Source organism: Schistocerca piceifrons, chromosome 1, assembly GCF_021461385.2.
Source record: "Schistocerca piceifrons isolate TAMUIC-IGC-003096 chromosome 1, iqSchPice1.1, whole genome shotgun sequence".
Classification (NCBI taxonomy): domain Eukaryota; kingdom Metazoa; phylum Arthropoda; class Insecta; order Orthoptera; family Acrididae; genus Schistocerca; species Schistocerca piceifrons.
This window is the reverse complement of record NC_060138.1, coordinates 734279160-734423338: the sequence shown is the minus strand read 5'-3', so window position 1 is coordinate 734423338 and position 144179 is coordinate 734279160.

Genomic DNA, 144179 nt, shown 5'->3' with positions numbered 1-144179 from the left:
GGCTACAGCCTTGTCTTACACCCTTCTTAATACGAGCACTTCGTTCTTGATCGTCCACTCTTATTATTCCCTCTTGGTTGTTGTACATATTGTATATGACCCGTCTCTCCCTATGGCTTACCCCTACTTTTTTCAGAATCTCGAACAGCTTGCACCATTTTATATTGTCGAACGCTTTTTCCAGGTCGACAAACCCTATGAAAGTGTCTTGATTTTTCTTTAGCCTTGCTTCCATTATTAGCCGTAACGTCAGAATTGCCTCTCTCGTCCCTTTACTTTTCCTCAAGCCAAACTGATCGTCACCTAGCGCATTCTCAATTTTCTTTTCCATTCTTCTGTATATTATTCTTGTAAGCAGCTTCGATGCATGAGCTGTTAAGCTGATTGTGCGATAATTCTCGCACTTGTCAGCTCTTGCCGTCTTCGGAATTGTGTGGATGATGCTTTTCCGAAAGTCAGATGGTATGTCGCCAGACTCATATATTCTACACACCAACGTGAATAGTCGTTTTGTTGCCACTTGCCCCAATGATTTTAGAAATTCTGATGGAATGTTATCTATCCCTTCTGCCTTATTTGACCGTAAGTCCTCCAAAGCTCTTTTAAATTCCGATTCTAATATGGATCCCCTATATCTTCTAAATCGACTCCTGTTTCTTCTTCTATCACATCAGACAAATCTTCACCCTCATAGAGGCTTTCGATGTATTCTTTCCACTTATCTGCTCTCTCCTCTGCATTTAGCAGTGGAATTCCCGTTGCACTCTTAATGTTACCACCGTTGCTTTTAATTTCACCAAAGTTTGTTTTGACTTTCCTGTATGCTGTGTCTGTCCTTCCGACAATTATATCTTTTTCGATGTCTTCACATTTTTCCTACAGCCATTTCGTCTTAGTTTCCCTGCACTTCCTATTTATTTCATTCCTCACCGACTTGTATTTCTGTATTCCTGATTTTCCCGGAACATGTTTGTACTTCCTCCTCTCATCAATCAACTGAAGTATTTCTTCTGTTACCCATGGTTTCTTCGCAGCTACCCTCTTTGTACCTGTGTTTCCCTTCCCAACTTCTGTGATGGCCCTTTTTAGAGATGTCCATTCCTCTTCAACTGTACTGCCTATTGCGCTATTACTTATTGCTGTATCTATAACGTTAGAGAACTTCAAACGTATCTCGTCATTCCTTAGTACTTCCGTATCCCACTTCTTTGCGTATTGATTCTTCCTGACTAATGTCTTGAACTTCAACCTACTCTTCATCACTACTATATTCTGATCTGAGTCTATATCTGCTCCTGGGTACGCCTTACAATCCAGTATCTGATTTCGGAATCTCTGTCTGACCATGATGTAATCTAATTGAAATCTTCCCGTATCTCCCGGCCTTTTCCAAGTATACCTCCTCCTCTTGTGATTCTTGAACAGGGTATTCGCTATTACTAGCTGAAACTTGTTACAGAACTCAATTAGTATTTCTCCTCTTTCATTCCTTGTCCCAAGCCCATATTCTCCTGTAACCTTTTCTTCTACTCCTTCCCCTACAACTGCATTCCAGTCGCCCATGACTATCAGATTTTCGTCCCCCTTTACATACTGCATTACCCTTTCAATATCCTCATACACTTTCTCTATCTGTTCATCTTCAGCTTGCGACGTCGGCATGTATACCTGAACTATCGTTGTCGGTGTTGGTCTGCTGTCGATTCTGATTAGAACAACCCGGTCACACAGTAACACACCCTCTGCCCTACCCTCCTATTCATAACGAATCCTACACCTGTTATACCATTTTCTGCTACTGTTGATATTACTCGATACTCATCTGACCAGAAATCCTTGTCTTCCTTCCACTTCACTTCACTGACTCCTACTATATCTAGATTGAGCCTTTGCATTTCCCTTTTCAGATTTTCTAGTTTCCCTACCACGTTCAAGCTTCTGACATTCCACGCCCAGACTCGTAGAACGTTATCCTTTCGTTGATTATTCAATCTTTTTCTCATGGTAACCTCCCCCTTGGCAGTCCCCTCCCGGAGATCCGAATGGGGGACTATTCCGGAATCTTTTGCCAATGGAGAGATCATCATGACACTTCTTCAATTACAGGCCACATGTCCTGTGGATACACGTTACATGTCTTTAATGCAGTGGTTTCCATTGCCTTCTGCATCCTCATGTCGTTGATCATTGCTGATTCTTCCGCCTTTAGGGGCAATTTCCCACCCCTAGGACAAGAGAGTGCCCTGAACCTCTATCCGCTCCTCCGCCATCTTTGACAAGGCCGTTGGCAGAATGAGGCTGACTTCTTATGCCGGAAGTCTTCGGCCGCCAATGCTGATTATTTATCAAAATTTCGGCAGTGGTGGGGATCGAACTGAGTACCGAAGATGGTTTGATTATGAATCAAAGACGCTACCCCTAGACCACAAGTACTCGTCCTTAGGTTATTTAGGTTTAGTTAGTTCTAAGTTTTAGGCGACTGATGACCTCAGACGTTAAGCCGCATAGTGCTCAGAGCCATAGTGCTGAGAGCCTTGTTCCACGAAGAGAGTCTTTCAGTTTCCCAAAGAGATGATAGTCACATGGAGACAGGACTGCAAGGATTGTAAGGCGGGTGTTTCAGTGTTGTCCATCCGAGTTTTGTGATCGCTTCCATGGTTTTTTGACTGACATGTAGTCGTGCATTGTCGTGCAAGAGCATAACATCCTGCTTTTGCCGATGTGGTCGAACACGACTCAGTCGAGCTTGAAGTTTCTTCAGTGTCGTCACATATGCATTAGAATTTATGATGGTCTGTCTCGTTTTAACAGCACAGGAATTCTATGACAGCACGTTGCTTCTGACGAACATCAAGTGTAGCAGCCATCTTGAACACATGCTGTGATGGCGCCACTCACGGGAACAGGTTGAACTAAGTTTGAAAACAAGCGGGAGGCATGTATCTACACATTGTAAAACTTTCACACATGCAGAATGAAAACTGTATTTTTACAAAAATAGTGTGCATTTCTTTTTGAGTGACCCTCTTATATACCCGCATCGGAGTCGCGCTATGTGGCATACACGCTGCGGCAACACCCTCAAACGGAAAGTTTTTGAACGCCCCTGATAAAGTGTTTTTTAAATTTTATCTGAAAGTGTTTACAACCTCATTTTCTTCCTAAGAAGTCAAAAAACTTCTGCTCTACGTCCCAGTATCACCTCTGCCAAATATCTAGCAGACTTTCTCCCTTTCAGTTAAAAGTCTGCAGATCTCAGCAGATGGCACGGCCTGTGCCAGAACGCGACATGAGTTGGGAATTTATACCGTTTAAGAATTAATAAAACAAAAGTAAATACAGTGGACAGAGCATAAAAAATGGTTCAAATGGCTCTAAGCACTATGTGACTTGACATCTGAGGTAATTAGTCCCCTAGACTTAGAAACTACAGGGTGGCGCACGAAATGTGTTACCAATTGTTTCTTTCACAATTTACGACGCACATTAGATATCCCGCTGCGATCTCTACAGCAGTACCAGCAGAGCTTGGAAAACAAATGAGTTACGAAATGGCGTGTAATTCACGTTACTGTCGCTAGGAGACTAGTAAGCAGCAATGGCTGACAATGGAAGACTGACGACACAGGAACGATCGGCAATTGTGTTACTTTTTCATGAAACGGAAAGCCTTGTTGTGACTTAGAGGCGTTTTCGACAACAGTTTAACACACGATGGGTCCCTTGCAAGAAGGCCATCCACAGGTTGTACGATAAATTTGTACAGGAAGGAACAGTACTGGAAGCGAAGCGACCTCGGCCTAAGCCTGTTTGTTCGCCGGAGAATATTGAAGCAGTACGAGTTGCAACACAGAGAAGTCCCGGGAAATCGTGTAGAAAGGCAGCAGTGCAACTGGGAATATCCAGACGCTCCGTTCAACGCATTCGTAAAAGTGACCTCCACATGTACCCATACAAGATGACCTGTGCACAGAAGCTCACTGAAGCACACAGCCAGCCGCGGTGGTCTCGCGGTTCTAGGCGCGCAGTCCGGAACCGTGCGACTGCTACGGTCGCAGGTTCGAATCCTGCCTCGGGCATGGATGTGTGTGATGTCCTTAGGTTAGTTAGGTTTAAGTAGTTCTAAGTTCTAGGGGACTGATGACCAAAGCAGTTGAGTCCCATAGTGCTCAGAGCCATTTGAACCATTTTTTTTTTTGAAGAACACAAGCAGCAGAGACTTCTGTTTGCTCAGTGGGAGGAGGATAGGGAAGAAACACTCAACAACGTTTGGTTTTCAGACGAGGCGCATTTTCATTTAGACGGTGTGGTTAACAAACAAAATGTACCCTTTTGGGCCACGGAAAACGCACAAGTGCTTCATGAACGACAACATTATGCTCCGAAGATTACAGCGTGGGCAGCAATTTCCAGTCGCGGACTTATTGGAACCTTTTTCTTTGAAAAAATGGTGGACATATTGAGCATGTGCTGAGTTAGAACAAATCTCCATGCACGGCTCTTCATTGTAGTATACGTTCCTTTCAGATTGTATTGACAATAAAGTTTATATTCAAAAACAAAATGGTAACACATTTCTTGCGCCACCCTGTACTTAAACCTAACTAACCTAAGGACATCACACACATCCATGTCCGAGGCAGGATTCGAACCTGCAACAGTAGCAGCAGCGCGGTTCTGGACTGAAGCGACTAGAACCGCTCGGCTACATCGGCCGGCAGGACAGAGCATATTGACAGGATACGAGAAGTAAGATTAATAAAACAACACTATAAAACGCAAGGAAAATGAGACCCTATAAGAGATGACTAGACTGAGATCGGAACAGGCCAGGGGGCCTTCAACTGAGGAAGAAGAAGAAGAAGAAGAAGTGGTATCTTATTTGGAGAAGATAACAGGCTGCATCGACCACGCCTTATTTTAGGACGACGGTATTCGCCCCAACTGATGTTATGCAAATTTGAAGTCGCCTAAAGTCGGATGGGCAAATGGGGACGTGCACCAAGCTCCATTCTGGTGGCTACTGCACGGCCTCGTTTCGAACGGAACGTGCTGCGAGCGTAATCCCAGCGACGTTCTGGCGCAGCGGCGCGTCTTCCGCTGCCGCTGTTCCGCACGCTACTGTATATCACGGCCGCCATTAACGGCCCGGACGCGGCCTCGCTGTCGCGGGCCATAAATCGCGGAGCAGCTGCGCCGGCGTGTGACGTCACGGGGCACCTGCAGCCCTCGCTAAACATGGCGACAGGTGCGCAGCGGAGAGCCGAATCTGCGGAATGGATTTCGCCCGGCAGCGGCGTTTTTGCATTTTAAACGTTTCGCTCTTTCTCATGAAATATGCATTAAGGTTTTGACGTTAATACAGAAGGGCCGGCATGGCTGCCAGATAAATTATGCGATATAGATACGACATGGGCGCTGTTTGGCCGGCGTGATACGTTCGCAAACTGTTCTAAAATAATGAAAGGGATGAAGTAAAAACCCGCATCGTGAAAATGATGGAAAAATCAAAAACTTTAGGAGTGATGGTTTAAAAAGGTTGGTGAGCGTCAGAATTCGAAATCAGTAAATCGAAAATTACTCTCACTACCCTTCACGAAGTGGATTAGGGGCGATTTAGTCTTGCTTTTTCACTGAATTGGTTTGTCATCAAAAAGTACTGTTTGTTGCTGTTGTTATGATCTTTTTTACGAAGACAGATTTGAAGCAGTTCTGCAAGCTGCTTCAGTTCAGCTCAACTACACTGCTCAACAAATGTTTGAAATGCTATAGTAAAATGTAGTATACGATAGAGGTCTCAATGACCTAGAACTTTTACGTATAATCCAGTTAGAGCCCATACTGAGACCTGGTGGTAGTCGAGGGAAGGCAGGATTCGGTTACGAATGTGGATGGGGCCGTAATCAGTTACTATTGATTGCCTTTTACAGTTACACACAATTTATTTTAAACCAGTAATTCCAGACTCAACAATAAATAAAAATCCACACGTTATTAATTAAGGAATAAACAACAGTGTAAATAATAGCGTTTTCTGTGAGTTACAATTTAGCAAATCATCAAATGGTTCAAATGGCTCTGAGTACTATGGGACTCAACTGCTGAGATCATTAGTCCCCTAGAACTTAGAACTAGTTAAACCTAACTAACCTAAGGACATCACAAACATCCATGCCCGAGGCAGGATTCGAACCTGCGACCGTTGCGGTCTTGCGGTTCCAGACTGCAGCGCCTTAACCGCACGGCCACTTCGGCCGGCAGCAAATCATCATTAAATACAGATACATCAGATAATGTTTTAAAAGCAAGCTACTGTGATCTGGGCAGAAGGACCTACACACCAGGAATGGCAATAAATTAAGAATTGTTTAAGAACTCGCTGCAATTTACAACTTTCAGGTATTGAAATATTAAAGGCAAGTCGTCACAAACACAGCAGAAGGCACAGACGCCAGGAATGGCAGTAAATAAGGTGTTAAGGCTTACAGATAAAATACAAATACCAAGTTAGAATTTTAAGGCAAATGACCACAATCACGGCTGAAGGCCTTACGCGCCGGGAATGGCAATAATATAAAAAAAATTGAAACCTGCTGTAAAACAGCAAATACAGTAGCAAAAGTTGATTAAAGAAAACAAGCAACTAATCCAGGTGGTGCTCCAGGAATCGACCTCTGAGGGGGTCCGGCAACAAACACTTTTGCGAGCGATGAGATAAATGGCTCTGAGCACTATAGGACTTAACATCTATGGTCATCAGTCCCCTAGAACTTAGAAGTACTTAAACCTAACTAACCTAAGGACATCACACAACACCCAGTCATCTCGAGGCAGAGAAAATCCCTGACCGCGCCAGGAATCGAACCCGGGAACCCGGGAGCGATGAGATAGGCAACCAAGGGTTGCATTCACTTCACAAGATGGTAACCCAAACTAGTGGCAGTCTAACGAATGATTAATGATAATCTAGCTGAAGCTACCTGACGTCCGATAAACCAAATGCAAAGATGGAACAATATGCCAAAGCTGGAACCGGCGGTCCGCACTACGTTCCCAGAATACTGTATTTAGGGTGCCCGAAACGAGAAAGGAATCACTACCACCAGAGAAAAAGAATCACCAACTAGCCGCTGGTTGAACTTAACAAATTGTAACAAGTTGAAAACAGTAAATAGTGATAAGAAGTCGAGGTAAGCTAATCAGATCTTCCTTCCCCAAGCACTCCACTCGCTGCTCTTCTCCTCGGCAGCACTACGAGCAGCAACACAAACCCAAGTCACGGGTGAATCTCGAGATATCACATTGGTGGAGGTTTCTCTACTTGGATTGAAACGCACTCGCCTCAAAGCTTGCTTGATCCGGTTTACGACGAGGTCTTGCACCCTCGTGACCACACCCCTTCCATCTGGCAGTCCATGCATGCCGCAAGCGGTCCCGGCGTGTTCCCGCACTGCGCAGACCTGGCACACCGCGAGTAGTTCTGTATAAAAAACAGCTTCATTCAGTTTGTGTTCAGCACATGCCACGGAGAGGCATACAACGCTTTGTTAGAGTCAGGACAGTGGTTTTACTTTCAGCAGTAAGGTCACAGAAAGATTTTGCCGATCGGTTTACATGCCACTCAAAGTGGTGTGTCTAAGATGTGGAGAAAATACAGAGATACGTAAGATGTGAACGATAGACCTCGCAGTGGTCGTCCCCGTATGAAAAGACCAGTGCAGGATCGTTTCGTCCAACTGTCAGCATGCAGGCGCCCAACATCAACTGCCAGAAATACTGAAAAGGAGTTTTCTCCGGTAACAGGGATTTGTATTTCAGCCCAGACAGTGCGTAGAAAATTGCATCAGGATGTTGTCCATTCCAGAAGACTAAAGAAAAGTTTTGCACTGAGCCAACGGAACCGACGCAATCGAAGGACCTGAGCTACTGGACATCAACATTGGACCATTGCAGAATGGATAATCTCTCGTCTGCTGACGAGACCAGGATTGGCTTGCCACCTGACACTAGGTGAGTTAGGATTTGTAGAAACGCTAGACGACACCGGGAGCGGCGATACGTCCATCCGTTCGCAGGTGGATGTGCAACATTCTGGGCGTCAATAGTGATGGGGCGGCTTTTCCCTCTAATTCTCACATGGCAATTTGACTGGTCCCCGATACCTCCAAGAGGTCCTACAAACGATTGAAAGGTTCTACAGACGTGAAATCGGTGACAACTTCATCCTAGTCGATGTCAATGCAAGACCACATCGTATTCTAGCAGTGTTTCGGTATCTTCAACAATGCAACATCAACCGAATACATTGGCCAGCACAGACTGCAGACACAAATACAACTGATGATGCACGGGACCTATTGAAGGTGGTCATTGCACAGCCTCTGAATCCATCTGACAATCATTAGGACCTCACTGAAGCTGCCGTTGCGCAGCTGGATCCCATAGCCCAAGAGAAACTCGGCTGTCTCATCCAGAGCATGCCTCGGAGATCGGAAGAACTGATCAGTATGCGAGGAGGACATACTACTAATGGCTGATAATCATCGTCATGATTTTCACTGTTTTTGTTTTCAAGATGTGCATTTAGGAGCGAGCCTGGTTTGTTTTGTAATGAATCTGGGAACTAGCCACAATCGTTCTTTTTTTCAGAAGGAATTACGTTTGTTTTGTTAATAAAGTATTGCACGAATCTCAAAGGGTGTGCTATAAGTGAACCGTGCTCTCTCCCAACTATGCGTTCTCGTGGACTTCGCTGTCTATCTGTGTTTGGTTTCCCGCCCTTGTCGCTGTTACATCGTGGTTCTTCTTCTTTCTACGTGTGGTAGCAGTGATGTGTGTCGATATTTGCGCCGTGTACCATCTTTGGTTTGATACATATAGGGGGTCCGGAGTGAGTCGGGCGGGTGTTGCGGACGAAGGAAGTTCTCTGCGCGGAGCAGTCGGATGGGGCCGCTGGCAGTCCCTGCGCGGTGTCGGAGCGTGTGTGGAGCAGTCCGATCGCTACGAGCTTCGTGGTTCGCCGATTCAAGACGTCAAAGTTGAGTAGTGGTTTCAACTACCCAAGCCACATCTATTCATGTTGTGGTGGTTCGCTTCGGTGGTTTGCTGTTGGGGAGGTTTTACGGTGAGCAACACCGAGTGGTTCTACTGCTGGTATTTAGCCGCCATGCGGTGCAATTAACTTTTTTGGTCGACTACGATTCGAGTGGAATTTTCTGTCTTGTGGCCGTTTGTGTTCTGGTTACCTGCCCTGGGCACTGATGTAAATTCAGGCAGTGTTCTTTTGAGCGAGTTAATTATTACCGTGTTTCAAATTCAAGTGTACCAGCGGAATCTTCTGCCTAGTGGCCGTTAGTGTTCCGGTTACCTGCCATGGCCGCTAACGTAATTTCAGGCAGCGTCCTTCCCTCACCTGTTGTCGCTGTCCAACATGGTGTGTGATTTTGGCAGCTAATACGCACTCCATTGTGGATTATCACTTTTGTAGCATTGCCGGCTGAGGTTCTCATGTACTGATTGACGGGAAGCAAGTTGTGTGGGTCGGTCCGTGGCTGCCTACTGGTTGGGTTCCGACGGATGGGCTCACCACCTGTCTCATCTAAGTGAACGAGAGCAGACCGACCTCCCTGGAGGCCTTCTGTGTGCCACCGGTGTTTAATTATCTGTTGTCAGCTATTTTAAATTTTAGGCTTCTGGTTAATGTTTGTTCCTTAAAATTTTGCAAATTAATTTTTACATTTATCTTTGAAGCTTAAACACCTTTCAAGATTATGGTAATAAATTTTAAAATTTTGAAGTTTGATTGTGGCCTTCAGCCATTGGTATTGCACCTTGCATATGTTTTTTCTTTAAATTATTTTATTGACATCTTAATTGGATTTATATCTTGATGATTTTTAAGATTTCTTGTTGTTAAACATGCTGGCCTTCTTCCTTTAAATGTCTATGGTAATATATTCTGAAGTTTTGAAATTTAATTGTGGCCCTCAGCCATTTGTGTTGCACCTTGCATATGTTACCTTTTGGGTTTTAAATTATTTTATTGCCATCTTAAATGAATTTTTGATATTTTTTTTATTTCCTGTTGGCCTTCTGCCTTTAAAGGTCTATGGTAATATATTCGAAAATTTTAGAAACTAATTGTGGTCCTCAGCCATTTGCATTGCACTTTGTGTATGTTTTTTTGAATTATTTTATTGCTATCTGAATTGGATTTTTATCTTGTTAAGATTTCTTGTTGGAGGCCTTCAGCCGTGAAAGAGTTGATAAATTACAATAAATGACAATTAGAAGCAGAAACTGACCTCAAACCTTGGCCCTTTCCACAATCCTATTACCTGTTCTGCCCAGCGGGTTTAGCAGGCGTTTCAATAAGAAGTCTCTGTAGTAAATTCTATGATATTCAAAACTTTTATTGAGGTGTGTATTTCAACATTCACCCATTTCAGCGCGGTCATTGTAGGCAGGCATTGGTCTCTTTCCTGAAAATTTTTATCTCACTCCCCCTCTCCAAACCCCCTTATTCGAAGTCTCTCTATTACGCGTTGACGATTCCTTCAGGTCTCAGGATGTTGTCTATATACCTATACCTTCCTTTAGTAAAGTTCTGCCATAAATTAATTTTCTCCCCAATTACGTTCAGTACCTCTTCATTAGTTACTCAGTCTACCCATTTTACCTTCACCATTCTTCTGTAGTACCACGTTTCGGAAGCTTACATGTTGTTTGAATGCAACTTTTCACTTACAGGCCTCTGGTCCTGTGTTGATACACCTAAGTGTATAACTGGCCTCACCTTAAAAAAAATGGTTCAAATGGCTCTGAGCACTATGGGACTTAACTTCTGAGGTCACCAGTCCCCTAGAACAACTTAAACCTAACTAACCTAAGGGCATCACACACATCCATGCCCGAGGCAGGATTCGAACCTGCGACCGTAGCGGTCGCGCGGTTCCAGAATGTAGCGCCTAGAACCGCTTGGCCACTCCGGCCGGCGGCCTCACCTTATTTCAACTGAAGTCAATTATTAGATTACTATTTGATATAAGAATACGTTTATTCCCGCAAATGCTTTACAAGATACGCAAGAAGTCCGCTCGCTGCGGCGCTTGGCTGGCTCGGAATGTGTCTACTCTACCTGATGGCCATGTCCGAACGGCCAGACGCTTCTGGCAGCCATACACACAAATCCTGTTACTAAACTCCCGACGGGTTACACGCTATTCTGTGCAGGTGGACCGGGGCAGTTGTAAAATGTGACTCTAGATCCCATTAGTAGTGGCAAAAGCAATTACCCTTTATTAGAAACGGTTTACTTGTTATTGCTAATTTGGACTGTATATTCTGTCTACTTCGAATAGTTATTTTGTTGACCATAACAAAAACTCATTTACTGCGTTTGGTGTCTCATTTCCTAATCTAATTCATTCAACATTAATTGATCTGATTTGACTACATTCCATTACCGTTGTTTCGATTTTGCCGATTTTCGACTTATAGTCTCTCTTCAAAGCACTATTGATTCCAATTAAGTGCTCTTCGTCGGCCGGAGTGGCCGAGCGGTTCTACGCGCTACAGTCTGGAACAGCGCGACCGCTACGGTCGCAGGTTAGAATCCTGCCTCGGACATGGATGTGTGTGATGTCCTTAGGTTAGTTAGGTTTAGGTAGTTCTAAATTCTAGGAGCCTGATGACCCCAGAAGTTAAGTCCCATAGTGCTCAGAGCCATTTTGAACTGCTCTTCTATGTGACTTACACAACTGTGTTATCGACAAACCTCAGAGTTTTAGTTTCTCCTCCCAGAACTTTAATACTTTTTCCAGAGATCTACTTGATTCGATTTACTACTTGCTCAAAGCGCACATTGAATAACACCGTGGATAGGCTACAATAACTCTTTCCTCATCTGCTGCTTACCGTTCGTGTCCTTTCACTGTCATAATTGAAGTCTGATTTGTGAACAAGTGGTAGATAACGGTTTACTCTCTGTATTTATCCCTGCTGTATTCAGAATTTAAAAGCTGTATTGCAGTCTACGTTCTCAAGATATAATTCTCGGATAGGTCCACAATTCACGGGGGCGACTTTCTCGTCTATACGCCGGATAGAACTGTGCCCAGCACTGATACTTGTTTGCGTTCAGTACGCTCTCCATTTGAGGAAAGTGTATGAATCAGGTTCATTCGGTTCAGTTTAACCTTCCTGTTTGCATTGTTGTTGTGGGCGAAAATGAACTTGCAGTAAAAATGTGTCGCTGAGTGGAGTACTGAGTATCTGTAAGCTACACGCTATATTCCCGCTACTTTCTGCAGTATTTCCAGAAGCAAAAGCGGCAGAAATTTGACACTGTTCTCATTTACACTGTCGCCCGTGAATATATAAACTCTCCACTGTCGCCCGTGAACATATAAACTGCAAAAGCCAGTGTACAGTGCGTGCCAGGTGGTACGTCGTACCAATGTTCTTAATTTTCGGTTCTATTCCAGTCATGTATTGAACGAGAGAAAATGACAGTTTATATATTTCCGCACGTGCCCTCTCTTATTTTTATTATACCACCGCAAAATATAGGCCCACCATACATCGCAGCACTTGTCACATCGATATATTGACTAGTATTATGTCCCTCACCCTGTGTTTTGCAGTGAAGAAGTTTTATCACGGTGGGAGACTGTTAAGTTCTACGAGAACGAAATGCTTGATCACCTTACGTTTCTTCGATTTAGGCGTTATCTACTTATATTTCCTGAGCCAGCTTTTGGCTGGATGTCTATAGACACAAGAAGAATGATCACACGATTGTTTTCTCCAACAGTAATTTTATACAATACGACGCGGTACTATACCCAGAAAACTTTTTATGTCGACTGTTTCTGGACGCGGAAGCCTACTGTCTAGAATTCTAGAAACCAGGATGTTATAATTAAAGTGCAGCTACTCACACAGATTCAGTGTGACCTGTAATTATCTTACGGCAGGGAAACTTGGTAGATATTCTAATGCGTTATACGGAACCGATTTACGGTGAAAAAAAAATTAGTACCAGTTTTGGACGCCAGGTGCAGATATGACGCAGTGAATGGAAGAAATACGTATAGAAATATTTCCATGTGTAATGGATTAGGAACGAGACTTGGGAAGAAAAGGTCAAACAAATCAGGAAGGCATAACGTTGATTTTTTTATTAATCACCGCTTACAAAATTTGTTCAATATGAGCTCCGGAGACGCCGACGCAATAGCGCACCCGTAAACCGATGTGTTCAACACTTGCTCGCAGCAGTTCCGGTGGAATCTCAGCAACCTGTTCCTTTATACTACCCTGCAGATCACTTAGAGACTTATCATGATCATGGTAAAAGAGTTCTTTTAGATGTCTCCAGAGTCAAAAGTCTCGGAGACTAATATCAGGTGATCTCGCAGGCCACACATCTAGAAACCTCTGAACGTAACATGTTCGTGGATGACTGCATTAAGCAAATGTTCCACTTGGTGAGCGACATGAGATATTGCCTCAACTCGCATGGAAACACTGGTTTCCACACAATTGTGCTCTTCCAAATTAGGAACCATAAGTTGCACATGGAGGTTTCGGTAATGGGCAGACGTCACGGTACACCTCACAGGCCCTCCGGGTGTATTCTCTTCGAAGAAGAAAGGACCGAGAATAAAGGTGCTTGTGAATCCACAACACAGAGTGGTGTACGGTGCAATGGCCCTTCGCGGACAACACTCCCTTAAGCGGTCGCGCGGGGTGTTCAGAACATCCCAGTCACCCTTATCGATGGATTATTACGTAATGGATGGGAGTACAACGTCATGTTGTTTGGTTCCTTTCTAGGACATAATATGAGAGGTTTGAGTAACAGTGAAATCTACGATGGAAGCACAAGTTCCAAGAAAACACGCAACAATGTGCCTTGGGGTGTTGTCGGCACCCCGCGCCACTCTTTATGTTGCAGTGCTGCGAGAAAGCGCACAGTTGTGTTCCGTAGCAGCTGCTTGTATTTTGTCGCTCTGTGCAGTTAAAACAGCTATGGGTTGTTACGAAATAGAACAAGAAAGAGTGCGGAAGATTCTGGAAGAGGTCTTAGACGAAACTTTTGAAGGAAGAGAAAAGGAAGAGGAGGAAACAGACAGTTGTGAAGTTCTCTCTCATTACAGTGACAAGGAAAATGGAGGATGAAGACAACCTGGAACTGGAACCGCAAGTGAGTGCAGCGGGTAATGAAAGCAAGCATGATTTTTTATTGGAAAGGCTAATATTACAAAATAGATGAAAGGTTGTCCTATTCGCAATATAAGAACTAGAAGTGTAGACTTTTTTATTCATCTCCCTGGTGTGAAAGCTATCGCAAAATCTGCGAAAACTGCTGTGGACTGTTTTTCGGTATTTATAAATGACATAATAATTAGAACGATTACGTCGTGCACAAATATTTACATACAACACATTGCATCAAATTTCACAAAAGACCGTGATGCCAAACCAACAAATAAGGAAGAAATCAAATCTCTTGTGGGTCTGTTGATACTGGCTGGGCAATACAGGGCAGGACACCAAAATCTGGAAGACTTATGGGATACAAATGGTTTTGGAATTGCAATATTTCTGCAACAATGAGTTTACGGCGCTTTCGTTTCTTGTTGCGTTGTTTGAGATTCGATGATATTCGAGACAGACGACAGCGTAGAGAACTTGATCACCTAGCTCCATTCGGATAAGTGTTTCAAGTATTCATGTCAAACTGTGTCAGTAATTATATTGTGTCTGAATCTATGACAGTGGATGAACAACTGGTTGCATTTAGAGGCAAAAGCAGGTTCCAACAGTATATACCAAGCAAGCCTGCGAAATATGGTTTGAAAGTTTCCACCTTAAGTGACGCAAGAACGTAGTATTGGGGATGGAAATCTGAGTTGGGAAAGAGCCTGAGGGTGCCTTTGCACTGTCAAACTCACCTAAGGAGGCAGAAAATAGACTTTTACGGCCTATAGAAAGGACAGATCGCAATGTGACCCTGGGAAACTGTTTTTTTCCATACTAATGGCTGAAGAGCCTCTGAAAAGGAAACTTACAGTAGTAGGAACTCCTAGAAAGAATAAGAGGGAGCTCCCTCCAGACTTTGTTTGCACGAGAAGTCGTGAACTTAGATGCAGCCTTTTTGGATTCAGAAAGGATATCGCCATAGTTTCATATGTGCCAAAGAAGGGCAAAAACGTTATTCTCCTTTCATCTTTGCATCATGGCGGTGCCATTGACACTAATACTTTAGAGGAAAAAAAACCAGAGATTATAACAATGGACAATAAGACCACAACAGGTGTGGGTACAATACATGAAATGTGCACTACTTATTCAACCTTAAGAAAAACTAGACGCTGGCAACTTGCCCTATTTTCCCGAATGATTGACATTGCTTGCATTAATGTCTTCCTCATATACGCAAATAATAACAATGAGAGGATTTCTCGAAGAATGTTTTTATGTGGTGTCGGAAGGTCATTGGTAAATCCCATAGTGTGCAAGAGAGCAGCCACTCACTCCCTGTCTAAACAAGTTAGACAGAAAGCCGCGAAAATGGCTGGGATTGAAGACAGCAACAATGCACCACCTTCTGAACAAAGAATACTTAAGCCCAGACGCTGCACAGTTTGTCCTCGAAGTAAAGATATAAAAGTTAAATCGCACTGTGCTCAATGTTTGAAAGTTATGTGTGTAAAGCACATGAGAAATGTGTGTGAAAAGTGTTAAGATAATACACCGCTTGCAACCAATGATAGTGACTAATTTCATAAAATGTTTTGTATGAGTTGACTGAACAAATGTTTAGTTATATGTATAATGTCTTATACCTGTAATACAGTATGGAGAATAAAGGAAATAAATAATTAAACAAAATATTGTAAGAAAATGGGAGTTATTGCATGTGTTTCAAATAACCCAGTTTAATACTAAAGTAATATTAAATAAAACGGTAATGTAGCGGGAGGTAACACTCTAAATAGCCAGTTGTGAAGTAAACATATTCATATCAATGATATGCTGCACAACAATGTCATTATAGACACTTTTATTTGGGGTGTTAGCCACATCCCGCGCAGCTATTAACGTTACGAAAAGCAGCAAGACCGCATAAGGGTCAGCATCAAAAATTCGGCAGTTCTATGTATTGACTGCACTCTGTAATGTAAAGTGTGTCTCATAACTCCACAAAATATTGACCGGCCACATTTCATCAACTTCAATCAGTCCCAGAAACCGAAGAGCAAATTCTGAATGTGGCTGCCGATCATGAGGTTTCAGTTCTTGCACAGTGTGGATCTCGTAAGGGTACCAGTGCAAAACAGGCAGCAAACCTTTCCGCACTGTTGACCATAGGACGGAGAATTCTCCTGACACTGCAGGAGGCGTAGCACTATCCGGGACACGAGCTAATGGTCAGTTACAGTAACAGCAAACGTCATCACTAACTTCCAACGTGGTACCTCTTCAAGGTGCCACGCCAAGCTCAGCCCTGATTCCGAATTTCATTATCACCTTATTTAATCAATTTAATGACGTCGAGCCTTTCCTCATATCTTACAGTCGGCGATACTGTCTCAAATAATGTAAATACATAAAACTGCAACCAGTCACATTTTTGAATTCCATGAACCGGTTTTAGAACTTTTTGAGGTTCATCTTCGGGTGGTGTTCTGGAAGTTACATAACTATTTCTGTCACAATTCTGGGTGCTGGATCTGTGACAAGAAGATGGAACAAGCTTCAATGTATCATCATGAGTATTTTTAATATCGGCATGAGTATTGTTCATCTGTCGACATGTATGCAAAATTTTTACTTTTGTACTTACTGCAACACAACGCATTCTCTACGGTCGCAGGTTCGAATCCTGCCTCGGGCATGGATGTGTGTGATGTCCTAGGTTGGTTAGGTTTAAGTAGTTCTAAGTTCTAGGGGACTGATGACCTCAGATGTTAAGTTACATAGTGCTCAGAGCCATTTGAACACTCCGAGAAACACCGTACGATGCGTAGGGGAGAGCAGCTAGTGGTTTTCTATCGAAATATACTGTTCTTCGCACTCATGAACTGCACCTTCAGTGCATCAGATACGTAAGATAGGAAGGGCAGATCAGTGCGAATACTATCGCACAATCAGTTTAACACCTCATGCATCCAGCTTGCTGAGAGGAACAATGTACAGAAGAATGGAAAAAACATTGAGGACCTGTTGGGTGACAATGAATCTGGCATCGGGAAGGTGGAGACACCAAAGAGATCGTTCTGACGGTGCTCTAGATAATCTAAGCAACATTTAAGAAAAATAAAGACACATTCGTAGGATTAGTCGACCTAGAAAAAGGGATAAAGTTGCAAGCTATACGGAAAGGTGGCTAAATTATTATGCAGAAGAACGCTGATTGAAAAATAAGAATGGTGGACCAGGAAAAAAATGCTATGATTAGAATGGACGTGGGACGAGAATGCAGTCTCTCGCTTCTACTATTCAGTTTATATACCTAAGAAACAATATCGGAAATAAAAGGTTCAGTTTTAGGATAAAAATTAAGGGTTAAAGGGTATTATGACATTAGATTAAGCAACAGAGCTAAGAGAGCCCTGAAACCTTTCAAAGGTAAAGAAGAGCGAGTCGTCATAAATGGAGTCCGTCCAGCGCAGCACAATAGCCACTGATGTGGGAAGGCGCATTCGGGGCACAAGGGCGACTGTAAGAGACTGAAAATTCGCAGAGACATAAGACACTTCCTAGTAAACGGTGCTGTTCAAGAGATGCAAAATGACTTCCGTATGGAGAATTATGAACAACGATATAAAAATAAAACAGGAATATCGTATCAACGTGACAAGTGCTTCGAGAGTACTATACCGTCTGTAATCCAAAATCTCGTCGCGTTACAAGCAATTTAATTAAACTTTCCATTATTATTTTGATTACAACCATCACAAACAGCACTTTGCCAACACGGCCGATTCATTTAGGTATACGTATATTGTGGATATAGTATTAATTTTTATACAAGCTCTTTGCTGTTACTGTCCTCGGCACATGGCTCTTGCGCACGTGATGGGTGACACAGCAGGTATACTTATACTCTCATACGTATTTGGTTCAGATATCTGGGAACTATGTTCCAGCATGTATACTTGTTCATCCCATAATATTTCACAGTGTCAAAATATCGTAGATGCAATAGAAATAAAATTTTTACAACCAATATGTGGAATGACTGCATTCAGTAATAATACGAGTATTACGGCTGGGGACGCAGTACTAATCAGAATTCTGTAAACTATACACTTATTTTATTTGTTTCATATGGTCTTACTGAACACATAGCGAAAAGTTCTTTATCATCTTTGCGGCTGTTTTCAAGTAAATCATAGGTTAATTCAGTCGGAAAAAAATACTTGTTTCTGAATGTAAAGCAAACAGCGTTACTTTTTGTGAATAAACTGTCTCCATATTAGAGCAGAAGTTCAATACACGTCAAAAATGCGGCCGATTACAGTCACGTATCAACGTGCGCACCTTGACAGAAGGAACTGTTTTCCAAAATAATCCAAGCCCCGATATCGTATTAGCCATCCCAAATTCTGGTTTGCTGGGAAACTTTTCTTTCTCTGACTTCTGTTGACACTTTTGTTCTTTGCTTAACAACGCTGATAATCTCCATGGTCATTAAACCGTCATACACTGATTCATACTGCACCAACTGGTGTGGTTGTTACAACCCATGTTTTTACGCAGTTATCACTGTGGGCTGACAACTGTGTCAGAGCGAACCGTCTCCAGACCACGTGTCTGTTCCATGTAAACACCCCTTACGTTCCGCATCCATTTCTACACATGTGCAGTGCAGTCACATTAAAATGACCACCTGTCAAAAGCATGAATAACCACTTTCTGCAGCATGGGCTGCTGCGAGACTCATAGGAAGAGAGCCAGTGATGTTCTGGAAGGTACCGACAAGGACGTTGAGCTACGCTGACTCCAGTGCTGTGGCCAGTTTCACTAAGTTTCTCGGCCGAGCATCCATGGCGCGAACAGCCCGATCGAGGTGGTCACATTGATTCTCGATTGAATATCAGTTCTGGGAGTTTGGTGCTCTTCTAACCACGCAAGCTGTATCACTAGTATCGACACCACCTGTGTTTATTTCATTTAACTTCTTTGTCTGGTTGTGTTTAATGTGGACTATCTACCAGCAAGCGCTTTGGCTCTGAGCACTATGGGACTCAACTGCTGAGGTAATTAGTCCCCTAGAACTTAGAACTAGTTAAAACTAACTAACCTAAGGACATCACAAACATCCATGCCCGAGGCAGGATTCGAACCTGCGACCGGAGCGGTCTTGCGGTTCCAGACTGCAGCGCCTTTAACCGCACGGCCACTTCGGCCGGCTTCAAGCGCTTTGATGTAACGTCTACGTGAATATTTTATTCATTATTTATATCCATTTACGTCACTATAGTTCATGTGTGTATGTAATTTCAGTAATAGTTCTGCAATATTACTGAAACGTTAAAACTATACTTGTAGTACTGGTTCGGGAATAACGAAAGTAGGTATGTAATTATGTAAAACCTGGAAACGACGAAACTGGCGTGGCGGGAAAGGAAAAGTTGGATTTGGCGATCGAACTGCAAGGCTCCTTTGTCACAAGAGTTAGTTGGTGACTGGCATGCAAACTGTTCGTATCTTGTGTGCTAAATGAGGCGGGAGGAGCAGCAAAATTATTTCATGTAGTCTAGGGTGTGGATGTAGTTTGGCTTATTATCAATGGCATACGTTAGTTAGCTCTGAACTACGAAGAGAATAGAATTTTCAGAGCTTGTTATACTGCAAGACCCATGACGATTTGCCGCCATTTTAGCAGCCACAGAAGATCGACACAGTCACCAACTTCTCTTAAATAAGTTGAGTACTGTAAAATGTCGTGAGTCAGTTATGTGTTTTCTTATCCTATTATAAGTTCATGTTATTTAAACTTTTTGTTGAGCATCTACATTTTGTTCTTAGTCATTTACCTAGACAGGCTGCTTTTCCAAGTACTGCAATTTTTCCGAGGATCCTGAAAACCGACTGCTTTCTTTAACAACGTTTACTAACTTGTGTTGAGTACTAGGTTCCGTAATTATTCAATGAGCCTTGTTTATGAATTACCGTACGTGTTTTTCATAGAATGGCAGTTAAAGATTCATCAAAGAATAATTCCCAAGAAAAGATTTGAGAAATTTACTTGAATGTTATTCTCATTGAAATCTTACTCCATAAAACTATGATCATTCAGAGAGGTTACTGGCTAGCATACCTGAAGGACCAGCATAAGGATTACTGTACAGATTTGTAAGTAAAAGTGGTTATATTTTCATGTATTTGCAATTTAAAGTGTATTTCATTTTGTGTCCGAATCAAAATCTTTCTAGGCACCCCATACTAGTTGTTGAGCCACCTTAGCTTTTCATGTTGCAATAATAGTAGTAATGCAGTACAATTATAAGCTTTATAGCATTTGTATACTATCAGAAGTAACTTGCTGTAATTGTTGAAACTATAACAGTTTCAGTGACTGTATGGTCTAGATAGTATAAATATGTGAATGTTCCCTGAGAAAACAAATAGTAATCAATGCAGAGTATATAACTAACCGGAAAATTCTGGCCGGTGTGGCCGAGCGGTTCAAGGCGCTTCAGTCTGGAACCGCGCGACCGCTACGGTCACAGGTTCGAATCCTGCCTCGGGCATGGATGTTTGTGATGTCCTTAGGTTAGTTAGGTTTCAGTAGTTCTACGTCTAGGGGACTGATGACCTCAGATGTTAAGTCCCATACTTCTCAGAGCCATTTGAACCATTTATTTAACCGGAAAACAATCAATGGCAGTAATTTTTCCAGTAAGTAAACTGATAAGCGATACTCATGTCCAAGTCAGTAGTTGCTCCACCGTCAGTATTCCACTGCATGAAATATCATTAGCTTTCTTAATGTAATGTACAGGTAGTACGTGTTACTGAGAGACATTTGTTGCCAAAAAGTTTTAATATTCTGTGTGTGTAATTCACACCAAACCACTGGTATATTAGTTCTAAACTGTGCTACTGCCTGTACCCTCTTTGCAAATCAGATTTTCAAGTAAGGCAACCCCAATAGTAGAAACTGTCTGCGAATAGTGCAAGCACTTGTTACAATTTTGCCTACGTAGCTGGCGGCCGTATTCTTTAACATAATTCTAATTTACTTTGTAACTAACAAAATCTTGGTTCGAATCATGTTTGTTTTGCTACTGCTACCTTTCAATAGAAATCTTTCGAGAAACGAAACCCAATCTGATAGCTTACGCATTACACACAGTCACCTTCATTTTCAATTCCTTTCATAGGAGTAACATTAACGAGGATTGCTCTTCGAGTAGTAGATGTTAGTGCTATAACGTAGACTGCGAACTGTGTGACACGTTGCGTTGTCCTGATAGTAGATGCCATCGAGCCGAGGAAACAGAAACAGCATGTAGAGATGGACATGGTCCCCCAACGAGAGACACATATGTGTGTTGATCCGTTGTGCCTTCCAGAAGGACGAGATCACGCCATGAAAACATTCTCCAGATCACAACGTTCCCTCCTCCGGCCTGGCCCCTTCCGGTGATCCAACGATCATCTGCCCTGCGCAGTCCATCTGAAAAGGCCGCCTGTCGCCACTCTGTCGGCGTTCAGTTACGGTACTGGTGTGCAAAGTCCAGCCATCGTCGCCGATGAACAGCAGTCAGCATGGCGCGCTAACTAGGCGCACGCCGTGGAGGGACCTGCTGAGCAAAGTTCGCTTGATGGTCATTGAGGCCATACCGTTGGTGCATGTTCATGTGGGCGGTCAGTTGTTCAACTGTTGCATTGGAACCAGTTTTGGATAGCGCCACTTTGCCACGGCGGGTCGCGATAGTTTACAAACTTTGCTGTCCACCCCTCCCCCCTCCCCACCCCATCCCCCTTCCCACCCCCCCCCCTCCCCCTCCCCACCCCTCCGACTTACGTAATATAACCTTGACAGCTAGTGCTGCCAGCTGTCACTTGTGACTGGTTATTGCAAGCTGACGTCGAACACAGGCGGTGGTCACATTAATGTCACCGGACTGTGTACTTGTCTCTAAGTGAATACAAGAATACGTGCTATGCAGTTCTGTATCTACACCTGAACATTGTGTCATAGGAATTCTTTCCAAACAGCACCATCTTCTCGTAGAATAAGGTTAGCAACAGCGGTGATTCTTCCTTATAGTTTTATTCTTCCTTATAGTTTTAAAAATGGTTCAAATGGCTCTGAGCACTATGGGACTTAACATCTGTGGTCATCAGTCCCCTAGAACTTAGAACTACATAAACCTAACTAACCTAAGGACATCACACACATCCATGCCCGAGGCAGGATTCGAACCTGCGACCGTAGCAGTCGCGCGGTTCCGGACTGAGCGCCTTAATCGCGAGACCACCGCGGCCGGCCTTATAGTTTTATTCTTCCTTATAGTTTTATTCTTCCTTATAGTTTTATTCTTTAAGCAACCACTTTCGACGCTCTCCTAGCGTCATCTTCATGCCTCTGTGTGAAAACCTAATCGAGAGATCCAAACATTGGTGCACATACAATGGGTGCCACATATGATAAACTGGGTACCACGGACTTCTATTTATTTGACGTGTACACTCCAAATGTTGGACAGTTGTGGCACGTTTGGAGTGTACACGTTGGAAAAATAGAAGTCCACGGTATCCAGTTCAGTATACACTGAAGCGTCGAAGAAACTGGTGTAGGCATGCGTATTCAAATACAGAGATATGTAAACATGCAGAATACGGCGCTGCAGTCTGCAACGTCTATATAAGACAAGTGTCTGGCGCAGTTGTCAGATCGGTTACTGCTGCTACATTGACATGTTATGAGGATGTAAGTGAGTTTGAACGTGGTGTTACAGTCGGCGCACGAGCGATGGGACAACGTCTCTGAGATAGCGATGAAGTGGGGATTTTCCAGTATATCCATTTCCATATCAGGAATCCGGTAAAACATTGCTGTGGTCGGAAGCAGATCCTGCAAGAACGGGGCCAACGACGACTGAAGAGAATCGTTCAACGTGACAGAGGTGCAAACCTTCTTGCAAATTGCTGCAGATATCAATTCTGGGCCGTCTACAAGTGCCAGTGTGCGACCCCTTCAACGAAACATCATCGATATGGGCTTTCGGAGCCAAAGGACCACTCGTGTACTCTTGATGACTGCACGACACGAAGCTTTACGTCTCGCCTGGGTCCGTCTGCACTGACACTGGACTGTTGATGACTGGAAACATATTGCCTGGTCGGACGAGTCTCGTATCAAATTGTAGCGAGCAGATGGACCTGTACGGTTATGGAGACAACCTCATGAATCCATGGACCCTGCTTGTTAGCAGGGGACTGTTCAAGCTTGCGGAGGCTACGTAATGGTGTGGGGCGTGTGGAGTTGGAGTGATGTGGGATTCCTGACAAGTCTAGATACGACTCTGACAGATGACACGTACGTAAGCATCCTGTCTGATCACCTGCATCCATTCATGTCCATTGTGCTTTCCGACGGACTTGAGGAATTCCACCAGGACAATGCGATACCCCACACTTCCAGAATTGCTACAGAGTGGCTCCACGAACACTCTTCTGAATTTAAACACTTCTGCTGGCCATCAAACTCACCGAATATAAACATTATTCAAGATATCTGGGATGCCTTGCAGCGTGCCGTTCAGAAGAGGTCTCCCCCCTCGTGCTATTACGGATTTATGAACCACCCTGCAGAATTGATGGTGTCAGTTCGCTCCAGCACTACTTCAGGCATTAGTAGAGTCCATGCCACGTCGTGTTGCGGTACTTCTGCGTGCTCGCGGAAACCCTACATGATTTTAGGTAGTTGTACTAGTTTCTTTGCCTCTTCAGTGTATATGGTATTTATTCTATGTGCACCTGTCTTTAGATGTGTCCATTCGTTGGTCGCATAGGAGCCTGAATATGGTACTAAGCGTCTTTGGTGGCTACCGAAATAATAAAAATAAATTGTAGGAGCTACTTGATTGAGAAGTAGCGGCTCCGGTCTCGTAAACTGACATATGGCCGGGAGAGCGGTATGCTGACCACATACCCATTCATATCCGCATCATGTGAAGCCTGAGGGTGAGGATGTCGCGGCGGTCGGTCGGTACCGTTGGGCCTCCCAAGGCCTGTCCGGACGGAGTTTTTTTTAGTTAGGATTAATTAAGGCTGTTAGTATCCTTGTTGCACCAGTTATTGATCAGAGGTAGTGCCGTATCTACGGCTGTATGATGGTTCTACAAAAACTGAATGCCATACTCGGACAACACGGTCATATATAAACTATGAAGTGGTGACTCTTCATTAAAGTGTAGCCGATTCGAATCTAATTTTACAAAACAGCCCTATTAGCCCGTAGAATATGGCTAGAAAAGACGAGGGCTTTTGGTTTCTGATAACCAGATAGACCGCAAGTAGATCCGTTGGGGTGGCAACCTAATTCATTTCATAACATTGAGCACAAAAATACTGTCATTTATTGATGTTTCATGCCCCTCACCTCACCTGGGCGAGATAACTGTATGTGTTTTGTGCTGTGGATTGTGGTACATTCGTCTCTCCCATCCCTGGCGATGCGTGTTGAAACTGTTTTGGCGGCGGTGCACACGAGAGATTGCGAGCAGACCGCGGCGAGTGCTTGGAGAGCCACGACTGGTCGGCGGTAGGCAGTCGCCGTGAAGCGGAGGCAGCAGGGGACCGGACAGAGAACGGAGCTCTGCTAGCAGCTTTCAGGGCGACCTGCGCCCTTTGGGGAGGCGAAGCAGGAAACGTGTGGCGGAGCGACAGGGCTGTCTGGCGGGCTGACGGCCTAGGCTGAGAGGCGTTCGCTGTCAACACGGGACATCGTTCCGGCTGCAGCTGCCGACGGTGCCAGGCGCCACGGGTCTGACCAGAGGACGCCACGACGTTGCGATCACGGATTTAATTCAATCTTTCTACAACTTCAGTAGGCTATTAAAAAGAAACCATAATGTGCAAGTACTAAGGTGGATTAGTCTGGCAGTTTCGAGAAAATCGCTAGAGAAGTTTGACGCGTCTATTATGAAACGGATGTATCTGTGCGTAGGTGCCGGGCGTTAGGGCTTGTAGTGCTCAAATACTAAGAGCAGGTTGATCTCTGTAATAAAAAGTCTGACTGAAGGGATCAACAACGAAATTCAACGGATGTCATATGACGTCCACTACGACCAAATACAACGAACAATAACGAACAAAATGGAGAAAAAGAACTGCTTAGCTTTCGAGCTCTGTAAGACGAACGTGTAGAGGATGACGATTCGACTCCCGCTGAAACTTTCATTTTTGTGGTACAAGTGTAAATTCTGTGATATTCAAAAAAATTGCACCTACGTTATGTCAAATACTGAAGCGCCAAAGAAACTGGTTTCGGCATGCGTATTCAAATACAGAATACAGAATACGGCGCTGCGATCGCTAAAGTCTGTGTAAGATAACAAGTGTCTGGCGCAACTATTAGATCGGCTACTGCTGCTGCAATGGCAGGTTATCATGATTTAAATGAGTTTGAACATGGTGTCATAATCGGTGCAGCATCTCCGAGCTAGCGATGAAGTGGGGATTGTTCCGTGCGACCATTTCATGAGTGTACCGTGAATATAAGGAATCCGGTAAAGCATCAAATCTTCGACATCGCTGCGGCCGGATAAAGATCCAGCAAGAACGGGACCAACGATGACTGAAGAGAATCTTCAACGCGACAGAAGTGGAACCCTTCCGCAAACTGCTTCAGATTTCAATTCTGGGCCGTCAACAAGTGTCAACGTGAGAACTATTCAACGAAACATCACCGATATGGGCTTTCACAGCCAAAGGCCCTATCTTGTACCCTTGATAACTGCAGGACACGAAGCTTTACGCCTCGCATGACCCATCGACACCGACACTGGACTGCTGATTTTGGAAATTTGTGGTAAGTTCCTCCGGGACCAAACTGCTGAGGTCATCGCCTCCTAGGTTTAATGGTTCAAATGGCTCTGAGTTCTATGCGATTTAACTTCTGAGGTCATCAGTCGCCTAGAACTTAGAACTAATTAAATCGAACTAACCTAACGACATCACACACAACGATGCCCGAGGCAGGATTCGAACCTGCGACGGAGCGGTCGCTCGGTTCCAGACTGTAGCGCCTAGAACCGCACGGCCACCCCCGCCGGCTCTTCGGCTCTTCAGTGTATATTCAGTGAGAGTAAATGTTCTCGACTGTAACAAATAGTTTTGGATGCTCATACACTTACACTGTGCCTGAACATCAGTAACGTTTGCTAGTGTCGTGCAGTCTTCCGTATTAATTTTGATAAGTCGGTAGATGTACTGAAGCTGGGGCAAATATTCGAACTGCAGATGGTTGGAAAGACACGTCCCATCAGAGTTGCGAGCAGTGAGGGCACGGCAATTCTGCGTCCTTCGTAGAACAGCGAGCGCTGAAGTTCGAGATCTCCCGGTGGCGCTCTCGGGTTGGCTTTAAACAGGGTCGTCCCCCGTGTAGGCGGGCGCGGTCGAGCAAGATGCCGTCGATACCACAACAATTTCGCCCGCCTCACGTGCGGCACCGCGCCTTATGCAACTCTGCTATCACAGTGAGGAAACGTGGAATTATTTGTCAGGGCAAAGAGAGTGACAGTACAGGTCTTTTGTTACCTCACTATTGTTCGAAGCTGCTATTCTACACTTATATACTATTTGTTCAAACGCGGTATTCCATGTAGATAGTAAGTGCATGCGACAGATCTATCTAGGTACTGTCTCAGAGGCAACAAGAGACCAGTGCTAAGAGACTATTTGCCCTGCCTCATATGGCCCCGAGGTGTGGCTAAGACAAATGACACTGCACTTCACACACACTTGAAGGAAGAAATTGTCTCATGATTACTTACGTTATTTTAAAGAGACGACCATTCTGTTCTATTTAGCGTTATGCAGGTTTCACAACATGTACACGCGACGTTCTGTAAATCACGAAATAATGGACTCCACGGTTATCATGTCTGCATGATTATATACAGGGATAAATATTCATGGAGTTTGAAGGTGTTCTACATCGACATCATATAGAGCATACACTTGTAAGCAGGTCGTTTGATGTAGACATGCAGTGAGGGAGACCAATGCTCTCGAATACAATAGCCAAGTTATTATGGACTTTGGTTGCAGTAGTTCATGCAGAGACAGACTTGCATAGGAGAGCCGCAACGTACTGGTCTCCCGATTGAACACCACAACAAGTATTGCATTCTGAGACACTGTGAAAGTTTCTTATTTATTTAATTAGTATCCCCTTAGCTGAAAAAAATGTTCAAATGTATGTGAAATCTTATGGGACTTAACTGCTAAGGTCATCAGTCCCTAAGTTTACACACTAATTAACCTAAATTATCCTAAGGACAAACACACACACACCCATGCCCGAAGGAGGACTCGAACCTCCGCCGGGACCAGCCGCACAGTCCATGACTGCAGCGCCTCAGACCGCTCGGCTAATCCCGCGCAGCCCCTTAGCCGAAAAAAAAAAAAAAACGGAATCTGTCATGTCTTTTTTCTTAAATACTAACGAGAAAGCCCAGCGTTGCTCAGGTATTTACTTGTAACTGTGCGTCCACAGCCGTTCCACGCGGCATATGACCTTGTGCTTTATATTTACGACAACATGTCTCCTGAACCATGATCGTTGAATGATATAGTTTCGTTGGTACATTCAGTGGAATATGAGGATACCCTCTGCGAAATGTGTTGTGCATGTAGTTAGTAGCAATGACGTAATAAATTTAAACGTACATGTCATGCGGTATTTTTACTGCATGAACATCGTAAAATTAGTAAGCGATAAACATTTTTCCTTTCACCATTTTGTTGGAGTTGTCAGCAAGAAAAGATTTCGTGAACGTCTGAAATTATGTGTAAGATTTGTTGCATGTCACCAAGCGTTCCGGTACTAGAATCAGAAATTAAAAGGGCTTTGGAAGGCTTACGATCAAATAAAGAAGGAAGACAGTAACACTGCTGAACCGTATCATCTTCATCTTTGCCTAGGTGTGGTGTGTCGTCTTCCGGAGCCTTGACTTTGCTCTGCCGCGATTGGTCCGTTTGCTTCTAAATTTCGGAGGGCGCTGCGTTCTGTGGAGAGATCTGCTGACGAAGAGAATATCGAGTGCTGCTGCCGGAGTGAGACGGGGAGTTTAGTTTCCGGTTGTGTGGCAGCGCAGTGTTGCGGGAAAGGTGGTATAACTTCCTGTGAACGCACGAGATTGCTACGAGCGTGTGTACTCGGGACGACGGCAGTCGTTCTGGACGGGCTGTGTGATAAGGAAGCTCGGCGTGGCATCTGTTGACGCGGCGTGACCGCGTTGCTATGGCGGAACTGGGGCGATTGGCATAGCTCGAGTTGGTGCTGGTTGCAACCTGTCGTCGAATGCTTGTCTGCCTTCTGGACTAACGGTGAGAATTTCTTCACTTGATGTGTCTCACTCAATTTCTGCCCGTGTCGTCAGGTGTATTTTGCTCTAATGTCGTGTGCCATGATGTTTCCCAATTTTAGTAGGCTCAGGCATGCCCGAAATCCCGATTCAATGATTTGCTGTTATATTGTCAAGTGTAGCTATCACTAGAAAAGAGTGTTAACTCTCTGTGCCTTAATAACTAAACGTAAAATATATCTGTGGTAGAAATTTTATTCTGACCCAAGTGCAATAACGAGCTTGTATTTTACAATTTGTTGAGTTGTATTATTATTTAGTACTGGTCGAAGATTTATGAAGGCCAGTGGGCGTCATTAAAAGTTCCTGCCTAGATAGGCATTATATTTTGAACCATGTGTTTCAATGTTTAGTAATTTTTATTTTATGTGTTATAGAGAGTTGCTGTCATGCCCTATGTGGACGATTCGCCACGTTGGTGAAGTTTCTCGTTGTTCTGCTGGTCTGTGCCATATTGTTAAAGCAGGCAGTCCTAGCACAGCTGACTGTAAATTTTTCCTAGTGGTGAGGAGCACGGGCTGGTTTTAAGTGCTAACTCACTAACTTCAACCATTCTCAAATATTTATTACTACTGATACTCAGGCCCTTCAGGCCGAGTGGCGACGTCACTACCCCTTTTTTGGTTATTAATTTTATCTTGTTAGCTTGTTTCATTAAAAAAAGCCTTTGGTATATGAATTTGTCTTTTGGTCTTTACTGATCCTTTGGACGAAGTAAATTAACTGTTGGTTTTGCATTCTTGTAGCATTATCAAAACAGCATTTGTGGTTATATTTGATTGGCCCTTCTGGCCGAATGATTAAAGTCATTCCTTTCAGTAACTTATTGTATTGGTCAATAATTAATCAAAGGTGCCGCGCGGGATTAGCCGAGCGGTCTAGGGCGCTGCAGTCACGGACTGTGCGGCTGGTCCCGGCGGAGGTTCGAGTCCTCCCTCGGACATGGGTGTGTGTGTTTGTCCTTAGGATAATTTAGGTTACGTAGTGTGTAAGCTTAGGGACTGATGACCTTAACAGTTAAGTCCCATAAGATTTCACACACATTTGAATATTAATCAAAGGTGTTGGGTCCTTCAGACCGTGATTATCTCCTTATGTTGAATCTTAAGGTTGTCATTTCCTTCAGACCGTGATTATCTCCTTATGTTGAATCTTAAGGTTGTCATTCTGACATCACAGTTGTGAATGTTCAGCGGCCCTTCAGGCCTGGAGTTTAAAAATTTTTATTGTGTTTTGTTAAACAAGTGTTTTTTAATGTTTAATAAAATTAAATTGTGTTTGAAACTGTAACCTCATCTGGGTCTACGCTTTCACTCCCTGCAGCCTTTCAGCTCTGCTTACCTTACCTTTTGGTTAAGTTCCCATACCACGACGTATCAATTGGGTTTAACATCCCGTCAACACCGTGGTCATTAGAGACGGAGCACAAGCTAAGATTGTGTCAAGGATGGGGAATGGGGAAGGGAACAGGCCGTGCCCTTTCAAAGTAACCATCCCGGCGTTTGCCAGGAGAGATTCATGGAAATCGCAGAAAACCTTAATCTGGATGGCCAGATGCGGGTTTGAAATGTCGTCCTCCTGAAAGCGAGTCCAGTGTGCGTAAGATCAAATAAGACAGAAGGGATATATAACATACCATCGGAATTGCTAAAATCATTGGGGAAGTGGCAACGAAACGACTGTTCTTGTTCGCGTGTAGGATGTATGAAACTGGCGTTATACAATCATACTTTCGGAGAAACGTCATCCACACAATTCCAAAGATTGCAAGAGTCGTCAAGTGTGAGAATTATCGCATAATCAGCTTATTAGCTCATGCGTTCAAGATGCTGACAAGAATAATATACAGAAGAGCGGAAAAGAAAACTGAAGATCCTTTGAATGACAATCTGTTTCCCTTTAGAAAAGGGAAAAACCAGAGTGGCAGTTCTGACGTTGTGTTTCATAATGGAAGCGACGCAGAAGAAAAATCAAGGCTCGTTCATAGAATTTGACGTCCTTGAAAAAGCTCTCGACAATGTAAAAGATGCAAGACATTCGAAATTCTGAGAAACACAGAATAAGATTTACGCAAAGACGGGTAATATACAATATATACACCGAGCGAGGTGGCGCAGTGGTTACCACACTGGACTCGCATTGGGAAGGGCGACGCTTCGAACTCACGTCCGGCCATCCTTATTTAGGTTTCCCGTGATTTCCCTGAATTATTTCAGGCCAGTTCCGAGATGGTTCCTTTGAAAGGGCACGGCCGACTTCCCTTCCATCCTTCTCTAACCGAGTCGGTTGTGAGCTCTGCAAGATCCATGAGCTATTTTATATTTACGTGACAAACCCTGATTCTAGGGCTATATTTTATTTTTGACACATGGATCTATGCCGACAATTGTAAAAACGGCGGTGGTACATTATTAAATTTCTCTTCTTCAGAAACGCTTTCCTTGCCATTGCCAGTCTACAAATGTAGCAACATAAAAGGTGTCTGCTCCCGTCGGATCTGAATTCTGAACCCGTAGCAAAAGACGACTCACGTGCCGATAAGTCGAATTAATTGTGATAAAAATATGAGACGTACCAGTCCACTCAATAGACTGGCGTGTTTCAATACGTACTCTCATCTTCCGAAATGACATCATAAATGCATCTACTGATGCTATTATGAGGTAAAAAGCCGTCGGAATATGGGGTAAGGGCAGCGGCCGATACAGCGTTTGCTCCAAACTCCCACGCAAACACTGTAAGACCCGGCACCACGTGGCACAGTCGCAGGCCAGAGGATATTTCATTAAATTGCATGTCGGCTTTGGTACGCACGATTGGATGTTTTGCCATTTTCAGGCTGCCTCGAAAATGTTCATCGATTATACGTACTAAATTTATTTGAAACAGGCATTTGACAGGATCTCTCGCACTGGCGTATAAATAATTTAAGTCCCGGAATATGACACGCATTTGCATTTCTAGCGAGTTGCCAAAGAGTAAAAATAAACTGAAACGATGTACTGGGCATCCGATGCTGTCGATAATATGTAATTTTCGTGGTTCACAGTTGCCGCAACGCTGTGTTGCCTTTACTTAGCTTTAGTACAATAAATGGCTTATAGTATTACAGTACCCTCACAAAATAGATATAATATAAAACTAGAGGACGTTGTTTGCAAGCGAGACTCTGAGATGAAGAGCATGGCACAGGAGTGAAAGTTGTGACGGGCCGCATCAAACCAGACCGAAGACCGAAGACAAAAAAAGATATGAATAAGATGCTATACTGACTTTATAACATGCCTTATTTCCCGAATATATACGAGTTCTTAGCCACTCTCTTAATGTGTGTTATACAGCTGCCGAAAGGTAATTAATTTGGCCTTAAATTTATTCTTGCTGTTGCAACGCCGCACTTTATATCCCCTATAATTCCTTCAGAATTGTCTGATTTCATTTGGCTGCATTCGATTACACATATTTAACTTTTGTTGATGTTCGTCTTATAAATTCCTTTAAAGACGCTTTGCCATCACTGACCTCAATTTGCAGTAGGTTTGGTTTGTGGGATTAAAGGGACCAGACTGCTACGGTCATCGGTCCTTTGCAGTAGGATTTTGGAGCATATACTGTACTCGAACATTATGAATCACCCTGAAGAAAATGACTTATTGATACATAACCAATACGGAGTCACAAAACATAGTTCTTGTGCAACACAGCTGTGAGTGCTGTCGACAGGGGATCTCAGATAGATTACTTATTCCTAGATTTCCGGAAGCCTTTTGATACAGTTCCTCACAAGCGACTATTAATCAGATTGCGTGCATATGGAGTATCGTCTCAGTTGTGTGACCGGATTCGTGATTTCCTCTCAGAGAGGACACAGTTCGTAGTGATAGACGATAAATCATCGAGTAGAACGGAAGTGATATCTGGCGTTCTGCAAGGTAGTGTCAGAGGCCCTCTGCTGTTCCTAATTTACATAAATGATCTAGGTGATAATCTGAGCAGCCCAGTTAGATTGTTTGCAGATGACAGTTATGAGTCGAGGAGCATGAAAGGAAAGCAGCGGTTGGGAAGGGAGTGAGGCAGGGTTGTAGCCTGTCCCCGATGTTATTCAATCTGTATATTGAGCAAGCAGTAAAGGAAACAAAAGAAAAATTCGGAGTAGGTATTCAATCTCTGGACAAGAAATAAAAAATTTGAGGTTCGCCGATGACATTGTAATTATGTCAGAGACACCAAAGGACTTGGAAGAGCAGTTGAAAGTAAGGGACAGTGTCTTGAAAAGAGGATATAAGATGAACATCAACAAAAGCAAAACTAGGATAATGGAATGTAGTCGAATTAAGTCGGGTGATGCTGAGGGAATTAGATTAGGAAATGAGATACTTAAAGTAGTAAAAGAGTTTAGCTATTTGGGGAGCAAAATAACTCATGATGCTCATGATGGTCGAAGTAGAGAGGATATGAGTGGACTGGTACGTCTCATATTTTTATCACGATTAATTCGACTTATCGGCACGTGAGTCGTCTTTTGCTACGGGTTCAGAATTCAGATCCGACGGGAGCAGACACCTTTTATGTTGCTTCCCTGGGAATAATATTTAAATTCCCCACAACGGTCAACTTTTAATATGACGCAAGCGGATTAAATACACTGCCAGCAAACAAATGCAGTACCCTGAAGGACTGTGTTCAGTGGCACCTGGTAATTATATGTGCATACTGAAGGTTGTGCTGTTAGTGATTCATCTCTCATGTCCGTTGGCAATCAGATTTCGCTCAGGAGGGTTGTTTGTGCACCCTCTGTTTCGACTCTGCAGGCAGTAACTGTGCCGAGTTTAGGGATGAGCAATGTTGGCAGCATTCATTCATTCTAGCGTACAGCCATACCCCACTGACGAGTACATACTCCTGCTGAACAGCCAGCCATTTTAACAAGGTCTCATTTTGCTCTTACTAAAAGCTGGATGATGTATCAGTGGATTACTGCACATCTTTGACACAGTGTTTCGGTGGTATCGCTGCTTTCAGTAATGGTCCCCGGGACGTCTCCACACGCGGAGACCAGGTTGTGGACATCTGCGTAATGCAGGCGCACGTCAAAATCGACGCTTTATGCGAGCAGCAGCGGCAAACTTCGTTCAGGGACAATGTCTGGGCACATGTTGCACTTGCTGTGTTACCAGGGGCCATTGGGAACCATGTGCTTGTAGTATCTTCACGATATGCAGATTAGGAGTTGGAACCAAAATGTTACCTTAACCGTTTCCATGTCGCATGGATATAGTTTCACTAAATGAGGCAGTCAGTATTCCAGTATTCCGGTTTGTGTCGAATGACGTCCTCTCCCTTCAGAGGTCTCCCAATCGTATACAGAAAATTGGACGTCACATGGTGTGAGGTTAGTGTGATTGTAGCGCCATATGGGGCTCGCCTTGCATCATAAGGCGAAATGGCTACGACCACATGTACCTTTGGCCAGTCTACCACCGAAACCACGGTACCACTAAGCATGACTATTTTGGCGCCGTGAAAGAGTGGACTGATGTCTTCAACGATGACAGTAGGCACTGGCTGCATGCGAGTGATGGACGTACACGTATATGGCGTAGACCTGGTGAGCTGCCTATTCTGGAATGCATTCGCCCACGACACACGTGTTCCATCCCAGGCTTCGTTGTATGGGAGACTATCAGTTACTATTCGCGGTCACTTTTGCTGCTTCTGCAGGGTACAGTAACAAGTGCCCACTAGATTACACAAGCTGTTATCCCGGTGCTGGTTCCATTTTTTTGGACACGAAGGTGATGTGCTTTTCAGCAGGACAATGCATGTTGACATACGGCTACTGCAACACAAAGTCCTCGTCGTGGTGTAAAACAACTGCCCTGGAAACAAGATCATCACATCTCTCGCCCACGGAACACATATAGGACGTCATGAAGCGGGAACTTATCCGTTCTCTAGAGCCACCAAAGCCATTGCCACATTTCAACAAAAGGCGCAAGATGCTTGAGGCAGTCAACCGCAGGATGCCATTCGGCAACTTTATGATCATTTCGATATGTGAACAAACGTTGCCGCCAGACGGTACATTGTGTATTGAGGTGAAGGTTTGGACACCATTTACTGTGACATCTGTGTTTCATTGGGTTTGTATTTGATGCGATATACTCCTACAGTGATGAACTACCTGTCACCTCACTTGCCCTTGAGGATTCATTTTTTTCCGGCAGTGTATGGTGAATGCTGCCACAACCAATATCATGCCACTTGTTACCCATTTGCGAGTGTTACCACGCTGTCGGAAATAAGTATGTCATTGCATTCATTAGGTTTACGTGATTAATAAATGATGATATAAGCCCCAAGTCCACACCCGTTTCTCATGAAAGCTAATATGAAAATCAAGTTCGACAACCGACAACGAAGACATAAATTAATAAAGGGAACTGAGTAAGATGCTTGCGTGTGTCTCACTTCTTGCGTCTGCCTGCTGAAATGAAAAATCATTTAAGATTGATTTCCGCCAGTAACTTCGATGTAAACATAAGGAGAGCACAATAATTAGAAACAGCCTAGTAGTTAGCTCCTTTTAATGCAATTTAAATAGATAATTCGATACTCCTCTCAACGTGGCAAGGAATACGCAAGTCAGATTTTATTCATATAATAGTATTTTTCGTCTGATGCAATGTCTTGTTCGATCGAATTCTCACTTGTGTCCCTCTTTGGACAGAGCAGCCTGTGTTCTCCTCAGACAGTGGAGCTTACTCTCACATGACGTGTACAATCGACGCCAAAGCTACAGTGCCCAAGCGAGTTCCTTTCAAACAGGCCAGTGGTCCGTCACGCTAAGAATTCAGGTGAATGTGCTGTGGGAGACTGACGACGGGGAACGCCCCCGCTACACAAGTCGTAGCCAGCGATGATAAGACAGTTTTCTGATTGAAGATGGCGAGACGGCTCCACCAAACAGGCCAGTGCCAGTCGCTGTTACCTGAACCGTGTGAATTTTCGTGATTACATTTAAGATTTTCGAAAATATTCTAAATGTAAGGGGAAGACGAAAGTTTTTTTTCTTGTCTCATAGGCTAACGACGAGACTACAGCTCTCGTTGGCTGCTAACAAGTTGACGTGGACACTTGTAAGACGAGAGGTGATGAGTCGAGTGGAAAAATTCCTGTCTTCTGATAGGTCAGCATATAACAACGAGCCCTGTTTGGCTGACACAGCTTTTTGGCGGAATTATTTTCGGTAAGACGTCATAATTCAGTGTTGGAGATATGTGGAAAGGCATTCGTATTCGTTTGAAGCCCGAGGCTGGTAGCATAATGGTAAGTGTTATCGCTGCGGTGTTAAAATTTAGCTGAGACTAGCAGCGTGCGAAATTTACTTAAGTTACGATCACTTCAGCTTTTTTTTTTAAAGCTGTAGTCATTATTCTTAATTTTGTTAATCAATTATTGCGTGATTTTGAGACTGAATATTTATTGCAGTGAATTTTGAGTTATCACGTTGTGCTCGTTAACATGCGAGGTGCACATATTAGTTCTTCAACATATCTGATAAGGCCTCTCCTTATACCACGGGTAAAACGATTAGTTTCTGCCACATCGTTTAAAGTCGATTAAGTCGCGATCTATGGAAGTAACATGTCTTTCATACTGTTTTCCAGTACCCTGCGGGCCAACCATGTTTGTATTATGTGTAAATGACACAATTTAATGCTTCATGTGTCTCCTTTCTTCATGCTTAGTTTTCTTCACGTTTACTTTTCTTCACTTTTAGTTTTCCGAATGTGTGTGGACTTCTGTGAAATAAATATGCAGTAATCGAATTACTCTTGGTATCATTTCGGTAGTTAGTTAACTCAAATACCTTAAAGCAGGGATTGTCAAGGCCATCACCCACGCTTAAATATGAAAGACGTTGTTTCTTGTGACAGTTCCGTGGTGCAAGTCTCTTCCAAATGTCAGACAGCTTTCAATCAGGCTACATGCCATAGGATTTATTCCTTTTTTGTATTGAATAGTGAATCAATAGTAGACTCAAGCTTTTAGCTGATATACCCCACTACTAGAACTCTTTCATTCCACTTACCCTGCCACGGGATACATATTCAACATTAGTAATAACTTTATTTTAGTTAAACTTGGCAGTTTGTTTATGATTCACTGTTAGTAGGTATCTTTCACTGTACGATTACAGTTTCTACATCCACTTCGCAAATGTCTCGACACTAGAACTGCTGACAATTGTAATTGACTTTTTGAGTTTGACAATAGTTGTATTGGACTGTCCCTTGTATCATATCACATGCTGTACTGAACACTAATGACATTTTAATATCGATACATTTCTACGCAGTGACCGATAACATTTCATTTTGAGGAGGAAGCAAATCCAGCAGGGAGCTACAATTTCTATAAAATTTATTAGCAGACCTGCTTAAAGCTTTATAGCTCCGTTATCATTGTTTTGCACAAGATGTTTATGTTCTCATCGCCGTAAAAAGTTGAGCTTAATTCCGCTTCGTCCTAGACGTCGTTTTATAGTTCTACTCTTAATCAGACATTTTCCAGTACTTTATGTGCTACCTTCACTGTAACTTTTATTTCACGGGAAATGGTGGCAGAACGTTGTACTTTGCTGACAATTCATACAAAATGCGCGTGTAACAGCAAGAAAGGACAGCAGAAAAAGAAAAAAAAGTTGTTTAATACGTCACAAACTAGGCAAGCAACTACATATAAAAAACTGCGCGATAGCTATAGAGCTACCGGTATAAACAACCAATAATGTCTCGCGAAAAGGAAAATAAACAGAAATCACACTGAAGGTAGCACATGAAGAACTGAAATACGTCTGCGTAGAAAAAAGTGTAAAACGGTGTCTTACATGAGGCGGAATTCTGCTCATGGTTTCTCTAAGCTAGCACAGAAATAAGAGTTACGACATACAAAAGATGATTTTTCTAAGTATATGTATTCTCTGACAGAAAACAAAATCGGGACAACAAAACATAATTAATGTAGAGTAATGAAATTTAGGGAATATAATATTCCAAGTAACATATTAGAGCGAAAAACATTGCAAGATCCCAGGCTGGTACACTAATAACCGTTGTAACCGCCAGTGTATTGAATGCAAGCATACAAACGTGCATGCATTGTGTTGCACAGGTACCAGATATCAGTTTGTGGGATGGAGTTCCATGCCTATTGCACTTGCTCGGTTAGTACAGGAAGCCTTAATGCTGGTTGTAAATGACGCTGGGATTGTCGTCCGCTGACCCATATGTGCTCGACTGGAGACAAATCTGGTGATGGAGCAGGCCAAGACAACATGTAGACACTCTGTACTCTGTAGAGAATGTTGGGTTACAACAGCTGTATGTGGGCAAGCGTTATCCTCTTGGAAAACACCCGCTGGAATGTTGTTCATGAGTGGCAGCACAACAGGTCGAATCACCAGACTTACGTACAAATTTGCAGTCAGTGTGCATAGGATAACCACGAAAGTGCTCCTACTCTCATAGAAAATCGCACCACAGACCATAACTGCAGGTGTAGGTTTAGTGTATCTATCATGCCGGAAGATTGGTTGCAGGCCCTCAACTGACGTCCTTACAAGCAACACACGGCCATCAATAGGACCGAGGCTGGACCAGTTTCCATCAGGAAACACAGCAGACGCCCACTCTCGCCTCCAATGAGCTCTTGCTTGACACCACTGATGGCGGTGGTTTGGGGCATGGCTTGGAGCCGTCCTTGAAGTAACCAATTTTAACAGTTTGTTGTCTGACTGTGGTGCCAACTGCTTGTAACGCCGGAAATGCATATCCTCCTATTTCCATCTATTGTACTAAAAAATTTTCCTTATTTTGTCAGATGAAGATACGACACTTCTGTGTCTTTATATATTGTAATTGTTTTACAATTTGTATATGTCGACGTATAATTGGTTTGTTTTGTACATATTATTTGTATTTTTACGTTGGGTCTTGCCAAGGGAAAACTATGCTATCGAACGATTACATCGATAGGTTGTGTGGAGAACCAAAGTGTTTAGGATCTTGAGCAGTGTTAACTCTGCCGCGTGGAGAGCTGGCAGAGGGGAGTCTGGCTGGAGTAGGACGGTGGAGCAGGCGTGTTGAGTAACGCTCCCGCGAGTTGCAGCGCTTTTGGGGTTTGGCAGCATGTAATTGCGCTCGACATGCTATGACAGTTTCTGGCACGGTGTCGCGGACGGGAAGCATTAGCTGGCGCACATCAAGAGCCCGTTTCGCCTGGTGACTGTGTCGAGAAGAAGGCCCGCCAACATCCAGCTTCTGCAACAGCGACGGCCGACAATAAGGGATTGTCGCCACCTCCTCGATCGACGACTTCAAACCTTCAATCAACCAACAAGGAAGACTGAAAGCACGTAAAGTTTTAGAACTGTATGGCAGACATCAGCTTTTCAAACTGTTCCATTTGCATCACTAAAATACAGCAACTTAGCATGAACCTTCATTGCCCATTGTCCCAATTGCATTACCAAGCAGGGTCCCTTCCTTTTCCGAAATGAACCCGAGTGTCGTTGAAATTCAAACGCCAGCATTAAAGTAATATCATTCCATTTCACTGCTTTAATTTCAAAGTTCAGTTAAGGTATTCATAGCTGGCTACAATATCCAAACAGAACTATATTTAGGTTACACAAGCACAAATTAAGAGTGCGAGTTTTGTTACCATATTTTAGCTTACGTGTGACTGCTGCTTAGTACGTACTAAATTTTACTATTGTTAATTGTTCAAAATCATTTAAATGGCTCTGAGCATTATGGGACTTAACTTCTAAGGTCATCAGTCCCATAGAACTTAGAACTACTTAAACCTAACTAACCTAAGGACATCACACACATGCATGCCCGAGGCAGGATTCGAACCTGCGACCGTAGCGGTTCCAGACTGTAGCGCCTAGAACCGCTAGGCCACTTCGGCCGGCAAAGTCATTTAATTCAAGTTCAAAGTTAAATCTCTTATTTCTAAATTGCGTAGGTTCAAGTTGCTTTTGAGATGATTGTTGAGGTAGCCCAAGACTAACCTTATTTTATTTAATTTCGTAGTGTTTCAGAAACAAAGTTCACTATTAAATTCAGTCACTAAATTAACTTTCAGTTTTCCGGTTTTATTAATTCTTTTGCTAAATTAAGTCAGAGCTGAGCGAAATTTATTACTGCTGACAAACATTCAGTTTTCACACAACACGTGTCAACCTTCAGTTGCCGCGCTTTTAGTGCTAATTATGTGTCCATTAACCTTTCTTTTTCAGTTATTATAGTAGTTGTCCATAGGACTGGCGACCGCAATTTTTCTCAAATATCTAATTAACGCCTGTTAATTGTTAACGTAACGGCCGCACATTTACTTTCTTTATAAGCTTTACCCTTTTTCAAAATTAATTTACACCAATTTCATTTGCATTTTTCCTATCATTTAGATGTAACCCTTCCTCCCTCTTTACCGTCAGATTAACTTCCGTGACGATCGCATTTCCCAAATTTCGATTAGGTACACGCGGTTTAATTTTTCACTGTCATTAAGGTCGATAAGTGAAGGAGTGGTTACATGCTGTTCAGACTACTGCTGCAGATGCTGTACAATGCTCCAGAGCCATACTCCGAACACGATGGTCAACCCTCTCGGTAGGGCAACGTGGCTGTCCAGAGTCCAGTTTTCTTTCGACAGGATGTTTTCCTGACCACCACTGCCAGCGATCGTATGCAGTGGCTACATTTCTGCCAAGTCTTTCTGCAATACCGTAGAAGGAACATTCAGGTCCTTGGAGGCCTATTAAACGATCTCTTTCAAACTCAGTGAGGTGTTGACAACACCATCTTTGTCGACTTAAAAGCATTCTTGACTAGTATCAAACAATCATGCCCAATCTCAAAGGTAGTTAACGCTCATGGCTGTTACAGCATATATTTAAAGCAAACCCGAATTACTTGCTGATAATGGAGCTGGCAGAGCCACTGTTATGCGGCTGGTACGAAATGTGAATAGACATCATCTTTCAGATGTAGAAACAGGTCGACCAACTTTAGTTTATGTCGCACGACTCCTTCTTAAAAATGTGATGTTTTTCCCGTCAGTGTATTGTCTCTATCAAAAGTATCCAGATACATATTAATAGAGATTAATATGGGATGTGTTCACCTTTCGCTTTTATGACAGCTTGAACTCCCCTCAGGACACTTTCAATAGGTTGTCTGGATGTCTTTCGGGGGAAGGCAGCCCATTCTTCCTCAAAAGCTGAACCAGAGAAGGTAGTGGCGTTGCAGGCTGGGGTCTGGAGGGGAATCGACGTCCTCATCGAAAAGGCGTTCCACAAGATTTAGGTCAGGACGCTGGACGCGCTATTCCATTTCAAGAATTTCATTGTCCACAAACCATTGGCTCGCAGATGCACAGACGTTGCTTTATGACACGGTATACTGTATGACGATACAAATAGTCGTCGTCCTTGATCTGTTAGTCTACTGTACATTGAACACAATGCTCTAAAATGAGTTCCTATCATTCCGCATTTAGCGTTTTTGTTGAGTTCATCAAGGGGACCACATCCTAACCATTAGAAACTCTTTCATACCACAACACCACCTACTGTGTACCTCACTTTTGGTATCACACACAGTGACAGGTAATGTTCTCCAGGCATTCGACAAATCCATACCTTCGCATCGGATTTCCACAAGGTGCAGTGAGATTCATCAGTTAAAGTCACTTGTTTCCAGTCATCCACCGTCCAGTAGCATCTGTCTTTCCACTAGTGTTGCTTAGAACTGAGTATAGAAATTTGATGTTCGACTATTGTACCGCATTCTTGTTTAAATCCCTAAGCACAGTCATTGTGCTAGTTGGACTGCTGTGACATTTTGGAACTCACAAGTGGTTACTTCCTTTTGTTACATGCGATTTTCTACAACCATCCTCAAATGCTCAACGGCTCCTGTCCATCAGTGTGTAACCTCCCCCTTCCTAACCGGCCTACTGGATTGCGATATAACTCTCTGAGCACCATGTGACTTAACTTCTGAGGTCATCAGTCGTGCGATATAACTGACCGTGATCGCTTGTGCCTAATGAATTTTTACAATGAGTAAGGACATCATTACCGAAGGAAAATAACGACAGTTAGTTGGAGGAAAGTGTACAACAGACTCTTGTGAATGATGAATCTATTATGTACTTAACCTAAATACTGACAAAAATGGGTTGAGTATCGTCCACTCGAACTGCACAGGGGGAAAAAGGGTACCACGTAATATTTACTACAAAATTCACTGATGACACAAAGAAAACACTAATTAACTAGAAGGAAGGGGTAATTAAGCGGTCGCCAGCCCACCAGGGCAATGAATCTCTAGAATCTTGAGAAAGGTAATGGCAAAAAAATTTAAGCAAATAATCACTTGCGTGGGAACAGAAGGTTGTCACCCTTTTCCACTGACAACAGTTCACAAGAAAATAAATGAGTCAGAAAGCACTCAATTTGCAGTTACTTATTCTGAAAGTAAAATTAAATTACTTCACTGGTTGAATGAATGACTGTCTTAACTTAAACTGTGTTATGTAAAAGAATACTGTCAGTAACCTCAATGTAACGTAATAAAAAAATTAGATAGAGGCAAGTAATTTACTTTTTATTATTGAAAGGTTGAACCGAATTTTCTTTAAGCAAATGACCAATTGGTTTTACTTTTAAAATAACAACGATAAAATACCTACGAAGCCAGAAGAAGTCACTCGCTAAGCTAAATACAAAATAAATGAGATTGTGCACTCTTTTAATTTGTGCCGTATCTTTAGTTATTAGTTTTGCCAGCGAAATTTTACTTTACCTTAAGTAGCCTCTGTTATGCAATACAAGAATGAGCAGTTACTGAGGTAGAAAATTTAGACTGAAGCTGGTCACTGGCAAATACACAAATCTGGCTCTATATAGTCAATCTGCTTTCATATTATTACGACACTTGGTGACTGCATCTGAAGGGAAGGAACCCAGCTTGGTAATAATGTCTGAGGACAATGACAACGTAGGTGCCCTACAAGTTTTACCCATTGCAAGTTATTATTCAAGTTACTCATACTTTGTGAAGGAAATGTTGCTGGGCAATGCCAACGTCAACATATAATTTTTCACTTAACAATGAACTGTGCAGACGACGAAGAATGTAGCTGACGACATTGCTGAGCTACCGTTCTTGTTGCCGCTGAACCCTGATTCCTCTCCAGAACCACAGGTAATTATGGGACAGGCAGTAGCTGGAATTGCAGCTTCCTCCTCCTGCCCACCCCTACTTTGCTCTCAATACTCGCAGGTTAGCAAATCAGGCGCCAATGTAGATGTAGATTGGCGCGAGCATAGCTGCACACCGCGGCTGCGGAGGCATCCAACAAACACTTCCACACTCTTTCATGACTCAAGCTTCTCTGCTTCCTCTCCGCTCCAGCGTGACAGAAGCTCCCCATATGCAAAAATAACCAATGGCACAGCTACTGCCATTTCGTCGTTGCTATCGATACATTTCAGTAAAGTTCCCTTGGCTATTACCCTGCAATTTACAATATTTTCATTACAATTACAATCACGTATATACAGTCAAAAATAAATACACTGGTACATCGATTATGTATTATGTATAGTTTCCGTAATATAGCCTACAGCTTCAGAACCAAAAGTAAAGTGCAAGTTATCAACGGATATCAAACAGCGAAAATTTTGGATGGTGTTATTGTTGTTGTGGTCTTCAGTCCAAAGACTGGTTTGGTGCAGCTCTCCATGCTGCTCTATCCTGTGCAAGCTTCATCATCTCCAAGTACCTACTGCAACCTACATCCTTCTGTATCTGTTTAGTGTATTCATCTCTTGGTCTCCCTCTACGATTTTTACCCTCCACGCTGCCCTCCAATGCTAAATTTGTGATACCTTGATGCCTGAGAACATATCCTACTAACCGGTCCCTTCTTCTTGTCAAGTTGTGCCACAAACCCCTCTTCTCCCCAATTCTATTCAATACCTCCTCATTAGTTATGTGATCTACCCATCTAATCTTCAGCATTCTTCTGTAGCACCACATTTCAAAAGCTTCTATTCTCTTCTTGTCCAAACAATTTATCGTCCATGTTTCACTTCCATACATGGCTACACTCCATACAAATACTTTTAGAAACGACTTCCTGACACTTAAATCGATACTCGATGTTAACAAATTTCTCTTCTTCAGAAACGCTTTCCTTGCCATTGCCAGTCTACATTTTATATCTTCTCTACTTCGAGCATCATCAGTTATTTTGCTCCCCAAATAGCAAAACTCCTTTACTACTTTAAGTGTTTCATTTCCTAATCTAATTCCCTCAGCATCACCCGACTTAATTCGACTTCATTCCATTATCCTCGTTTTACTTTTGTTGATGTTCATCTTATATCCTCCTTTGACGACACTGTCCATTCCGTTCAACTGCTCTTCCAAGTCCTTTGCTGTCTCTGACACAATTACAATGTCATCGGCGAACCTCAAAGTTTTTATTTCTTCTCCATGGATTTTAATACCTACTCCGAATTTTTGTTTTGTTTTACTTTACTGCTTGCTCAATATACAGATTGAATAACATTGGGGATAGGCTACAACTCTGTCTCACTCCCTTCCCAACCACTGCTTCCCTTTCATGCCCCTCGACTCTTATAACTGCCATCTGCTTTCTGTACAGATTGTAAATAGCCTTTCGCTCCCTGTATTTTATCCCTGCCACCTTTAGAATTTGAAAGGGAGTATTCGAGTCAACATTGTCAAAAGCTTTCTCTAAGTCTACAAATGCTAGAAACGTAGGGTGGTTGCCTATGCTTTCACATCTGTCAACACCTGCTTTCCTTGGGATTGGAATTATTATCTGTATTTTCGGTGTTACAAGTGCATGATGTCTGCCTGCAGCCCTGTTCTGTACTGTTCGGTCGTTCTGCCGATCGGTTCGGTAGGTGAAAGCACCGAGCGTTATGGTTATTGCAACCGAGCCTCCATATTATTCCATAAGCCATTCGGTAATGAGTCGGTGTGACTCCTTAGGAATCGAGGTGTTCCTGTGCCGTGTTGCCATCTCTCCTCGCGCCACTCAATCAAAGACAGGGGACCACAGCTGTGGGCATGCTCAGCCAACGACTGCACATGCGGCACAGCGCACCACCGGGCACACAGTGTCCCAAATCCGAAGTGGCCAGCTGAAACTACTGACAGACACGCTATTCAAATCACTGTTTTCGACTGCAAGCGCAATGAAAGACCTCATAATTTTACAGTGTACTTAAGGACCCTTGGCAGTTTCACGGCATACCCATGTCCAAGAAGTTAAGAGTTGTCAAAGTCTGGAAGAAAACAAATATCTATTGGATTTGATGACTACGAAGAATTTTTCAAGTGATTTCGTCATATCAGGACTTGCTAATCAAATGTACCTCCTGATTTAGTCATTTCAAGACTTGCTAAAGCCGGCTGTGGTGGCCGAGCGGCTCTAGGCGCTACAGTCTGGAACAGCGCGATCGCTACGGTCGCAGGTTCGAATCCTGCCTCGGGCTTGGATGTGTTTAATGTGCTTAGGTTAGTTAGGTTTAAGTAGTTCTACGTTCTAGGGGACTGCTGACCTCAGAAGTTAAGTCCCATAGTGCTCAGAGCCATTTTAACGATTTTGAACTTGCTAGATAAATGTACCTTCAGATGCAGAGAGGTTGGTGTAGATCTCTGATGGGGTCTCGCGTACGGTCGCCCTTTATTAACCAAATTACGGGTCGCCTCCCTGCTCAGTCAGTACCTCGCCTCTCAGGCATTTCGAAGTGATTCATCTCGTCCTGCACATTACGTTGCCAAATCACATTGCGCCGCAGTTCCTCGAGCTGCCCTGCTCGCCTTCATTGCGCTTGCCTCCTTCTTACAGTAACCATGCGCGCCATGTCCACTTCCATGATCCTCGGCTGAAATACGTGCATAAAAACATTTATGAACTCACTTTCCATTTGGATGCGTCCCAGTGATTCTTCAGTAAAACCTAATCAGTAAATCCAAAACTAGTTTCACTCAATATTTCTAAGACAACATACTATCTCTGGAATCAAAGCACACCAAACTGAACGAACGGCCTTACCGACTCCTCGCCACCTCTCAGTACAGTACATGAATAATCAGCAGGCGGACCGATCGTTAGCAAGCCTCAGTAGCGTACAGAGTAGCAACCCCGGCTACTGAACCAAAAGTGACGTCGCTACCGAGGCTAACCTCCATTCAAAGACTAAATATGTTTGTTTCGACGTTCTCTACCTCCTGTAATAATTTAAACGAGTAGTTTCGAAATATTCTATAGTCATTTCAACAAGAGGATTAAGAGACCAGAACTGTAGAAGACTCGTGGAATTCTGTTGCAAGTTTTTGATGCGACAACAGGACAATACGTTTCTTCTTCAGGCAATTTTGCTTACTGATGAAGCTATCTTTACATCGCAAAAAGCTGAATGTAAGAAATAAACACTACTGAGTCACTGACAATGAGTAGACTCTGAGGGAGCTTGAACATCAGAGGCAGTGGGATGTGAATGTTTGCTGTGGGATCATTGGATCGTTGGCCGATTAACTTGGGTGGTTGGCCTTGTGCTCCTGTAGAAGTTCGTTGGGAAACTGTTCTGTGTTACCATCACCCTCAAGATTTGATGTTAGTCATTTGGATCGAGGCAAACCAGCTTTCTCAAGTCCATAGCGGCTTCCTTGAGGTATTGACAGAGAGACTAGTGGTTACCAGTAAAATCGAATATAAGATCTGTCTTACTAATGTATCAGACTAGTGAGGCAAGCTCTGTATACGCTTTCTCCAAAGGAGATGAGTAGTCTACATGGTATGGTTTACGGTTATGTTGCCCAACAAGGGCATATTTCTGGTATCTAAGGCCAAGAGTGGAGAATCTGGTTTCATGGTTGATTAGTAAAATGTGATTCTAGAGTCTGTACCGCTGCCACATTTACATAATTGTTTCATTTGGTTGACTATGGCTGAACTTTTTACAGTTCATGATCTCAGCCAGGCAAGTCGTTAGGTTCCTTTAGCCGAGGATTCCAAGCACTTTACAGCCTTAGGTATTGATTAGAATCCATACGAATTCAACAGGGTACCTTGGTTTGTCAACGCGAGCTGCCATCTTGTTCGTCTTCTGGATTGTGTTTTGTGTGATCTTAGATCCAAGTGTGTCTTCAGTTATTTGGATGACGTGGTCATTTATAGCGCGACCTTTACTGAACGTCTGTATGCCTGGAGGCAGTTCTGGTACGCCTTTGAGAGATGGGACTGAATGTGGAGCTATCTAAAATCACGTTAGCACTCCGTCAGATTTCCTTTGCTACGGCATTAGGATTGACCAGTATCAGACTAGTGATGTACGGCAATTCCTCGATTCTAAGAGTCTCCAGGTTCATTAGAATGTCCAATATTTTTCGCAAAATTGTGCAAATTCTGCTCAATTATCCAGTCTTCTTAATGATCTGCGGAAGTAGGGTGTCGTTTTCGGTGGAATGAACGTCATAAGGCACCCTTTACAGCCTTTAAGGCTGCCCTTAATAATCCAGTAATTTTCAGCTACTTCCAAATTTGTGCTTTCGTTTGTGGTCCAAACGGATGCATCTAACTCTGAGGTAGCGACGGTCCTGCAGGTGGTAAACGGTGAGTGATATTCAATAGCCTGTGCGTATAGGAAATTGTTGTCTTCTGAGATAAAATATTTTGTAATTTCTCTCCAGAAATTCATGTTTTATCTGAAACGTAGAGTTTGTCTTAGAATCCGATAACCAGGCACTTAGATGGAATTTGGTGTGTTCCAGAAAATCTGGACGAATCACTCGGCTGGCGATCCGCATTTTCGTCTTTCATTTTAAAGTCAGACATATTAGGAGCCCTGATAATCTGGTGGTGAATGCTCTAAGTGAGATATTCGAGGGCGAGGGTCTGGATTTCGATGCACCTTCCTCTCATGAATGGGTAACAGGCATATTGACTGAGGTTCTGGAGCTTATTGCGAATTTAAAGCACGAACAGGAAGAGGACTCTGAGACTGTTGATACTAAGCAAAAATTGTTGCAAAGAGAACATGTGTTCAGGTATAGCCTGCAAAGTCCAAAATGTTTGCCCAAGGAGCTTTTAGTGCCATATTTCGTTATTTCCATAACACCATGATAGACGAGCACTTGGGGATTTAGAAAATTATTACGAAGATCAAGCAACGCATTAGTTGGCCTACCCTCTATAAAGATATTCCAAGATTAGTGCGGGAGTGTGAAAGCTGTAAGAGCGCTAAGCCTAACCCTAGCCCATAAAGGGTTTTTGTAGTCAACCAGGGAGGAGCATCATATAGGTAAAATTTTTATCAATTACTCTGGTCCGCTCTCTCGTACTCACGCTAGGATTAGGTGTATCTTGGTGGCGGTGAATGCCTTTCTCCGCTTTTGTTGGCTGGTTTCTGGCAGAGGGGCAATGGTATCTTTACCCATTCATAATCTGCATTTTTGGGCCACCCAGAACACTCGTTGGTGATAATGAGTCTCCACTTATTTTCGAATTATTTGAGAGGTTCTTCTTTGAGAACGCCATCGTGCATGTCCCCACCTCACCTTATTATCAGCTGCCGTCTTTTTTGGAGTGGATAAGCGCTAATATAAAGGCCGCTGTCATTATATTTCACAGTAAATCTCTGACGAAGTGGGATCTCTCCAACCCCTGGCTCAACTTTGCATTCAATACTGTGCACCACGAGTCTCTTAAGGTCTCGCCAGCCTTTGATTTTGGATTATAAGGATAATTCTCCCCTTGCTAGTCTTTGACCTCTTTACGATCTCCTCCTGGAGCAGGTTACTCCAGAAGTTGTACAACGGAACTGGAGGAGGGCTAGGCAGAACATACTACTTGAACATAAGAGGTTGGCCTACAATTACAATCAAGGCTGACGGGAGTTCAAGGCTAAGGTTGGGGACTGGGTATTTGTGTGCAGGCCCTGAATTGAATCGAAAAAGAAATTGGGTTCCTCTAGTAAGACAGCCCCTTGTTTTCTACATCTACATCTATACTCCGCGAGCCACCTTACGGTGTGTGGCGGAGGGTACTTATTGTACCACTATCTGATCCCCCCTTCCCTGTTCCATTCACGAATTGTGCGTGGGAAGAACGACTGCTTGTAAGTCTCCGTATTTGCTCTAATTTCTCGGATCTTTTCGTTGTGATCATTACGCGAGATATATGTGGGCGGTAGTAATATGTTGCCCATCTCTTCCCGGAATGTGCTCTCTCGTAATTTCGATAATAAACCTCTCCGTATTGCGTAACGCCTTTCTTGAAGTGTCCGCCACTGGAGCTTGTTCAGCATCTCCGTAACGCTCTCGCGCTGACTAAATGTCCCCATGACGAATCGCGCTGCTTTTCGCTGGATCATGTCTATCTCTTCTATTAATCCAACCTGGTAAGGGTCCCATACTGATGAGCAATACTCAAGAATCGGACGAACAAGCGTTTTGTAAGCTACTTCTTTCGTCGATGAGTCACATTTTCTTAGAATTCTTCCTATGAATCTCAACCTGGCGCCTGCTTTTCCCACTATTTGTTTTATGTGGTCATTCCACTTCAGATCGCTCCGGATAGTAACTCCTAAGTATTTTACGGTCGTTACCGCTTCCAATGATTTACCACCTATGGCATAATCGTACTGGAATGGATTTCTGCCTCTATGTATGCGCATTATATTACATTTATCTACGTTTAGGGAAAGCTGCCAGCTGTCGCACCATGCATTAATCCTCTGCAGGTCCTCCTGGAGTACGTACGAGTCTTCTGATGTTGCTACTTTCTTGTAGACAACCGTGTCATCTGCAAATAGCCTCACGGAGCTACCGATGTTGTCAACTAAGTCATTTATGTATATTGTAAACAATAAAGGTCCTATCACGCTTCCCTGCGGTACTCCCGAAATTACCTCTACATCTGCAGATTTTGAACCGTTAAGAATGACATGTTGTGTTCTTTCTTCTAGGAAATCCTGAATCCAATCACAAACCTGGTCCGATATTCCGTAAGCTCGTATTTTTTTCACTAAACGTAAGTGCGGAACCGTATCAAATGCCTTCCTGAAGTCCAGGAATACGGCATCAATCTGCTCGCCAGTGTCTACGGCACTGTGAATTTCTTGGGCAAATAGGGCGAGCTGAGTTTCACATGATCTCTGCTTGCGGAATCCATGTTGGTTATGATGAAGGAGATTTGTATTATCTAAGAACGTCATAATACGAGAACACAAAACATGTTCCATTATTCTACAACAGATTGACGTAAGCGAAATAGGCCTATAATTATTCGCATCTGATTTGTGACCCTTCTTGAAAATGGGAACGACCTGCGCTTTCTTCCAGTCGCTAGGTACTTTACGTTCTTCCAGCGATCTACGATAAATTGCTGATAGAAAGGGGGCAAGTTCTTTAGCATAATCACTGTAGAATCTTAAGGGTATCTCGTCTGGTCCGGATGCTTTTCCGCTACTAAGTGATAGCAGTTGTTTTTCAATTCCGATATCGTTTATTTCAATATTTTCCATTTTGGCGTCCGTGCGACGGCTGAAGTCAGGGACCGTGTTACGATTTTCCGCAGTGAAACAGTTTCGGAACACTGAATTCAGTATTTCTGCCTTTCTTCGGTCGTCCTCTGTTTCGGTGCCATCGTGGTCAACGAGTGACTGAATAGGGGATTTAGATCCGCTTACCGATTTTACATATGACCAAAACTTTTTAGGGTTCTTGTTTAGATTGTTTGCCAATGTTTTATGTTCGAATTCGTTGAATGCTTCTCTCATTGCTCTCTTTACGCTCTTTTTCGCTTCGTTCAGCTTTTCCTTATCAGCTATGATTCGACTACTCTTAAACCTATGATGAAGCTTTCTTTGTTTCCGTAGTACCTTTCGTACATGATTGTTATACCACGGTGGATCTTTCCCCTCGCTTTGGACCTTAGTCGGTACAAACTTATCTAAGGCGTACTGGACGATGTTTCTGAATTTTTTCCATTTTTGTTCCACATCCTCTTCCTCAGAAATGAACGTTTGATGGTGGTCACTCAGATATTCTGCGATTTGTGCCCTATCACTCTTGTTAAGCAAATATATTTTCCTTCCTTCTTGGCATTTCTTATTACACTTGTAGTCATTGATGCAACCACTGACTTATGATCACTGATACCCTCTTCTACATTCACGGAGTCGAAAAGTTCCGGTCTATTTGTTGCTATGAGGTCTAAAACGTTAGCTTCACGAGTTGGTTCTCTAACTATCTGCTCGAAGTAATTCTCGGACAAGGCAGTCAGGATAATGTCACAAGAGTCTCTGTCCCTGGCTCCAGTTCTGGTTGTGTGACTATCCCATTCTATACCTGGTAGATTGAAGTCTCCCCCTATTACAATAGTATGATCACGAAACTTCTTCACGACGTTCTGCAGGTTCTCTCTGAGGCGCTCAACTACTACGGTTGCTGATGCAGGTGGTCTATAGAAGCATCCGACTATCATATGTGACCCACCTTTGATACTTAACTTAACCCAGATTATTTCACATTCGCATTCGCTAATAACTTCACTGGATATTATTGAATTCTTTACTGCTATAAATACTCCTCCACCATTGGCGTTTATCCTATCCTTGCGGTATATATTCCATTCTGTGTCTAGGATTTCGTTACTGTTCACTTCCGGTTTTAACCAACTTTCCGTTCCTAATACTATATGCGTACTATTTCCTTCAATAAGAGATACTAATTCAGGAACCTTGCCCTGGATACTCCTGCAGTTTACCAATATTACGTTAACTTTCCCTGTTTTTGGTCTCTGAGGACGGACGTTCTTTATCAACGATGATAATGTCCTCTCTGGTAAGCCGTCAGGTATTTTATCGTTTCGCCCAAGGGGGGGTCCCTCTAACCTAAAAAACCCCCGTGTGCACGCCACACGTACTCTGCTACCCTAGTAGCTGCTTCCGGTGTGTAGTGCACGCCCGACCTGTCTAGGGGAGCCCTACAGTTCTCCACCCAATAACGGAGGTCGATGAATTTGCAACCATTATAGTCGCAGAGTCGTCTGAGCCTCTGGTTTAGACCCTCCACACGGTTCCAAACCAGAGGACCGCGATCGACTCTGGGCACTATGCTGCAGATATTAAGCTCAGCTTGCACTCCGCGTGCGATGCTGGTTGTCTTCACCAAATCAGCCAGCCGCCGGAAGGAACCAAGGATGGCCTCAGAACCCAAGCGGCAGGCGTCATTCGTTCCGACATGTGCTACTATCTGCAGCCGGTCACACCCAGTGCGATCAATAGCTGCCGGAAGGGCCTCCTCCACATTACGGACGAGACCCCCCGGCAAGCACACCGAGTGCACACTGGCATTCTTCCCCGACCTACCCGCTATTTTCCTGAGGGGCTCCATAACCCGCCTAACGTTGGAGCTCCCTATAACTAATAGGCCCGCCCTCTGTGACTGTCGGGACCTTGCCGGAGAATCGGCCACTGGCCCAACAGGCGAGGCATCCTGTGGTGGCTCGGAAACGATGTCATCACCACTAGGAAGCACCCCGTACCTGTTGGAAAGGGGTAAGGCAGCTGCCACGCGGCCAGATCCCACCTTTGCCTTTCGGCCAGGCACGCGCGAGCCCACCACTGTCCGCCATTCACCCTGGAGTGATGGCTGACCGGTAAGATGCTCACTGCCGGAAGACGCAGCGACATCAGGGGTTCCATGTGATTCCAAGGCCACCGAAGTAGGCATAGGTCTCACCACAGTTGCCCCAACGCCACTACGAGCCGACGCCTGCGCCTCGAGCTCGATGAGCCTAACAGACAAAGCCTCCACCTGCCCCCGAAGAGTGGCCAATTCGCCTTGCGTCCGCTCACAACAACCACAGTCCCTACACATGACTATGTTTACCCTACTCTATACGGTGACAAATTCCCAAGATAATCTTCTGATGAGCTACTCTGATAATCAAGAAACACTCACTGAAATACGAGACGCGAAAACTACGCTAGGTTTTCCCAGAAAAACTATTTAAAAGCTAAGCGCAGCAAATAAGTACAAAAACGCTTTATACAAACAGTACTCGCTGCTGCTGGTGCTCTCGCTCTGGGACTGTATCAAATTGTGGGGACTCTGAGCCCTGTGAACCTTCTTGACTAGAATTTTGGCTCAGCAAATCATCACGGGCTCATGTTATTCAGATTACGGAGAGCCAGTGTCCAGACCCCAGGGAAGAGGAGGATGGGGGGAGGGGGGCTTGATCATTTTGGTGAGGGAGACCCATGGCTGCTTCCTTCTTTCAAATCTCCTGCAGTGTGTACCATAAATCTAGCGATTCCTTGCCACAGAGAGCAATTTACAACTAAATGATGCGACCATGCTCTAGTGAGTGTCCAGGCAGTTGCTGTCGGTGGTATTATGGTTTGCAGCATCAAGTCGGACTCGTCTCGGCTGGGCGTGAGGCGATGTGAACGGCCTGGGTTTGGTCATTTTGGATTTAGTAGTTGGTACAATGCCTGTTCACACAGGGGTTTTCCCACGTTAATCGCGATTGATCCGTGGCGCCTTTGAGTTAGTAGACTGCTTTGTGTGGCGCCACTGGCTCAGATGTAGTATCGACTATCCCTCTAGTGCCCCCTTTGCTAATATCTATGAGGAACAGTTGGTATTTGTGGGTTGTGTCCTTAGAAGGTCTTTGCTTGCCGATATATATACAGGGTTCGCTGGCTCGAGAGAGAGGCACGAGGTTTGCGGATTGACGATAGCGTCGCGACGAAACGAGGTCCGAGCGGCTGAAGCCACAAGCTGCGCAAGGAGGGACTGCGCAGCGCGGGGATACCGGAGTACTTCACCGGGGTCAGCGTCGACTACAAGCAGCAGCCCGACATCCAGAAGGTTGGTTGGCAACATTCGTGTAGGACAACCGCTCGTGGCCTGGCTGCCCTCTTATATCTAGCTTTCATCGGCACCTCTCAGTACCCGCTGCGACGCATCGTGGATCCTCGTGGTGATTTGTTTCATTGTCTACATGACCTCCGTATCATTTTCTGGTTTGTAACCGACCCTCAGTTTTACTCGGTCGGCACTTTGATAGTAAATATAGGCAGTAGTATTGTACTAAGACATTAGTAGACGTTTGAAAATTTGTCCCGCTGAAGAGGGGCAGCAACCTTTTCAGTAGTTGCAGGGCCAACAGTCTGGGTGATGGACTGATTTGGCCTTGTAACACTAACCAAAACGGCCTTGCTATGCTGGTACTGCAAACGGCTGAAAGCAATGGGAAACTACAGCCGTAATTTTTCCCGAGTGCATGCAGCTTTACTGTATGGTTAAATGATGATGGCGTCCTCTTGGGTAAAATATTCCGGAGGTAAAATAGTCCCCCATTCGGATCTCCGGGCCGGGACTACTCAAGAGGACGTCGTGATGAGAAAGAAAACTGGCGTTCTACGGATCAGAGCTTGGAATGTCAGATCCCTTAATCGGGCAAGTAGGTTAGAACATTTAAAAATGTAAATGAATAGGTTAAAGTTAGATATAGTGGGAATTAGTGAAGTTCGGTGGCAGGAGGAATAAGACTTTCGGTCAGGTGAATACAGGGTTATAAATAAAAAATCAAATAGGGGTAATGCAGGAGTAGGTTTAATAATGAATAAAAAAATAGGAGTTTGGGTAGGATACTACAAACAGCATAGTGAACGCATTATTGTCGCCAAGATAGACACGAACCCCACACCTACTACAGTAGTACAAGTTTATATGCCAACTAGCTCTGCAGATGACGAAGAAATTGAAGAAATGTGTGATTAAATAAAATAAATTATTGAGACAGTGAGGGAGACTAAAATTTAATAGTCATGGGTGACTGGAATTCGGTAGTAGGAAAAGGGAGCGAAGGAAACGTAGTAGGTGCGTATGGATTGGGGGGGAGAAATGAAAGAGGAATCCGCCAGGTAGAATTTTGGGCAGAGCACAACTTAATCATAGCTAACACTTGGTTCAAGAATCATAAAAGAAGGTTGTATACATGAACAGGAAAGGAAATTCGAGGTAGGTATTAACCCTTTCACACCCGAAATTTTTCTGGAGAAAGAAAAATTTTTCTTTATGTGGTAGTGGTCTTAGGTGATTATTTAATGATATTAGCAGCAAGTTTATACAAAAATATGTACCCGTTTCCAAAACGTACTTTGTTCACTTGGTTCACTTTAAGGAATAAAATAACTAATTATGAATTGTTATCTATTGTAATAAATAGTAAAATGAACATTCAATAATTTCCATGTAAAATAACAACAACAATATTCGGTTATAACTACTGCTTCCCTTTCTTGTCCCTCGACTCTTACAACTGCCATCTGATTTCTGTACAAATTGTAAATAGCCTTTCGCTCCCTGTATTTTACCCCTGCCACCTTTAGAGTTTGAAAGAGAGTATTCCAGTCAACATTGTCAAAAGCTTTCCCTAAGTCTATAAATGCTAGAAACGTAGGTTTAACTTTCCTTAATGTAGCTTCTAAGATAAGATGTAGGGTCAGTATTGCCTCATGTGTTCCAATATTTCTACGGAATCCAAACTGATATTCCCCAAGGTTGGTTTCTACTAGTTTTTCCATTGGTCTGTAAAGAATTCGCGTTAGTATTTTGCAGCCGTGACTTATTAAACTGATAGTTCGGTAATTTTCGCATCTGTCAACGCATGCTTTCTTTGGGATTGGAATTATTGTATTCTTCTTGAAGTCTGAGGGTATTTCGTGTGTCTCATATACACTCCTGGAAATGGAAAAAAGAACACATTGACACCGGTGTGTCAGACCCACCATACTTGCTCCGGACACTGCGAGAGGGCTGTACAGGCAATGATCACACGCACAGCACAGCGGACTCACCAGGAACCGCGGTGATGGCCGTCGAATGGCGCTAGCTGCGCAGTATTTGTGCACCGCCGCCGTCAGTGTCAGCCAGTTTGCCGTGGCATACGGAGCTCCATCGCAGTCTTTAACACTGGTAGCATGCCGCGACAGCGTGGACGTGAACCGTATGTGCAGTTGACGGACTTTGAGCGAGGGCGTATAGTGGGCATCGGGAGGCCGGGTGGACGTACCGCCGAATTGCTCAACACGTGGGGCGTGAGGTCTTTACAGTACATCGATGTTGTCGCCAGTGGTCGGCGGAAGGTGCACGTGCCCGTCGACCTGGGACCGGACCGCAGCGACGCACGGATGCACGCCAAGACCGTAGGATCCTACGCAGTGCCGTAGGGGACCGCACCGCCACTTCCCAGCAAATTAGGGACACTGTTGCTCCTGGGGTATCGGCGAGGACCATTCGCAACCGTCTCCATGAAGCTGGGCTACGGTCCCGCACATCGTTAGGCCGTCTTCCGCTCACGCCCCAACATCGTGCAGCCCGCCTCCAGTGGTGTCGCGACAGGCGTGAATGGAGGGACGAATGGAGACGTGTCGTCTTCAGCGACGAGAGTCGCTTCTGCCTTGGTGCCAATGATAGTCGTATGCGTGTTTGGCGCCGTGCAGGTGAGCGCCACAATCAGGACTGCATACGACCGAGGCACACAGGGCCAACACCCGGCATCATGGTGTGGGGAGCGATCTCCTACACTGGCCGTACACCACTGGTGATCGTCAAGGGGACACTGAATAGTGCACGGTACATCCAAACAGTCATCGAACCCATCGTTCTACCATTCCTAGACCGGCAAGGGAACTTGCTGTTCCAACAGGACAATGCACGTCCGCATGTATCCCGTGCCACCCAACGTGCTCTAGAAGGTGTAAGTCAACTACCCTGGCCAGCAAGATCTCCGGATCTGTCCCCCATTGAGCATGTTTGGGACTGGATGAAGCGTCGTCTCACGCGGTCTGCACGTCCAGCACGAACGCTGGTCCAACTGAGGCGCCAGGTGGAAATGGCATGGCAAGCCGTTCCACAGGACTACATCCAGCATCTCTACGATCGTCTCAATGGGAGAATAGCAGCCTGCATTGCTGCGAAAGGTGGGTATACACTGTACTAGTGCCGACATTGTGCATGCTCTGTTGCCTGTGTCTATGTGCCTGTGGTTCTGTCAGTGTGATCATGTGATGTATCTGACCCCAGGAATGTGTCAATAAAGTTTCCCCTTCCTGGGACAATGAATTCACGGTGTTCTTATTTCAATTTCCAGGAGTGTATCTTGCTCAACAAACGGTAGAGTTTTGTCAGGACTGGCTCTCCCAAGGCTGTCAGTAGTTATAATGGATTGTTGTCTACTCCTTTGTCTTTGTTTCGACTTAGGTCTTTCAGTGCTCTGTCAAACTCTTCACGCAGTATCATATCTCCTATTTCATTTTCACCAACATCCTCTTCCATTTCCATAGTATTGTCCTCAAGTACATCGCCCTTGTGTAGACCCTCTATGTACTCCTTCCACCATTCTGCTTTCCTTCTTTGCTTAGAACTGGGTTTGCATCTGAGCTCTTGACATTGATACAAGTGGTTCTCTTTTCTCCAAAGGTGTTTTTAATTTTCCTGTAGGCAGTATCTGTCATACCCCTTGTGATATAAGCCTCTACATCTTTACATTTGTCCTCTAGCCATTCCTGCTTAGCCATTTTGCACTTCCTGTCGATCTCATTTTTGAGACGTTTTGTATTCCTTTTTATCTGCTTCATTTACTGCATTTTTATATTTTCTCTTTTCATCAATAAAGTTCAATATTTCTTCTGTTACCCAAGGGTTTCTAGTAGCCCACGTCTTTTTACCTACTTTATCCTCGCTGCCTTCACTACTTCATCCCTCAAAGCTACCCATTCTTCTTCTACTGTATTTCTTTCCCCCATTCCAGTCAATTATTCCCTTATGCTCTCCCTGAAACTCTGTACAACCTCTGGTTTAGTCAGTTTATCCAGGTCCCATCTCCTTAAATTCCCATCTTTTTGCAGTTTCTTCAGTTTTAGTCCACAGTTCATAACCAATAGATTGTGGTCAGAGTCCACATCTGCCCCTGGAAATGTCTTAAAATTTAAAACCTGGTTCCTAAATCTCTGTCTTACCATTATATAATCTATCTGAAACCTGCCAGTATCTCCAGGCTTCTTCCATGTATGTTATTGTTGTTGTTGTTGTGGTCTTCAGTACTGAGACTGGTTTGTCATTGCCTGTCTACATTTTATATCGCCTCTACTTCCACCATCATCAGGTATTTTTCTCCCCAAATAGCAAAACTCCTTTACTACTTTAAGTGTCTCATTTCCTAATCTAATTCCCTCAGCATCACCCGACTTAATTTGACTACATCCCATTATCCTCTTCCTGCTTTTGTTGATGTTCATCTTATACCCTCCTTTTAAGACACTGTCCATTCAGTTCAACTGCTCTTCCAAGTCCTTTGCTATGTCTGATAGAATTACAATGTCATCGGCGAACCTCAAAGTTTTTATTTCTTCTCCATGGATACTAATACCTACTCCCAACTTTACTTTTGTTTCCTTTACTGCTTGCTCAATATAAAGATTGAATAGCATCGGAGAGAGGCTACAACCCTGTCTTACTCCCTTCCCAACCACTGCTTCCCTTTCATGTCCCTCGACTCTTATAAATGCCATCTGCTTTCTGTACAAATTGTAAATTTTACCCCTGCCACCTTCAGAATTTGAAAGAGAGTATTCCAGTCAACATTGTAAAAAGATTTCTCTAAATCTACAAATGCTAGAAACGTAGGTTTGCCTTTCCTGTCCATGTATACAACCTTCTTTTATGATTCTTGAACCAAGTGTTAGCTATGATTAAGTTGTGCTCTGTGCAAAATTCTACCTGGCGGCTTCCTCTTTCATTTCTTCCCCCCAATCTATATGCACCTACTACTTTTCCTTCTCTCCCTTTTCCTACTACCGAATTCCAGTCACCCATGACTATTAAATTTTCGTCTCCCTCACTGCCTCAATAATTTATTTTATTTAATCACACATTTCTTCAATTTCTTCGTCATCTGTGAGCTAGTTGGCATATAAACTTGTACTACTGTAGTAGGTGTGGGGTTCGTGTCTATCTTGGCGACAATAATGCGTTCACTATGCTGTCTGTAGTATCTTACCCAAACTCCTATTTTTTTATTCATTATTAAACCTACTCCTGCATTACCCCTATTTGATTTTTTATTTATAACGCTGTATTCGCCTGACCAAAAGTCTTGTTCCTCCTGCCACCGAACTTCACTAATTCCCACTCTATCTAACTTTAACCTATCCATTTCCGTTTTGAAATGTTCTAAGCTTGCCCGAATAAGGGATCTGACAGTCCACGCTCCGATCCGTAGAACGCCAGTTTTCTTTCTCCTGATGACGACGTCCTCTTGAGTACTCCCGGCCCGGAGATCCGAATGGGGGACTATTTTACCTCCGAAATATTTTACCCAAGAGGACGCCATCATCATTTAACCATACGGTAAAGCTGCATGCCCTCGGGAAAAATTACGGCTGTAGTTTCCCCTTGCTTTCAGCCGTTTGCAGTAGCAGCACAGCAAGGCCGTTTTGGTTAGTGTTACAAGGCCAGATCAGTCAATGATCCAGACATGCCCCTGCATCTACTGAAAAGGATGCTGCCCCTCTTCAGGAACCACACGTTTGTCTGGCCTTTCAACTGTTACCCGCCCGTTGTGGTTGCACCTACGGTACGACTATCTGTATCGCTGAGGCATGCAAGCCTCCCCACCAACGGCAAGGTCCATGGTTCATGAACCTACCCGGTGAAAAAAAAAATCATACCAATCACACAAATTAGTGATTATGAAACGTGCATTCGACGCCAACTACAAAACAGCCACCATTCGCACTGGCTATGAGAAAGATCCACACCCATTCAGCCCACGCCTGATGCATACAAAGTAGTCTGTCTCTCTGCCACATCTTGGACGTTAATCGAGTCTTCAGTTTCATATAGGTACGAAGTGACTGTTACTATACTTTTCATGTTCGTCTTATACTAAAATTGTGAAAGAGGATTATCGGGGTGAGGGCAAGTTTTGCAATTTTTTAGTAGGTTGGTGTATAAGATGCGCAGATATTCTCGTTGAAAATCAAACAGCAAACCCGTATGTCAGCAATATGCCTGAATACATATGGAAATCTGTGGAAAAGTATGGAAAATGATATAAAATCGGTAAAAATTGGGAAAAACCTGGTATAATCACGAAAATCTGATTTGAGATGCGTAAAAATTGAGGAAAATATCATAAAATCAATAAAATCGCAAAAACATAGTAAAAGTACGGAAACTGATTGATAGTACATAAAATTAGAGACAAATACCACGAAAAGAGGAATGAGCAATGTCAATAATATTACATGTTCTGGAGGAGGAGAGTAGATTGATACTACATAAACAAACCTGAAAAGTGGAGAGTGTAGGCCTTCTAGAGACGTGGAGTCAAGGTGAACCGGTAATATTATCCCGCACATGAGTTATACAGCTTAACATCGGGCCATAACTTTTGTGTGCAAGAAGGTTACCAGCGGCGGTGGTAAACTGCAGTAAACCTATTACATCTTCTATGGCTACTGATCGTGGAATTTATTTCCTTGTAAGACGTAGCTATTTCTTTGTATGCATTTTCGGCTGTCGACGATCATTTTACAGGGCTGTTATGAACATATAATAATTTTTGAACTGCAATTGGGCTTGAACTTCGTAAACATCAATCATCACAAACCTCTGGAAACCTATGTAGTGTTTGTGTTATAAAGAATCTGTTTTGTTTGGTTTGCAAGGTAGTAGTTTTATCACTTTCAGTTTGTTACCCAAGTTTATCATAGGAAAACTTGCAGAGAGAATGTATGTCATGCACTGGCAATATATTTATTACATTGGAATGTTAACAGCTTTGCATTCCACATGGCTAATAGTTCGGAAGCCGCACCACTCTAACATTATAACGTGTTTTAAGTGCAGAACCGTCTAGCCTTAGAAATGTATGTGTTTATGTTCCACTATTATTTCTCTCTTAAAGATATCTTCTTTGTACTGAACTCAGAGACCAGAACAATACTTCTGAATTGATGGCTCAGTTTATTTACGTAAAACGCTTCGAACTACGTTCATCTGGAGCTCCATCATGCATAAACCACACGTTTCTCCTTCATAACGATCTTTTATATCATCACCTCACTCTCATATCTGACTTACACCTGTGAAGGGTGCTAACCTCTTCGGCATCCGCATCTGGAGAGATATTGTGCACTTGGATGGACGCTGTGGTGGAGAACAGTCTTCGCTGAAGCGTAGTTATGGATTTGACTCGCTCTGTTCCTCCACAAGACATGGAATGTAGCACATACAGTAGCCTCCTACTTCTGGTCGGCTGAAAATTAAGTCAGTGACAGTGTAAGACAATGCTGAGAGATCTTTCAATCTCAGACTTTATCCTAAGAATGCGAGAATGCTCAGTGACTGTTATTTGCATACAGGAAGATGGACAATCGCAATTATAAAATACGTACTATGACTGAAGTATTATAAATATATAGATCGGTATAAAATACTGCCTGGTAAGCTTTGGTATATATATGTTTGAGAATTAACAATGAATGGATGTACTGCACAGTCATCTATCTACGTTCCATCTAGTATATGGTATTTGCAAAGTAGTGGAGGGGTGCTTTGGCGATGATGCAGAATTTTGGAAGCATGTTGCTGCATCATTGGTTAGTGTTGAAATTACGGAAAAAAATGGTAAAACTGCTAAAATTGATCACACTATCAGCTGTGTTGCTAATTGCAGTACATCGACAGCGTCTTTTCGATCCCATATATCCACTAGTATGCAACTGATTACCACAAAATGATTGTCTGACATTACTTGTTTGAGTTGGAGAGAGAGTCTTAGAGAGAGCAACACCCTCTGGGGACGGCCTGCATTTAAAGAGTGATCGCTTACATGACTGCAATACGAGGGATCAATCAAAACAGAACACTTAAGACATCTGCTACCACATCATGTGAAAGGTAACTTTATCAATCATCCTTGGACAGCTGTTTGGAAATGCCCCAAAATGGCACAAATCCCTTCCCGGTTCCATTTGCTGTGATGTCTTCTGCATCTTTTTGTCAACAAGAAACACTGCCTCAGTCTTTTATTTCAATCGTACTTTATGTGTGGCAGCAGTATAATTTACACTGTGCCATGTCCAGTTTTCTGTGAGAGCCAATGAATTGAGACACGTTAATGTCGGTTTAGCACCTGACACAGACCTCTAAGTCGTCATGGAAAAACCAAAATGATGACAGAGTGTGTAACTGCAGTCATACAATACTTGGATGTGCTACAGCAGTAAGAAAACAATGTACCAAATAACAACACAGAGACCCTTTCTTGCGATTGAAAGTCTGTGGAATATGGTTCTCCTACAGTGCAGGTGATGAAACTTAATGCTGCCCTGTAGAAGTGACTTTGATTACAAGCCACCTGTTCCAATGAACTAATACCTGTATATTTAGTAGGATCGCCACATATGGTCAATGCCAGCATGCAGACGGTATTGGTTTTTGGTATGTCAGGAGACAAGAACACACTAATATCTCAAAATATCCACGGGTGTGAGCTCAGTCCGTCAGTTCACCTGATGATGGCGAAATGTATGATCGCCGAAATATTGTGTCCGTTGGACACTGTAGACCGGCAGTACACCCGTGAACATTTTTATTATCAAATACGCCGGGAGAAACTCAAGAATCACACACTAATATCTGATCGAGTTCTCTACCAGATGACGTTTGTGGAGTTTTCACAGTTCGTAGTTTTTCTCTGTTGGATGGTTCAAAATAAAGAGAAAGGGGAGAAAGTTTTGATGACAGACACTAATGCACCCTGTGAGTCACAGATCTCTTTCGGATTGCAGTACCTGTATGTAGTTTGGAGAGGTACTGTAAAACAGTAGTAAAATCTTTATCCTTCTTCCAAGTTCCATGTGATGTGGAGTTTTCCTAATTCTTCAAATAAGAAGTAACTCTGTAATTTCTCATAGTATCTTCTGCCACCTTGTCTTGCTAGAGAAAGCTTAATTTGGTACTGCTTTACACATTCTACATAGTTGGTGAAGATACAACAAGATGTTCCCATTTCCACTGAGTAGTGAAAACATGGTCCTGTCCCGTCATGTTCAACCTGTTTCTCCATGGGATGCAGAAGGTGGCAGACATAGCGGTCACCGACTTCTGTTCAGTTCCGATGGAAAGAGGAATGATAACATAGATAAGCTACGGGGAGAGTGGGTTATAACATGAAGAGGGACTGTCTAAAAAAACCACGCTGGGGTTTTGCTCTTCCTTAGCGGATAGGTTCAAAAATGGTGACTAGTTTCGGGATACGAGAATGGCACGAATATGATTCACCAGCAGCTATAATCATTAAGAAACGTCTCCATAGGATCCAGAGCAAGTATGCGGTTGAATGCAGAGACTTGATTCCAAATCGCAGATAGCATTTCTACCAGAAAGCATATCACTATCAGGGACTCTTGCATGTGCCGATAGAACCAAGATCGCCTTTTATGCATGGTGACAGTAACAGTGCGGTCCTTACGTGAAATGTATGTCGCCGGTGGTAGAATGCTTCTGCAGTCAGTTTCAAACGTCGGTTCTGAATAGCGTTTCTTGAAACGAACATCGTCTGCCATCCAGGGATTCCCGTTTAAACTACCTGGTGAGTTTAATCCGACTGCGACTGCTGTAAAAAAAAAAAAAAAAAAAAAAAAAAAAGGCAGCTTACTCTCCAAGGAACGTGACTCACATGATCAATTTATCAATTTAATTAATTAGCCTATCAGTTTGATATCAATGACGTTCCGCCTGGCAGATGGAAGCGATAAGTAGGATACAAAAGATGTGATTCTCGACTTGGAGCAGTAATCAGGAGTCTTTTTTTCGTTTCGGTGATATCTTGTTACGGAATTTGAATTTCTCACCTACACAAGGAGAGACCACAAACGTAATAAAATTACCCAATTTATATAGTGATACATAGTATAAACCTGATATTTACAAATTTTTTGTGTTGTTACTGTAAGAGAGTTCAATTGGGGCGAGGCTTTTGGTTACTTTAAGGTAGTTCGAATGTGAGGAAGAGTCCTGTGATCGTAGTACTCCATCATGAGCCAAAAATGAGGATGTAGGACATAATATATTAAGCTGATTAGAACATTGTTTTGTACCTGGTGGGAATACACTTAGATGAAATGTAGCATGCGGCATACTGTTACAGGATTATCACAACAAGTAAAATATTTAAGCAATGTGAGATGTGTGTATACCTCAGTTTCTTGTGTCTTAGAAAATAACTCATACAAAATGGAGATATCTGCATGTATTGTGATAAATTCGAGATATATAGTGAAAAACATCGCTGTCTCGGATTGGGTAAACCGGTCTATGTTGGGATAGAATAGTTTAGTGCTACTGTATACAATACATCGAAACCAGAAGTGTTTGTTTCACAGTGCACCACAGCTGGCAGTGTTTGTTTCACCTTAGCTGTCAGCAGGAGTGGTTATAAGGCTTCAGCAACCGGAAACTGTGGATTAGCTCAGCCTGTGATGGGTGGTTAGGTGCAAAGACTGCTCCGACCTGTCAGATCTTGTCCATGGTAGCGAGGGCTGGTGAGGTGACCAGTTTGCCGGGTAAGTGTGACAGAATCAGACGTTTTGTGTGTTGCATGAGCCGTGTGTCGGCTCTCAACATATATTGCGCTGTTAAGATTGTTCTGAGTTCTTCCATTCCATCGTTAATTGATTATTTCATATTTATAGTTATGCTGCGTACGATTCTGTTGAGATTCCCCTCTGGCGGCGTGTCTGGTCTTATCGATCTTCGAGTCGTAGCTTCCTATTAGCCTTGTGTAAGGGAATAAGATCTTTGGGGGGATGGCCAGTTGGTTGCCTAGTGGTGACGAGTCGGTCGTTCGGTTTTTAAAATCGGGAATTAGAGAATGTCCTACGTCCCTTCCCATTAACTACGTCCGTCTGATCGGCTCCTTTCTCTCCCGCCGTCCTTCCTATGTCACCATCCATAACACGGATTCCTACACCTTTCTCCCCTCTGCCGGTGTGCCCCAAGGCTCCGTCCCCTCCCCCCTTCTCCAGTTTGCCGATGACACCGCCTTCCTTGCCCTTGCCCCCACCCTACAGCGCTCCCAACACCTTCTCCAATCCCATCTTGACCGGTTCACTGCTTGGTGCAGTGGTTGCTCAAGGTCAATCCCTCCAAAACCCAGGCGATCATTGTAGGCAAAACCACCCCTTCCTTCCGCCTCCTTGATTTCTATCTCACCATCTATGGCCGTCCTATCGCCCTCACTTCCACCCTTAAGTACCTTGGCGTCACCCTCGACCGTCGCCTCTCCTGGACTCCCCACCTCCGGACAATCCAAGCCAAGGCACGCTCCCGACTCAGTCTCCTCAAGCTCCTCTCCGGCCGTACGTGGAGTCTGGACCCCTCCACCATCCTCCACACCTATAAGTCCCTCATCCGCCCTATCCTTTGTTATGCCCATCCGGCTTGGATCTCCGCCCCCCCCCCTACCTTTTATAAATCCCTCCAAATCCTTGAACATCATGCTCTCCGCCTCGCCTATCGCATCTGTCTCCCCCCCCCCCCCCCCACGCGGATCCTGTACGGTCTCATCCCCTTCCCCCACCTCCTCCTTTTCCTTGAAAGGATACGGATCCTGTACACCTCCCGCAAACTCGATCCTCCTCACCCGCTCGTCTCCCCGATCCTCTCCCACCCCCGCCTGCTGCCGCACCTGTATTCGCACATCCCACCCGGTCTCCATCTCTCCACCCTCCTTACCCTCTCCCAAGGTGGCTTCCGCCAGCTCCCCCTCCCTGATGATGCCCTCCTCCCCTCCATCTACCCCTCCTACCAACTTTGATCCTCCCACCCTCCTCCTGTGCCTGCTCCTCTTGGCACCCTCCCTCCCTTCTCTCCCTTTTCCCTCCCTCCTCCTTTTCTCCCCCCTCCTCCCCAGGGAATCCCCTCCCCTGTCCCTCACCTCCTGCCCCCGTCTCCTCAGCCATTGACATCCTTTTTCTCCCCTCCCCCACCTCACCCCTGTTCCCCTCTTGGCAGGTCCCCGGACTCGCACACGCTAAGTGGACATTCGCGCGCCGGAGATCACCGCCATCAGTATTTCGTGTGTGCCGTCATGTTTAGTGTTCAGTGTTCACCGTCACACTCCATCGTTCACCAGTGCCATCGTCTTCTTCAGTGTTTGTGCGTCGTGGATTATCGTCGCGTGTGAACGGCTCCGTGTTTGTCTTTATGTGTCTACTGTTTTATTGCTCACCGTTCTGTAACTTATGTGTCTTCTCAGTGTTTCTTCTGTTTGTGTATCCTCTGGCTGAAGAGCGGCGTAGAATGCTGCTGACAGCCTGCCTGTTGTACAGGTTTAAAATAACAATAAAAAAAAAATGTCGTACGTGGAGACCGCGGCGTGGCGTGGCAGTGTGGAGTTCGCTGTTGTTCCGAGAAGCTGCGTGGTCTATCCTGGCGGTGCGAGACGTGTGGGACGAGTTGACGGGACAAGGCTGTAAGCTCTTGCTGTAAACACCCGGGGCCCACGGCTGTGGTTCCGAGTCACTACTTGGTGGGAGCGGCAACGGATGTCTTTCAATTTTCCTTCTGGAGGCGGGAATGATGGACTAGTAACTCGTCTAACCTGAGGAGTGGTATTTCGCCGCCGTGGGTGCAGAGAAGACGAGGGCTCCGGTGACAGAGCGCGTGGCTGCGTGACTCTGCCCAGTTGGGTACGCTGGCGACGTTGACACGGTCGGGTGTGAGGAACCTTTGCATCAGAGTTCACCTGCTGTTTCTCTGATAAACTGCAAGTTAAGTAGGTTAAAGGTTTAGATGTTAATTGAAGAATTTTGGCTCGTGCAACCAGCGTCTTTTCTGCCCTGTGGCCTCCTGCGTTCGGGTTTCCTGTCTCTGTCGCCGGTGTATTTATAGATAGTGATATTTTCCGCTTCTTATTAGTACTGCCCGGTAGGAAGTGTATTTTTGGGAAGGGATTATTGTTTTAGATTACATTTTTTCTGCCTTGTGGCCTCCTGCATTCGGATTTCCTATCCCTGTTGCCGGTGTAATTATAGTCAGTGATCTTTTGACTTCTTGTTAGTACTGCCTGGGAGGAAGTGTATTTTTGGGCAGGGATTATGGTTCCTGATTTGATTCCTCCTCCTCCCCTGGCCTCGCGTGGTTCGATGTGATTACTGAATGTGAGGCGTTGTGGGTCTGTTAGTCCGCTTCTAGCCTGAGCATCCTTCGGGAGACAATAGTGCCCGCCCTTACGCCCGGTCGGTTAATTATTTCTGTCCCAGGACATTTTGGTGGCAGGACATGGTATTAAAGTTGTTAGTTATTGTAAAATGTTAAATGTTTGTAGTTTACTGTTTCTGGCCACTGCTTAAAAAGTTTAAGTTTGCCTTTCATTGGTGGTTTTTAAAAATTACGTGGCTTTAAAATTGTTAGTTATTGTAAAAGGTGAAAGACTGCATCTTTACTTTGATTGTTTTAATCTAGTTGGCATTCTTTGAAAATGCTAGTTCTGCCTCCCTGTTATCGAGCCCTTGTAATTTAATATCTTGTTGTGGCAAAATTTAAAAGAAGTGGCTCCCTACATGTTTGGTAGCGAAAATGTATAGAATTGGTGTTTTTGTTTCATTACTTGGAAAATTTTAATTTTGTTATTAAATGCTTTGTCAAAGCCTGTTTTAAGTAAAATGGCTTGGCTATTAACGGTAAAGTAAAGTTTTTAATTTCATTACTTGGAAAATTTTGATTTGTTATCAAATGTTTTATTAAAGCCGGTTTTAAGTAAAATGGCTTGGCCGTTAACTGTAAAGTAAATTGTTTTGAAAAGGCACTCATGCCTGCTAGCTTTTTGGATCTGTTCCCGGTCAAGTGATAAAGAAATGACTTTTAATGGTTGAAGTAATCAATAAAGAAATTGTAAATTGCAACCCGACAGTAACCAATTAATTTTGGCCCCGTTTCCCAACTGGGGGTTTTCCTTGATTAATCGTAATACCCGTCTCATTGCGTGAGAGAAGGTTCAAAATAGTAGTTGTTTGTCCTGGACGTATTGATAACATCCGAATTCCTACCACTCCAATCATCAGTGGATGCCCACCGTGGCCGGGGGTGGTGCATTCTGGAATACATGCGGCATGCGAGGTGGTTGTCACACTGTGTGTGGACTTCAGGATATGAACGTGTGGGATGTGTGTGTTCCAGCAATCTCCGACATCTAGCTATGGCATCTAGTGCTGCGGACTGGATTTTGCTCCTCAATACATTGCAGTGGACTCTCTCTTGCAGTGTTATTTGCTGTTGTCTCTATCCTAACATGCAGTAGGCCTTCCTCCTTCCGAATACACTTGAGAGAACTGATTTGGGAATGCTATAGTGCCTGGAAAACACAATCTTAACGTCAAATTCATGATTGTTAGCGTTCTCTGACATACAACCATGACAACTTGTTACTACGGATTGGATCGCGGTTTAAGTTTGTTGTGTTTAGTGCTTCTCAGAACATATTTATTGTTGTTGTTGTTGTTGTTGTTGTTACCATCCTATCATAGCGTAGACCCTTTCCACCCTCCTTCATCCTGATGTAACTGAGAAAAACAGTTAACCTACGAATTCTATAGTACGTTTAAAAAACCTATTGTAACGTCAAGTTTCCGATCGATCAATTTCTTGTTTCCGATAGTTGTATTACAAGCACACATGCTTTCCGTATGTGCAGGCATGGCCTGCATGGGTGTGGGTCTATCTACTGGCCAGTTCGCACTGGGGCTACCCTGTAATTAGCGGATGGCATGCGGCTTGAGATCACTAGTTTGTGTGGATGGTAGGATTTTTTTTTCACCAGGTATGTTTAGTGGAACATTATAATGTAGGAAGGTGTTTGCACTCTCAAACGTTGCTGTGTAAGAGACTTCCGATATATTTAGCTCTATGATCTACTTGCAGCGGAAATTTCATTATTTGATGTGCATAATGTTAGTGTGTGATACTCAAGCGCTGAAAATACCTTTCCTTACGAAGGATTATTGAAGGGGGAGGTGAGTGTTAAAAACAATCTATTTGACTCTTGTGAATTGTTTAACACTTAATTTGATAGGGTAGTGCCAAAGGCTTATTTCACTCTGTTTTTGATATCGAAATTGAGTCAGCTCTTCCTTTCTCTCCAGCATTAGCCAACAGCAATACTGTGCTCTGAGGAGAGATGAAATCATAAGTCAGCATGTTTTGGTATGTTGGTTACACAGACAAATAGGGAGTGGCCTCTTGAGAAAGACAGAGGCAGGAAGGTTAGTTGGTCGTAGGTGACTAACAACCATCAATCAGTTGAAAAGACTGGATTATCCCCAGGGAGTCATAATCCTTTTAGCAGGACAATATGTGTTAACCTGTCAAAAGAGAACAATAGGTTTGCTCCTAAATGCATGCTTGCTTCCGAATGTATGCTGAAAACGGCTTTTCCCTACGACTATGGTAAGCTCCAGGGTTCGGTTTCTAAGTTAGTCCCCATGAATTGCTTACATCGTTCAATTTTTGTTTTCCACAACTCTTCCTTCAGAGTCTTTCTTTTAGGGTGATGCTGCTCTTGTATAGCTTTCTGACTCTTCTTCTTTTGTAACTTAATTTCTGCAGCGCCTTTGTCCAGATGCAAGGTACTCCTTTAGAATGACCTCTGCTAACAGGTACCGATGCCTTCATTGCTGTATAGCCACTGTCAGCTCTTGCGGTTTAACATCTACATTATTACTCAGAGATGGGCTTCCTGCACACTGAAACACTCTTCGTAATAGTTCCCAGTTGTTAGTCTTGTTTCAGCCTTATGTGCACGTTTTCTGTGGCATCTTGGAATTTCCTTCCTGTGATGGAATAGTGTATGACATTATGGTCACTCAATGTCATTCCACTCGCAACCTTCCAGCCTTTCACAGGGCACGCCACTGTCGTATTTGTGAAAGTGTTTTCGGTATTTGAAGTGGTTCCGATCCTCACTTCGTAGGTTGGCGGATTTTGAGGTGCATTCTTTACCTGTAGGTTAGGTTTCATAATGGCTTCTTTTAGTTGTCTTTCATGGTCATGAGTCAAGCGGTTATGCCACAATACCGACTTGGCATATGCTTCAGTGGAGTACGCAAGAAGGTTTGTTCGGCCTAGGTGACCAACAACCATTAGTCTTTAGCATCACTAAGTTGAAAAGACATGGAAACCAGGACGCAGCTCTTCCTCTCGTATAACATTTCCACACAGATTATGTGTTCTGAACAGTACTGCGATATTTTTGTCACTGGTATGGCCTTTTTAAGTACTATTTTTGCTGCCATAAGGCGTTGCCTTTGTGTAACTACTCGGGCAATTATTGGAATACTGGGGATCTTTCCTGCTTTCGTATACGGTTCTTGCAGGCACAATACATCTAACTACAACTCTCATGCCACTCATCTAACGTCATGGCATTAAACTGTCCTACCTTTATCTCCATTAGGGGCAACAGGTATATATTTGACAGTCTTGCCCTACTTTCTTGTAATCGTATACTATACGACCACGAGTCATCAGAAAATGCTTGTACAAAATATCTAAGCAGAATGATTCAGTTCTTTCGACAGAAACCCTTTTCCATTACTTCTCCAGTTTTTCCACTTCTGTTGGCAGATTGTTAATTCTGAGATGGCTTCTATCTACGAAATCCGGTGCAGGATAAGTGATATATTCCCCATCTGCATGTTTATACATAACTAAATCTCTTGACGCTATGGTAAGCGTCATCGGCTCTTCCATTCTAGTGAGTTGCATAACGTTCTCTATGCTTTCATAAATCTGTCGCGGATGTGTTCCGGTCTGTGTTTTATTGTTTACTTCGTTGTAACAGGTGTTTGTTTCCTGTAGCAACTGGCTCCGAGTCTTGCACTGTTTTTGTTGCAGATTTTCATCCCGCGGCGAAACTTCTATTACTTCTGTAGGCAGCGCTGCGTATTCCTCAGAACGTGTGCTGTCGGATTATACGTACAGCTGCCACCAAATCCTGACACCAAATCCTGATCGCCTATATCATATCTCACTCCTACATCCGTCTCTGATCTTGCTTATTTATTATATCACACATTTCTGAATATTCGCCAAAAACTTCTTTCCTGCTTCTTCGTAGGTCCATGACGCTCTACTTCGGTCTGTGTCGCATGCTCTGTTCTATGGTACCTACCGCTCACTTTTTTGCCAGAAATACCTCGCTCTTTCGGCGTCCCTCCTTCCACTCGGTTATTTATGTTTCTTACATAGACAGCACTTGATGGTATCACGAGAGTCCACATTGCTTTCTAGTGGCGTATGTCTATGATGATTTTCATGGTGTGACAACACAATAAAATCTTCAAATGTCAACTGCCGCAAAAAATCACAGCTTTAAGAATCATTACCAAGTTGAAATTCAACCACGGCTGCTACCGTCAAGACCTGTGTAAGCTCCACACATGCTGTCGGTATATTGCGACTGTGTAGAGATCCACGTCGTCAACATCTACTTCGGCAGCCCGCCCTTGAGACACAAGAGAATAAGACTGGGTACTTACAGAGCTGGTCCACATAAATTACGGACTTTATTCGTAGTGTATTTGTCAACACTCTTGTCTACGATGATTCTACATCTACATGATTACTCTGCAATTCACATTTAAGACCTTGGCAGAGGGTTCGTCGAACCACAATCATACTATCTCTCTACCATTCCACTCCAGAACAGCGAGCGGGAAAAACGAACACCGAAACCTTTCTGTTCGAGCTCTGATTTCCCTTATTTTATTTTGATGATCATTCCTACCTATGTAGGTTGCGCTCAACAAAATATTTTCGCATTTCGAAGAGAAAGTTGGTGACTGAAATTTCGTAAATAGATCTCGCCGCTACGAAAAACGTCTTTGCTTTAATGACTTCCATCCCAACTCGCGTATCATATCTGCCACACTCTCTCCCCTGTTACGTGATAATACAAAACGAGCTACCCTTTTTTGCACTCTTTCGATGTTCTCCGTCAATCCCACCTGGTAAGGATCCCACACCGCGCAGCAATATTCTAACAGAGGACGAACGAGTGTAGTGTAAGCTGTCTCTTTAGTGGACTTGTTGCATCTTCTAAGCGTCCTGCCAATGAAACGCAACCTTTGGCTCGCCTTCCCCACAATATTACCTATGTGGTCTTTCCAACTGAAGTTGTTCGTAATTTTAACACCCAGGTACTTAGTTGAATTGACAGCCTTGAGAATTGTACTATTTATCGAGTAATCGAATCCCAATGGATTTCTTTTGGAACTCATGTGGATCACCTCACACTTCTCGTTATTTAGCGTCAACTACCACTGCCACACCATACAGAAATCTTTTCTAAATAGCTCTGCAAGTGATACTGGTCTTCGGATAACCTTACTAGACGGTAAATCGCAGCATCATCTGCGAACAACCTAAGAGAACTGCTCAGATTGTCACCCAGGTCATTTATACAGATCAGGAACAGCAGAGGTCCCAGGACGCTTCCCTGGGGAACACCTGATATCACTTCAGTTTTATTCGATGATTTGCCGTCTATTACTACGAACTGCGACATTCCTGACAGGAAATCACGAATCCAGTCGCACCACTGAGACGATACCCCATAGGCCCGCAGCTTGATTAGATGTCGCTTGTGAGGAACGGTGTCAGAAGCTTTCCGGAAATCTAGAAATACGGAATCAACTTGAGATCCCCTGTTGATAGCGGCCATTACTTCGTGCGAATAAAGAGCTAGCTGCGTTGCACAAGAACGATGTTTTCTGAAACCATGCTGGTTGCGTATTAATAGATCGTTCCCTTCGAGGTGATTCATAATGTTTGAATACGGTATATGCTCCAAACCCCTACTGCAAACCGACGTCAATGATGTAAGTCTGTAGTTCGATGGATTACTCCTACTACCCTTCTTAAACACTGGTGCGACCTGCGCAATTTTCCAATCTGTAGGTACAGATCTATCGGTGAGCGAGCGGTTGTCTATGATTGCTAAGTAGGGAGCTATTGTATCAGCGTAATCTGAAAGTAACCTAATCAGTATAAAATCTGGACCTGAAGACTTGCCCGTATCAAGCGATTTGAGTTGCTTCGCAACCCCTAAGGTATCTACTTCTAAGAAACTCATGCTAGCAGCTGTTCGTGTTTCAAATTCTGGAATATTCCATTCGTCTTCCCTGGTGAAGGAATTTCGAAAAACTGCGTTCAATAACTCCGCTTTAGCGGCACAGTCGTTGGTAACAGTACCATCGGCACTGCGCAGCGAAGGTATTGACTGCGTCTTGCCGCTTGTATACTTTACATACGACCAGAATTTCTTCGGATTTTCTTCCAAATTTCGAGACAATGTTTCGTTGTGGAACCTATTAAAGGCATCTCGCATTGAAGTCCGTGCCAAATTTCGCGCGTCTGTAAATTTTAGCCAATCTTCGGGATTTCGCGTTCTTCTGAACTTCGCATGCTTTTTCCGTTGCCTCTGCAACAGCGTTCGGACCTGTATTGTGTACCATGGGGGATCAGTTCCATCTCTTACCAATTTATGAGGTATGAATCTCTCAATTGCTGTTGCTACTATATCTTAGAATTTGAGCCACATCTCGTCTACATTTGCATAGTCGGTTCGGAAGAAATGGAGATTGTCTCTTAGGAAGGCAACTAGTGACACTTTACGCGCTTTTTTAAATAAAATTATTTTGCGTTTCTTTCCGGTGGATTTAGAAGAAACAGTATTGAGCCTAGCTATAACGACCTTGTGATCACTAATCCCTGTATCAGTCATGATGCTCTCTATCAGCTCTGGATTGTTTGTGGCTAAGAGGTCAAGTGTGTTTTCGCAACCATTTAGAATTCGCGTGGGTTCGTGGACTAACTGCTCGAAATAATTTTCGGAGAAAGCATTTAGGACAACCTCGGAAGATGTTTTCTGCCTACCATCGGTTTTGAACAAGTATTTTTGCCAACATATCGAGGGAAGGGTGAAGTCCCCCACCAACTACAACCGTATTAGTGGGGTATTTATTTGTTACGAGACTCAAATTTTCTCTGAACTGTTCAGCAACTATATCATCGGAGTCTGGGGGTTGGTAGAAGGAGCCAATTATTAACTTAGTTCGGCTCTTAAGTATAACCACCACCCATACCAATTCGCACGGAGTATCTACTTCGACTTCACTACAAGACAAACCGTTACTAGCAGACACAAACACTCCACCACCAATTCTGCCTAATCTATCTTTCCTGAACACCGTCTGAGACTTCGTAAAAATTTCTGCAGAACTTATTTCAGGCTTTAGCCAGCTTTCTGTACCTATAACGATTTCAGCTTCTGTGCTTTCTATTAGCGCTTGAAGCTCAGGGACTTTCCCAGCACAACTACAACAATTTACAACTACAATTCCGACTGTTCCTTGATCCAAGCACGTCCTGTATTTGCCATGCACCCTTCGAAATTGCAGCCCACCCCGTACTTTCCCGAGGCCTTCTAACCTAAAAAACCGCCCAGTCCACGCAACACAGCCTCCGCTACCCGTGTAGCCGCCAGCTGAATGTAGTGAACTCCTGACATATTCAGCGGAACCCGAAACCCCACCACCCTATGGCGCAAGTCAAGGAATCTGCAGCCAACACGGTCGCAAAACCGTCTGAGCCTCTGATTCAGATCCTCCACCCGGCTCTGCACCAAAGGTCCGCAGTCGGTTCTGTCAACGATGCTGCAGATGGTGAGCTCTGCCTTCATCTCGTAAGCAAGACCGGCAGCCTTCACCAAATCTGATAGCCGCTGGAATCCAGAGAGAATTTCCTCTGATCCAAAGCGACACACGTCATTAGTGCCGACATGTGCCACCACCTGCAGCTGGCTGCACTCTGTGCTCTTCATGGCATCCGGAAGGACCCTTTCCACATCAGGAATGACTCCACCCAGAATGCACATGGAGTGCACACTGGATTTCTTCCCCTCCTTAGCCGCCATATCCCTAAGGGGCCCCATTACGCGCCTAACATTGGAGCTCCCAACTACCAATAAGCTCACCCTCTGCAATTGCCTGGACCTTGAAGGCTGAGAATCATCCTCTGAAACAGGGCAGGCAGCTGCATCTGGCTGAGCCAGAGACAGTACCTGAAACCTGTTTGTCAGACGAACCGGGGAGGCTTTCTGATCAGCCTCCGGGGATGTCTTTCGCTGCCTGCCATGCCTTGGAACGACCTCTCCCAATCAACCACAGGCGAGGGCTCAGCCCCACTGCGGGCAGCAACTGGGGCAACCACAGCGGCAGACCGATCTGGGGACAGATGGGACGAGGTCGACATCCCCATGATACCCAAGTCCGGCTCCCCACAGTGGTGCCCATTGACAACAGCCTCAAGCTGTGTGACCAAAGTCAGCGCCGCCTGCAGCTGTGAGCGAAGGGATGCCAACTCAGCCCTCATCCGAACACAGCAATCACAGTCCCTGTCCATTCTAATCGACATTTATAATATGCTGGGGAATTTTTGTTAAATGTTGGGATTGTAACCGCTAAGTTTGTGTTTGTGTGTTTTTGTGTTTGTGTGTTTTTGTGTTTGTGTGTTTTTGTGTTTGTGTGTTTTTGTGTTTTTGTGTTTGTGTGTTTTTGTGTTTGTGTGTTTTTGTGTTTGTGTGTTTTTGTGTTAGTGTGTTTGTGTGTTTTTGTGTTTGTGTGTTTTTGTGTGTGTGTGTTTTTGTGTGTGTGTATTTGTGTGTTTGTGTATTGTGTATGAGTGTTGTGTATTGTGTATTGTGTATGAGTGTTGTGTATTGTGTATAGGCGTTTGTTTGTTAGTCTAAGAGCCACTTTATTTACCAGGTGTCAAAGTATGAAATTGGAATTTCCCTATAGGTGGTGCTAGTCGTCAGTGTAGGGCCCATGAGACAGTGTCTGCAGTGCCATCTGCTTCCTGTAACGGCTGACGACGAATGTCAACACACAGTAATCCAAGCTCCATACATCGGTATTTGTTTCAAACGCGTAATTGTGTCGAGTTTTCTGCCTACGAACTACGATTTGCGGACAGGATTGGTTTTTTGTTATCATTTAATGAAAACTGCTGCAGAATCTCATCGAATGCTTGTCGAAAATTTGGCGAACATGTTCTTGGGAAAACACAGCGTTTCGAGTGGTTCAAATAATTCAAAAGTGGTGATTTTGACGAAAACTGCGAGCGCGAGAAACCACCGAAAAAGTTCGATGACAACGAATTGCAGGCCTTACTGGATGGATATGATACTCAACCTCAACAGGAACTCACGAAACAATTGAATGTGACGCAGAAAGCCGTTTCCCTTCGGTTGAAGGCTATGGGGAGAGACGAAGAAAGTGTGGAAATGGGTTTTGCATGAAGTGACTGAAAGACAGCAAGCAACTCGAAAGACCACTTATGAAGTGCTGCTCGCCAGATACAAAAGAAAGTCGTTTCTCCATCGAATAGTGACAGGTGATGAAAGCGTCGTACATCATGGGTGACTCCAGGAAAACCATCGACATCCAATGCAAGACCAAATCACTTTGGAAAGAAGACAATGCTCTGTGTTTGGTGGAATCAGAAGGGTGTCATCTATTATAAACTGCTACAACCAGTTGGAACCGTTAACACTGATCGCTACCAACAGCAGATGATCGATTTAAATCGAGCACTGCGTGAAAAACGACCGGAATATGGAAAAAGGCAATACAAAGTCACATTGCTCCATGATGACGCCCCTTCACACGCACCAAAACGGATCAGGAAAACGATCGAGGGGTTCAGTTGAGAAATACTAGGGCATGCGGCTTATTCTCAAGACTTGACTTCGTCCGATTATCATCTATTTGCATCACTGGAACACGTTATCGCTGAACAATGGTTCAATTTGATTAAATTTGTTCTGGGTATTATGCCACGTCATTGCTAAAAACTAACAACAATAATAAACTAAAACCGACGTTTCAGCCGCATTGCAACGGCCTTCCTCGTGCCCTAAGGAAGGCAGAAACGTCGGTTTTAGTTTATTATTGTTGTTAGTTTTTAGCAATGACGCGGCATAATACCCAGAAGAATTTTAATCACTATGACACCGGCAGCGGAAGCCTACGTTCTTATAACGCTTCAATTTATATGAAAATGTACGTAAAAGGCTCGCTGAGTGCTTCGCTTCAAAAGAACAACTGTTTCTTTGGCGTGGCATTCATAGCCTGCCGGAGAGGTGGTGTAAGTAGGTTGTTTAGGTTTTTATGTTGGTAACACCACGTAGCGCTCTGTATGAAAATCACTGACTGTGCTGTGTGCAGTCTGTGGCTGGTTAGCATTGTTGGAATATTCGCTGTTGTAGTGTTGGGCAGTTGAATGTGAACAACGCGTAGCGTTGCGCAGTTGGAGGTGAGCCGCCAGCAGTGTTGGATGTGGAAAGAGAGATGCCAGATTTTGAAAGGTTACTATAAGCGGAAGATCTGGACGTGTGTCCGTCAGAAAAACGAAATTTGTGAGACTGGTGTATATATTATGACTTTTGAACACTATCAAGGTAAATACACTCCTGGAAATTGAAATAAGAACACCGTGAATTCATAGTCCCAGGAAGGGGAAACTTTATTGACACATTCCTGGGGTCAGATACATCACATGATCACACTGACAGAACCACAGGCACATAGACACAGGCAACAGAGCACGCACAATGTCGGCACTAGTACAGTGTATATCCACCTTTCGCAGCAATGCAGGCTGCTATTCTCCCATGGAGACGATCGTAGAGATGCTGGATGTAGTCCTGTGGAACGGCTTGCCATGCCATTTCCACCTGGCGCCTCAGTTGGACCAGCGTTCGTGCTGGACGTGCAGACCGCGTGAGACGACGCTTCATCCAGTCCCAAACATGCTCAAGGGGGGACGGATCCGGAGATCTTGCTGGCCAGGGTAGTTGACTTACACCTTCTAGAGCACGTTGGTTGGCACGGCATACATGCGGACGTGCATTGTCCTGTTGGAACAGCAAGTTCCCTTGCCGGTGTAGGAATGGTAGAACGATGGGTTCGATGACGGTTTGGATGTACCGTGCACTATTCAGTGTCCCCTCGACGATCACCAGTGGTGTACGGCCAGTGTAGGAGATCGCTCCCCACACCATGATGCCGGGTGTTGGCCCTGTGTGCCTCGGTCGTATACAGTCCTGATTGTGGCGCTCACCTGCACGGCGCCAAACACGCATACGACCATCATTGGCACCAAGTCAGAAGCGACTCTCATCGCTGAAGACGACACGTCTCCATTCGTCCCTCCATTCACGCCTGTCGCGACACCACTGGAGGCGGGCTGCACGATGTTGGGGCGTGAGCGGAAGACGGCCTAACGGTGTGCGGGACCGTAGCCCAGTTTCATGGAGACGGTTGCGAATGGTCCTCGCCGATACCCCAGGAGCAACAGTGTCCCTAATTTGCTGGGAAGTGGCGGTGCGGTCCCCTACGGCACTGCGTAGGATCCTACGGTCTTGGCGTGCATCCGTGCGTCGCTGCGGTCCGGTCCCAGGTCGACGGGCACGTGCACCTTCCGCCGACCACTGGCGACAACATCGATGTACTGTGGAGACCTCACGCCCCACGTGTTGAGCAATTCGGCGGTACGTCCACCCAGCCTCCCGCATGGCCACTATACGCCCTCTCTCAAAGTCCGTCAACTGCACATACGGTTCACGTCCACGCTGTCGCGGCATGCTACCAGTGTTAAAGACTGCGATGGAGCTCCGTATGCCACGGCAAACTGGCTGACACTGACGGCGGCGGTGCACAAATGCTGCGCAGCTAGCGCCATTCGACGGCCAACACCGCGGTTCCTGGTGTGTCCGCTGTGCCGTGCGTGTGATCATTGCTTGTACAGCCCTCTCGCAGTGTCCGGAGCAAGTATGGTGGGTCTGACACACCGGTGTCAATGTGTTCTTTTTTCCATTTCCAGGAGTGTACATTGTTTGATCCCTATCAAAATCTTTTCTTTGCTAACTATGCCTATCAGTAGTTAGTGCCTTCAGCAGTTAGAATCTTCTATTTAGCTGGCAGTATTGGGGCTCACTGTATTGCAGCAGCTCGAGTAACGAAGATTTTTGTGAGGTAAGTGATTCATGAAATGTACAGGTTATTGTTACTCAGGCCCATTCTTTTGTAGGGATTATTGAAAGTCAGATTGCGTTGCGATAAAAATATTGTCGGTTTAGTGTTGATCAGAATAAGTAAAGAAAGAAATGTCTGAACACGTTGTGTTTTACTCAGCTGTCTTTGTATCAAATAACGTAAAAGTTTACCAGCACAGTCATTCACAAATTTTTCTAAGGGGATGTCTCAGTGGGAGAAATGTATAAATAGCGATGGAGATTATTTTGAATAAAATATTGTTTATCAGTTTCAAACAACAGACATGTAATTGTTGCACCCAAATTCCAGTTTCATACTTCACACCTAGCATTTAAGTGTTATTCGCTGTGTCACTGAAAATTATTTTAAGTTTCTTGGAGGTGGCTATAGATTGATTCCTCCAAAAGATACCCAGCACTGTACAGAGATGTGCCAAAACATTATGACCGCCCACTTAAAAGCGCGTTGGTCCACCTGTGGAACGCAACTCAGCAGTGATTCTGCGTGCCATGGATTCGACAAGTACTTGATAGGTTTCCAGAGGTTTGTGCCACCAGATTCTTATGCGTATGTCACACAGTTCACGTAATTTATGGGCGACTGGTTTGTGGCTGCAGATCTGGCGCCCGATAGCGTCACAGTTGGGTTTCATCGGCTCCGTTTGATGGCCAAGACATCAGCGCGAGTTCACTGTCATGCTCATCAAACCATTGCAGTACGATTCTGGCCCTGTTGGAAGATTCCATCGCTGTCGAGGAAGACATGAAGCACGAGGATATAAAGGTGATCCCTAATAATGTTCACGTAAGCCACAGCTGTTATTGTTGCTTCGATTACTATAGCAGGTCCCATGGAAGCCGAGGTGAATGTCCCCCATAGCATAATACTGTTCCCACTGGCCTGCGCCTGTGGCGCGCTGCATCTTTCGTGGAGCTGATCGCCTGGATGACGCTTATCTGGAACCGACCATTGACCTGGCTTAACAATAAACGGGATTCATCCTACTAGGCGACACGATTCCATTGGTTTGCGGTCAAATGTTGACTACCCCGTGCCTACCGTAATCATAATTGGCAATGTTGTTGGGTTACATGGGAACACGTAGGGGTCCTGTGCTGCGGAAGCCATGTTCAACACTATGCGCTGAACGGCGTGCTCCAAAACATTTGTGCGTGCGTCAGCACTGTACTCTGTCGTCAGATGCGCCACGGATCGCCGCGGGCAAGCCAATGTTCTGTGATGAGATGTGGGCGCCCAACCTTCTTGTCGCCTGCTCGTGGATTCAGCCTTCTTCAACCACTTTCCATAGATGCTTACAACTGTAGTTCGCGAACAGGTGACCAGCTTCGCCGTTTCCGAGATTCTCGCTCCCAAGCACTGGGCCACGACAATCTAGTTTTTGCCAAAGTCGGCCGCGCGGGGTAGCCGCGTGGTCTCGGGCGTCTTGTCATGGTTCGCGCGGCTCCCCCTGTTGGAGGTTCGAGTCCTCCCTCGGGCATGGGTGTATGTGTTGTCATTTGCGTAAGTTAGGCTGAGTTACAGTAATTAGTGAGTAAGCCTAGGGACCGATGACCTCAGCAGTTTGGTCCCATAGTCCTTACTACAAATTTCCTTTTTGTCAAAGTCGCTTAAATCGTCATTTGCGCCACTTATCGTCCCTGCTCCGCTCATGTACTTCTCCTCTAGCGCCACGTGCCCTCAGCGCCACCATCCAGCATACAACCTCGCGGAGGGCAGTGGTCATATTGTTTTGGTTCATCAGTGTATGTTTGGACTGGTTGTATCGGTGTACACAAAGGTGCTGTCTGTCTCTCTCTCTCTCTCTCTCTCTCTCTCTCTGCCCCCCCTCTCTCTCCCCCTCCTCTGGGTGTCCTGTCATCGCATCCCACAAACTGCCACCATGGCTTTATATCTTGGAATGCTTCGTGGTTTTCTTCTACTTCTATTTTTTATCCTTCCCTCCTTTACCCCTGCAAACAGGCAACCTTCAATCTTCCTCATCTCCTTCATCCACGAAAGTTGTAATTCAATATCTTCTTTGGCCATTTGTCTTCTGTCTTTCGTATTGTATGTCCATACCAAGCGAACTATCGTTTTCTATTCTATCTGTGATGCTTTCTTGAGTCTGGATAATATCTGTGATAGTTGTACACTACTGGCCATTAAAATTGCTACACCACAAAGATGACGTGCTACAGACGCTAAATATAACCGAGAGTAAGAAGATGCTGTGATATGCAAATGATTAGCTTTTCAGAGCATTCACACAAGGTTGGCGCCGGTGGAGACACCTACAACGTGCTGACATGAGGAAAGTTTCCAACCGGTTTCTCATACGCATACACCAGTTGACGGGCGTTGCCTGGTGAAGCGTTGTTGTGATTCCTCGTGTAAGGGGGAGAAATGCGTAGCATCAGGTTTCCGACTTTGACAAAGGTCAGATAGTGGCCTATCGCGATTGTGGATTATCGTATCGCGACGTTGCAGCTCGCGTTGGTCGAGATCCAAAGACTGTTAGAAGAATATGGGATCGGTGGGTTCAGGAGGGTAATACGGAACGCCATGCTGGAGCCACGTATCACTAGCAGTCGGGATTACAGGCATCTTATCCGCGTGGCTGTAACGGATCGTGCAGCCACGTCTCGATCCCTGAGTCAACAGATGGGGACGTTTGCAAGACAACAACCATCTGTACGAACAGTTCGACGATGTTTACAGCAGCATGGACTACCAGCTCGGAGACCATGGCTGCAGTTATACTTGACGCTGCATCACAGACAGGAGAGCCTGCGAAGGTGTACTTAACGATGAACCTGGGTGCACGATTGGCGACATCGCGGTGAACGTACATTGGAAGCATGTATTCGTCGTCGCCATACTGGTGTATCACCCGGCGTGATGGTATGGGGTGCCATTGGTTACACGTCTCGGTCACCTCTTGTTCGCATTGACGGCACTTTGAACAGTGGACATTACATTTCAGATGTGTTACGACCCGTGGCTCTACCCTTCATTCGATCCCTGTGAAGCCCTACATTTCAGCAGGATAATGCCCCCCCCCAGGAGGTCCACAACTCTTTTGTGGATACGTGCGTAGTGAGCACGAGACCCCGAGCTAATGTGGCCTTCCTTCCTTTCCGGGCTGCATACCTTCCCTTTCCGCATTCTTCCCCATCCTCCATCTTCGCCCCCCCCCCCCTCACCTCCGCCTCTTTCCTTCCCTTTCGCCCCCTCTGGGAGTATGTTTTGTGCCTACGTCCGGAGACGGACGCTCGAAACTGTAACAAATTCTTTGCTTTCTCCACTTGCAAGTCTTCGTCCTTCCTTTGTCCTTCTCTTTTCCTTACCTCTTCTCTTTGCCCTTCCTCCGCTGCGGTGTTTGAGACCTCTCTTCTTTCCTTTCCCTTTATCTTTTTTCCTCCCTGTGCGTGTCTGAAGGCCAACCCACGCATTTCCATGCGTAGCCGGTGACGGGGTAACGCGTAATTCCCCGCCCCGGGTAGACAGGTAGGACACGTACGTACCCCCTGGTAATGGCCAGGCCCAGGGAGGGGTGATTACCCGAGCTAATACCTTCCGAAAGTGCCGATTGCTCCCTCCGTCCGTTTGTTGGGAGCTGTGACCTGAGGTGTGAACAATCACCTAAGGAAGGAGCGCGCCATCGGAAACGCCGGTAATCATGGGGGATACTTTCGCAATGGTTTCCTCATCTTCTACTATGTCAGCTCACAAGCGTAAGTTCAATGAGTCTCAGCCACAGACAGTCCTTCCATCGTTGCCACAGTTCCTTGTTGTTTCTCGGTCTGACGAAGGTCATGACTTCTCCACAGTCAACCCTTTCATTATTCAGAAAGGTGTCGACGCAATTGCAGGTCCTGTAAAGTCTTGTTCCAGATTACGAAATGGCACCCTGTTGTTAGAAACAGTCAGTGCCCTCCAGGCACAATAATTGCTGCGTACTTCACTGCTACACACCTTCCCTGTCCGGGTGGAACCGCACCGTACTTTAAATTCATCACGTGGGGTCGTTTATACACGCTCCCTCGACGGATTGTCCGACGAGGAAATTCAACACCACCTGTATGACCAGGGCGTAACGGCTGTTCATAGTCATGAAAAGGGTTGGTTCAAAAGGTTCAAATGGCTCTGAGCACTATGGGACTTAACATCTATGGTCATCAGTCCCCTAGAACTTAGAACTACTTAAACCTAACTAACCTAAGGACATCACACAACACCCAGTCATCACGAGGCAGAGAAAATCCCTGACACCGCCGGGAATCGAACCCGGGAACCCGGGCGTGGGAAGCGAGAACGCTACCGCACGACCACGAGCTGCGGACAAAAAGGGTTGACACGAACATCATTCCAACCTGTACTGTCTTCTTGACATTTGACAATGTTCAACTCCCATCGAAAATCAAAGCAGGCTATAATTTCCGTTTGCCCTTACATCCCAAACCCTACACGTTGCTATCGGTGTCAGCTGTTCAATCACACCAGCCAGTCCTGTTCCAATCCGGCCAAATGTGTTACGTGTGGCAAGGATGCCCATGAGGGTGCTTGTCCACCTCCATCCCCTCGTTGCATCAACTGTGTGGGTGACCACGCTGCTTCCTCTCGAGATTGCCCCATTTTTAAAGACGAAAAGCTCATTCAGGAAATCAGAGTGAAGGAAAAGGTGTCGACCTTTGCTGCTCGAAAATTGTTCGCCAGTCGACAGCCCACCGTGCCTCAGACAGGAATATACAGCACTGTCCTTGCCTCTCCTCGGCCAACAAAGGAGGCGCCCATGCAGACTTGAGACCTTACCTTTAGTGCCACCGTCGTCAGATCGACCAGCGCAAAGATCGCCCGTTCAACCTCCCCACTTTCGCCTGCCCACTCTATGGCTCACCCTTCATCGGGTTCTGCTAAATCTCGAGCCCAAAAGTCAGACACCAAGACTTCGAAAAAAGAGCATACTCGTGAAGATTTTTTACGTACCCCAACTTCACAACCATCGGTTCCTCCTTCATCTAAACATCTCCTTCTCCACCAAGGCGTGTCTCATCTACAGCACCACCTGGCGGTAATCGCCCTCGGCCGACTTCTGTGTCGCCGAGGCGCACTGCTGGCGGCTGATCAACCGGCCGATCGCTGGTGGCAGGAGCCGCTCCTGAACAACCTATGGATCAGTATCTTCTGCCTTCGGCTGAATGCCATTCCATGCTGTCGGTCGCATGCTCTGAGCAGTCACTGAGTTGACGGCAACCTTGGTCACATTCCTCCATTTTCTGTTCACCCTATGTCCATTATCCACTGGAATATCCGCGGCCTTCGAGCCAATCGGGATGAATTGACGATCCTCTTACGATCCTACTCGCTGGTCATCTTCTGTCTTCAGGAAACAAAGCTGCGTCCCCATGACCGCTTTGTTCTCCCTCATTCTCAGTCTGTCCGATTTGATCTCCCCTCTGTTGAAGGCACTCCAGGACATGGAGGACTCATGATTTTTCTCCATGATACTCTCAATCATCACCCAAGCCCCTTAAACACTTCCTTCCAAGCTGTCGCTGTCCGTCTTTCCCTTTCTGGATATACCTTTTCTCTTTGTACTGTATACATTCCATAGTCCACACCAATGGCACGAGCTGATCTCCTTCATCTTCTTGGTCAGCTTCCACCCCCCTATTTGCTGGTTGGGGACTTCAATGCCCACCACCCGCTTTGGGGATCTTGTCATCTTTGTCCGCGCGGCTCATTATTGCTAGACGTCTTCCACCAAGCGGATCTAGTTCGGGGACACTACATTTTTGTCTGCCTCCACGACAAATTTCTCTCATTTGGACCTTTCAGTCGGTAGTGTTCCGCTAGCTCGGCGCTTAGAATGGTTCGCCCTTGATGATACACACTCGAGTGACCACTTTCCATGTGTCTTTAGACTGCAGCCTCAACAGCCATATATGCGCCCGCGACGCTGGAAGTTTGGCCAAGCCGATTGGACACTTTTTTCGTCTCTAGCGACATTCGATGACCGTCACTTTCCTAGCGTCGACGATGAGGTCACACATATTACAGACGTTATTCTTACAGCTGCGGAACGTTCAATACCACGTACCTCCGTATTGCCCCGGCGCCCCCCAGTTCCTTGGTGGAACGCGGCATGCCGTGACGCAATACGTGAGCGGCGACGTGCTCTTCGCGTTTTCCGCCACCATCCTACTTTGGCCAACTGTATCCGCTATAAGCAGTTCCGAGCGCGATGCCGTCGCGTCATCCGCGATAGCAAGAAGGAAAGCTGGAAATTCTTTACTAGCTCATTAACACCTTCTCTCCCTCCTCCGAAGTTTGGAGTCGGATTCGACGGTTCTCAGGCGCGCCTAGTTTCTCCCCGGTCTCTGCGCTCACTGTCGCGCATGATACATTAGTGGACCCCGTCGCAATTTTTAACTCATTGGGTCAACACTTTGCTGCGATTTCGAGCTCTTCAAATTACCCGCCAGCGTTTCTCCCGAAGAAACGTGCAGCGGAAGTGCGACCTCTTGCTTTCTCCTCTCAAAATCGCGAAAGCTACAATACTGTTTTCTCCATGCGGGAACTCCAACATGCACTCTCTTCTTCTCGCTCCTCCGCCCCAGGACCGGATGGTATCCACATCCAAATGTTGCTGCATTTATCATACCATAGTCTGCGTTACCTCCTTCGCCTTTATAATCGAATTTGGACCGACAGTACTTTTCCCAGACGATGGCGGGAAACCTGGAAAGGACAAACATCTCCCCTCTAGCTATCGCCCCATTTCTCTCACGAGTAGTGTATGTAAGGTTTTGGAGCGTATGGTGAATTGCCGTTCTGCTTGGTGGCTGGAGTCCCGCAGTCTTTTAACACCTGCACAATGCGGTTTCCGAAAGCATCGTTCTGCAGTTGACCATCTTGTTGCTCTCTCTCTACTTACATCATGAACAATTTTCTCCGGAAACGCCAAACAGTAGCAATATTTTTTGATCTGGAGAGAGCATACGATACCTGTTGGAGGACAGGCATCCTCCGCACACTGTTCTCTTGGGGCTTTCTAGGTCGGCTGCCCCTTTTTCTTCACGAATTTATGGCAGAGCGCACATTTAGAGTGCGGGTGAACACCACTCTCTCCCGTACTTTCTCCCAAGAAAATGGGGTACCCCAGGGCTCCGTGCTGAGTGTTGTACTGTTTGCCATTGCCATAAATCCGATTATGGATTGTCTCCTTCCAGATGTCTCGGGCTCCCTCTTTGTGGACGATTTAGCGATCTACTACAGCTCTCAACGGACCAGCCTTCTTGAACGACGTTTTCAAGGATGTCTCGATCGCCTCCACTCTTGGAGCATCGAAACCGGCTTCCGTTTTTCTCCCAGTAAGACCGTTTGTGTTAATTTTTGGCGACGTAAGGAGTTTCTTCCACCCCCCTTACATCTAGGACCTGTCAACCTTCCGTTTTCGGACGTCGCTAAATTCTTGGGTCCTATGTTTGACAGAAAACTGTGCTGGTCCTCCCACGTTTCCTATCTTTCGGCTCGCTGTCTGCGATCCCTCAACACCCTCCGTGTCCTGAATGGTACCTCCTGGGGAGCGGACCGAGTGGTCCTTCTCCGCCTCTATCGCGCCTTAGTGCGCCCGAAATTGGACTATGGAAGCATAGTTTACTCCTCTGCTCGGCCGTCTATTCGTCGTCGTCTCGACTCTATCCACCACCGTGGATTACGTTTAGTGTCTGGAGCTTTTTACATCAGCCCTGTGGAAAGCCTTTATGCTGAGACTGCTGAACCTCCGCTGTCCAATCGGAGAGCTGTCCTTCTGAGGCGTTATGCTAGCCATCTGTCTTCCATGCCTGCTAATCCGGCCCATGACATTTTTTTCGACGCCTCCTTGGATGTAGGGTATGCAGACCGCCCTTCCTCCCTACTACCACCGGGAGTCCGCTTCCGTCAACTGCTCCATTCTCTTTCCTTCCGCTTTCCTAAAACCTTCTTGACAACTTGGGGTACAACACCGCCTTGACTCCGTCCCCGGATCTGCCTGCTCCGTGAACTTCGTCAACTTCCCAAGGATGGTACCCCTTCACTTGTTTATCGTCGGGCATTTGCTGCTCTATGTGCACAAATGAAGGAAGACACATTTATTTACACTGATGGCTCGAAAACATCGTCAGGTGTAGGGAGTGCCTATATTGTTGGCGACACCTCAAATCGATTTCGGCTTCCCGACCAGTGTTCGGTTTATACTGCGGAGCTTTATGCTGTTCTCCAGGCTGTCCAATGCATCCGCCGCCATCGGCGGATACAGTATGTTATCTGTTCAGATTCTCTCAGCTCTCTCCTCAGTCTCCAAGCTCTCAACCCTGTCCACTATCTGGTCCACCGGATTCAGGACTGCCTGCGCTTGCTCCATTTGGGGGGCGTCTCTGTGGCGTTCCTCTGGCTCCCAGGACACGTAGGTATCTGTGGCAATGAGGCGGCCGATATAGCGGCCAAGGCTGCAGTCTCTTCTTCGGCCAGCTATTCGATCGATTCCCTTCGCCGATCTACGGAGCTTTTTATGTCGTCGTGTTGTTCTTTTATGGCACGCACATTGGTCGACACTTCCCCATAATAATTTGCGGGACGTGAAAGCTCTTCCCTGTGCTTGGATCTCTTCCTCCCGAACGCGTCGTCGGGAGGAGGTAATTTTAACTAGACTCCGGATAGGGCACTGTCTTTTTAGCCATCGACATCTTTTAAGCGGCGATCCTCCTCCACTCTGTCCCCACTGCTCTCAGCTGTGGGCGGTAAGACACCTTTTAATTGAGTGCCCCTATTTTACTCCGTTACGCGCCCATCTACAGCTGTCGCCTGATATATCGTCCATTTTAGCAGATGACCCGCGCTCGGCCAATCGCGTTCTCGAGTTTATTAGTGCCAGTGAGATGACGTCAGTCATTTGAAGCTCTTTTTGGGGACAATCAACCCCTTTCTGTAGTGGATTTTTAAGCTTCCCTTCTGCTTTTAGTTTCTCCAATTTTTTGAGTTTCGTTCCCATTGCTGCTGCTTTCCATTTTCGTTTTTTACCGTTTCCTAAGTCACAGACCGGGTGCTAATGACCATAGCAGTTTTGTACCATGAAAACCAAAACAAAAAAAAGCAGGATAATGCACGACCGCGTGTTGTAGGTCCTGTACGGGCCTTTCTGGATACAGAAAATGTTAGACTGCTGCCCTGGCCAGTACATTCTCTAGATCTCTCACCAATTGAAAACGTCTGGTCAATGGTGGCCGAGCAACTGGCTCGTCACAATACGCCAGTTACTTCCTTTCATGAACTGTGATATCGCGTTGAAGCTGCGTGGGCAGCTGTACCTCTACACGCCATCCAAGTTCTGTTTGACTCAATGCCCTGGCGTATCAAGGCCGTTATTACGGCCAGAGGTGGTTGTTCTGGGTACTGATTTCTCACGATCTAAGCACCCAAATTGCGTGAAAATGTAATCACATGTGAGTTCTAGTACAATATATTTGTCCAATGAATACCCGTTTGTCATCTGCATTTATTCCTGGTGTAGCAATTTTAATGGCCAGTAGTGTATTTCTTCGTGGTATTGCCGAGATATTGTACATGGTCTTCTGAGATAGAGCGTGTCTTCAACTCTCAACTTAAAATTTTATTTTTGTGTGGGGTCCACAGCCTCAAGGCGTTTTGGGAATGAAAAATGGTCCAAGTAAGCTGTATATTCAATTTGCTTTAATTTTTTCCAGTAAATTCCCAGTATTCGCAGCCCAAGTTATTGTAGGCTCTACAATATTTCTATATATGGTCTTATTTACTTTCCAATTTTTCTTAGAAGACCATAACGGGGGGTTTAATTTCTGGGTTGCTGTTTTCCCAGGTGCTCCTCGTTGCTGGATTTTCCAATTACTTGTTCCTTCTTCCAGTAAGGTGCTATTCAGTTCTTAAAAGTTTTTCATGGTCTGATGTGCTGGCCATTTGCTGCTACATTTCCTACACTTTCTCCTCTGCACTGGTATTCGGTCTTTCGAAAGTTTACTTTCAATATCCACTTATCATATTCTGCTAATAAATTCCTTAACATAAAGCAGATATCACCCTCTTCACTTGTCACCACTACCTGAGCATCTGCGAAGAACAAGTTCTGCATACGTTGAACCTTTTTCTGACTGTCCATTCCCATTCCTGCACATTTCCTTCCCTGCAAGTCTAATGTTTTCTGAATACATATTTTAAACAATGTAGGACGAAAGCGGGTTTCCTACCATAGTCCTTTTGTAATTTTGAAAGGCTCTGAACGAAATTTTATTTCCCATTTTGATTACACACTCTGCAAACTTATTTAAGTTGCATATACTTCTAACAATCAAGCCCCATCAGGACTTCAATTTCTTGAGGAGCTAGCACACTGGACACGCATTCGGGAGGACGACGTTTCAATCCCGCGTCCGGCCATCCTGATTTAGGTTTTCCGTGATTTCCCTAAATCACTCCAGACAAATGCCGGGATGGTTCCTTTGAATGGGCACACCGGATTCCTTCCCCGTCCTTCCCTAATCCAACGAGACCCATGACCTCGCAGTTTGGTCTCTTCCCCCAAACAATCCAGTCCAATCCAATTTTCAGGAGCACTGTGTCATAAGCTGTCTCGAGATCTATGCATAACAAACAGCAACTCTGATTCCTTCCCAGTCACTTTGTCATTAGTTCTCTTAAAATAAAAAATGTAGTTATTACGAGGTCATCCCTTTCGGAATCCACTTTTGCTCTTCAGTGACCATCAGCACCCCGTCTACCCCGTCTTCTAAGACTATGCAGTCAACCAATAGAGTTTGTAACACTAACTTACGATTATTTCCACATACATCCTTACCATCTTTCTTATAAACTAGACTTAGATGTGCCAACTCAGACTCCTTGAGCACTTCTACTCCCTCTAACAACATTGCCACAACGCACTCAGCACACATTTTATCACGTCTACTTACATTTTTCCTGATTTGCGATTTTCGATTATTTTACAAATTTTCCTATTCCTGCTGTAGTTATTGGGTCTACATTTCCCACAGATAATTCATTCTCAAAATCCAGTTCAGTTCAAAAAATCCAATCCAGTTCAAATACCTGGTTGTCAGTTGCATAAGCAGTGCCCTAAAATGATTTTCCCAATCTCTAATGGCACTATTATATTTGTCCCTTATTTCACATCTCTTCTTAAATTGTGCACTGTTCTCCAGGTTTCTGCTACCCTTTTACCCCTCATACCTCTCTCTGTTTTCTCACATTTCTTTTCTCACATTCCATTCTTCCTATTAACAATGCCTTTTTTTAAATTCCCTGTTAATTTCCACAAACTTTTTCTTATGCTCTGGGTCTCACGTCCTCAGGCACCTCTTGCACATTTTGTTTTTCACTTTTACCTTATCCCGATGTTCTCTGTCCATCACTCTGGATTTTTTTTTCTTCCTTTGTTTACTGACACAGCTCTTCATATGCTGCCTCGTGAATGCATCTTTTAATTTGCTTGTATTTGTCTTCAGCTTTTCCGCATTCATCAGAACTAGCTTGTGAGCTAGTCTGTTCGTAAAGAAGTTTCACACTTTCATCTCTGAGACTACTGGTTCTGTGTTTAATAGAATTCAGGATTGTAATAGGAGCACTTACTGCGAAAGGTGCCCTTTTCATCCATGGTAGAAAGTCACTGCTCCAAGCCGGAAGTGGTCGGAGCCACATTAAGGGTCTCTGTATACCCAAAAGGCAACAAATTAAAAAGAAACAATAGTCGCAGTGTGAGCATGATGTTTCGGAAAGTTTACTTTCTCTTTCCGTCATGTGGCGAAGAGCTGGCGCTTTGCTAGAAGACAGAAAGACTTGAATTCCCGTCATGTGATAGTAAACGGGTGAAGATTTTATTACAATTTCGTATGACGGCATATCATGAGCTGGATACCGGATATGGAAGAAGACTGAGTTTTAGTCACATCAGTCGGTTGCTCCAGTTGATGATAGCAGTGGGAGCGAAAAGGTGTCCACATTATTTACAAATTTAAGGCGAAAAGTATGCAATTAATATAACGCAGACATATAAATAGAGATAGAGCAATTGCTCGAAAGTTGTGATTATTTATTGGTCTTACAGTTATGACGCACTTTTAAAATATATGATTACCAGTTTATGAACATGTGTCCGGAAATGCATCGCTGCTACGGTAGATGGCGCTGCCGAATGAAAGTTCCTCTGTCCACGTGTTTTCCTTATGTGTTGAGGTTGTGCGAATGATGCAACGTACTTAAGGAGCAGACTGGTCCGGTATTCGTATCAGGAACAAGACGAGATGATGTTTGCGTACGGCCAAGCAAATCGAAACGGTCGGGAGGTAGAACCGGTCCTCAAAATCTTGTGTACGCGCAGTCCGCCACCTCCCTGTACGTTCACGTGTCTGAAAGGACCCACGATCGCACAAACGTTCCGAAAGGGCTTGTAGTGTTGTATGATGTGGTTGGTGTCTATCAGTGTACTTGTTTTGATACAGTTGTAGTACTCTCGACCGTTTCGATCTGCTTGGCCGTACACAAACACCATCTTGGTTTGTCCCCGACAAGAAACAGGACCATTCTGCTGCTTGCAGTACGCTGCATCAGTCACAGCCTGTAGCACGCAAGGAACACACGGCGCGCGGCGAGAGGAGCTGTCATTCATGGCAACGATGCATTTCTGGGCACAAGTTCATAGGGCCTTTTTTCTCCCGTTTCAAGTCGGGAACCCGTATGAGGATATAATGGCGGCAACCATAACCACGTTTTGAGGCGGTCATGGTGCACGGTCCCTATTTGAGATAGGAACGTCTGGTAAAATGTTTTGGACAAGCGGGCGTTTGTATAACTACTCGAACATCTGTCTTACTGTTGCGACGTTACAGTATTTTAAGCAAGGTTTGAATAACTAACCGGAGCTCGCGCTCTGATAAACTGTGCGAATCGATTAATTCCTTTTTAAGAAGATTTTAATTGAGTTGAAGTTAATGCTCAGCTATTGACACCATTCGTATGTTCACCGTTTGGATTTGACGTGCAGAAACAGATTTTTCTGGTAGGTTTTTAAATCACGCCACTTCTTTCTTTTAAACATGTACGAATCGCTTCAAACTATGCACAACCGTAGATAAATGAATAAAGTCGAAATGAAATTTCTTTTATGCAATAATTTTTGTCCTCTGTCGAGATACGATGGTTTAAAGTCGAGTTAAATGTAACAGGTAAAATTCATTCTTACGTGAACTGAACGCACAAAAAACACGTTATTACGAATGAATTGAAAACTCGTTTTCAAAAATCTAACTTCCTTCGGATTTTACTTCCAAAAAATGTTTTTTGTGCGTTTCTTACGCTCTCCACTACTGTGTTTCAGACTTGTGCAAATCGGTTCAAATTTTGTGAGAAGGTGGACAAATACATACAATTAATGGTCGTTCTGCTTTTTTTTTTTTTTTTGAAAGATTCATCCGTTGCCTCGATATAAACAACATGGTTAGAAGGACAATAAAAAAATCTCTAACGTATGAGTTGTCGCCCGAGTCAACAAAAAGCTACAGCTACAGCTACATCTACATCCACATGGATACTCTGCAACTCACATTTAAGTGCCTCGCAGGCACTAAATCTGTTGCCAGCCTATGGCGGTCTAATACCAAAATTATGTTGGAGTACAAGTTGGGAACCAGCACAAAAAAGGCAATATGTTCAGGGCAGATTTAGGGACGTAAAAGAAAGTGACTAGCTTTTCGATTTATCTAGCAGCTTCAAGAGCATTCAAATCAAAACATCTTGACACGTTCGCACATTGGCGTTAACCGTACTTCCCCAACGCAGTGAGCTCGCTTAAAACCTCGCCCTGTTACGTAACGGTGAAGAGTGTAAGAACAAATAGACACAAATTTATGTGCTTCTAGACAGTGGAATGGATCGACAATAGGAAGTATCCAGGAGTTGTGAGCGTCTGTAATAGGAAGTATACCAGATTGGGGATTCATGTATCCTAAAGTTTGGTGCCACGTTGTGTCATATTGCACATGACAAATGCCATGTTGGATGATGTGATGTCATGTGTCATGTTATACAATATGACATCATGTATCAAGTTATTTACTTGAGACGATGCAGTGTATTAAACGTTATGAGTACTAATACTAACAGGTAAAAAAGCGCGAATATGTCAAGATGTTTTGATTTAAATTTCTTCAAGCTGCCAGATAAGTCGAAAAGCTAGTTCTCTTCTTCTACACCTCTAACTCTACTCGGGACGTATTCGCCTTTATTCGTACTACGATAAGAGGATTTTTCATTCTGGTATGTATATATCTGTATATACATGGAGCAGTGGAGAGGTATTGTGCTGAGGCAGCCATACATACTGTTATACTGTAACCAAACTGATTGTGTGTATGTAGATCGGCGTCAAGAAAGACTTAGTTTTCATAATCATAGAGCCAAATTTGGTTATCAGTTGTGAGTTACATCTTACGGATGAAGTGATTTTAATTTCTGGTTCACCTGAAATTTCTTTAAGTATGTAATTCTGGAGGTACTACTGCATGGTGTACAGTGCTGTGTGACACCAAGTACGTGGATGCACGAAGACATAAATTTCTGTTGTGTGCTCTGACATTGATCTGACAAAGCTGTAGTTAGAGAAACAGACAGTCTGGTGAGAAAGTTTATGCTGTCTGATTCCCAGTTTGTGACACACTTTGGGAAGAGAAATGCAGAAGCTAAGTGGATGCTTATTACAGATTCTCTCTGTGAAATGTAACAACAGAAGCGAAGTTCACATACTCTTGTATGAATCACGGCTGTCACTGTGTTTATCAACTTCGGATTGGTGCTTTACCAATAGAAGTTGCATGCGTAATACCTCCACTAGACTCCGTAAAGGCAACTTGGTGTCCTGCAGTAAGACTACAGTTCGAGATAAGTTTCATCGTGTTGCTAGTTTTCGTAATGAATAATTACTCAGGTGAGACCGTAGACGTAAAAGAATGCTGATCAAAATTCTCTCTTGAAACAACCCGTCACGTGGCTGGTCTAATATTTCTCAGTACACTGGTTGTCAATTGTGACGCCGACGTCGAGGAGTAGAACCCTTCTTTGGTGACGTTATCTAGCAGACAGTAGGTATGTGACAACCTTAACAGCCGATTCCTCTTGAGTTCTTTTCTGTTTAGCTACAAAGGCGAATAACACTTACATTAGTCACATTTACGTACACTGAAATACGGAGAGCGGCAATTTTATTTATTTGTCTGTCTCAACAATAACAACTTTACCACCGGATGGAGAAAGATACTCAGATATCAGCGAGATATGCGAGAAGAGGATAAAATTCTGTATTATCCCGGAACAATTTGAAATGCGATGGAGATGAGCTGCCGGAAAAATGTGTTAACGATGAATCTTTGCGAGAACTCAGTGCTTATTACTTGTGGTATAGTGTCTGACGTTCCAGTTTTTGAATGTGGTACCCTGTATTTGATTTTATTTCCTAAATTTATTACGAAACATTGTGATGTCACTATTTGAAAAGTTTGGAAATCACTGATATAGTGTTGTTGTTGTCTTCAGTCCTATGGTTTGATGCAGCATTTCTTGCGCAAGACTCTTCATCTCTGCGAAACTACTGTAGCCTAATCCAGTTGAACCAGTTTACTGAACTCAAGCCTTGTTATGCATACATAATCTCCCCGGCCCCCTTCTCCAAATATTTCTCCATCACCAAACTGACAAGTCCCTGATTCCTAAGGATGTTTAGTGTAAACTAATCCCTCCCTTTAGTCAAGGACACAAATTACTTTTCTTCCCGATTCCGTTCAGTACCTCTTCAAGGCTCTTCACCACATTTCAAAAGTTTCTACTTTCTTCTTATTTGAACTGTTTATCACCAGCGTTTCGGTCCTGTACAAGGTCGCATGCCAGACAAATACGTCCAGAAAATACTTCTATTCGATATTTAAAAAATTTATCTTCTTCAGGAACTCTTTTCTTGCTATCACCACTCAGCGTTTTACTTTCTCAGTGAATGTCTCATCTCCTACTCTAATTATCTTAGCATCGTCTCATTTAATATTACATCTCATTACCCGTAATTTGGTTTCCTTGATGTTTGTGTTACATCCTCTTTTCAAGACACTACCGATTCTGTTCAACTGTCCCTTAAAGTCCTTCGCCATCCCTGTCAGAATTACGTCATCAACAGACATCAAAGTTTTTATTTCTTTTTCCTGATGCTTCATTCACTTTCCACATTTCTCCAGCGTTTGCTTCAGTGTATACAGTGTGAACCAGAACACCGCGGACGAAATTTGAGAGGTTGTTCAGAGACACGTTCCGTGTATTTTGGTATGAGGGACCCACGGTCTCCAGCGGCTCATTGCTGAATTATTGCATCTCATTTGGCTTCTTACCGCAGTTAGTTTTGTGTGTGTATTGCACTGGAAATAGTGCACAACTGCGCAGATGTCGACAGAATGTGTTGTCTTATTTGAAAACCTGCTCATACACTCATAGTATTTGCTGTTGGCAATAGTAAAGTCACTTTACTCTCTGCTCTCAAGCTTGCATCGGGTGTTACTTTCATCCCCATTGTCGACGCGCAAGTCGCCCAATGTGGCGTCGCACTCAATAGGACTTGGCACTTGGCGGCCGAACTTCCCGCCTGGGAACTCCCACCCACTGACGCCATACGCTCATTTCCATCGGGTGCTATTCGGTTCCATCCAGGATTTGTCTTCTCGGCAGTGTTCGTTTACGTTAACAGAGATACACGTCAGTTTGGATAAATTTACTGATAAAAAGATGGCCGATATGCACCTCTTGTAAGGTATTTGTTTGCAGTTTGAGCTCGGCACAGTGACGTTTCTTTGAGGTGTGCCCGCAGCGAAAGAACAAACAGCACAGTACTTTTACATAGGCTTAAGGGGTGATGCAGTACTGTACGTTTTGGTGATTGCATATTAGATGTTTCTTCACTGTTGTAATTTTCACAGAAATAGGGTGCTTGCGGCAACAAACCGAATAAATCACAATTATATTAATACTTTGTAACGAGCCGCCTGTTACTCTGGGCCCCTTAGACCAAAATACACAGAAGGTATCTCTGAACAAACTCTAAAACTTTGTCGGTGGAGATCTAATTCAAACTGTAGATTGAAGAAATCGGGAATCGACTACAACTCAGTTTCACTCCCTCCTGGTCTACTGGTTCCCTCTTATGACTGCCGAGTGGTTTCTGTACAATTTGTAGATAACCTTGCCCTCCCTGTATATTATTCTTGCTAGATTCAAAATTTGAGCAAGCGTATTGTAAGCAACACTGTCGAAAGTTTCCTCGAAATCTGCAAATACAGTAATTGTAGATGTATATTTCTTCAACTTATCTCCTAAGATATGTCATAGGACCAGTATTGAATGTTCTTACATTTCTCCGTAACCCATTCCTTTGTAAATAATTACTGTTAGTATTCAACACATAAATACGAAATGTAAATAGTAGACAACAAAATTATACGATCTGTACAATGAAACTGTGTGCAAAAGAGGCAAGTGTTACTAGAAGCAAGAAATTTACCACGTAGTATAGAATGCAGGCTGAGAGGAGATCTGTGGTTTATTAACGCCTCAGATTACAATGACTGCTCCTTCCTTAATTGATCTTTACCTGCTTTGCTAGAAAATGAGAGCTGTGAACATGTTTCTCGAAACACAGCGAACCCCCTGAGAGTCAATGCGAGTAATAACCTGAGAAGATTTCACTGTACAGAAAAGTATACCTCATTCTGGAGGTAGCTGCTTCCAGTTCTGGTGTACAAAATTACTTTACTCTCTAATATTTAACATTATATATATATATATATATATATATATATATATATATATATATATATATATATATATAAAGAGAGAGAGAGGATTTGTAGTGTAAAAATTCTTACCATCATACAACTTGCCAACGTCGCGGTTACAAGCACAGCCCCCGCTTCCGGAAAGACTCTGGAGTGAGTGTGTCTGCCACTTTTGGTTGTCATCCCTCCATGACAAGAGGCAGTTGAACTTGGCGTCTGTAGTATTGCTGGCGGGCACGTAGCTCCTGAGGTCTAAAATTAAATAAAAATTCTATGTAATTTGCCATACCGAATACTAAATATAATGGGCAGCAAATGAAAGCCAGACACATGGAAAAAAAGCAAGTAAACTTTTTTTTATTTCAAAAGTAATCGCGATTACTGTTAATACATTTATCCCATTGTGAGGCGAGATGGTCACTGTCTTCGTGGAAAAATGTTTGCGATTGCCTGCGAATACATGACTGCGTATGATTGCATCCAGGTGTCGACCTCTTTGTCCGAAGGAAGTCGACGACCACAAATATCTTCCGTCAGGCCTCGAAAAATATGGAACCCGGATGGCGAGAGATCGGGACTGTGTGGACGATATTCACGGGTTCCCCAGCGAAATGTCTGCAGCGTATTCGAAACAACCTTGGCAACATGTGTGTAGGCATTATATCTGCAACAGACTGATGCCTGGATACATGGATTGATTGCGCACTTCAGTTTTTGTGAAGTGTCCGCCTGCCGTTCAGCGTTAAATGTGGCACCGTGTTTCGGAATGTCAATGAGCAGCGGGCCCTTGCAGTCAAAGAAAAAGATTGTCGAGGATCACCCGGAGCTGAAGTGTCTGTTGTTTCGAATACGCTGCACAAGTTTCACTGGAAAGCCCTAACACGTCGTCCATAGAGTTCCGATCCCTCCCAATGGGATTTCCATATTTTTGGAGCCCTTTCGTAGTCATCATGTCGCCATGTTCTTACAAACAAACACTGGTACATTAGGTAATGTACTTTCATCTTTTTCTCAGCACTGTGAGATGACGGCAGGTAATGGTTTAGTTTTGTTAGTTATCGGTTATGCTACACAAAGTCTAGCAGGTCCTCCAGTGCAGGACATTGGTGTGAGTGTCATTATACTAAATGTATACGGTTTTTCTAATGAATGGCGACAGAAGCTAGAGGTGGAATTTAACTTACTCCAAAACTGAAAGTTTACCTTGGTGCATGTTATAGATTGCTTTTTCATTTGGTTTCCAGTGGTGATCTCTCCAGCAACTCTAGCTCGCTCGCTCGTCCATCAGTCTAGCTTTTTTTCCGGAAATAGAACAACATGCCAAAAATTTCGCATTGCGTCCTGTGCATAAGATCATTTTTTTTGCAGTGGTCTGCCTCAACGAAGGGTCAACGACCGGGTCTCGCATTGTATCACGGGTCTCCCGGGACACTTCTTACTGTTTTTGAAAGTGTGTGGTTAAGTGCCTCCTCTTCCAAGAACATAGGGTGAAGCGTCACTCCTCATAGCAATATAAGTGAATGCAGTAACTCTAGAGATGCCCGCAAGTTTGACTACCGCCTGGACGTCTGTCCTGCGCCAGGTGGAAGCTCATTCACATTTTACGAAGGAATTTTTTCGGCTAGTTGTTTATTGTCTTTCTTCTTTTCTTTCATTTACACCATCTATGTCAGATAAAATGTGTAGACTTATACATGCGTAACGGACATAAGGGCAGGTATTTTTATTTGTGATATATTAATATGTACACACCTTTGTGTTGGCTATTTTTCCTCTGTGTCGAACAGTCTCCCCACATACGCGTCACAAACTTAACGACATGATGTTTTATACACGGCCGTAACTGCACCATTAAATGGACTACACCTGCCAGTATAGACTAACCGGTTAGCTTCCACATGTCCACACTTCAACACCTGACATGCTACCCAGCGAAAATAAGAATTAATGGCTTTCTCTTGCAACATGGAGATACTAACTCTGCCCGAAGAGGCCTACGAAGGCCCAGCGGTACCGACCGATCGCAGTGTCATCCTCAGCCGATAGGTGTCACTGGATGCAGATATGGAGGGACACGTCGTCAGCGCACGACTCTCCTTGCCGTTGTCAGTTTCCGTGACTGGAGCCGCCACTTTTCAATCAAGTAGCTCCTCAATTGGTCTGACAAGGGCTGAGTGCAACTTGGTGGTATTAACCAACCTGAAAACATACTAATCCTAACATCTATAACAACTAGTCTGCAATTAAAGTAAATACTGATGTAATGTTTTTCAGTACACTGTCAGCAGTCACCAATAGAGATGTCTCCACGTAAACCTGTTACATCTTGAGCATACGAGAGTTGTCCAATAAGTAAATTTCCCTATTTTATTTCTCAGCAAAAAGCACGGAATTATCATTACAAAGTCTGTCCGCTTGTGAGCTAGGCTCTGTCATTTGTTTTCGCATAGAAATAAATATCCGCTGTCGATATCCATTGGAAATTAACCTCTCTTTATGGAGAAATCCAGCTGAGCATTCGGATGGTTCGACGTTGATGTGCATGGCGAACAGTGCACAGAGAGGTCCACTACAGCGACATATAATGATGCCATGATTGCAGTTCACAGTATTGTGTAGGAAGATCTTGACATTACCATAGACAAAATCCTAATGCAGCTGTCTCCTGGGGCTACATTTTGACAGTCACCTATCGCAAAGATCCACGCAGACCATCTTCACTATAGGAAAGTCTGTGCAAGATGTCCGCAAGCAGCAGCATATGGACTCAGGTAGAATGTTTCTCGAAATGCATCGGAAAGAGACAGATCTTCTCTTCGAACGGCTTGCCACTGGGATTGAGACCTGGCTCCATCATTAGACTCCTGAGACAAAATGTCAAGGCATGGTTTGGAAGAAACCTGGCGAAAGTGCCCTAAAAAGGCAATGGTCACACATTGGACAGGGAAAGTGAAGACAGCCATATTTTTTAACTGTCAGGGGGTTTTCTCCTTCACTACCTGCCTTGCAACAGCACAATGAATGCAGAGAGATACTATAATATCTTGAGGTATCTGTGCGCTGCCCTCGAAAGAAAACGTTCTGGATTTGTCTTACGAAGTCCTCCTCCTTCTTGATAATACTCGGCCTCGTCTACCTCGAGCGACCCAGACGCACTTTGAAAGATTCAACCAGGAACTGTTCCCAGATCCTCCATATCCACTATATCTTGGTGCAAGTGATATTCACATGTTCACCCGATTGAAATGTCATCTCGAATGTAAGCACTTCAACACCGATGATGAAGTCACACCAGCAGTGAGCAGCTGGTTACTAGCAGAGGATCCGATCTGGTGCTTGCTACACTGTTTTGGAAAACTTGTGGCACGTTACCAAAATGCTTAGAAAAACCTAGCGACTGTGTGCGTGAAAAAAAGAGCATTGTACAATGTCAATAAAATTGTTTCAACGTAATAAATTCTGTGGAATATTCCTAATAAAATAGGGAAACTTACTTACTGGACGCCCTTTGTGAAATACTACAAATGCATATTTTCTATTGTATAAATACTATACCTAGACATATTAAAATGTAAAATTAGACGAATAAGGGAACGGAGGAAATTGAAACGGGGACGGTTGAAGGTGAGTTGAGTAGAGAGAGACAAGTAATGGCGTTTCTTGGACAAGTTGCTGGTATGGTACGCGAGAAAAAAGTAATATTAAAGGACAATAATAATTAATTATTGGTGTGGAAAGGAGTGAAAAATCTGAGCTGAATGTAGGAAATCGAAACGCACCGTTAAAAATTAACTGTCACAGATCGTCTTTAATGGTGTGCTTCATTTATTCAGAGAAAGAACATTACGATTTGCAAAATCTTGTATATAAATACTCAATCAAACTTGGTATATCCATCCCTTACTGTCAGGCAACAATCGCTTTGTGGGTAAGACAGATCAGTAGATATGACCCCATAAACAACGAGATACGTGAAAAACTGCCGCGACATGCATGATCATTAAATTTATTACTTCTGTGCTACTAACTTTATTGGCAATAAATTATGCAGGTAGTATCCACATAAGAAGCTAAATGCACCTACAAAATTGTCATGGTAGCACACGTAGTTCAGGACATACGACGTCAGAAACAGAGATGCGTGAAAAATGCCGCCGTGTGCACGACGTTTAAATTTATTACTTCTTTTCTACTGACTCTATTCGCAACATGTTTTGCAGATAGTACCCACATGCACCGCTGAATATTCCTAAACAAATGCGTCATTCTACGACACATAGTTCAAGAGATATGGCCTCACAAACACCGAGATACGTGGAAAATGCCGTGTCATGCTTGAAATTTTAATACATTCAGTCATTCCTTTTAAAACACTCCTACTGTCGAATCAACTTAAAGAAATCACCTTGCAGCGCTTTTGACAGGTTTCAACTGCGATGGGCAAACGGCTGTTCGCGAAAACAACGGCCGTCTATAGAACTATGAAGAGGCGTTGCCATAAAGACGTTCACAAAATCGCATGGTAGATACATGAAGCACCTGTACTTACGCATATTTCTTTGTACGACTGTTTCATAATTTCAAAGGTGTTTCCACGAGTACACGGAAATGAAATTTTTTCGATATTACACACAAACACAGTTCATTTTTTGTTGTCTATGCTAATAGAAAAATGGCAAAATGAATATCCGGACTAACCGGGTTTGCCAGTTAATAATCGATAAAAGATCGCTCATTTGTTCAAATACAGAGATTGTGAAATTGCTTGAATGAAATCGGTGCTTGTGAGTATTTAATCTCCGTCCCGTCCGAACAACCCGCAAAGCTTAAGGATACAAATAAGTTTAACATGATGGGTCACTGCCAAGTAACACAGCTCGATGAAACTTTAGACCATACATAGAAACAACTGCCTAAAGTAGAAATACATAATGAGTCGAACAGAAGTGACACAAGATTCCTGGGTGCTTAATGTGCCCCCACCTCACGCAATATAAGGACACGTCCAGTGTTGTCGAACATGATCGTTCTGGTGGTCTAGGTGCTATGGTGTGGGGAGACATAATGTTACTTGAGCATACTGTTCTCAAAGTCTTTGAACACGATCCACCGGTAAATTTCCGTGGGTGACAATGCGTGACTGCTTCCAACTGCACGGGTGGAGGCGCTCTCTGAACGAGGTGATATTCGGTGAATAGACTGGCGTACCCGTTCCTTCGACTTAAATCCTATTGAGGACGTTTGAGCAGCGTTGGGAAAACGTATTAGAGCATTTTGGCCACCAGAGGAGCACGTTGCAGACCGTGCACTGCAATCCATGGTGATCACACGTCCTCTTATGGGCCCTGTCCTGCCCCTTTAATATCCAGTGGACCACTTCACATCGCGGTGACTCAGTGTAACTGTTATCTTTGAGTAAAAGCGTCATTTCTGTTCGTCTCACTGAGTATTTCTTCCGGTTGCCTTCTGAACTGTACTGTACTGTACATTTCTTTCTGTGTACCGTACACCTTACAGCGAGTAATGTGATTCGACAGTGATACAGTACATCAGGCGAAAACTATTTTCGTCTTAAAGTTTTGCACAACACAGTATTTGATTTCAACAAATTTCTATATTACAGTGACCATTAGTCATTCATATTTCGTCAATAGTTTTAATGGAAAATTATGTAATAGTCAAGAAAATGGTATCGCTGTACTCGACATAGTTTTCGGAACTGTTAAGTCTAACTTCGGGCATGGAAAAATTTTGACAGAAAAAGTAAACAAAATAGTCATGTGTACGTATCAAGATCCAAAATAAATTTTAACGATTTCTTGTTAATATTCAAAAAATTCCATACAGGCAAAATCACAGATGAAATTGATAGCATTGTTTCAAGTGGTGGTTCTGCTATAGTGGATGTGTTTAAAAAGAGGTAGTCTGCAGAGTACAGAAACTAGCAATATCCTTGTAGCCTTGTAGGTGAAACTTCCGGGCAGTTTAAAACTGTGTGCCGGACTGAGACTCGAACTCAGGACCTTTTCCTTTCGCGGCCAAGTGGTAGAACACTCCTCTGAAGAGTGAAAATTTCATTCTGAATCCTTGTAGGTAGCTGTACGTCAGTGATAAGTATTTTTCAGCCAGTAATAAAGTCAATTACAGATGTTATGATGCAAATGTTATGTCCGCGTTAGTGACGATAAAAGAATGGAAGAGGCTAAAGGAATCTATCTCCGTAGGAATCTGGACAGGCAAGCGAAAGATTAGTTGACACAAGTGCACTTTAAATACATGTAATTTTCTCAACAAAGAACTGGAACACTGTTCACAACTTATGGCAACTGTGGCCAGCTACGAGGGCTATTCGGAAAGAAAGGTCCGATTAGGTGCGAAATGGAAACCACTGTGAAAATCCATTGGAACTTGGCACACATGTGTTGGGCAGTGTCTTTACTGTGCCTGTCGATAGCCTCACGTCGCTCTTTTCAGTTCAGAGCGCAAAATGATCACTTAGAAATGCCTAAAATAAGTGTTTCCTGCCAAGTATGTGGATCTTGTGAGAGACTACGTCTGCAGCTATGCAGCCAAAATAACGCAAATGTCATGCGCTTGTTTCTTCAAGACAATTTCAGCCGCATTCTGCAGGGGCAGCGTAGACGCTCCTGCAGGTTTCCGATGGGAAGTCTTTGATCACCCACAATATAGCCCTTAATTGGCTCTCTCCGTTGTTCATCTCGGCTCGCATGAACCGCTGGCTACGAAGACAACATTTTGGCACAAACAACGAAAGGCAGACCAGTGTAGAGAACTGGCGGAAAGCACTAGTGGCTGCTTTCTTTGACAAGGATAATGGAAAGTTTGTACAACGCCACGACAAATGTCTAAGTCGCAGCGGCGACTATTTAGAGACGTAGCTGGAAATGTGGCTAATAGTTGCGGAAAAAATTGATTTTCGCCATGGTTTTCATTTCGCGACTTGTTGGGCCTTACTTTCCGACTAGCCCTCGTATAAGCCTGACATGGTTGTGCGTCTATGTACACTGAATGTTTGCCAGTAGAGCTAACTATCAATAACTCGGTGTAGCGTTCGTCACCAACTGGCAACTAGAACCAATCTTGAACTAGAAAACTGGTGCCCAGATGTCCGCCGCTTATAACGCCGTTCTGGCGGTCGCAGGAATCTTCGAGGCACCGGCTCCGGCAGTGTTGGTAAGTTACGATACTGCACCAACGAATAGTATACTACTTGCAGTAACTGTTTAAAAATTGTAAAATTTCACACATATCGATATTGAGTGTGTGTGTGATGTGAATTGTGAATGCAATTTTGCCACCAACGTAAAGATAAGTATTGAGAGAACATTATTATGGAAACAAGAAAGAATAACAATACGGTTATAATTTATGAAAGCTAAATCAGAGCTCTGATCCTAACTGTAATTATAAAAAACACCCAAATTTGTATCTGCATGTACGTAAAAGATATATCCTTGAAAAATTGGGTGAGTATCTGAAAAATAAAATCTTTGTAGTCTTACGTGTAACTTAAAATTTTCCTCAAATTCCTTCATTCACGTGGAAGATATAGTCATGTGGAATTGCATAAATCAATGGAAAAATAACATGTTCTGGCTTATACTGTGGATCTACTACCCAGGTTGACCATAAATTATATTGTCCTCTTGTGACCGAACTCTCACGACTTTTACATAAATTAAATTTGTACTTTTATTTGGCGACAAGCTGCATACAATCGCAACAAATTTATTATGAATCAGTTATTATTCTGCTATGTTACTAAAGCCACCATTATGCATCATTAGCCACCGTGCGCGAAATCAGACGCTGCACCTGCGGTTACGGTGCTGTGGCGCGCGACCTTGGCTATGAAAGAGATCGTTAGTTTTGCCTTCACAAGAGTCTTCAGCAGCTATAAAAGCTTTAAGTGTCACTCACTGGAGTATTTGCGTTTTATTGTTTGGGAAAATAATATTATCATTAATGTTTTTCTAAATTGAACTGTTTGTGCTCTAACTGGATTATTGTTAGACAAAAAAAAGGCGCCCGACTACTGATTCCGAAGAAATTGGTAGATACAGAGGCTCTCGCGTGTACTTCAGCCCCTATTACAAGAACACTGTCTTGAGCTTAACACTGCCTGCCTTCGTACCTTTCACATAAAAACCAGCAAGAAAGAGAAATTAGGATCGTACAAAGGCGCGTAGACAGACGTTTTAACCTCTCGTGCCATTTGCGAGTGGAAAAGGAAAAGAAATGATTTAGTGCTATAAGGTGCCCTCGCCATGTACATTATGGTAGCCACCAGAATATATACGAGGGGCAATTAAATGAAAACTGAACACCAATCACAATGAGACAACGAAATGATTCCATTTAAAAATAATCACCGAATACGATAAGACATTTATCCCATTGCGAGACGAGATAATCAGTTTCTTTTCCATAGATCGCGGTTGGTTGCTGATGGATCTACAACCGCAACCACTCTTGCTTCCTCGTCTGACTGCACCCAACGTCCACGCATATCTTTGTTCAGGTCACAAAAAATGTGAAAATTATTTAGTAAAAGATCTGGGTGGTACCGTGGATGTTGCAGTGTTCCCAACCATATCACTGAAATGTAGCCTTCATACGACTGGCAGCGTCTGGGCGGGTGTAACCGTGCAACAGGACGGTGGCATCTGACAGCATTCCTGGGCTTTTTGTACGTCCATCTTTGTGGTTGATGGTCTTCGGGCATTCGGCCATTCTCTTATCTAACAAAATGAAGCACCTAAAGCCGTCATTTTGATGTTATTATAGTACAATGAGTTTTGGTGACTCAATACATCATCTTCAGGCCTTAACTGACGCTGCGGGGATGAAAGCGAATCGTATACACGATCCAAACAGAGGCCTACATCAATGAAATGACTCCTCAGAATACCGTAAAAGTGACGTTGCGTCTGTAACCATTAACTACCAACTCACATTCCTCAGCGTTTTGACTTTACGGTGCGTGACAGTCGCCACAAAGTGTCTTCATAGCACTTGTGCATTGATTGTAATTCCATACTCAAGGATTGCAGTGTGCAGAGGGTCCAGACAACAAACACCGCAACATCGTCCGTGAGAGTGCTATATCTTTGGCGACCTGTAGTAAGGCATGCGAGGACGTCGGCTTCAGTCAGACGAGGAAGTGAAAGAGTGGGTGCTGTCGTGTATCCGCCAGCTGCTGACTACGTTCTATGAAACTGGAACTGTTCATCTCCTCTCCCAGTAGGATAAATGTCTTACAATACGTGGTGCTTGCTTCGGAGTGGAATCACTCCCACGGTCATATTATACGGGTGTTATGTAATTGTTAATGTAGGCGGATGTGAAAAGTCTCGATGATATTCGTAATGGCGTACGAGTTACGTTTGAGCCATGTACCTATAAGCACCTATGCAATGCGATCAAGTGTGAATGTCAGCAGTGACGTCATTGCTCACCTAGCGCATCTGCACATGACACTTACCGTGTGTTTTAATGACTGACACCTATTTTTTGATTCCGCAGGTAGGCGAACATGCCCGAAAGCAAGGTGCGTCACACAATGAAGGTGGACGAGCAGGCGACGGGTGAGGAGGAGCTGGACGAGGAGACGCGGGCGCGCGTGCGGCAGGAGTTCGGGCTGTACTCGCAGCTGATGTCGCTGGGCGGCATCTGGCCGGCGGGCGCCGCGGAGCCGGCGTGGAGGGCGGCGACGCGCTGGCTGCTGCTGGCCAACTCGTTGCTGACGACGGCGTCGCTGGCGCGCGAGGCGGCGCTCGCCCGCCACCGCGGCGTCACCGACTTCGCGTGCCGCTGCGCCTTCGTGGTGAGCCTCGGCTCCAACAACGTCATCATGCTGCTGATGGCGCGCCGCCGCCGCCGCCTGCAGCGCCTCATGGCGCGCGCCGCCTCCATCGAGCCGCGCGCCTCCTGCCGCTGGGTGCAGCGCTACGCGCGCGTTGCCGCCGCCTCCATGGCCGCACAGGTGCTGCTCTGGATGGCCGGCTGCGTCTGCATCGGGCCGCACGCGGTGCGTACTGCCGGCTCGCTGCGCTGCCGCTCCAACCGCTCTCAGCCGTATTGCGACAGTAGTTTATTTTTCAACCTCCAGTCCTTCGCTAAATGGAAAATGCAGCCACAGCCATCGTAGGAAAATAAATGTTTTATTTGCAACATTTAGTTAGACTTTCCAGCTGCTACTCTACGTAGTCTCCGCTCCAAGTAAGACATTTATCGCAGCGCGGTATCAGCTTTCCAAATCCTCGTCATAGAAAGCAGCAGCCTACGATCCCCGCCAATTCTCTACGCTGGTTTGCAGCTCGCTGTGTGTGCCAAAATGCTCTTCTCAGACCCAGTAGTCTGCGTGAACGAAGAGATGAAAATCGTAGGGAATCAAGTCCGGGCTGTATGGTGGGTAGTCGAACATTTCCAATCGGAAACGCTACATCAGCATTACTGTAGCACCTGCAGTGTACCGAACGTTGTCATGAAGAAGGAAACGCATGCGATCTGAAGTTTTCCCGGCGTATTCCCAATTTGAACAGTTCTCGGGTATCCGACCGGGTGGTGTCGTAATTTCTCCACAATATTTCGGCAGACGTACGCGCTCCCATCTTCAGGTGGTTCCTGACGAACGCTGTGCTATTCCTCTCAGCGCCCTATATATACTAGCCGGACACTAGGAGAGGAACGGTGGACGGGGTAACGGCTGGTATATATATAGGGCGCGGAGAGGAACAGCACAGCATTCGTCAGGAACCACCTGAAGATGGGAGCGAGTACGTCTGCCGAAATATTGTGGAGAAATTACGACGCTACCTGGTCGGATACCCGAGAACTGTTCAAAAAGGAAATGCATGACAGGCACGTGGGCTGCATGAAATCAGGCGACATCCGTCAGCAGGAATTCACACTTGGCCGAAGACATCTTGAGATGCTGGCTGTCCGTCCACGGACGGAAAGTGCGACGTCACGCGATGGACGGCCGTACTAGAGACACTGCGCAACTTATATGCACAAAAGTTCACCAGATTTTTACTGTGGTTTTAGTTTCGCGAACGATCGGTGGTTGGAAAAAAAAGAATACCATAGCCTTCATAAATAGCTCACAACTTCAGTCCGGAACCGCGCTGCTGTTAGGGTCGCAGGTTCGAATCCTGCCCCAGGCATGGTTGTGTGTGATGTCCTTAGGTTAGTTCGGTTTCAGTAGTTGTAAGTCTAGGGTACTGATAACCTCACCTGTTAAGTCCCATAGTGCTTAAAGCCATTTCAACCATTTTTTTAGCTTACAAAGAGTGCTGCATCCTAGGGGGCCTACACATAATAATTTAAAAGTGAGTTAGGTAACAGTAATATCGGAAACTTTTCTTGAGACATTTTATAATGATCCACAAGCTGCGACATGGTCGCGAATGAACAGTGACCGGAATGTAGAATGAATTTCCTTTACTTCATGCCTATGGTCACGAAATTTTTTTGACATCCGCCTACTGATTTCGCTCTATAATGGACATCTTCAAATCCCCCTTCTAAAATCATGTCCTAATATACTGGAGCCATGGTGCCATTATCTTTTTTTTTTTTTTTGGTCATCAGTCTACTGACTGGTTTGATGCGGCCCGCCACGAATTCCTTTCCTGTGGTAACCTCTTCATCTCAGAGTAGCACTTGCAACCTACGTCCTCAATTATTTGCTTGACGTATTCCAATCTCTGTCTTCCTCTACAGTTTTTGCCCTCTACAGCTCCCTCTAGTACCATGGAAGACATTCCCTCATGTCTTAGCTGATGTCCTATCATTCTGTCCCTTCTCCTTATCAGTGTTTTCCACATATTCCTTTCCTCTCCGATTCTGCGTAGAACCTCCTCATTCCTTACCTTATCAGTCCACCTAATTTTCAAAATTCGTCTATAGCACCACATCTCAAATGCTTCAATTCTCCTCCGTTCCGGTTTTCCCACAGTCCATGTTTCACTACCATACAATGCTGTACTCCAGACGTACATCCTCAGAAATTTCTTCCTCAAATTAAGGCCGGTATTTGATATTAGTAGACTTCTCTTGGCCAGAAATGCCTTTTTTGCCATAGCGAGTCTGCTTTTGATGTCCTCCTTGCTCCTTCCGTCATTGGTTATTTTACTGCCTAGGTAGCAGAATTCCTTAACTTCATTGACTTCGTGACCATCAATCCTGATGTTAAGTTTCTCGCTGTTCTCATTCCTAGTATTCTCATTATCTTCGTCTTTCTCCGATTTACTCTCAAACCATACTGTCTACTCATTAGACTGTTCATCCCGTTCAGCAGATCATTTAATTCTTCTTCACTTTCACTCAGGATAGCAATGTCATCAGCGAATCGTATCATTGGTATCCTTTCACCTTGTATTTTAATTCCACTCCTGAACCTTTCTTTTATTTCCATCATTGCTTCCTCGATGTACAGATTGAAGAGTAGGGGCAAAAGACTACATCCTTGTCTTACACCCTTCTTAATACGAGCACTTCGTCCTTGATCGCCCACTCTTATTATTCCCTCTTGGTTGTTGTACATATTGTATATGACCCGTCTCTCCCTATAGCTTACCCCTACTTTTTTCAGAATCTCGAACAGCTTGCACCATTTTATATTGTCGAACGCTTTTTCCAGGTCGACAAACCCTATGAAAGTGTCTTGATTTTTCTTTAGCCTTGCTTCCATTATTAGCCGCAACGTCAGAATTGCCTCTCTCGTCCCTTTACTTTTCCTAAAGCCAAACTGATCGTCACCTAGCGCATTCTCAATTTTCTTTTCCATTCTTCTGTGTATTAGCCTTGTAGCAGCTTCGATGCATGAGCTGTTAAGCTGATTGTGCGATAATTCTCGCACTTGTCAGCTCTTGCCGTCTTCGGAATTGTGTGGATGATGCTTTTCCGAAAGTCAGACGGTATATCACCAGACTCCTATATTCTACACACCAACGTGAATAGTCGTTTTGTTGCCACTTCCCCCAATGATTTTAGAAATTCTGATGAAATGTTATCTATCCCTTCTGCCTTATTTGACCGTAAGTCCTCCAAAGCTCTTTTAAATTCCGATTCTAATACTGGATCCCCTATCTCTTCTACATCGACTCCTGTTTCTTCTTCTATCACATCCGCCAAATCTTCACCCTCATAGAGGCTTTCGATGTATTCTTTCCACCTATCTGCTCTCCCCTCTGCATTTAACAGTGGAATTCCCGTTGCACTCTTAATGTTACCACCGTTGCTTTTAATGTCACCAAAGTTTGTTTTGACTTTCCTGTATGCTGTGTCTTTCCTTCCGACAATTATATCTTTTTCGATGTCTTCACATTTTTCCTGCAGCCATTTCGTCTTAGTTTCCCTACACTTCCTATTTATTTCATTCCTCAGCGACTTGTATTTCTGTATTCCTGATTTTCCCGGAACATGTTTGTACTTCCTCCTTTCATCAATCAACTGAAGTATTTCTTCTGTTACCCATGGTTTCTTCGCGGCTACCTTCTTTGTACCTATGTTTCCCTTCCCAACTTCTGTGATGGTCCTTTTTAGAGATGTCCATTCCTCTTCAACTGTACTGCCTACTGCGCTATTCCTTATTGCTGTATCTATAGCGTTAGAGAACTTCAAACGTATCTCGTCATTCCTTAGTACTTCCGTATCCCACTTCTTTGCGTATTGATTCTTCCTGACTAATGTCTTGAACTTCAGCCTACTCTTCATCACTACTACTACTATATTGTGATCTGAGTCTATATCTGCTCCTGGGTACAGAGATTGGAATACGTCAAGCAAATAATTGAGGACGTAGGTTGCAAGTGCTACTCTGAGATGAAGAGGTTAGCACAGGAAAGGAATTCGTGGCGGGCCGCATCAAACCAGTCAGTAGACTGACGACAAAAAAAGAAAAAAAAAAAAAATATGATTTCAGAATCTCTGGCTGACCATGATGCAATCTAATTGAAATCTTCCCGTATCTCCCGGCCTTTTCCAAGTATACCTCCTCCTCTTGTGATTCTTGAACAGGGTGTTCGCTATTACTAGCTGAAACTTGTTACAGAACTCTATTAGTCTTTCTCTTTCATTCCTCGTCCCAAGCCCATATTCTCCTGTAACCTTTTCTTCTACTCCCTCTCCTACAACTGCATTCCAGTCGCCCATGACTATTAGATTTTCGTCCCCCTTTACATACTGCATTACCCTTTCAATATCCTAATACACTTTCTCTATCTGTTAATCTTCAGCTTGCCACGTCGACATGTATACCTGAACTATCGTTGTCGGTGTTGGTCTGCTGTCGATTCTGATTAGAACAACCCGGTCACTGAACTGTTCACAGTAACACACCCTCTGCCCTACCTTCCTATTCATAACGAATCCTACACCTGTTATACCATTTTCTCCTGCTGTTGATATTACCCGATACTCATCTGACCAGAAATCCTTGCCTTCCTTCCACTTCACTTCACTGACCCCTACTATATCTAGATAGAGCCTTTGCATTTCCCTTTTCAGATTTTCTAGTTTCCCTACCACGTTCAAGCTTCTGACATTCCACGCCCCTACCCGTAGAACGTTATCCTTTCGTAGATTATTCAATCTTTTTCTCATGGTAATCTCCCCCTTGGCAGTCCCCTCCCGGAGATCCGAATGGGGGACTGTTCCGGAATCTTTCTCCAATGGAGAGATCATCATGACACTTCTTCAATTACAGGCCACATGTCCTGTGGATACACGTTACGTGTCTTTAATGCAGTGGTTTCCATTGCCTTCTGCATCCTCATGTCGTTGATCATTGCTGATTCTTCCGCCTTTAGGGGCAATTTCCCACCCCTAGGACAAGAGAGTGCCCTGAACCTCTATCCGCTCCTCCGCCCACTTTGACAAGGCCGTTGGCAGAATGAGGCTGGCTTCTTATGCCGGGAGTCTTCGGCCGCCAATGCTGATTATTTATCAAAATTTAGGCAGAGGCGGGATCGAACCCGGGGCCGAAGATGTTTTGATTATGAATCAAAGACGCTACCCCTAGACCACGGGTACCTATTCATCATCAAATATTAAACACAAAATCAGCGCTGCATCGTCAAATGTATATAAATAACAGCATACGCAAGAATCATCGTGTCAGCAGCACTAATGTTCAAAACAAAGTCAACATTAGTTCTGGTGACAAGATATCTCTTGCATACGATGTTATTTATATGCATTTGAAGATACTGGAATTGATTTGGCATGTTTGACGATGCCACTATGGCTCCAGTATATTAGGACATGTTTTTATAAGACGGATCTGAAGATGGTCATTATAGATCGAAATTGGTAGTCTCATGACAAAAAAATTTGTGACCATAGACGTGAAGTAAAGGAAATTTATTTTATAATGAGTAAGACCAGCATTCTTAAACTGTGTTCTGCGGAATCCTGCGGCTACGTGGAGATCACACCAGAGTTTTGTTAGGTCGGTGACTTTTTGCATAAAATTCAAGAAAGTAGCTTAAAAATTAATATTATAGCCTCCATTAAATAAGAAAAAACAGTGTGACAGTCAACACCCAGTTACACTTACGAATTTGGGTAACTAGTATGAGTAAGATGACCTGAAAATCCCACCACAGTTACACACCGCTTACGAGATCGAATACGTGAGGCGGTCTGATAACGGCAAATAGTGATCCGACTAACGTCAGTCTGCTTTCGGCCGGTGAGCGGCGAGGACGTCTTGTTTACGTCCCGTCCGCAGAGTCGCGAGCGCACTTAGTTTGTTTACTTCCTCGCCGCAGCTAATACTCGGGTCCGTTGACATTGGGTCGCCATGGCTCATTCGTACAGAAAAGCTACCATCAAGATCAGCTTCCAGCCCGACTACGCACGACCACGAGCCTTTGAAGTCGAACGATTCATCCGTGACGAAGTTCAAATACCAACACAGCACATCATCGGTATCCACCTATCCATCACAAGTAGCGTCGTTTACGTCAAAATGATCGATGACAAGTTATGTCACGCAGTTGAGAACAGATGCGCGAACACTCTCAAGTTCAAACACTCCGATGGTCACATCGGAGAGGTTACTGTTGACCATGCTGGACTAGGATTACGCACACTAAGAGTCTTCGAACTCGCTTTCGAAGTACCACCGGACGTCGTTACCTCAGCTTTCCGCCCTTATGGGACGGTAATTAGCCACGTGGCCGAAAAATGGACCTTCAAGACGTACCAGGTCCTCAGCGGCGTCCGACAAGTGAAAATTGAATTAAAGAAACATGTGCCATCCTACTTAGTCATAGGTGGCTGTCGAGCAATAGTAATGTACGACGGACAACCTCGTACTTGTTCTGGTTGTGGCCAGGAGGGACATGTGCGCTCGGCGTGTCTTCAACGTCGGGTTACACAAATTCCATTACATGACACGGCACCATCTCCTACGCTCACGGCCCTCCCCCTCAATTACGCAGGGGTGATACGATCGACCGTCATGACAGCTGACAAACCACTTGGCAGACAGGAAGCGCTAGAATGCACACCTGTCGCCAGTCCTGGATTGACCAACAACATTACGGTTGCTGCAGAGATTGAAGAACGCCGCCCATCGACTCCTCATGAAGATTCAGACGAGAGAATGGAACTCGACGCTAGGTTTGTACCGACCTCTACCTTTCTCCCTGAGGGGGATGCGATATGGGAGCCACAAACCCTTTCGGACACAGAAACCCACGTCCGAAAACATATGTCACCGAGAAAACATAAAAAGCGACGTCGCACACCCTCAGACGATTGCCTCCAGCGGACGTCTTCTTCAGTTGACGACCGGACGGCTGACGAAACGACGAGGAAAATGGATGACACAGGATCGCCCTCACCTGTCACTTTGTCTGATTTTGACAAGCTCGATTCCACTTTCTCGGGAAAACAGATGGCAAGCACAGCGCCCGCCGTTGGTGCACAACCAGAAACAACAGCGGGTTCACCCTTAGTCACTCAGCCCACAAGTGTTCTACCGCAGCCACCGTTAACTTACGGACCTTGGGCGGATGACATTGAAGACGATTCTACGCCTGCTGTGAAGGATAAGGAGGGGGTCTCTCCTCCCACACCTTGGCCCCTCCCGAGTAGCAACGGATGCCGGCGCGGACGCGGCCTGCAGATTACAGGCCCCACCTTTTACGGCGACACTGACGACGGCCCCCACCGCAGGAGACGATCTGCAGACCTATCGCTTAGCGACCATCAACATTAACACCATTCGGACACGTACGAAGTAGTCGCTGCTCAAAGACATGCTCAATGCAGCAGACGTTGACATTGTCTTTCTCCAAGAAGTCTTCGTCGCCGATTTCCCGGGTATGTATGGTTATACGGCTCATGTGTCCCACGCCTCACCAACTAACAGTGGAGTCGCAGTTCTCCTCAGAGGGCCTCGAGGCGGACGAAGTCCAATATCTCCCCGACGCTAGAGGAATGGCCGTAACGGTGCAAGGCGTCCGGTTTATCAATGTGTACGCCCCTTCCGGAACGAATCGCCGTCGTGACCGATCGCTCTTCCTCGCAGAAGGAATAGCACCACTTTTTCAGGGCAGTCATGATGACTTGATATTAGGGGGGATTTCAATTGCACCCAAGCACCTAAAGATCAGCTGCCACGCCATTCACCGTGCCCCGAACTTGGGACACTCTTCGGCGATCTCGAGCTGGTAGATACATGGGAACATGTCTGGGGAAATAGACCGGTATACACCCATTTCACGACTCATTCGTCTAGTCGCATCGATACGATTTACGTCTGGCCGGCTGGAGTGGCCGAGCGGTTCTAGGCGCTACAGTCTGGAATCGCACGTCCGCTACGGTCGCAGGTTCGAATCCTGCCTCGGGAATGGATGTATGTGATGTCCTTAGGTTAGTTAGGTTTAACTAGTTCTAAGTTCTAGGTGACTGATGACCACAGCAGTTGAGTGCCATAGTGCTCAGAGCCATTTGAACCATTTGAATTTACGTCTCCCATTCTCTCGCGGCAACGGTGTGGCCAGTAGCCTTGTCTGATCACGAGACCTACATATGTGCCGTCACCCTTCGTCGCCAACGGGTGTGGCGCAGCCGACATCCCTGGAAATTAAACCTGGCTCACCTCGCTTCTCCGGATTGTCGACGAGTCATCGAAGACACGTGGAGTTCTTTGATTACGTATGGTCGTGAGACTGCTGCTTGGAGGCGGCAGACCCTCGATTTTTATTTCACCATCCTTCGTGAATGAGCCTCCTTTCCACCCACACCGGAACGACAGTTGACAGTTCAGCGTGCGAAGGCACAGGTCGTAGCCCATATGCGCCGACACCTCGAAGGGACGATCGTCCGAGCGCGAACACAAGACAGACTCGCAACGGAACGACCCACCATGTACCACGTCATCCGAGAACGTACACTGCGAAGACGGGCACTGATACATGCCATCAACACTGAGGACAGCCGTCATCGTACCACACAATGCGATGTTGCTGCAGCCTTCTTCGGCCATTACGCACGACTTTATTCTGCTCAATGTTCCGACCCGACGACAGTGACAGCAGTCTCACAACTGGTTTACGGCACTGTCCCACAGGATTTACAAACTGAATTACACTCGTCAGCTGCGACATGAAGATATTCACCAGACTATTAGCAAATCGTCTACGAGCGACCCTACCTTACGTCATCTCACCAGATCAGCCTTCCCTAGGGGGTATCAACAACATCCACACAGCACTGTGTCGATACCGTGACTTAATAGCCCTAGCCAGGGCAGGCCGCATCCCAGGAGCGCTGGCATCACTAGATTTTTAGCTAAGCTATTGATCGAGTGGATCACGCGTACCTAAAGTCCGTTCTCCAGCACACGCAGTGTCCACAGCAATTCAGACGTCGTGATGCGCCTCCTCCGAGGGGCGACTTCCAAAGTGCTCGTTAACGGGCGTCTCTCGCAGTCCCTCCAGATTTTCCGATCCGTGCGTCAAGGCTGCCCCCTTGTCGACGTTACTATATGCTCTGGCACTGGAACGACTCCTCTGTGGCCTCTGTCAACGCCTCACCGGTCTTACCCTACGTGACGTCACATTTCGCTGTACAGCATATGCAGACGACCTGGTTCTCGTGTTCCGCAATCGCGACGATGTCATCAGAGCACTAGAATGGATTACCACGTACGGTCTCAACGTCGCCAAATCGGTCGGCATGGCCATAGGAGACGGGTTGACCCCAGCGTGTGTCGAACCCCTACAGTTTCATGGCACTATCAAATAGTTTCACGACGACATACGGCTCACTGCGGCTCTTAACTACCGATGCTTATTACAACAAATTCGGGTCCAGATCTTCAACCTTCGTCTGCGGACCCTCGAAATTCTACAAAGGGCACACTTTGTCAATGTCTACCTCGCATCGCGCCTTCCACACATAGCGCGTGTTCTTCCAGTACCGTTACTAATAGCTCGACGTCTATTAGCGGCATTCGGAGCCTACGTCAGCACAGGCATGCTCTTCAAAGTCAGTTATGAGTCGCTGACCCTTCCCCTATAAAGGGGAGGTCTTGGTCTAGTCCATGTCCACGACAGAGCTGTGGCCCTGTACGTCAGCTCACACATCAAGCTGTGGCGCCACCACCCAGAAAGTTCGACAGGTTTGCTGTTGGAGTCCTTAGCTCCGCCCTCCCACTGACTGACGACGCAAGACATACCCCAACCCTTCTACTACTTCGGGAACTTTTACATTGAACACAGCTATGTCCGTACCGCAGTACTACCGACGAAACAGGCGTCGGCGCGGGATATATATCATGTCCTACAGCAGAGGCGCCCACCAAATATCGTGGAAGGTGGTGTGGAAGACGATTCACGCGGTTACACTGGCCACACACGTCCCATCCACTTGGTACATCACAGTCAATGGTAAACAGATCACCCGATCACGCCTCCACAAGATAAACATGGCGGAATCGCCTCTATGTGTAGACTGCGGGTTGACAGACACGGACCAACACCGTCTCACATGTGGCGCGGCAGAAGACGTATGGCACTTGGTGCGGCAAATTTTGTCGTATTTTCTACGAGTGACACCGCAACACATTACACCTCGGTTTCTACTATTTCCGGATCAACAGTATTTCCCGCGCACCAAGACCAATGCTGTCACGTGGATCCGTGCGCATGCGGTACACTACTTATTTCACGATGGACCTAAAGATGTATTAGACTTTTGGAACTACCTACAAGAACGTCATTGCAAGATCGGACGGAACCCAAAATACAGACAGTATATTTCTAATTACTTAGGGAGTGCCCTACGTGACCCTCCACGCAGCTGGATCATTAACAGATAGGAGAAGACATCCATTGAGTGAGCTGACAAGACTAAGTTCGATTCTCGGTGGAAAACATACGACATACGCGAAGACGTACCTGGATGATGAAGCGTAAGGAGAGTAGCGACACACCCTTCTGCATCATGTACGCAGCGCACTTTTTTTTTTTTTAAGTTTTCCCCGTATGCATTACCTCGTTGTAGGAACATGCCGAGATATTGTTTTCTTTACTCAGAGCACGATGCGGTGCTAGGTAAATTTATTTTTGTTGTGGTATAAAGTAAAACCAAATTAAGAATATATTAAAAACAGTAAATTAAAATAAATAAATAAAAATTCCCACAAAAAAGTGGTAATCGTCATACAAAAAAAACGTGGATGTGGTTCTAACGCGGTTTCCCATATCCAAATAGGTAAATATCGGCCTGATATGCGCGTCCCGCCTCATGTGATGACGATAAGGTCCCGTACCCTGAGGAGCACAGGGGACGATGCACCGCCGACTAGGCGAGGTCCTATCGGAGGTGGTTTGCCATTGCCTTCCTCCGACCGTAATTGGGATGAATAATGATGATGAAGACGACGCAACGACACCCAGTCATCCCGAGGCAGGGAAAATCCCTGACCCCGCCCGGAATCGAACCTGGGACCCCCTGCGTGGGAAGCGAGAGGACTACCGCAAGACCACGAGCAATACATGAAGAACGTTTTCGCAATTGAAAGTCAGATTTACTCTATACGCAGACAGATAGGGTAGGGCTACGCAGCTTACGACGTATGGGGAGTGGAGACGCCACTAAAATACGCATCTGTCAATGCCGATCCCGTTAGGCACAAGGGAAAAGGTACTGAAGAAGAACATGAATGCGACACCGAAAGAGAACAACGCTGTATTGCCAGAGACGAGATGACAACCTTACATATGGATAAGATAATATTCACATAACAGCTTGTAACAATAAACCAAAGGTTCATTCTTAGAGCAACCACGACATTACTAACATTGTTTGACCTTTACTTCATGGAGGAGTTAATACATCCACCTCTCCTATTTGATCGTGTTAGCGTTTCGTAATCTTTTCGATAAGTAACCCTTTTTAATATTGAATTTTATCATGGAACCTCTGGTATTTTTATGGTAAATTTTTAACGCAACATTCTGTAAATGATTTTGTTTGCGACAAAAATATCATGTAGACAGTCATCTACTTTCTCCCTTGATCGTCATGTGTATAAAATTTTATCAAGCTGGCAATAAAACGGCTGATTTCTGAAACAGCAGTGGAGGAAGGTCATTTTCGAGACTGAGGATGATCAAAAACAGCCTTTGGACCTCCATGTTAGAAGACTGGCTAAGTAGTTTGGTTTTGTTCAGTGTTGGATTGATACATTAATACAACTAAACTGTGAACATATAAGTAACGTCATTACTAATACCGTAGGAGTGTGGATAGAGGAGAATGGAACATGCTGGGGATTTTACTGGACGTAGATCAAAGTTATCATTCATTAATAAACACAGTATCAGCATATTACACTTGGTGGCTCGAGCCATGTGAAAAGCATCAATCACGACCTAATTTGACGAGCATTTGCTTTTGGCCACATTAGCCAAGAAGTTACACAAATCTTCGATCTTGCCAATCACAGAAAACAGAACATGCCTCTACAAAAGCTCTTCGACAAACATATAAACATATATAAAAATAAATATTTACTAAATTACTACGCAGATCTTAAACGTTTCACATAGCCTTGGCGCAACAAGCACTGTAAACCTTAACACAGTCGAACAGTAACCGAAACAATCAGCTAGTGGACATAAAATTAAACTTACCATGATTTCTCCCTTCTACACATTCTCGACGCTACCAGCGCCCTAAGGTATTTTTTTTAATGGGTTCCTCTTCCATAACTCAAGAAGCAGATTTGCTTACATCGCTTAAAGACATACATAATGAACGAAAGGGAAGCCAAAGTTAATATTAACCAAAATAGAAGATGGACAAGGAAAAATCTTCTCGTCATAAAGAAACCCCCCCACACTCGTGCCATGTTCAGTTACAATACATATAGTTTAACAAGAAACGAATTCACAGTAGAAGAGAACACTAACGCGACGCGGTAGTTGAAACAAATATGACCAAAAGACAACGGCGACAAAGACAAAGCTGTTATAGATGGCAAGACAACTTAAAACAATGTCGCCCTTGCACCAACGAAGCATCGTACCTCTCAAGAAGTGACCCTGAAAACTGAAGAACACAATGACTGGCAGGAAACGTCTCTTAAACACTGTTAACCCACACTCTAGGAACGCGAACCCTCACTCTAGGAATGCGCCACACCGCTGTACCACCAGGCAACAGTCAGGAGGAAACCAGACGAAGAGCCGCTACCAAAAGAGACGCTTGGTGAACCACAAAAACAGACCATGACTTCGTACACAGCAGCGAGAAGATGGCAGGCAGAGAGACTGATCTGATTAGCTGTGATTCTACAGTATGTATCTGGGTATCGTACGTGAAAGAGAAAAAGGGCAGAGACATAGCCTGCATTCGTTCCGGTATCTGCACACCATCCATCTGCACACTGTACTCCATATACGGCAGCTCGGGAATGACAATAGACAGCTCACTCTGCAAGAGACTCAGCACTGTCCATGTGGCTCAGCGGTCGCACCTCGATGACTGCATGTATAGGCTGGCTGTTCGCCAACGTGCTCCAGCCGATAGAGTTTGTCTTACTCGTCTCCAGTCAGACTCCGAAATAGTCGGTGCTGCTCCTCTTCCACCGCGGCCATAGTTAACACTCGTCACACGGCAGTTACGGCGAGCCCCTCTTATAACGATGACAGAGACGTTTCTGGAGTAGCTCATCTATGGCCCCTTAGGGATATGGCGGCTAAGGAGGGGAAGAAATCCAGTGTGCACTCCGTGTGCATTCTGGGTGGAGTCATTCCTGATGTGGAAAGGGTCCTTCCGGATGCCATGAAAAGCACAGAGTGCAGCCAGCTGCAGGTGGTGGCACATGTCGGCACTAATGACGTGTGTCGCTTTGGATCAGAGGAAATTCTCTCTGGATTCCAGCGGCTATCTGATTTGGTGAAGGCTGCCGGTCTTGCTTAAGAGATGAAGGCAGAGCTCACCATCTGCAGCATCGTTGACAGAACCGACTGCGGACCTTCGGTGCAGAGCCGGGTGGAGGGTCTGAATCAGAGGCTCAACGGTTTTGCGACCGTGTTGGCTGCAGATTTCTTGACTTGCGCCATAGGGTGGTGGGGTTTCGGGTTCCGCTGAATATGTCAGGAGTTCACTACATTCAGCTGGCGGCTACACGGGTAGCGGAGGCTGTGTGGCGTGGACTGGGCGGTTTTTTAGGTTAGAAGGCCTCGGGAAAGTACGGGGTGGGCTGCAATCTCGAAGGGTGCATGGCAAATACAGGACGTGCTTGGATCAAGGAACAGTCGGAATTGTAGTTGTAAATTGTTGTAGTTGTGCTGGGAAAGTCCCTGAGCTTCAAGCGCTAATAGAAAGCACAGAAGCTGAAATCGTTATAGGTACAGAAAGCTGGCTAAAGCCTGAAATAAGTTCTGCTGAAATTCTTACGAAGTCTCAGACGGTGTTCAAGAACGATAGATTAGGCAGAATTGGTGGTGGAGTGTTTGTGTCTGTCAGTAGTGGTTTATCTTGTAGTGAAGTCGAAGTAGATACTCCGTGCGAATTGGTATGGGTGGAGGTTATACTTAACAGCCGAACTAAGTTAATAATTGGCTCCTTCTACCAACCCCCAGACTCCGATGATATAATTGCTGAACAGTTCAGAGAAAATTTGAGTCTCGTAACAAATAAATACCCCACTCATACGGTTATAGTTGGTGGGGACTTCAACCTTCCCTCGATATGTTGGCAAAAATACTTGTTCAAAACCGGTGGTAGGCAGAAAACATCTTCCGAGATTGTCCTAAATGCTTTCTCCGAAAATTATTTCGAGCAGTTAGTCCACGAACCCACGTGAATTCTAAATGGTTGCGAAAACACACTTGACCTCTTAGCCACAAACAATCCAGAGCTAATAGAGAGCATCATGACTGATACAGGGATTGGTGATCACAAGGTCATTGTAGCTAGGCTCAATACCGTTTCTTCCAAATCCACGAGAAACAAACGCAAAACAATATTATTTAAAAAAACGGGTAAAGTGTCACTAGAAGCCTTCCTAAGAGACAATCTCCATTCCTTCCGAACTGACTATGCAAATGTAGACGAGATGTGGCTCAAATTCTAAGATATAGTAGCAACAGCAATTGAGAGATTCATACCTCATAAACTGGTAAGAGATGGAACTGATCCCCCATAATACACAAAACAGGTCCGAACGCTGTTACAGAGGCAACGGAAAAAGCTTGCGAAGTTCAGAAGAATGCGAAATCCCGAAGATTGGCTAAAATTTACAGACGCGCGAAATTTGGCACGGACTTCAATGCGAGATGCCCTTAATAGGTTCCACAACGAAACATTGTCTCGAAATTTGGTAGAAAATCCGAAGCAATTCTGGTCGTATGTAAAGTACACAAGCGGCAAGACGCAGTCAATACCTTCGCTGCGCAGTGCCGATGGTACTGTTACCAACGACTGTGCCGCTAAAGCGGAGTTATTGAACGCAGTTTTCCGAAATTCCTTCACCAGGGAAGACGAATGGAATATTCCAGAATTTGAAACACGAACAGCTGCTAGCATGAGTTTCTTAGAAGTAGGTACCTTAGGGGTTGCGAAGCAACTCAAATCGCTTGATACGGGCAAGTCTTCAGGTCCAGATTGTATACTGATTAGGTTCGTTTCAGATTACGCTGATACAATAGCTCCTTACTTAGCAATCATATACAACCGCTCGCTCACCGATAGATCTGTACCTACAGATTGGAAAATTGCGCAGGTCGCACCAGTGTTTAAGAAGGGTAGTAGGAGTAATCCATCGAACTACAGACCTACATCATTGACGTCGGTTTGCAGTAGGGTTTTGGAGCATATACCGTATTCAAACATTATGAATCACCTCGAAGGGAACGATCTATTAAAACGCAACCAGCATGGTTTCAGAAAACATCGTTCTTGTGCAACGCAGCTAGCTCTTTATTCGCACGAAGTAATGGCCGCTATCAACAGGGGATCTCAAGTTGATTCCGTATTTCTAGATTTCCGGAAAGCTTTTGACACCGTTCCTCACAAGCGACATCTAATCAAGCTGCGGGCCTATGGGGTATCGTCTCAGTGGTGCTACTGGATTCGTGATTTCCTGTCAGGAATGTCGCAGTTCGTAGTAATAGACGGCAAATCATCGAATAAAACTGAAGTGATATCAGGTGTTCCCCAGGGAAGCGTCCTGGGACCTCTGCTGTTCCTGATCTGTATAAATGACCTGGGTGACAATCTGAGCAGTTCTCTTAGGTTGTTCGCAGATGATGCTGCGATTTACCGTCTAGTAAGGTTATCCGAAGACCAGTATCACTTGCAAAGCGATTTAGAAAAGATTGCTGTATGGTGTGGCAGTGGTAGTTGACGCTAAATAACGAAAAGTGTGAGGTGATCCACGTGAGTTCCAAAAGAAATCCGTTGGGATTCGATTACTCGATAAATAGTACAATTGTCAAGGCTGTCAATTCAACTAAGTACCTGGGTGTTAAAGTTACGAACAACTTCAGTTGGAAAGACCACATAGATAATATTGTGGGGAAGGCGAGCCAAAGGTTGCGTTTCATTGGCAGGACGCTTAGAAGATGCAACACGCCCACTAGAGAGAGCTTACACTACGGTCGTTCGTCCTCTGTTGGAATATTGCTGCACGGTGTGAGATCCTTACCAGGTGGGATTGACGGAGGACATCGAAAGGGTGCAAAAAAGGGCAGCTCGTTTTGTATTATCACGTAATAGGGGAGAGAATGTGGCAGATATGATACGCGAGTTGGGATGGAAGTCATTAAAGCAAAGACGTTTTTCGTCGCGGCGAGATCTATTTACGAAATTTCAGTCACCAACTTTCTCTTCCGAATGCGAAAATATTTTGTTGAGCCCAACCTTCACAGGTAGGAATGATCATAAAAATAAAATAAGAGAAATCAGAGCTCGAACAGAAAGGTTTAGGTGTTCGTTTTTCCTGCACGCTGTTCGGGAGTGGAATGGTAGAGAGATAGTGTGATTGTGGTTCGATGAACCCTCTGCCAAGCACTTAAATGTGAAATGCAGAGTAATCATGTAGATGTATTGTGAACAGTAGGCACACATCAACCAGCCAATAAGATTATTTCCAAATTCTATTCTGATGCTGGTGGTTTGGCAAAGTATTCTATTTCAAATTATTACACGTAAATTTTATTAGCTAGACTCCTATTGCTATCTTACATTTGCCTAAAAATATGCTTCCTTTTAGTTACAAGATGGAGCGCAAATTACCCAGACGACACTCATCCATGAGAGTTCCGTTCTTTAAAGAACTGGGGGCATTGTACTGGTAGTAGCTAATACAAATTTGAAAATAATACTTTTCTGGATATTTATGGCTGACTTGTTTATTGCGCTCAAAATGCCAACAAAAGTTGTACTGCATCAACTTTTCTAGTTAAGTAAAACTGTCATCAACCCAAAGGATCTCACTATAGGCGGTATTTTCGTGGCGAAGGAATTCAGCATCTGTGTCGATATCTAACATTTCTTTAAGACTTTTATTTTTCCATAGCTGTTGCACTTTTTTAATGTGTGAGTAGTTACGATAAAACTGTATCTGTTGTGTAGTCCCTGTATAGAGAGGACAGTTTGCTTACGCAACCACATAGATCTGAAGACGGTAAAGTGTGATCGAAACTACTTTTATCGTAAAGCTATTGCAACTGAGTCGGTAAAGTAAACGGTAGTAACTATTTTTAAACCGAAAAGCTCGTTTGAACACCAGAACGCTTTATTGGGCTGCATGCCGTTGCCCTCTTTTGACCTTAGAACCAATGTACCCAGTTCAGGGTGGTTTCTGAACCACGATGTTAATGTAGAAAATGCAGGTCTTCTACATTAACAAAAATTTCCAGAGGTGAAATTAGCGACGGATGACAGTTAAAAGTTTCACATTACTTGTGAATAATGTGTAGCATTAACTGTAAATAAAAGTGTCATTGTGCGCCAATATTTTCTGAGAACTTTTGATCATAGCATATGAATTAGCTCCTTCCATTTGGGCAGAAGCATTAAGCTGGACACCGTCCGGTGTTAACGACCATTTGTCTCCCTTCTAGTACAAATGGAAGATTGACAGCCAATAACGGAAAAGCATTCAATGCGTGTCTTTCATATGCGAATGGCGAAGCCATTCAGGAAACTCATTATTCGTCTTGCGATTCAGAACTCGTATCACCGATAAAAGCGAATCAGAGCTTATGTTAGAAACACGTATCTTCTTTTCTCGACGCGTATCTTTATTGTAATCTATATCGATCAAAGTTGCGATTCAAGTCTTGACAGTTAGACCATTTCAACAGCAATATACCGTATGTCAGAAGAGGATTGGGTATATTCATGTATTATACAAAAGTAATTTACAGTAAAACATAAAAATAAAGCAATAGTTAAATCACGGAGGGTGATTACCCATTCCTGGAAAATACTGCCATAAGTGGGAGGATGAAAAAAAGAAAAAGGAAAGGTCTTTCAGATCGAGTACCTTAATACGTACTGTATAAATATCTTAAGGCGCGACATAAGAACTTTTCTCTCTGATGTTCGGCTGACGGGGTGTTACCAAAAAGCATCAATAAATCAGAATTTCTAAACAACAATTGAGCAGTTATTCTAGTGACCTATTCAGCAGTGGTGCAAGTTTAACTATGTTCCACACACACACACTGTTTTACTGAGTAATGTAGGATCAGCAGTGAATGTAATTAAAGCTCAGCGTTTGCTTTGGATCTACTAAGTCTAAAACGTTTAGTCTGACGGACATTGATAATTTGATACAGTGTAACTAGAATGAGATTTTTACTCTGCAGCGTAATGTGCGGTGATATGAAACTTTCTGGCAACTTAAAACTATATCCCGGACAGAGACTCGAACTCGGGACATTTGCTTTTCGCGGCTAAGTGCTCTGACGTCTGAGCTACCGAAGTACGGCTCAGGCCTCGTCCTACAGCTTTACTAATGCCAGTACCTCGTCTCCTACCTTTCAAACTTCGCAGAAGCTCTCTTGCGAACCTTGCAGAACTAGCACTCCTAGAGAAAAGGATATTGTAGAGACGGCTTAGCCACAGCTTGAGGGATGTTTACAGAACGAGATTTTCACAGCGGAGTATGTGCTGATATAATACTTCCTGGCAGATTAAAACTTTGTGCCGGACCGTGACTCTGGCAGGAAGATTGATGTAGAGTTATTTCTTAACTGTCCGTGTATTGTTCAAAGATTAACATCAATTAAGAATGTCCCCCGGCACAGAATTATTTTATCTTAACACCGCAGTTGTATTTTACTCCTTGGCTTGCTTGATTAGTTTTGGTCTGTTGCAAGAATGAAAAAGTAAAACAAATCTGCAAGTGACACAATTTTATATATTTAAAATGTGTTACTTGAGAATGTAAAGTGTGGAGGAAACTAGGTGAGGATAGGCATAGTATGGGCATGGTTTAGGGCCTTTGAATTATAAGGGGAAAATTTTTGTGGACAAAAAGGAAGTCTATCTCTTATCCGAAGTACGAACGGACTCGAACAGGTTGATTTGTCAAGTCAGTCAGGTGGTACAATAAGTTAACGTCGATGTAGGAGCAACATTCGCAAAAAGCGAATAGGAAAGAAATTACATCACTGCTACCTGGAAGTCGGAACGGTTAGAGCCTTCTGCCTGGAACCAAAGCTCCACATCGACTGCCCATGGCAAGTACATAGTGGGTACATTTTTAGCGGGTCACACTGAGCAGGAAAAAACAGCTTTTGCTGAAGCAACAATTTTTTTTGCATGTGGACCACAAAGAATTGTACTTGAACATTACAGGAAAATATTAAATTGAAAAATTGAAAATAAAATAAACTTTTTAATACAAGTTAGGCTGGCTACGCAACCTGCATAAACTTCCCTCTTCCGTAAGGCTAATGTACACCTGCGAGGAAAGGGGGGGGGGGGGGGAGGGAGCGACCCATAGGGGGCTGTAACTAAAGATAACAAAGGCCAGATCGACCAAATTTGTCAGATGGGTTTACAAAGTATTTTTACTATCTTTCAGGTCGTTGGCCTGTCATTGACCAAATGGTACTGTGCTTGAGGGTGACAGGAAAAATTCGTTAACTGTAACGCTGGTTCACAATTGATGCCATGGAAGCACAACTACAATTATTATGGAACAACTCCATGGATATGATCTTCTTTATATAAAAATCTAGTTTGGGGCAGTAAATATTAATTAAGCTTACAAGTTTCCCACAGGCAAAAATTTAACTTAAGTGGTAAAATTCCGTAGCAGTGGGTAAATCTTCTGTTAGTGGTTGATTAAAATATACTGTCGACTGAAACCATAAAAAGCTAAGGGCTATAGCGCAATGAGATATCGGGAGTCCTAACAAGAAAAGCAAGTTCCCTAGCAATTATTGGGATGTTAAACCCTAATTTTCCTCCTTCCTAGTGACTTCTCGTAGTAAGCATGAATCCACGAAATATTCAGAAAACAGCTTGGAACACATATTACTAAATTCACAGCAGTATTACCAGGCAATATATAAAATAGACTTTATACAGATGTTACAGTTCGCCTGAGGAAAGGCCATTATTCATAATCAAAATTAATGTTTTCCTTAAGGTAAAATAAAGTACACTGATTCAATAACAGTTGAACAAAACTGAACATTTAAGCTGATTGTGTGGGCTGTTGGCGCTAGACATACGTAATGGTGTGACACTGCTCTAAAATGATGTTGCTTATTACGTATGAATACTGCATGATCTTTAGCCAAAAAATCATTGAACAGTACACAACAAACTTACAATCTCAGGGGAAATCATACAGCTCTCCCTAGTCATTTAACCGTCTTATAATCGAGAAAGTCAAGAAAATGATGTGATTGTTACTTTCACTAAATAGTAAGAAAACTTTGCCTACAATTTGGCCACTGTGCGCAGCGATAAGATTGTCACGGTGAGAACAACAAGATTACGTTCGTAACAGTTTATATTTGTTATTAGTAGGTCGCATAAAACTTCAGTCCAAATCACGCAAAAATACGCTATAACTGGGGGATGTGCGAAACTATATGGAAGACTGTATTGGAGAAAACACAACACTTACCATTATCTGGACAACACACAATTCCAATGTTAATGAGACAAAATCTCAAATTCTAACCAAATGTCCGCATGCCGGAACAAGTAAGTAGTAAGCTGCTCAGAGTACGGAAAGCGTTACAGCATATTGCGAAACTTATATTTCCCCAAAATCAGCAAAGCATGGGCCCATCAGAACCAGACGACAACTGGAAGACTAATCGAATGGCAACCGGAACACGAAAGTCACGAAATTCTCTTCTCCCTCCTCAAATCTCTACTTGCGAAAAACTCTACATGTAGGGGACGACTCAATTCTTTGTCAGTGTGATGGACGAGAAAGTTTCACGAAAAAACAGGAGAAGGCAGCAGAAAGTTCCCACTATTGGAATACAAAATGCATATCACCAAACATGAGTTGGTACTGGACTAATGCAGTGACACCTCGACTGTTCGGCCTCTTCACGCCAAGCATGGTATTGGAACGATTCAATTCATTTACATGACCAAAATTTTGGATCGAAAGCAACAGTCTTTCTCACGCTGGCTGGGCAGTGCTGCGGTATCTCGACCTTTGAAGTTCATGCTGCAGAGCCAGAAACTGCATACTCAGTTCTCTGGGGATGGCAGTGAAGGAATTGTGGCTCCAGGCCCCAGTCAGCCCAGGCACTGGCTCTGCTCACAAAACCACTAAGCAAGCCACAGCCTCACTTCGGTGAAAGATGCCCATCTCCCTGGAGATGCTCACCTCTCCTATTGAGATTCACTGTCTGCCTTCTGGCGACAACAAGACCCTGAGATCGCGCCTTGCAAGTGCACTTTCCCAACAGTTTCAATAAAATAACCACCAAATAACGGCAGAAAATGAAACACTCTCGCTTGGCAATGTATAACAGCAATGTCGTCTCGTCCTCCTCCTTTTGAAAAGAATAAAAATTTCTAAAATTGCAGCCCTTGTTCATCATCTGGCTTAGGCATCCCAGAAATTAACTAAGTGAAACAACCACTGCTATCCGAAAAGGACTCCTAACAGTCTTCAAATGGTTCTGAGCCCTATGGGACTTAACTTCTGAGGTCATCAGTCCCCTAGAATAAGTTTCCTTTAATTTACGTCTATGGTCACAAACTTTTTGTTAACAGATTACCGGTTTCGGTCTTTAATGACAATCATCAGATCTGTTTCATAAAAACAAAGTCCTAATGTACTGCAGCCAAAGCGGCATCGTCAAATGTTAAATGCGGAATCAGCACCAGCATCGCCAAATACAAATAAATGACATCACATGCACGAGTCATGTTGTCAGTCGTATGAAACAGATCTGATGATGGTCATTAAAGACCGAAACCGGTAATCTGTTAACAAAAAGTTTGTGACCATAGACGTAAATTAAAGGAAACTTATTACATATACGGGTCACTGTTTTTTCGCGACGATGTCGCAGCTTGAGTCCCCTAGAACTTAGAACTGCTTAAACCTAACTAACCTAAGGACATCAGACACATCCATGCCCGAGGCAGGTTTCGAACCTGGGACCGTAGCGGTCACGCGGTCCCAGACTGTAGTGCCTAGAACCGCTCGGCCACTCCGGCCGGCTCCTAACAGTCTTCCATTACGATAAACAAACTCACAAGACATCAGAAATATTCGAACATAACACCAGGAATTTCCGTTCCCCTTGATTAATTACGAAATTAACGTATTAGCCTGGGTTCACAGTGCAGGCTTAGTATTAGGAGCATAGTATTGATCAGTGTAACTTATTATACTTCCATGCTACATTGTAAGTTGTTGGTATACCGTACATGTTGGACGAAAGTGCTTGGCATAATTGCACTGCTCCTGCATTACTAAAAATATGTTTTCTTTAACTTACTTGACCAAAAATCTTGATTACGTTTGTAACCCAATGTTACCACGGACTGGGATGTCCTAATTACAGGAGTAATCTCCTTATGCTGACAAATTTTTGTTTTGTTTTCTTTTTCTTTACACTTTACCCGTGACGTAACATCTTGATCTGTTCGAAAGAACACAAAATAAAGGAAGTACTTTAACAATGAAATATAGTGATTACGACTTAGTGAGTAAAAATGTTACTTTACAAAAGCCGTCCACTTCGTGTGTACAGCGCAAAAAGTAAACGTGTGAAAACTACTTCCAGTTAGTGTGGTTCCTAAGTTCTCAAAAATAAATTAAGAGTGCTTGTGCATAAAATTTTTCTTCACAAAAGTGCATTGGCAGTGAAAACTCTTTTCTCTGAGATGTAACACAGTTACATTATGTTTTTGTACACAGCTGCGCTAATCTGAAGAGATGACCTCTTCTGTGGCTTAGAGTTTGCCAAACTCTGGTGTCTGCCGACACATGCTATGCACTGGCTGACATGACATTAACAGTAGAAACGCACGTTTGAACCCGTTGTGGCTTAACGCGAGGGCTGTTCTCTGTCCTGCGTAGTCCCCGTGGGAGGGGCGAGGGAAGACCGTCCTCAGCTCTGCCTGCTGCCCTGGCCTCTCCTTGTATCTCCCTGCACACCATCTGCTTCTGAAACAGTCCTAAGATTCAATCAGCAAGTTTTGGAACTCTACACAATACTACCCCTGCATATGACAATGATGACCAGAAGTTTTGTCGTGATTAAACCTTGGAATGAATGTTAATGTACAATCATGAAAACTTTTATGTTAAAGTGCTTTCACTGGATGTTTATTTTTAGTTTACTTCAACACAAATCGAAGCAAATCGGATTATGGTTTCTACAGGAAAAGTCAGGTGCAAACCATGACACTCTTTATCTTATACAGATCTTGTCCCTCAAGAAATCTTAAGTTTACTCAAAATAATGGTTGTGATTTGAGACGTGCTCTATGATTAGAAATTCAGAGAGGATGACCCAATCCAAACTAAACAACATGTTCCAGAAATTAAAGCTGTTGAATGCTCGAAAATGACACAGTTTCTTACATATGGTCAGCATCGACCACCAATGTATTGGAAAAAACTAGTGTCTGACAAATCTTCGAAACATCTCGACAAGTACTACAGAGCACAATTCCCAACTGCCAGTAAGCCATAAACTCCTAATAACGTCTGCAGTGCATTCTATGAGCACACAGAACATAAAATGCATAAATCCTACTCATGCCACACACGAAAGCGACCCCTCTTACCACAATTCCATTGGCTACATCACATTTTATAACCTTACAGACCCGTGATGTTTTTGGAAGAGAACTAATAATACGTATCAACAGGATCAGCCGACAATACTCACTGACCGTAGCTGCACTCCATTATTAGAAACATTTGCAAAACAGACATTACACTCATGCAATATAGGATTATCATGCCATGCAATCAAGAGACTAGTAACTGTGTGCATACAGACACCCACGTTCAGCAAAAAAAGTGTTATCTGCTTGGTGTGTGTAGATTCAATACCCTACGAATCAGTCTACCTCTGACTTACCCCAAAACGTACAAACATATACAAACTGTAGCAATCGTATGTGTCATAAAAACTGCTTAAACACAGACAAGAACTTACGGTTAACACGTACATAACTAACCAAATTATGAACACGAGTTCCACAACATAAACTAAGACGACCTTCTGTACAGCCGCAGAATGTACTTTAGTGTAACGCGTTCTACACTCTGTATTTAAGGAAAGGTTTTGTAATGGGTTTCTCATTCAGAAATCACACTTGAAAGCGTTTATCTTTGAGAAGCTCGTGTTAAGAATTGTGTAAATGGAGAAATATCTGCCATCACATGTAGGAATTCGACTTCGGTAGGGTTAATCTCTGTCAAGCCTGCGGTACAGCGTCCTGAAATATTGCTGTTAAATTCGAAAAGTGGTGTGTTCCATTACACTCTTCATCCATAACGTCTCCAGAACTGCCGCATTCTGAAGAGTCAAGTGTTTTATCCGGAACGCCCCGACGTACAGGGAGCATTTCTTTGTTTTTACTTTGTAGGAGAGATGGTGGTTTCTCACCAGTACTTTATGTACTGAATAGAAGAAATGCTCCTTCATGTTCTTTGTATTCCTCCTCTGTCATTGCAGTGTCGTCTTTCTGATGTTAGTAATTGCTTCTGCAATCACCTGACAATGTCTACCCACATGCTACTTCTCTAAGCTCATGTATCAGTATGGATCGAAAATGAATATCAGACTTATCTCTTATAACAGAGCGGGATGAAAACGTAAAACTTGCCCAGAAATCAAAGTTACCGAAACTAGTAACGGTACGATAAAACCATTTCTAAGAACTTTTTGCTTGTTGCATTATTTTCTGCACTGGAGAAATAAGTAAATTGTGTTTTATAGAGTGAGAACTTTTAAAGATCAAAATTAAATTCGCAAACACAAGCTCCAAGCAGCAAAAAAACAATTAATTTAATGCCATGATATGTATGTATTACTACATTTTGCTGTTGACTTGCATGCTACTTTTGAAGGTGTAGAGTGCCGTCGACGTACCGCAGTGTTGTAAGCGAGCCGCAGAGGAAAATCAAAGTGGTCCTGCTAGGAAAAGAAATAGTACCACAGACCATCTCCTGGTTGTTGGGCCTTTTGGAGGGCAACAGTCAGTTGGTTTCCCGCCGTTCTGCAGGGCGCCTCTAGAGACATCGTCGTTGACCATCGGGGCTCAGTTCGAAGCGAGACTCATCACTGAAGACAATTCTGCTTCAGTCAATGAGATTCCAGGCCAAAGACGTGTTTGGAGACAACCTAGACGGTAGTGGAATATCAACTGTCTATTGCCCGCCTTACGGACTGACAGCCAGGAGTGATGGTCTGACGTGCCATAATTTCATAGCAGGACTCTTTTGGATGTCATCTGCGGCACGCTTACAGCGCAGAGGTACGTCCACGATATTTGATGCCCAGTTTTGTTGCCCTTGATGGCAAGTAGTCCTGGGCTTACATTTCAGCAAGTGCTGCCAGCACACGGTGAGACTTTCCACTGCCTGTCTTCGTCCTTGCCAAACCCTGCCTTGGTCAGCGAGGTCACCAGACCTCTCCGCAGTTGAGAACGCTTGGAGAATTATGGACAAGGTCCTGCAACCAGCTCGAAGTTTTGACGATCTGTGGCGTCGTTTGGACAGAATTTTGCATGAAATCCTTCAGTAGGACATCCAACAAATCTATCAAATCAGTGCCAAGCTGAATAACTCCTTCCATAAGTGACAGAGATGGACCAACGCGTTATGACTTGTTGAGATCGGAAAGCACTTTCTCTTGAAGAAATCAATTTTTTCTGGAATTGTAATCATTTTCTTGCCTGTAATGTACATTACATCTACCGATTTCCGTACTATTCAAAAAAATGTTCAAATGTGTGTGAAATCTTATGGGACTTAACTGCTAAGGTCATCAGTCCCTAAGCTTACACACTACTTGATCTAAATTATCCTAAGGAAAAACACACACATCCATGCCCGACGGAGGACTAGAAACTCCGCCGGGACCAGCCGGACAGTCCATGACTGTAGCGCCTCAGACCGTTCGGCTAGTCCCGCGCGGCCCGTACTATTCGGATGATTCCTTCGTGGTGCGTCGTTTTGTTTATCTTAGAGGTTATATTATCTTTTTTACGCAACATTAAGAACGTTATACTTATATGGATACGGTGACTGTTCTGTCAGACATGTCCGAAAGAACAGACACCATATCCATATAAGTATATAGTTATGACAATACCGGCCATGAGCTTCCTCTTCTGTACGGATGCACACATATTACTCAAACTCTTACGGGACTTGGTAAGAATGTCTTCCACGAGTAATGAGTGTGTTGGGTAGGGACACTACGAATGTAGTGTGTGGACGTAAAAGGTGAAAATGTGGGTCTCGCAGGAGGCGTGCGCGAGATAGTCCCTGTAGTCGGACTATTCTCTGTGCCCTCGGTGGCTCAGATGGATAGAGCGTCTGCCATGTAAGCAGGAAATGCCGCGTACGAGTCCCGGTCGGGGCACACATTTTTACCTGTCCCTGTTGATACATATCAACGCCCGTCAGCAGCTAAAGGTGTTAATATACAATTCTAAATTAATTCTAATTACATAATTTCTGTTTGCTGATGACACCAGCTTGGTAGTGAAGGATCTTGTGTGTAATATTGAAACATTATCAAATAATGACGTTCATGAAATAAGTTAGTGGCTTGTGAAAAATAATTTGATGCTAAATCACAGTAAGACTCAGTTTTTACAGTTTGTAACTCACATTTCAACAAGAACTGATATTTGGATCAGACATAATGGGCATATTATAAGCGAGACGGAACAGTCCAAGTTCCTAGGCATTCGGATAGATAGTAAGCTGTTGTGGAAAGCCCATGTTCAGGATCTTGTTCAGAAACTAAATGCTGCTTTATTTACCATTAGAACAGTATCTGAAATAAGTGACAGTTCAACACGAAAAGTAGTATACTTCGCATATTTTCATACGCTTATGTCATATGGTATTATTTTTTTAGGGTAATTCTTCTGATTCAAAAAGTGTACTTTTGGCTCAAAAACGGGTTGTTCGAGCTATATGTGGTGTAAGTTCGAGAACCTCTTGTCGACCCCTATTCAACAGTCTTGGAATTCTGACATTGCCCTCTCAGTATACATTTTCTTTAATGTCGTTTGTTGTTAGCAATATTAGCTTATTCCCAAGAGTAAGCAGTTTTCACTCAGTTAATACTAGGCAGAAATCAAATCTGGATGTGGAATGCACTTCCTTGACTCTTGTGCAGAAAGGAGTGCACTATTCTGCTGCATCCATTTTCAATAAGCTACCACAACAACTCAAAAATCTTAGCATCAGCCCAAACGCTTTTAAGTCCAAACTGAAGAGTTTCCTCATGGCTCACTCCTTGTATTCTGTTGAGAGGCTCCTGGAAGAGTTGGAAAATTAATCAAATTCCAGTGTTACATTTTTGATTTTCTTTATTTAAACTTACGAATTGTTACCTGAATACGTTTCTTGTATATCATTTTATCTGTTTTTACTATCGTGTTATAATTTCATGTCTTGACTCGTTCCATGACCATGGAGACTTCTCCTTAATTTGGTCCCACGGAACAATAAATAAATAAAAAATTAAAAAATAAGAACGATACCACAAAGGCTGATGTAAACAATTTTTTATTATCTGATGACGATGACCGTTCGAAAATGATGGTAACAAAGGCTTATTTCGGAAGCAACTCTCTGTGATTTTAAAGTAATTCAGTTTTTCTGCTCAGAGTGTACAGACAGTTCTATTCGTTCCCCTCCGAAGCACAACACAGTATGTTGCCCTCCCCGTTGCCACGTACAGTGCGCTCGGTTGGGCTGTACCCTGAGTGCTGTGGGTTGCCCTGTGTCAGCTGCTGCTGGACATCTCGTACCCGGTGGACGGCCTGGTGGGGGGCCGCGCCAGGCAGCTGCTGCTGCTGCTGGACCAGGCGGCCGTCGCCTTCAACCACATGTGCTCGGTGGCCGCCTTCAACAGCATGTTCGTCCACTTCGTCGTCATAGCCTGCCAGCACCTGCAGCGCTCCGTCGACGACCTGACAGCCGACACCTGCGACATCGTCGCCGTGGTGCGCCACCACCAGCAGATACTCAGGTAGAAGGCACCACGCGGCAGCAAAGACATCCGCTGTAGAACCGTTGTGGTGTGCGTACTGTAAGACCTTCAGTACACCCACCATCAGATTATTAGACTTGTCGCTCTAACGAAGTAGGCGAGTGTCAGCAATATGTCTCGTGTTCTTACCGTGGCGTGTTTATCTTCTGCCGTTAGGTCAGACGATAGAAATGCCACTTGCACCCTTAGAGTAGCAGATTGACGGTGACCAACTTGAAACAGAACTTGATTAATTTTCACACACATTTATTAAAATAATAACAAGCATAAAAATTACTTAACTTTGTTCTATTTATTAAAATAATAACAAGCATAAAAATTAGTTAACTTTGTTCTGGATGCTATTTACAATTGACAATCTGAAGTTCCTTTGGTATTGGTACGTTAATCTTATTCTCACATACATCTGTGATACTTGACAAAGGTGTCTATACATTTATCTGCTTGGCTATGTACAGGAATATGGAATTGACACCAAGCTTACAGCTTGCTAAGATATGCAAAGGGAGGGCCTGCAACAGGATACATGGAGTTGGCATAATGTATGTGAATAGAAGCAGGTAGATGCTCCTTTCAATTTCCTAGAATGTTTCTCTTGAGTAGGCGGTAGGATGTGTAAATATTTATGAGTATTAGGGATTTTTTAGCAGCACTTCAAATATCAATGACCTAGCCACAGAGGTCAATCACGTAGACTGGTATCTAACTGGATTGGATTCGAATCCTGCTGTTACTTATTTTTCAAAGTTATTTTGTTTATTGCGATGTTAAGCTATTATCTACATTTAAAGAGTTCAATTTCTTTATGTAAAATTAATATACTCAGTTTAGTTACGATTGCTACCCTGGAAAGTCAAGAGGCTGCAGGTGCTGGTAAAAAAAAGCGAGTATGCGAGGAATATTATGAAAGTATATGAAAAGCATTGGATGTTTGTTGGGAATGCACTTTTTTGTTTTCCATGTTTGTCATTCGAGAACAGTAACGCGTGAGGTACAGATAGCGTGAAAGAACTAGAACATGTTAACATTAATAAAAAAACATGGCTAAAATCATTAACTTACAACACCATACACGATCTTAATGCAACAGGTAACGCTAATATTGCAACAATATTAGTTCACGCCCGTCATGACGACATAGTGGAATGCACTTTTTTGTTTTCCATGTTTGTTATTCGAGAACAGTAACGCGTGAGGTACAGATGTGGTGAAAGAACTAGAACATGTTAATACATTAATAAAAAACATGGCTAAAATCCTTAACTTACAACAACATACACGATCTTAGTGCAACAGGTAACGCTAATATTGCAACAATATTAGTTCAAGCCCTTCATGACGACATAGTGGAACAGAATCACGTGCCCTTAGCGCTAGGATTTCACCCGGAACAAGTCCCTGCCATTCATCCCCCTCCACGCCTATCCATAGTGTAAGGCCCTCCCCTAAACAGCCGCCAGTTTCGGAAACAGGAAGCTACATCAAAGTTGTTATCGACACAGTCCAACACATGTTACACTGTGATGAAATTCAGTAATGATAAGAAATTTAAGTTTTTCTGAATAGTAATATAATATGAATTTGCATTATTAAAGAAATAAAAATATTTATAGAGAATTGAAAGCATCGCCAGCAATAGAAATCAAAAAATAACGTGATGTTATTTAAGGGCAATAAGCACAAATTTTCATTAACTAATTCACTTATTATAATACTTTTATTTGAGGGAAACAGCACAGCAAACATACAATGCGAAAACAATGGTCTTGAATCTGTCATGTCGGTAGTAAAGCCACAGATGCAGTCGACTAACTCTGTTGTCTAAAATCAACGTTATATAGAAATAAGTGAAAGTCGTTTTGTTTATATAGGCCCTCATAGTAGCTCACGAAAATTAAAGAATATAAGAATGCCATAAAGTAGAAATGCCTAATGAGAGCAGTAAGATATTTGCTTATATGACATATTTCGTTAGTATTTGCATGGGTAATGGGTGAATTTTAACTTGTAAATTCTTCGAATGCTATACCTGTGCATTATAAACGAGGTTATAAAGAAATGTGGCTGTTTCTGTGTGATTAGTGTCCGATATGCTGTTCCAAACGTCTCAGGAAAATAATCTGTCGTTATTCTTTGTCCTGTCTATTTTTAACCAGAAGATTTATTAATTTCATAAATGTCATTCAAACCATTTTTTAAAAATAATATTGATGATGTGTATGTTGGTCACAGAGCAATTATGGAGGAAATAAATGCTGCAGTGTTTCACGGCTGTAAAACGTCCTCCATGCTGTGCTAGCTCTTCTTCCACCCCTAAAACTTTTCAGCAAAACTATTCAGTGAATAACACGCAAAAACAACCTGGATCGAGCTAACAAGAACAAAGTAATTTTGATGCCCTCTGGAATTATAGTGAACACTGGTGCTTGTTTCGCTTATACTGTCTGAGTTCTGAAACTCTAGTGTCAAGTATACGGTGGTTCCTCTTTCTCCGAGCAATTATTCTTTGAGGGTAGGTTTCTCCTGTTTTAGGTTTGAGTGCTTTTTCTCACATAGAAGTACGTTTCTTCATAGGCTATTTATCTGAATACTCAGTTCTCGTATTTAAAGATTTCAGTGCTAATTTTTTTTCTCTTTTGTTTGCTGTGGAAGTACCTGGCACAGCTGAGGCCAATTGTGCACGTATTTTATAACGTGTCTTTTAACTATCTGGCAAAATGTAAGACCTAGCAAGATATTAATGTAACATTCACTCAAAGTGCAGCCGAAAACGGTAAGCCACGTGGGTCAACTGAAACGATGCCCAGGCTCCGAACAAAGACCGGGAAAACCGGTTTCGGGTGAAATCCTGGCGCTAACGATTCCTAACAGAATCCGTTTGTTTTTGTAATATTTTAACATATACGAAAACTTTCGCACGAATCACCACTTATCATTGTTCTGATCGTATCTTGTGTCATTTGGGACACAATACGATCACCTCTGACTCCCATAACCGCTAATTTGGACAGCAAGTGCCTTATATCTGAAATAGCCACATCTGTCACCCAAGATCAGCTTGATTCGACGCTTAGCTGAAGCCATTGTTGCTGCCAGAGGTAGCAGCTTTGTGTAATGAATTTCACACCCTCCGTACCCCCCAACTCACCTATTAATCTAATTATTCCTACTGTAGTGTAAACAAACAAGTATGAGTAAAATTTCGTTATTTGCTAACCTTCCTGGTGTTGAAATTTTAATTGCCAGCGGTGTATGTTGTAGCCACATCCGTACAAACCGCATTGCTATAAAAAAATTGGTACATTTTGTTCTGCATTGTTGTCCCATCTAATTTGCTTGACGTTCTACAAACAAAATGACTGCTGAAAGAACGACTGACCTCTGTGCGAGATGTCATTAGTCTTTTGCTATCCCTGCGATTCTTCGCATTCATTAGTATCAGGACCACTTTTTTTCAACATCCGAGTGGTTGCGGAATGGAAACCACTGCGAAAATAAAAAAAAAAGTTTTATTTCAACTTGTAGCTACACCTTCCAGCTACTTCTCTACATAGCAACAGTGGTGCCACCGCCAGACACCACACTTGCTAGGTGGTAGCCTTTAAATCGTCCGCGGTCCGTTAGTATACGTCGGACCCGCGTGTCCCCACTGTCAGTGATTGCAGACCGAGCGCCACCACACGGCAGGTCTAGAGACTTCCTAGCACTCGCCCCAGTTGTACAGCCGACTTAGCCAGAGATGGATCACTGACAACTAAGCTCTCATTTGCCGAGACGATAGTTAGCATAGCCTTCAGCTACATCATTTGCTACGACCTAGCAAGGCGCCATAGCATTTGATATTGAGATTGTAACATGTACCGTCAAGAGCGATGTACACCAATTGTGGATTAAAGTTAAGTATTATATCAACTACGTACTTTATTTGCTACTATTAATTCCCTTAACCGTTCCAGACCTCGCGCCAGTCAGCGTGTAATTAAACGCGTGCATTTCGGCCTCCTCTAGCAACACAGTGTTGGCTCTTATGCCAACACTTCAGCAACCACTCCGACTTAGGCATTTGTCATAGTGTGGTACCAGCGTTCCAATACTCTTGTCACAGATGGAAGCCGTGTACGTTTTCCGCCAAATCTCTACGCTGGTCTGCAGCTCGCTGCCCATGTCGAAATGCTGTCCTCGTAGCGAATAGATGAAAATCTGAGGGAGCCACGTCCAGGCTGTATGGTGGGTGGTCAAACGCTCCCTAGAGAAAACGCTATGGGAGTGTCGTCTTACATTTGCAGTGTACGGCCAAGCCTTGTCATAAAGAAAGAAATACATGACGGATACGTCATGTGGGCTGCATGAAATGAGGCTGAACCACTGTTTTCCAAGATGGTCGTTGTTAAAATACGTCTTCTTGAAACGTCAAACAGCTAATGTGTTCCAGCAATTCTGTTATATCTCTATTTACAGAAGCAAGCTCGTCACCCATCAACGTTAATTGCACTCCTGTCAGTCTGACTTGATATGGATTCCATGAATTCAATTGTTGGTTGTACAAGTTTTGCCCACAAGTCATTCGTAAACAGCTTTCCAGCATCCTATTAATAAATCGAAGCCTGTTAGTTTCTTTCCCAACAACCTAATTGACATAAAACTTTCACTTCATATTTCTGCATATTATCTGTTTCAACTCGCATGACACTGGCTGTCACTAGCTGTGACTCGTTAATCATCCAGTGAAAGATCACTAAATTTTCACGATTCGCAAGTGCGTACCTTAAAATTTTTCGGTATTAAGAGCAGTTTCGTCACAGGGAGTTATGTTATCGAGATGGATCTTTTGTGAGCTGATCCGTCCTCATAGTTAATCCCAACACGTTCAGAAGGTCTACCCCCTAAGTAATTAAAGTCCAACACGAACAGCAATGATTCTGTTAAACTTCCTTACTTCACAACAGATGTCACTTTGTGACTGTGGATTATTATCTCAACTGATGTGTAGCATTTTTTCATGTTAAGGTGGTTAAAAAATGGCTCTGAGGTCATCAGTCCCTTAGAACTACTTAAACCTAACTAACCTAAGGACGTCACACACAACCATGCCCGAGGCAGGATTCGAACCTGCGACCGTAGCAGTCGTGCGGTTCCGGACTGAAGCGCCTAGAACCGCTCGGACACCGCGGCCGGCTCATGTTAAGAAAGATTTGACGTGTTGTAGTTAGAAGTTGCAAAATCATAGCTTGTATTTACCTCACATACATTGCAAGGAGTATCGAAATTATATGTACGCTAATCATCGTCGTTTCGAATGACCCCAGATATTCCGAAGATAAAAATATTCCATATGTCGAAGAACTACTAATCACCTACTATTCAGTATTTCTGGGTTTAATGGATCAACTAACATTAGCCAATGAGAAATTTCTAAAGCCGTCGGCTCACGGACCGTGCATCCGAACGTTGAGCGTTGAGCGTGCCGAGTGTCTGACGTCACAGCATGGAATGGCACGCTCGGGAGTCTTTCCGAACGTCCAGAGCAGCATCTGGCATGTCAGATATTCTGACCGTGCGTCTGAGCGTTGACCAATGACATGGCACAACGCCACCTAAGACACAAACACGCCGTCTTCAGTACAGAGTTGTAAGGCGCCATATTGGCATTAATTTCAAGCCTATGTGTATATATGCCGTTCCGAGCACCAGCAAATTGAGAATCACTGCAAAACCGGTTGTTAACTGTGTGATTCGTACCAATAAAATAACGAGAAACATCATATTCGTGGCCAAAGAATTATTGTAACCTGCGTATAATGAGAGTAGGCTATTTGAAGGCAGCGACACAGCGAAGATCCAGCCAAAACGCATTGTTCTTGGTACAATGTGTTATAATTAAATTTCAGTTAGTAAAATACCTACGATTAAGGTTTTTAGCGAGAGGTAAGATACTATGATTTGATACAAAAGCTGTGTTGTTGGTTTAGCGTAATGAATTGCTTCACTATTTAATAATGAACTTTTTTTGTTGCGGCGGTGGTTCGCGTCCTGACACAACCAATTTTTTTCGTAACATTCGCGTTTTTATTAGGTTCAGATACTTTATTATTAGTTTAATATAAGTATAGACTATAATGTTAGATGTTATGTAAATACAAGTTCACCTTTTTTTGAGGGGTGACTTTGTTCGATTGGCTTAATCTAAAGGACAGCTTTCCCTACTTGTATAAAGATATTTTGCTCCTTCTTCTTTTATGCTTCGTATTTCACATGTTGCAAAGATTCTGCTACTGGGTAGAAACAGTGATCAAGTAAGACTGACCTTGGGGTTTTACTAAAATGTGGGAATGATGAAATAATGTTTATCTTATGCGGAGAAGTATTCCAGTTTTGTAAAGCACTGTTTGTCATGGGACTTTTATGAGCCTGTGTCCTTATTGATTGGACATGGTACTTGCCTTTTCGTGGACGATGGAAGAAATGTGCATTTTAATAGAGCTAACGTAGGAATTTTACGCGCTCCCGTTGCGTAAACAGTGTGATTAACGAACTAGAAACGTTCCTCAAATGTCGCTGGAGTGCGTTGCGATCGCGTATACCACGTTGGGGTCCACGTACCGTATGTACAAGTCGCATCGTTCCTGAGCGTTCAGCAGCACGTTGAACTTGGCACGCTCAACGTTAACGTTCGACAGCACGGTCCGTGTGCCGACGATTTAAGGCTGGTTTAGATTAAAAACATTTCGACGCTCGTCCACACACTAAACCCCTCCTTCCCCGTCCCGCCCCCCCCCCCCCTCCCCACCTCCAGAGGGAGCACGGCACACACACACACACACACACACACACACACACACACACAAAAAGCATATGCTGAATACATCTCTCGCACAATCGTCTGATCGCGACGTCATTTACACAAAAACTACATGTTATTTACATCACCTTCTGCCATTGAGTTACATGAATAAATTGGAGAACATCTGACAGCGATCTGGGTAGTTGCATGGGGAAGATTCCGTGATGTGTCGCTTGTTAGGAGGACTGAACTTTTAGGTTCACGATTGTAACTTGCTGGGATACTTGAGTGGCATCAAGTGTTATTAGCGATCTGTGAGACACGTTAGATTTTTATGGATTTTAAAGTTACATAGATCATATCAAACATAAAATTTTCATTGCGATGACATTTTTAATTTCAATACTATGAAGTTGTGACTGTTGAAAGAGGACCATATAAGAATGTTGGTCAAGACAGCCATCACATCTCGGTATTTACTAAAATGTACTATTTTAATTTCTACTTTTTCTCTATCTCTTATTGTTAAGCTGATAGATGTAGAAAAGTTTCTTTTACTTCACAGGTACATTAAAGAGCTAGAAGACGTGTACTATATTATCATGCTTTGGGTTTTCCTTCCAATGATGGCGGTCATGTGTCTCATCATGTTTGCCTTACTAACCGTAAGTATTCAGCACAGGCAACTGTCGTTTCTGTTCGCGAATGTTGTTAACTTTGCAGTTCACTCTTCGTAGAAGACAGGCGCCTGTAGTTTCCGCTAAATACCTAAGCTGATATACCTATTTTATATTTTCCTATTTGGGATTTTCACAACGCAGAAGTCATTGTGGATATATTATGTGCTAACGCAATAAACGTAAGTAGAAGTAAAGCAGTCTGCTGGAATACAAATAGCAACATATGGTTTTTTTACTAATCTTCGTTTAATAGGTAAAATTACTGATAGTGTGTCATATTTGCTTTACATGTGATTTTTTATAAAAGGATCAGAAAATTTGTTTGCTTCGCACTATTACATTTATTAATAACAAATAATTTTCTGATGCATTTCAACATATAGATACAACCTATTCATTGCAAAGAAACGTGCTGTAAGAATAATATTATGTTGTGTCCACTTCCTAACATTATGTAGGAAACTATTCGCAAAACTAAGCTTAATAACAACAATTTTAAATCGCATTAGCTCTCTTGCGACATTTCTTAAGAAGAATCAATCATACAGTGACTTCATAATCACATAAAGTAAATATAACACTACGAACAAAAATAACATTTTCTGTCCAAACTTAAACTTACTTTCGCAGAAAATGTTATGTGTTCAGCCATATAAGTGATATCTTGTGATTTAAGATGCTGGAAAATAATGAAGCTTTGACAATCAAATTTAAATATAAAGGGTAATCAAATGAAAACGAGACATATGAAGAAAAAGTAAGTAATCCATTTATTATTTCACAAGTTATAGCCTTAACTATTAATACATCTATCTCACTGTGATACAACAAGGCCATTGTCTTCATGCAAAAATGTTTGTGGTTACCTATAGAACCATGATTGTCCCCGGGCACGCACCTTTTCGTCCGAGGCTAATCGACGGCCACTAATGTCTCTCTTCAAGCTTTAAAAGTATGGAAATCACACGGAGAGAGATAGTAGTTGTATGGATTATGTGTAAGAGGCTCTCAGCGAAACTTCTGCAGCATAGTCCAAACAATCTTGGCGATATGTGGGCCGGCTGATATCTTTTGCCAGTGGACAGTTTTTCACTTGCCGGACATATGCTCTGTGGATAAACATTATGTGTTTTTAATGCAGAGGTTTGCATTAGATTCTGTATCCTCTTGCTGTTGATCATTGCTAATTACTTCACCTTCAAAAGCAGTTTCCCAAAGCAAGGCTAAAGGAGTGCTCAGAACCTCTGTCCGCTCCTCCGCCCTCTTTGGCAAGGACGTTGGCAGAATGAGGGTGGCCTCTTATGCCGGAAGTCTTCGGCCGCGATTGGTGGTAGCATCTTAATACAGAACATATTTATTAACAGTGATAAGCCACCTGGTTAGTAACTTGTGGGTCCAGATGTGAAACGCATTACAATTGCGATTCTGCGTGGCAATGATTCGACAACTCATTGGTAGGTTTCCGGAGGTGTGTGGCACCTCTTCTTTGTGTAGAGGCAATTCCTGTAAGTTACCGGCATCTGAATCGTGAGACCGGAGCTGCCGCTTGATTTTTCGACCGATGTGCTATACAAAATTCAGATCGTGCCATTTTAGTGGGCAAGATATCAACGAG